This window comes from Neopsephotus bourkii, unplaced genomic scaffold (genome assembly GCF_033783945.1).
Source record: "Neopsephotus bourkii isolate Nb327-2 ecotype Australia unplaced genomic scaffold, CSIRO-AGI_Nbou_v1 NB_463, whole genome shotgun sequence".
In the NCBI taxonomy this organism is placed as follows: domain Eukaryota; kingdom Metazoa; phylum Chordata; class Aves; order Psittaciformes; family Psittacidae; genus Neopsephotus; species Neopsephotus bourkii.
The window spans coordinates 510554-636623 of NW_026900965.1; the positions used below are offsets into that span (position 1 = coordinate 510554).

The window sequence follows — 126070 nt, forward strand, 5'->3', positions numbered from 1 at the left end:
ACCGGTGAACTGCCCCACACTGCTGCACCGCTGAACTGCCCCTCCGCACCGCTGAACTGCCCCGCTGCACCGCTGAACTGCCCCACACTGCTGCACCGCTGAACTGCCCCTCCGCACCGCTGAACTGCCCCACACTGCTGCACCGCTGAACTGCCCCTCCGCACCGCTGAACGGCCCCACACTGCTGCACCGCTGAACTGCCCCTCCGCACCGCTGAACTGCCCCTCCGCACCGCTGAACTGCCCCACACTGCTGCACCGCTGAACTGCCCCACACTGCTGCACCGCTGAACTGCCCCTCCGCACCGCTGAACTGCCCCTCCGCACCGCTGAGCGGCCCCTCCGCACCGCCGCACGGCCCCCCCGCACCGCCGCACCGGTGAGCGCCGCGGCCGCGCGGGTCTTCTCTTGCGTGCGCAGCGGGTGGGTCTGGGGGACCGCGGCCACGCGTGTTCCGCTTCCCTCCGACAGGGAGCTGCGGCTGCAGAGGCTGCTGCCTGCGGCGGGGTTGGGCTGCGCGCGTTGTCGCCAGCGGAGGGGGCAAGGGTCCGTGATACACCCGACTTGGGGCGCAAGCTGGGAACGGGGCCCGAAGTGCGGCACTGGAAGGGATCGGGTCATACGTTTCTTTTCTGTGGGATGGGATCATGATGGGAACAGGAACCAGAGTCCTGTGCTCCCGGTGTCCCCATCTGCTTGGGTACAAGGCACAGGATGAGATGGGGGACATGTTCCCATCTACATGGAGGACCAAGGGGCCAGGGCCAGCTGGTGTCCCTGCCTGCTTGGGGCACACACAGGCATGGAACACTCGTGTCCCTGGTTGCATGGAGGACTGGGGGTGTCTGAGTCGTGTCTTCACCTGCAGGGTGTGATGGATGGAATCACACACATCCCTGCATGTGAAAGAGAGGGGCCACAGGACAGTGGGTTGAGACTGTGCATATCCCTGTCTGCATGGCACAGCACACAGAGCAGCACAGGAACATGTGAAGCTGAAACTCAGCTGAAGCATGGGGAAGGAGCCTGTGAGCCAGCTGAGTGCCACTCATACCCATCTTCCTTGGGCGTGAGGTTCCCTAGCTCAGACCTGCATGCTCCTCCTATTGAGCGCATCCTGTAAGAGCCGCTGTGACTCAGCCCTGCCTGTCTGGATGGTCCTAGCAATTGCTGGAGAAAGCTTCATAGGCACGGGAGACATGGTGTCAATGTCCCCTTAGGCCTTTACAAACCAAATTCTGACAGGGAGAGCTGCTCCTGGGGAAGGAAAATGGTTCTTGAGGTTTTGTTGGAAAAGGCCAACTGCTGATGTGCCCAGTAACTTGCAGGAAAACATAAAGGCAGCGTAGAGGCATGGAAGAGTAGTTCCATGTTGTTGGGAAAGGCCTTCAGTAGTCTGTGGCCCAACCTGCTGCTTGGAGCAAGACCACTACTGTCACTGTATCACATGAGCCACGGTTGAGGCTGGAAAGCCTCCAAAGACCTCCCCACAGTCTTGGATCGACTAGGCAATAAGTGGACCATGGAGAGATGAAAAGTTCATTAGAACTGGCATGTGGTCTCATGGGTAGGGTCAAGAGCAATCCCCACATATGAGGGAAGTGGAAGTTTGCTTGGTGACAGAAGGAATTTTAAAACACATGTTTTGCTGGAGCCCTGCAGGAAGACCTAAGGGGAAGGCAGAGACATGCTCCGCTGTGGCTGTGGTGATGTGCTTTGAGCCTTGGCTTTGCCTCATGTTTCCTGAATGACTCTGGTAAATCTTCTGTGGCACCTTCAGGCTTCACCTCTAGATGGGGATTTCAACCCTATGCATTCTGAGTCAGCAGGAGGTAAATACAGCTGTGTCTATGGGGACTCCCTTCCTACAGTGTGATGGTCGTGTGGACCTCTGTGCACTAGCAAACCACAATTGCTGCAGGTTGCTCAGGGTGTCTCCTGCCAAACAGGCCTCCACATCAGTTTTAGCAGGCTGTTTCCATGGGGAGAGATTTCTGGCAGGAGAATCCCATGTGGTGATGGTGACTGGGCTCTACCACTTCTGGCAGAGGTCCTGGGCATCTTCATGCTTCACCCGCTGGCCAGACTCCTGTGTTCCTCCTATGGGATGGGGCTCATGGAGCCTCTGGTTCTCACTGGTTGCTCAACCCAAATCTCACATCCACAAGACCATGCTCAGCAGAGGGCTGTGGGGTGGAAGAGCTCAGTGGCCCCTTGTACAGGAGCATGTTCCAGGAGGACAGGGGTGGCACTGGGTGACCAGGAACACCAGCAGCAACTCTGAGGCTTTCAGCATCTCCCATACACATGTAAGTGAAGCCAGAAACAAAAATGCCACCAGTGAAGAGGTATTTCAACAGTGATTTATCCGTGCTATGGAAAGCTAAACAAAGCAGTTTGCTTATTTTGTGAGGTGTAGAATGCAGGAGAGCTCTTGTGGTGGACGAGTAACGTGGAAATGCACTTGCTCAGAAACATCTTGTTTTCTAAGGCAAAACACCAGTACTCTCGTCTGGTGGAAGAGAGTTAACACAGGTTATGTGCTATGCTCACAACCTGGCAGTGAGTGCTCAGTTACATAAACACAAAGTGAGCACAAATGACTATTTAAATTTCAAACCACTTCATTTGTGGTTTGAGGTTTAAACAAACAAGTGGACAGTGTATTTAGTGATGCATATTTTACAATCTGTGCCATTGCAATTAATTCCCAGTACATCCAAAATTAATCCTATATAGCTGCTGGCAACGTGTAAGCCTTTCTGACACCATTGTTTCTTTAGGTTTTGATTAAAACAATGAAAAAAAGAAGCCAAAAGTATTGTTTTGGCTTGTGAGCCATGTAGGAAAAGCTGAAACCTGGGCATCACCGCATCTCTTGGTAACACAGCTCCTCTGAAAAGATGCTAGTCTTTGGATGTGTACCCACAGGGCTGGAACGAGGGACAAAGAGCCATATTTAGTGGAAAACCCTACCTTGGAGTTAAATCCAAGCTTGGCATTCCTGTGCATGGAAAGCCTGCTGCAGCATTGTATGGCCAAAAAATGTGGCCTTCATTGTCCGTGGCTGAGAATCCCTCTCTTTCAGTTAGGCATTGGACCAGGTTTTAAAAGGTTCAGGTCCCACTCATGAAACTTGCTCTAGATCCAGGGCCTTTGTGGAAAATGAAATGACAAAGAGTCTTGAGAAAGGATGGTCATGAGAGAGTGCTGTCAAGTTAGCCCAGAGGTGATCCAGCTCTTGATGTGAGGTACCCCTGGGGATGCAGGGAATTGCCAGTTGAAAACTGTCCGTTTCTTCAATGAAGAGCGTGTTTCTATAGCAGAGCTTAACATCTTCCTGCCAGGGATGATGAGTTGTGAGCCTACAGCTGGGGTACCCCAGGGCTGCAGCACTTCTCAGGCCAGCTGACACCTCCTCACAGAGCTTTCCCAGGGTGATGGGGTCCCTGCCGCTTCCCACAGCCCACATCAGGAGGTGAGAGCTGATGGATGTCAGGGTTTTACCAGGCAGCAGAAAACACAGGAGGGAGCTGAGATTATGGTCTGTGCATGTCCTCAGCCAGTGGAGCAGTCCAGCTCCTTCCTCCTCCTCTTCCCTTTGTAGGTCACTGCTTCCAAAGACTTTGTGGCCAATGCAACCTGCAGAGATGATGTTGAGTTTGACCATTGTTCTGCTGGTGACATGGACCTTGGGGAGTAAGTATGGTTCCAGGGAAGGGGATCCAAGGGGAGATTCTGGATAGTTTCTGCCCCTAGGAGGAATTTCCTCTAACTCATGGGAGATCATATCAGTGATGGAGATGATTCAGCTTGTGATGAGATCAGAAGAAAATTAAGCAAAATGCTGAACTTGCAGAGCCTGCAGGCTGGAAGAATCACCTCCTGATGTTTGTAGGTGTACACAGCTTCTAATGGAGCTTCCTGCTTGTACTATAATGGCAATAAAAATCAACACAAAGGAAAAATGTATACATTTACTGGCAAAGGCTGACTCAGGTGCACAATGCACAGAGGAGAGCATAACTCCAGTGTTAAGGCCTTTGCTTACCCACATGGACATTGAGGGGATCAGAAGTAGAGAGATATCTGATAGAATGAGAGAGAAGGAGAAAATGAAGATCCTTTGGGAGTAGACTGGTGAGGGCCAGAAACTGATTCGGGAACATCATGATTGTGAGCATGACTTTCAAATTTTAGACATTGCTTATCCGTCAAAAGGGCTAAAAAATTCATCTAAGAAACTTTGTAAAGGAAGTGTCAGAAATAATATAGGGAATGCCACACTATAAATGTAATTCTGTAATGAAGGTGCTTGTTTCATTCACTTCTTTTGCTGCTCACCAAGTGGGTTTGGTCTCTTCCAGGCACCCAGGAAAGCATCTCCTGGGAGGTCCAGCGCTATGACGGCTGGTACAACAACTTGCTGCACCACAGCCGTGGCTCAGTAGGTGAGTGCTGGGCATGGGGTGGGGATGGTGCAAGAGGGTGAGCTGGTGCTTTGGCATCTGGCTCACTTTACGACAGAGAAAAGACATTTCTGACTTGGCCTGATCGAGGCAGGCCACCAGATGATGTCACCTCCCCTGGCCCTGCAAGGTGGCTCTTGGCCTCAATTAGAGGTGGTGAAGAGCCCCATTAGAACAGTGTGGAGGGGTCAAGCAGCCCAGCTTTGTCTCCCGCATCCTGGCCTTGCCACTTTTATCATCTGCCCAGGCATCATCTGCAGATCATGCTGGTATTGGATCAGCTTCAGAGCAGAGCTGTGCCTTCACAAGGCCATTCAAAATGCCCAAGGTACAGAGGACCCAGCTCTTCCCAGCAGGCATTTCAGTGATGGTCAGGGATAGAAGTGAGAAAAGGCATCTTTAGTCAAAATCAGCATGCAATTTGAGTGGCATTCAACACAAGGCCAGAGACAGAAGAGTTCATGCTGAACTTACCCTTTTCTGCTCTACACAGAGCACATATTGTGCTATTGGGCTGCTGTGCAGCATGTACCAGTCTGTACTGGGACAAGTATGTGGGATTTGCCTGTGCTAGTGGCAAGCTGCTTCCTCACGCCTACACCCAGCCCATGAGCCTACCTCCAGAAGACCTCTCTGAGCCAGGGACCAGGGCAGATCAGGCAGGATCTTTTCTGAAATATGAAATATTACAAACCCTCCTATTTCCCACAGCCCAGATTGGTCTGATGGCACAATTGTGGTGGCAATTACACAGCTTCCTCTAAGTCCAAAAGGCTCTCCAACATGATGTGTGTCATCAGCCCTTTAGTTACACCAAAGCCTGTCATGGAGATCCAGTGGGTTCCTGGCAGACAAGCTCTCCATCTTCCAGAGCAGACAAATCAGACCTTAACATTTGCAAGCAAACCTCTGGAAACTAAACCTGAAACTAATCCAGTAATCCAGGATTTCCCCCAGTTCTGTGGAGCTCCAGCTCAACATGGTGGTCAAGAGCCTTTCAAAACGAACTTGCTCCTCAGTGACAATGGGTGCAAAATCAGGGTGTTTCTCTCTCATATTCTGCCTTGTCTCTCTGCCTCTCTGGCTGTTCCTTCTCCTGTTTCCTACTGTGTTGGCAATCACCATGCCGTGTAGGATTGCATAGTCAGCATGGGCAGCTTAGCATCACTCCAGTTACCCACTGGAGCACCAGCTCAGACCTCCAGGAGGCAATTAGGATGCACATAGTCCAGAGAGGGACGTCTGCAAGGGAACATGCAAATGGACAATCCCTCCTAGTTTTGAGAGGACTGATCCCAGTGTTGCAAGAAGTTTTGGGTGCTGGTACCAAGATTTGCGTGTTCTTGGCAAGCGTAAGAGTCTATGCCATACTCTTGCTCTCTTCTGGACCCTCACATATACTGGTGTGCCTCGCTATCACTGTTTCCTGCCTTTTGGGTGCCAGCAGACCCATGCCATGTTGTTTGGTGCTGCAGGTGCCAGGCTGCTTCGTCTCCTGCCAGCCAACTACGCGGATGGTGTGTACCAGGCACTGCAGGAGCCCCATGTGCCCAACGCTCGCCAGCTGAGCAACGCGGTGGCGCGGGGACCCTCTGGGCTGCCGTCCCGCAGGAACACGACTGCGCTGGCTGTCTTCTTCGGTACAAGCTGGCATCTGGCACTGGGTGCAAAAATCGTAGAATCCCAGACTGGTTTGGGTGGGAAAGGACTTCAGCCCCAGCCCCCTGCCACGGGCAGGGACCCCTTCCACTGGAGCAGCTTGCTCCAAGCCCCTGTGTCCAACCTGGCCTTGAGTACTGCCAGGAATGGGGCAGCCACAGCTTCTCTGGGCACCCTGTGCCAGCGCCTCAGCACCCTCACAGGGAAGAGCTTCTGCCTTAAATCCAACCTGAACTTCCCCTGTTTCAGTTTAAATCCCCCTCGCTACAGTCCCTAAATATTGGTTTGGGTTGAAAAATCCTGGTTTCTGGCACCCCAAGGCCATGCATTGGAGCGTTCCTTATGCACCACTTCATAGCAAACCCACACCTGAAAGATAAAATACCAAAATACACCATACCAAAGTACTGTCCAGCCAAGAGAGTTTGAATTCCCAGTGACCTTTGGCAGTTACCCAAAAGCTGATATTTGTCATCTAATAACTTGCTCATTTGTTTTAGTGGTAGAATTACTTAATTGCAATAGAGACATGCTGTGTCTGATGGCTGGGCAGAGCTGCTGCAAGTGGGAGTGGTTTTTGCTGTTGCTCAGGAGCTCAGTGGAGTCTTGGGTCTCCAAGCCCAGGAATGTCGAGCTCTGGGAAACACTTTCAGCTCATTGAGAAAACAGCCTTTACTTGCCAAAGAAGTGGAGACAATTAAGTCCATGTACAGCTTAAGGTTCATATACATTCCTGGACAACCAAGCTAAGATGCTTGGCCTCAGGCTGGGCCACAGAAGAGGCAGACACAAGTGTCTTAGGTTCTTACCACTTAGGTTCTTCCTGGAGGTAGTTTCTCCCATCACACCCAAGCTTAAATGGGCCAACAGCCATATCAGCCACCAGGCACAGCATCAGCAGCAACCCCTGGCCTTGAAGGCCACAGGCAAGAAGGAGCTCAGGACCAAATGCAGAACCATGCTCCTAGTAAACTGATGGCCAGCAGATGATCCAGCTGCTGGTGGTCTCTGCACATCCGCTGCTGAGTTTCCCCATCCTAGTCCTTGAATGACTCTTCCCTACCTGTGAGGTCTGGCCAGCAGCTCCTGGAGCTCTGTTCCTGTGGGCTGGATCTGTGCACATCTGGGCTCCAGCCCACAGTGACTTTTTCAAAGCTGTGAAGCGAACTAGCAGTGAAGACAGGAAGGAAACCACTGCACAAGGGGGGGCCTCCTCAGCCCATGTACAGCTCAATTGCCCACCATCACATCCTGGTGCTGGTGCCAGTCCTCCCATGCTTACTATGGCTAGGGCTCTGGCAGGTTTCCATGTGCTGTCGGACATCCTGGGGACAGAGAAACCCGGCTGCCCTGCAGAGTTCCTGAACATCCACATCCCATCTGGAGACCTCGTGTTTGACCCTGCAGGCACTGGAGATGTGGTTCTGCCCTTCCAGCGCATTCACTGGGCGATGGAGACAGGGCAGAGCCCCAACAGCCCCCGGGAACAGGTAGGTAGCATTTCCTTTGTTCGTTGCCTTTCTGCTGAACTCCTTTTCACCCACAGTGGTAGCCGTCGAAGCCAAGATAACGTTTGCAAATGTAACAGGAGAGAGCACCATTGCTTCTGTAAAAGTACATATCCAAGTGTTTGAGCCAATTGCACATGAGCCTAAAGGACAACCTCAAAAGTACTGGTTCACGTGAAGTAACATTTGTGGTTGCTCAAGGTCAGTGTTTTTCTTGGGCGAAGACAATGTAATAACTCTAGGTGTGCCTGTGTCATCTACATGGAGGTCAGAAGAAGAAAAGGTAACGCAGGAGCAATTCACAACATTCCTTGGCTACCAGTTTTTATCCCTTCAGTCAATATGAGCAGAGGGAGGGCTGTCTGTATGTGCTGAAACAAGTGATACATGGAGCTTCTTTAGTGCCAGGGTAATGAAGTCCCACAACCAATTCATGCACTTGAGCCACTCTAGGTCTGCAATTATGACACGTTACTAGCCACCAACTCTTATTCTTAGAAATATACCCCAGAACTGAGCTGGGACTCTTACAAAGTTGTAAAGCTTTTCTGGAGTTCAGTTATTTTGGAAAATATCCAGATTTTCCCCTAGTTTGTCCATATTTCACTGTGCTGAGGCTGGATGTGTTCCCAAGCCCATGTGCTTTTTATTTCGTTCTGGAAAGCTTCCCAATCAAAATCGCCAAAGTAGAATATCTCCCTGAACTTTTCACATGGCACACAACGAGGAGACCACATCAGCACATCACGTTCTCAGCAGCATTCCAAACCTTAGAAAAATGAAAACTCTGGTATGTTTTCAGCCTAAAAGAAGGGTTTCGTGAAAACATTTGGCAGGGTTGATATGCAACAGGCTGCCAGGGCAGAGCTGTTCAGAAGGGGCAGCTCCAGGGTTTCTACCTTCTCCAGAGCTGTGTTTAGCCCCCTTCCAGCTTGGTCCTGGCTACCTGGGAATTCACAGATGTCAGATGTATTCTGGGCATAGTTAAAAAAAGTTGGGAAATAAACCCCCAAAATGCACTTTTGAAAAGCCTGTAGCTGGTCTTTTCCTGTCCCTGGCACTAAGTCCAGCAGCGTGCATAGGGATTGCTGGTGTGTATACTTGCATCCTGATAGCTCTTGTTAAAACTGAGGATGGGAGAGCTGCTCTGTGGGACCAAAGGGCTGGGTTGGTGCTTTTCAGACTTTTTTTTCACCTTTCCCCCAAGACCCTGGTTAACGTGCATTCCCTGTGCCTGCTGTAGACCAACGAGGTGACAGGCTGGCTGGACGGCAGCTCCATCTACGGCCCCTTGCACTCCTGGAGTGATGCCCTGAGGAGCTTCTCAGGGGGGCAGCTGGCATCCGGGCCTGGCGGGCGAATCCCGAGGGAGACAGATGGGAGAGTCCACATGTGGAAGGCACTGGATCCATCCACAGGACAGGGTGGTCCACAGGGCATCTATGGTAAGGGTGGCATCCTCAGAGGGTTTTCACCTACTTGGCTCCATCGCTGACTGTGAGCAGGAGGAGCAGAAGGTCCCTGGAGCTGAGCCCAGAGGGGACCCTGGAAAGGGGCAGAAGGGTGTGGAGAGCTGGGACATCCACGCTGGGAGTCCTGTGGGAGAGCAGGCAGCTTCCCAGCCCAAGGAGTAGGTGCCGGTAAATATTCCCGTCGGCCTTATGTAGAGGGGAGACTGAGCTGAGCTCTTAGGCAGAAGCTCTTCCCTGTGAGGGTGCTGAGGCGCTGGCACAGGGTGCCCAGAGAAGCTGTGGCTGCCCCATCCCTGGCAGTGCTCAAGGCCAGGTTGGACACAGGGGCTTGGAGCAAGCTGCTCCAGTGGAAGGGGTCCCTGCTCGTGGCAGGGGTTGGAGCTGGATGAGCTTTAAGGTGCCTTCCAACCCAATCCATGCTATGCCATGCTACGCTATGCTGCACTATGCTATGCTATGCTATGCTCTAGCTAAGGTGCATGCTCTGGCAAAGGCTTTCCTGCAAAGACACACCATGAAATTAAGGAGCCACATCACCAGGAAGCAACAGGTCATTTCACAGCCAGCATGCAAAGACCAGTGGGTGCTGGTCTCTTTGATCCAAATCAGGGGAAAGGGGGTAGGGAAAGGATCTGGGGACAGGGGCAGCCACTGATAGAAACTGCTCAGCTTGCTTTGAATTCCTCACCTTTGGTCCATGCTGGGGGCCTGCTGCTGATTCTCCCTCATTCAAGCTCCTTATCTCAGTGGAAGGAGGTGCAAAGGGATGAGGGGATACTGGGCTGCAGCCACAGGGCTGGGGTTGGCCCTCCATCTATGAGCAAAACTAGATCCAGTGCTGGCATTCCCCACTGATGCTCCTGACGGCTCTTGCAGACCTGGGGAGTGCCTGGGGGAATGAGAACCGCTTCCTGCAGGCCGTGAGCATCGCCTGGTTCCGGTACCACAACCACCTGGCTGCAGGGCTGGCACAAGGACACCCCACCTGGTCTGATGAAGACCTCTTTCAGCACACTCGCAAGAGGGTCATCGCCACTTTCCAGGTGAAGGATGGCACCTCCCAGGCTCTGCCAGGACCCCTGTAAAACTCTATGGACATGGCACTGACAAAGCTGTCCTGTGTCCTACAGCATTATGCTGTATGATGGTCTAACCCTAGCGCTAACCCTAAACCTTAACACTAACCTTAACCCCTAACCCTAATGCTAACATCCTAAAGCTAACACTAACACCCTATCCCTAAGCTAACCCTAAGCCTATCACTAACAACCCTAACCCTAAACCCTAACCCAAATCCTAACTATAAACCTAACCCCTAACACTAACCCTAACCCATAACTGTACCCTAAATCCTAACCACTAACCCTTACTCTAACCCTATCCCTTACCCTAATCTTAACCCCTGACATCCTCCCTGGCACTGCCCTGATGCAGCAACCCTTGTGTCCTAGAGCATTGTGCTGTATGAGTGGCTGCCAACCCTGCTGGGGACACAGGTCCCAGAGTACAAAGGTGAGGGAAAGAGATGGTGTTCTGGGAGTAAGGGATAGAACCGGGGACGCTGGGGGATAGCACAGGAGAGGGGGCTCGTCTCCCTTTCCCTCCAGCCTGGCTGCTGGACCATGACTGCTGCCTGCAGGTTACCAGCAGCACCTCGACCCCAGCCTCTCACCGGAGTTTGTGGCAGCTGCAGGGCAATTCCTGGCCACCATGGTGCCACCCGGCATTTACAAGAGGTAGGAGCAGCCTGTACCTGGGAAGGGGATGCTCAGGTTGGGGTGGTGGCTGGGGATGGTTCCTGTCCCTTCCCCACAGCCAAGCCCTTTCAGCTCAGGGCAGCCCTGGCCAGGGGCTGTGGGTCCAGCTGTTCTCTGATGTTCCAGAGACCCCAAGTGCCAGTTCCAGAAAGTTCCTGGCCCTGGTGGCTCGTTCCCAGCAATGCGGCTCTGCAACAGCTACTGGAGCAGAGAGGTACACAGAAGGGTACTGAGGATGTGGTGGGCTGGCTGTGGGGTCTTCACTCCTTGCTTTATATTATGGGGACCCCACAGGGGTCTGAAAGGGAAACTGGGTGCAAAGCATGACAGCCAACCAAGAGGGGAGAGATCCCCCCCATCCAGACATCCGCAGATGCCACCTTCTGCTGGGGCAGGCTCAGACCTCAAGGTTGAGCTGATGTGGAGAAAACGAACCTGGAAGAAGTCCTTGGTCCCCCTATGCCCAGGGTCTGCACCCCTATGGGCAGGAGTGTGGGGCTGCTCCATGTCCTCACCTCCAGGTGAGGAATCACCTGCTCTTCCCATCTCCCCTCAGAACACCAGGCTGCAGCAGGCAAAGGAGGTGGATGTGGACAACCTTCTGCTGGGGATGAGCTCTCAGATTGCAGAGCGGGAGGACAACATTGTGGTGGAAGATCTCCAAGGTCTGCACTCCCTTGCACTGCAGGGCACATTGGGGGGGAAACCTCTCCCAGGGCTGTGCCGGGGCTGAGGTGGGGAGGCAGGTCCCATCACCATCACCATCAGCACACAAGCACACACTCAGCTCAGCTTCAATCTGGTTACTGGAGGTGCAGAAAAGCTGCAGGGCATGTTAAGCACATCCGTGGGACTGCCCTGGCAAGGGCATGAAGATAATCTCCATGTTCAGCATAGCCCATGGCAGAGGGATGAGGCCATCCGAGCAGCTATGGCAGTTGGGGTTGCTTCTCCTGCTCTTCCTTGCTGTCATTATGGCTTTGAATCCACCACAGATTACTGGTATGGGCCCCTAAAGTACTCCCGCACTGACTACGTGGCCAGCTGTCTGCAGCGTGGGAGAGACCTTGGCCTGCCCACCTATAACCAAGCCCGGGAGCGATTTGGGTTGGAGCCTCTCCAGAACTGGTCAGACTTTGCCCCACACCTGGAGCAACAGGTAACACGGAACTGGTCTGGACATGGAGTGTGTGCTGAAGGTTGGCAGGGCAGTCCAGGCAGTAACTGGTTTCTTCAGCAATGTAGGAAGAGGGACATCAATGTGCATCCCAGCTTATTTTCATGCCTGCAGGGCTGTTGTAGCGGGGTAATTACCTAATTACAAGGTATCAGTAACTATACCCTGCCCCAGTGATAAGCTCCTGTGCCACTTGGTGCCCTGCTCCTCCTGGAGCTGGGATGCCCTGGGGGTGATTCTTATTTGCTCAAGTCCAAGCCCTGACCTCAAGGCTGTGTGGGGCTGAGCATCCTCCCAGCCCACGGACATGAGATGTCTGGGAAATGCACGTTCCTCGCTCCTCCTGAGGCTTGCCAAGATTTGTCTGACGCCCTGGCAGAATTCTCTCTTCTCACATGCATGTGGTGGGGATTTCTGGACAGGTCCTGGAGAAGGTCGCTGCCCTGTATGCCAACAACACGGCTGGGCTGGAGCTACTCCCCGGGGGCATGCTGGAGGCTGAAGGCTCCCTCTTCAGTGCCATCATCCTGGACCAGTTTGTGCGCCTGCGTGACGGTGACAGGTTTTGGTTCGAAAACACCAAGAATGGGTAAAGTCTTCATCCCCATCTGGCAGGGTGCCCACTGCTCTGCAAACCCCAGTAACACACAAAAACTGGGGCTGGAGGAAAAAGCATCCTCCAGCTTCCTCGATGCCTGAAACGATGCAGGGAGTGAATCCCTCCTGCTGCCAGCAAGTAACACCCAGGGCCACCACTTGGCCACATGTCTTTTTCTTCAGGCTGTTCACAGTGGAGGAAACTAGGAAGATCCGTAACACCACCTTCCACGATGTCCTGGCTGCTGTCACCTACGCAGACCCCACAGACCTCCAGCAACATGTGTTTGTCTGGAGCAAGGGTGAGTGCTTTGTGCAACAGCAGGGTGCAGGGAGCGATCGGCACCAGCGAGTTAGGGAGGAAAGCAGTCCTGTCTTGGTAACAGTGACACAGGGAGAACATCGGGTAGGCATTTTCTCAAGCAGGACACTTGCTGTGCCCTTCAGACATCAAAACACGTGCAAAATGCAAGGGTTGCTCATAAGCGAGGCGCGCAGCACTCCTCATGGTGGTCACGCCACATAAGTCTGCAGGTTGAACTAGTGAGTGACATAAAATGTGATGAAGTTGAGAGATGAGTTAAGCTTTCCATACCAAAACTGCATAATGTTACCTACTTGCCTTTAATTGCAAAAGTTATCAGCCCCATATGACCATCCTGACTGGCTGCTCTGCTGGCGAGGTGTTGGTTGAGCAGAGCTGTTGGCAGGGTCAGATAGGCTTTCCTGCAGATGCGGTGGCACCAGCAGCATGAACTTCCATTTGCTGAAAGCATTTTATCTGTTGAACAGCCCTTACAAGGCATTTTGATTCCCTTGGCGTATGCTCCATGCAATTGCACCAAGAGGACTTCCTGGATTTGCAGCACTTGGACGAGCAGAGGCTCTGAGCTCCATTTTGTTGTGGCCCAGAGTGCTTCTTGTTCAGCCTATCCCACTGGGAGAGGTGATGGCACTGAAGACCCAGAGCTCTTGAGTCCAGTTCTGTGCTTGTTTTGTTGCAGTAGGCAAAGTTTCAATCCATAAGCAAAGGTTGTCCCCTAAGATCTGGAGTTTAACTCAAGTATCCCAGGTTTGCAGTGCTCTCGGGGTCACTCAGCAATGAATCCCACCAGCATCTTCATGCAGAAGTTCTTGGGATGAAGGAGGTGAGATGGGTAAAAGGTTCATGACACTCACAGTCTGTCTCCCCGCCATGCAGGGGACCCGTGCCCCCAGCCCCAGCAGCTGACAGCTCAGCATCTGGCCAACTGCACACCCATGATGGTGCTGGACTACTTCAAAGGCAGCGGAGCGGGCTTTGGGATCATCATCGTTGTCCTCTGCTGTCTGCCTTTAGGTTTGCCACTCCATTTCCTTACCCATCTCCTCTCCTACTGGAGGAAGGGGCTTAGTGCTCATGGACTAAGGAGCTGCTGAGTCTTTGTCAACCCTCAGGTCCTTGAGGTGGCAGGGTCCTTGGGCACCAGGAGGGAGCTGGGCTTTCATGGCGTGGCCTGAATTAAATAAATCCATGCAGCACTGAACTGGGGCCGATGGGGAAGAAATAACCCCCTGTCTGACCCTGTTGCATGGGCGATCCTGCCAAGTGTGAAGGAGCTGTGTGCTATCTCATGCCTCACTCTCCCCTGTGTCCCCAGTGACTCTGTTTGTTGCCTGGATCGTTGCCATTCTCCGCAAGAGAGATTTCCAGAAGCTGCAGCAGAAGCAGAGTCCCAGTGTGCAGAGGGAGATGACCGGAGAGGCCATACATGGTGAGGTGGCACTGGTGATTCTGTGATGGCCCCTGGTGTTGCTGCTGAAGTCAGGTCACATACTGAGGCAGGTCTGGGTTTGGAGCTTATATCCAGGCTGGGTGTAACGAGAAGCTGTTTCTCCAGGAGGATAGTCAAGCAGTGGAACAGGAAGCACAGAGAGGTTGTGCAGTCTCCATCCTATCCAAGTCCTGCTGATCAGATATAGCCTTGAGCAGACTATCCTGATCCTGTAGCTCATCCCACTTGGGGCAGGAGGTTGGGTGAGAGACCCTTCTAACTTGAGTCATACTACGATCCTCTAATTTCAGATCACACCCTACCTGGAGGAAACCTATGTAGAGCACTTGCACCAGTAGTTCCAGGACACATAAGTCTGCAGACATACAGGTCTGCAAGGGACCTGCTGTGGACAGTGGAAAAATCCTTCCACCCTGCTCCATAGCTTGTACTCCTCCTGTGTCCATGAGCTTGAAGTCTGCAGTTTGGAGATCATAATTTTTCCCTTAACATGTGCCTGGTCATGAAATCACTCCCAAACTGCACCTTGGTGAAGGAGGTGGTGGGGTGAATATGGGCCCAGGTGTGGCTTTCCAGCTGAGTCCTGTGCTCTCTCCCATCAGCCATGGAATGGCACGGTCCCAAGACAGACAGCTCTCCTGTTTACATTCAGCTCCAAGCTGATGAGGTGCTCAGAGTGCTGGATAGGAGAGGGTCTGTGCTCCGGAGCATCAGCTTGAAAGCCTACCGAAGGGTGGAGGTGGTCCTCTCCAGCAATAAAGGGAACAAAGCTCTGCTCCTGAAGAGCCCCAAGGAGTATGACCTGGTGAGTACCATGATGCCTGGGGTTTGATACCTTCCCCCACCACCCCACAGGCCTCTGCTGCCAGTCACAAACACCCTGCACCACTCAGCCCTGGGCACTGGGAGCAGTGTCGGTCCCTGAAGGGTGGCTATGGCCTCCTGAGAGCCACCAGGTCTAGCTCATACGATGGAGCAACCACAGCAACAGCAGCACTCCCATCCCAGTCGAACCCCTGTTGCTCACCCCCTTTTGGTGGGGCTTTCTGCAGGTGCTGCTTTTCAGTGCAGAGGCAGAAAGGAGCAACTTCATTGGGAAGCTACAAGGCTACTTGAAGGAGAGCGGCCTCGAGCTGCATGTGTCTGAGATGAAGGAGCAGAGCCTGATGAAACGGGCAGTCACACAGGAGCAGAGAAAACAGACTCTGGAGACTTTCTTTAGGCACCTGTTTGCTCAGGTAAGTAGAGGTGTGGCAGGCTCAGACGCACGGGTAAAGGTATTTCTGTATTGATTAAGCAATGAATGTTGCTGCTCTTGCTCCCTGTAAGTGCTGGTATTGTGCACAAGGAAGCTGCCAATACTTTGGAGACAAAGGGAGTTCTACTGCGGTCTTTTGTGGTAAAGAGTCTTTTGGATGATGTAACTGAGGTCTCCATAATGGTCAGTGGTGTTTAGTGTGAAAGTCGCATTATGTAGGAGAGACACAGGACTTCCCCATGGTATCTGCCATGAGTTTTGTGCCAGGGGAGCCACTGGTCTTTGTGCGGTATGTCAGGCAGGGGAATGCCAGCCTTCTGCTCTGCCAGCATTCATGGGTGGTTTTTGTGGGATACAACCTGCAGGTGCTGGAAATCAACAGGTCCGATGCCGGGGAGCTCAACTTTGAGTCTTCACAGAAGGCAAAGGAGTCTCTAACATGTGAGCTGAGCAGGGCTGAGTTTGCCGAGGCCCTGGGGCTCAAAGCCCACTCCATGTTTGTGGACTCCATGTTCTCTCTGGCTGACAAAGACGGCAATGGCTACATCTCCTTCCGGGAATTCCTGGACATCTTGGTGGTCTTCATGAAAGGTGGGAGCTAGAGCTGGTTAGTATCTCCATCTGTTGCCATCAGTCCTGTTTCTAGGCTCTGGCAACACCACCAGCAGAATGAGGGGCAAGATCCATCCAGCAGGTCAATTTGTAGGCACTCCAACAGATTAAAGTTCCCTTCACTTAGGACAGCTTCAGCCTGAGTTACAGGGCAGTAACAATGCAATTTGTTTTCTGAAAGGCTGTTCAGAAGGGGAGCTATCTTTCAGCACCATAGAAAAGTCTGCCCTCTCATCTCCTGAATGGACCGTGTATCCCGTCCTTGAGACATCATAGAATAGCAGAATGGTTTGGGTTGAAGGGACCTTAAAGCTCACCCAGCTCCAACCCCTGCCACGGGCAGGGACCCCTTCCACTGGAGCAGCTTGCTCCAAGCCCCTGTGTCCAACCTGGCCTTGAGCACTGCCAGGGATGGGGCAGCCACAGCTTCTCTGGGCACCCTGTGCCAGCGCCTCAGCACCCTCACAGGGAAGAGCTTCTGCTTAATCTAACTTGAACTTCCCCTGCTCCAGTTTGAACCCATCACCCCTTGCCCTATTGCTACAGTCCCTGATGAAAAGCCCCTCTCCAGCATCCTCATAGGCCCCGTTCAGATATTATATGTGATTCTGCCTAAATGACCACTGGATTCATAGATGGAGGTGGTGAATGCCCGATTCAATCAAAGCGGCTCCCAGAAAAATCATTGCTGTGCAAAAGTACATTTTGAGTCTGCAAAATAATGCATCAGAATGTGCACATACCCAGTTCTTCCCTTTTCACTTGAGAAAGTCAAGCAGAATGGTGGCACACTATTCACTTCCAGTTGCTATTTAAGCTGTGATTAAGCAGTGTGCTCTCAGTCTTTTCAGAACTAGGTGAGGCTTCGCTGCTACAGGTCCAGATTCTCAAAGACAATGTTTGAAAGCATCTTCATTGATGAAAATAGGATCTTGTTCTTACTTTGCTTCTCTCCCTTCCCACCAGGGTCCCCACAGGAGAAGTCCAAGGTGATGTTCAGGATGTATGACATTGACGAGAATGGGTTCCTCTCCAAGGAGGAGTTTCTGAGGATGGTCAGGTATTTCTCCTCACCTTTCTAGATGTTTTCACAATGTCTGTAAACACAGATGTCTTGAAAAGTGGTTCCCAGTTTCTGTGCTTCACTCCCCAAGGGTGCTATACGAGTGTGAGCCCATGGGCTCAACACTCACACCAAGAGCCCATTTATCCCATGAAACTGGTCGGGGGCTCTGTGAAGGACTCAAGCTTTGGTCCTCTGAAGTTCGCATCTCCCCTCCTTGCTTCAGGTCCTTCATTGAGATCTCCAACAACTGCCTGTCAAGAGATCAGGCAGAGCAGGTGACTGAGTCCATGTTTCGGGCCTCAGGGTTTCAGGACAGGGATGAACTGACATGGGAGGATTTCCACTACATGCTGCGGGACCATGACAGCGAACTTCGTCTCACCCAGCTCTGCATCAAAGGTTGGTGGGCAGGAGACCTGGAACACCCCAGGCCCTGCAGGGCTGGAGGTGATGGGCAGTACCCAGTAGGTAGCTCCCATTGGTCTCTCCAACCCCACTGCAATAACAGGGCATCAGCTGTTGCTCCATGTACATGTTTGGGGCAGCTCAGAGCCTCTCCCCATGTCCCTGCCAAAGGGAGATGCCTAAACCTTGTCCACTGCATCTCGCACATGCTGAACCGCTGTTTGTCTTTCTGGATCATCAAAGGTGTCCCGGAGGTGCTCAAGCAAAATCTGCATAACCACGCCTCCTTCATAAGAAAGAAAGAGCCAAAAAGGTAAGCTCTCCTCCTTATTCTGGCTGCTGCATCTTTATCTGCCCTGATGCACACCCATCCATCACCTCGACCCCTCCAACAAATGCTCCCACCAGGTGTTTGCAACCCAGCGCTGGGGAAGCATGATGACCATGCTCAACATGCCTGCAAGCAAGCGAGATGCTGCAGTGGGGCTGTTCCCTTCCTCCCCTGGCACTCAGGCAGTCAGAGGGGAGGAACTGCCTCTTGCACAGCCCCTATTGCATTTGGGATGGGAGTCCTACTTTGTTTTTCATAAGGGGGTTTTATCTGGAAGCGAATCCAGCCCATGTACCATGCAATTGAAGTAGTGCAAACAGGGTTGCAGGAAAGAGCTTGGCACCTTCTGAGCCTGAAAGTGGAGAAAATGGGGAAACGTTTGTACAGCTTTAGGCTAGACAAAGCTCTATTTCCAACAGAACCATCTCAGAGGAAGAGAATGACCCAAACCTGGACATTGCGAACCACTACATGGAACAAGAAGGGCAAGAACTGAGGAAGAGACCAGGCAGAAAGTGAGTGCACCCTCTCTTCACTGAGTGTGCTTTTCAGGTTCAGGTTCAGCCTTCTTGCTGTTTCTCATGTTGGTGTGCCAGACTACATAGCCCTCCAGTCAAACGGCACCGCTGCAAGGACCCAGCACCCCCATGATTGTGGTACTGCATAGGGAGGGGATGCTGGACCAACTCTTCAGGAGATACCGCAGCCCAGGCAGGCCCATCACAGCCCCTCACTGACCAAGAAGGTGCAGGAGCAGCCCTGCTTTGGTGGTGACAGGGCTGTAGCTGGGTCCGGGTGATGTGCCTCTATTAAAAAGAATGAAGTGGCCAACTCCAGAGCCTGTGATGTTGGGTTTTAGAGTGTATGCCTTGCCTGCAGAGAGGGGCTTTGTCTGAAGTCCTGCCTGAGCTTCTCTTCCCCTTGGAACACTGCTGGCTCACCCATAGCGTGCCTGCAAGAGCTGGAGGAGAGACTGATCCTCACTGCTGTGGCAGCAGCAGATATTTCTACAAGAAAGCAGATTAGTGGTTGCTGTTCATGGCCAGAATATCCTGATTTGCCTAATAGCTCCAAGGATCTTCTTCCACCCTAGAATCAGTTTGTAGGGTTGAATATTACTATGAGAATTATCTTTTACAGTTCTTATCTCTGGTTTCGTTTATGAGTCATTATCTGCACATTTGTGTAGACTGTGGGATGACCTGATATCAAATACTGAAACTGCGCTCTGCAGGTCACCACCATCTCCAGTGTGCAGAGGTGGTCACAGAGCTGTACGGGGAGGAAGACCCAAAGCTGGGCAGCATGGCCCTGAGCCATACCTTACTGGCTAAACCTTGACATGACAGCAACCCTCCTGTACTTGCCAGGGTGAATCAGTACCAGCTGCATTTGTACACTGAAGCGAAACGGAAGAAGTATGAGAGGAACAAAGTTCAGCAGAAGATCCAGGAGTTCAAGTGCTTTGTTGAGAATTACCGGCGCCACATCGTCTGTGTGGTCCTCTTCTCTGCCATCACCACCGGCGTGTTCGTGGAGAGAGCCTACTGTGAGTGCACACCCATCCCTGCTGCACCACATGCAGAGGGGTGCATGGGCTTGGCTCCTCAAAGCTGCTGGCTGCATGAGGCATGCTGGGATCTGAAAGGTCCCGGCACAGCTTTGGGCAAACAGTGTTGTTCCACCCCTGGAATAACCAAAGATTTACTTAGGTTGGGAGGCACCTCTGGAGGGGTCTGGCCCAGTGTCCTCCTCAGGGCAAAGCCAATTTCAAAGCGGAATGAGGCTGCTGAAGACTTTATCTAGAGAAGGTTTGAAGGGCTCCGAGGTTGGTGATCCCGCCACCTGGCTGGGCCTGTGCTAGGTTTTGACCATCCTGCATGTGGAGAGTTTATTTTACATCAAACCTGAATTTCATTCAGTGAAACTCAGGCTGTCACCTCTCACCCTATCACTGTGTGTCTCAGAAAGCATTTGGTGCCCTCTTCTCTGTAACACTGTGGTTGTAGGCAGCCTGAACGAGCCTGACAGACTCCCCTGACCCATCTCCTTCAGCTTGAAGAAGCCCATTTCCCCTAGTTTTTCATTTACATGATGTTCTCCAGCTTCCACACACCCTAGTGGGCTCCACTGGACTCGTTCCAGTTTGTTGATGCCTCACTGAAGACACAGTACCAAGGGGCACAGCAGAGGAGGACAGTCCTCTCCTTTGACCTCCAAGGAAGACTTTGTCACCCAGCAGCTCTGGGGGTTCTGACATGGAGAATCATGCCCCTGTCCCCACACAGCCCCATCCCCGGTGACCTTTTCTTGGTGGAGCCAAGTCCCCTTGCTGCAGGAAGAGTTATGGCCCTCAGCTGCAGGCACACTGACACATCCTTCAATCTCTCTCCCCAGACTATGCCTTTGCATCCCCCAGCACGGGAATCGCACAGACCACCTTTGTGGGGATCATCATCTCCCGGGGATCGGCTGCCTGCATCTCCTTCATGTACTCCTACATCCTGCTCACCATGTGCCGCAACCTCATCACAGTCCTGCGGGAGACCTTCCTCAACCACTACATCCCCTTCGATGCCGCTGTGGACTTTCACCGCTGGGTTGCCATGGTAGCCCTCATCTTCTCAGGTAGGTGGGCTGCTGGAGAATGTGCCACCCAGGAGCCACATCTGGAGCAGGAGGATCGTGACACAGCAGGACCAGGCAGAAGCTTGAAGAGCCGTATGAAGCCTGCAGAGACACAGATGCTTTGCACCAGAGGAGTTGCCAGGTCCCTGGTCACATCCGCAGGGTCTGCCGCACTTTCATCCACAGCAACAGTGATGCTTTTCTCTTCTGGTTTCTGTCTCTCACAGTGCTCCACACTGCAGGTCACATAGTGAATGTCTACATCTTCTCAGTCACACCTCTCAGCGTGTTGTCCTGCCTCTTTTCCAATGTCTTTATGGATGATGGGTAGGTGAAAATTAAAGTGCAGTCCAGGCAGAGTGTATGTCCTGGGCATGTCCTGGGCATGGACACAAATGAAAGTGGGAACCAGGAGTTTGCTCTGGCCACTCCATGATGCAATTCCTCTCCAGGTCTCAGCTCCCACAGAAGTATTACTGGTGGTTCTTCCAGACTATTCCAGGTGAGACCACTGCAGGCAGAACTGCATGCCCACGTTGACCCCTCTATGAGCCCTGGAGGATCCCCTGTGGGGTTACCCTGATCCCCCAGGACGTTCCAACCCATCCACTCACAGGCATGACAGGAGTGCTGCTGCTTGTGATCCTGGCTGTGATGTATGTGTTCGCTAGCCGCCACTTCCGACGCGTCAGCTTCCAAGGCTTCTGGATCACCCACCACCTCTACATGCTGCTCTACATCCTGGTAATGCATTTTGGCTTGGAGGCAGGGATGGTGGCGATGCACCACAAGCCTGTGGGTCAGCCCAGCTGATGAGCTCTAATAGCTGGGGGGTACCAAGAGAGCTGGTGGCCCAAATCCCAGCTCCCTGCTACTCTTGAACTGCCACCAAATCAACCCCTGGGCAATAGCTTACCATGGTAAGTACAGTGCTGATGGGGGCTGCTCCCTGCCCAGGTCATCATTCATGGCAGCTACGCACTGATCCAGCAGCCCCGCTTCCACATCTACTTCATCATCCCAGCTCTCATCTATAGTGCAGACAAGCTGCTCAGCCTGAGCAGGAAGAAGGTGGAGATCAGCGTAGTGAAAGCGGAGCTCCTGCCCTCAGGTACCAAAACATCCCTGGCCACATGGCACCACCTCAGCCCAGGCTCATTGCACAAGCATTGGGGGCTGCAGCTATGCACGAAATTCCACTACTCAGTCATAGAATCACAGAATGGTTTGGTTGGAACAGATTTAAAGTTCATCAAGTTCCAGGCCTCTGCCACGGGCTTCAGTTTGAAGCCATCACTCCTTGTCCTGTCGCTACAGTCCTTGATGAAGAGTCCCTCTCCAGCATCCTCGTAGCCCCCTGTATCTACTGGAATGTTGCTTTGAGATCTTCACCGTAAAGAAGTCCTCACTCCTGGCCCCTCTCTGCCTGACAGGTGTCACCCACCTCCAGTTCCAGCGGCCGCAGGACTTTGACTACAAGTCGGGGCAGTGGGTGCGCATCGCCTGTGTGGCCCTGGGCACCTCCGAGTACCACCCCTTCACCCTGACCTCGGCGCCACACGAGGACACACTGAGCCTGCACATCCGGGCTGTGGGGCCCTGGACCACCCGCCTGCGGGAGCTCTACTCCCCAGAGAGCCTGGCCCTTATTGGCAAGCTGCCCAAGGTGAGCCCCACGCTTCTTCTCCAGCGACATCTGAGCCCCGGAGCATCTGTGGCAGTGGGCTGTGCCCAGCCGGTGGTGCTTCTCCAGCCAAGGCCTGGGCAAGTGGAAGCAGGAGATACCCTACTGATGGCTGGTTCCCTTCCAGCTCTATCTGGACGGGCCCTTCGGGGAGGGCCACCAGGAGTGGAACAAGTTCAAAGTGTCGGTGCTGGTGGGAGGAGGCATCGGGGTGACACCTTTTGCATCCATCCTCAAGGACCTGGTCTTCAAGTCATCCATAAGCTCCAAGCTGCAGTGCAAGAAGGTAAAAGGAAGCATCTGAAGCACAATAAGCCTTCCCAAGATGCCTCCTCCTGCTGCTGGTCTCTGGGGGATCCTCCATGATCCATCTGGGAAGGAGCCCCATGTGGGCATACACAGGGTACTGCCCTCACTCTGAACCTCATCCCCACGTGCCACAGATCTACTTCATCTGGGTGACGCGCACGCAGCGGCAGTTCGAGTGGCTGGCGGACATCATCCGCGAGGTGGAGGAGGCGGACAGGAACAGCCTGGTCTCCGTGCACATCTACATCACGCAGCTGGCTGAGAAGTTCGACCTGCGCACCACCATGCTGGTGAGCCTGGCCACCTGCCGGGGAGGCTGCGGGCCATGCCGGGCCATGCTGGGCCCTCTGAAGTGCTCTCATCTTTTTTCCAGTATATCTGCGAGCGGCACTTCCAGAAGGTGCTCAACAAGAGCCTGTTCACAGGGCTTCATGCCACCACCCACTTTGGACGCCCTCCCTTTGTACCCTTCTTCAGCTCGCTGCAGGAGGTGCACCGTGAGGTCAGTGCCCGGGTGGGGACAGGAGGAGGGCACCCACCAGCCATTGTGGAGGAGCGGTCCCAGCCTGCCTCTGAGACCCTGGAGACCTTGGTGGCCTCTGCACCAAGGGCAGGGCAGAAGGGGCACGATCCCCACTTTCCTTCTGGAGCCAAGACGAGCTCCGTGAGTCAGAAGTGCCCCATACCAGCCAAACACACCCTGCTATGGCAAGACCCTGGCCGCAACCACTGCCCAGAGCTGACAGAGACCCTGGGGGATCCTGTCATTCCTCCACAGCTCCAGTGGCTCCATGGGGAGGTGACAACCTCCCAAAAACCTCCACAGGCTGGGGCATGCTGCTTGGCCAGCATCTGTGCCCAAAGCTGCCAAACAAGGGGCCAAGAGGGGCTCAGCTAGGGGAGAGCTGGTGCTGTTGGTTTGACCCCTTTGGCTCCCTCCTTTTGCAGGTGCAGAAGATCGGGGTTTTCAGCTGTGGCCCACCCGGGATGACCAAGAGTGTGGAAAAGGCTTGTCGGCAGCTGAACAAGAAGGACCAGACCTACTTTGCACATCACTATGAGAATTTCTGACTCTACCCAATGCTGTTTCACCCCTGGGCTGCAGCCTTCATTGTTCAACATCAGTGCCTGTGTGGCAATGCTTCAGGTGGTCATGGTCCTGGTCTCACAACACCATCCCCATGAGAAAGCCATTCATGGCTAAGAGCATGGGTGCTGAGACCCACAGAGCTCAGACCAGCACATGGTGCAGCAGTGAAACATTGCCATCACAGCATCGCCCCACACAGTCCTAGTGTGAACCCCTTAGCCCAGGGCATCCTGCTACTACCTACATACACCTGCAGCCCCATGCCCAGGGTCAGGCTGGCATGACCCAATCCAGAAAATCCAGTTTTCAAGTTTCAGCTCTGCCACCTTGATCCCACAAGAGGATAGACTTAGATTAGACATTAGGCAGAAGCTCTTCCCTGTGAGGGTGCTGAGGCGCTGGCACAGGGTGCCCAGAGAAGCTGTGGCTGCCCCATCCCTGACAGTGCTCAAGGCCAGGTTGGACACAGGGGCTTGGAGCAAGCTGCTCCAGTGGAAGGGATCCGTGCCCATGGCAGGGGTTGGAGCTGGATGAGCTTAAGGCTCCTTCCAACCCAAACCAGGCTGGGATTCTATGAAGTTAGAGCTTGTGCTCTGCTGGGTGGCTTGGGAAATGTCTCTGAACAGCTTGGTGCCAGCACAACCTGAATTCACAGCACTTTTCCCCAAGACCCGGGTTGTTTGCACATGTTATGAGGACCCAGTGACCTCCCCACCACCCCTCTCCTTGAAACAGGCTCAGCTTTCCTACTGCACTCGCTTGTGCCCATTAGCGCCCTGAGCCTTCCCTGGACTTGCAAAGGACCTTGCTAGTGTTCATGTCAGCTTCTTTCAGCAGTGTCACTTTCCTTCTATCAATCAGGGATCTTTGTGCTTGTTCAACTAATGCCTGGCTTTGCATTGCTGGGCTGCTGCTCTTGCAGGCTCTATTTGAGCTTAAATAAAGCTGATTGAATTTTTAAAGCACTTTCTTGTTTCCTCTGGTTGGGTCTCGGTCACATGGAGACCTGCAGTGCCTGAGCTGTAGCACTGGCCTTGCTCCCGTTACGGAGTATTTATGCAGCCTACTGGAAAATGAACACGAGCAAGTTTCCCCTGCACTGGTGATGCACATGGTGTGGAGTGGGGATACAGGCACAACTCCACAAGCTGTGTCCTACCAGACCCATCACTCCCAGCAATGCTCCCAAGGCCTGGCATGGGAGCAAATTATAGTCAAGGCTCCAGCCCTTGGGATATTAAACAGTTCCCAAAGACCACAGGGAAGAGGTCTCAATCTCCCAGCAATAACAGGGTCTTGCGGTGGGCAGTGCTCCCCCAGCCATGTCAGTGGGACTGCCCAAGAGGCACAGGCTCACTCCCACTGCTACGCACTGGGCAGCTTCCCTTCTACAGCCACCCTGCAGCAAGGTGCATTTCAGCAGCTCTTGAATGGGTTCTGCTCCCACACCTGACTGCAGGGCCAGGCTCACGGGTAGGTTTTACCCACTCAGGCTGTCACATTAATAAACCAGCTTACTCTGACCACTTCCCCTTCTGGCTATGGGCAGTTTCCCTGAGCTATGGCTTAGCCCCTTAAAATACAGCGTGGATTTGCAGGCTTTTACTTCTGCCAAGATTAACTTAGCCACAAGAAGTATGAGCTTTGATTTATAAGTGGTTGTTGAAGGTTTCTTGGTCCTGCCAGCACTGAACTCACCTGCAGCCCTGTGAGACCCAGCAGAGCAACAGCCCAGGAGTCTGCACAATCCCCAGGGTTCAAAATCACAGACCCCTTCAAACCTCCGACCCGAGGCTCTAATGAACACAAGACACATTTATTGAGGAAAGTTCAGTACCGGCCCAATGAAGGGACTGATCTCTCAGTACTAAAATTAATGCAATGTAATCAAAGATTAGATTTCTGTTATCTGCAACCTGCTACCTCGGCAGTACCTCGTGCATGGCTCACAAACTCAGCAGGAAGGCCAGATATCCCCGAGAAGTTACCATCACCATGCATTCACAGTGGTAAAACCTTTGAGTGATGTTGCCCCCTTACTTCTCACTTGTGCTCCCCTCCACACTAAAAGCCAGCTGTGCCCCTTGGGACCCATGTAAGCACAGGCTGCTCTGCGGTCCCAGCTACAGACAGGGCAGTTTCCCTACCCTGAGGTGGTCCTTCTGCCCCACAGGGAGCTCTGCTGGGGGGATGACATTGCAGGTATGGTCACAGCTGGCCTCCAGGCTGGCTTCTTCAAAACAGCCCCAGGCTCTGAGCTTTGGGCCTGCAGTTTGCTATTTGCAAAGAGCATGGAGAGATTGACCTGAATGCACAGATGCTTCCCATAGAGGGGGGGCTGGCCAGCCTTTGTTCCACAGGCTGTTACAGCCCCTGAGCATCCCCCAGGAAAGGTGTAATGGAAGGTGGAGTATTCATGCACCCTGTGATTGCCAAGCAGGAAGAGCTGTGGCAAGGACAGCCCTAGGGCAGTGCTAGGGTAGGAAGGTGAAGAACCAGCACCTCTGTCCTTACTTCACCCATGTGGCTGGTGACATTCTCCCCCATTGTGCATGCACGGACAAACCTTGTGGCCATGCAGAGATATCCAGGCTCTTCTGTGTGGGGGGGCTGCTGAAGAGCCAACCATGTGAACCATCATCTCTAACCAAACAGCAGTGTTTTGATTCAGACTATTCCCTACTGGTTCTCTATGTGTAGTTACCTGTTAATACTCTAACAGTGAAGCCCTCAGTGCCATTCACCCTCATTATCATTTGATTTTGTAGCTCTATTACAAAGAAGCACCTGCGTAAGGTGACTGTGTAACCATGCAACAGCCATACATCAGCCTTCCATGGCCTCATCAGCGCATCTCAGGCAGGCGGTGATACAGGGAAAGGGCCAGGCACAGCAGCATCTCAGGGGTTGTGGTCACTGGGGTCACACTTCAGCATGACTTTGACCCCTTCCCCCCTCTTGGTGGTCTCAAATGCCTCAAGAGCCTTTTCCAGGGGGAAGCGGTGCGTAACTAAGGGCTTGACATTGATCCGCTTGGATGCGAGCAGCGCAATTGCCACAGGCCACCTGCAAGGAAGATGGAGAGCAGAGAATGAGAACAGTTACCACTTTGAAGCCCCACATAAAAGGCATGGAGGAGCTTGGTTTCATTAGTCATTTCCTTAGCTCAGAAACCAAGGGGAGCTTTTCCTGAAACAATCTTCCAGAGGGGGAACCTCAAGCACCAGGCATGGGAGACGGGACAAGCCAACTCCCCTCACTTGGCCTTGCTGCTTGCAGACTGATCACTGTGGAGTTCAAACTCAGTGACTTGGTACAGGGAGAAGAAAAGCCTCAGTCAGCTTCCAACCTCTTCTCTGGCAGAGATGCACTCAATTTGATTGCCTTGCTGCTCCATGAGAATGGGCCAAATGAGAGTGGTGGAGATACAAAGGGATGCAGCAGCTCACTTGATTTCTAAACTCCCTACACTTAAAGACATTTCTCATTTTAAGGAGGAGGTGGACTACATCCCATAAACCTTTCCTGGAGAACAACCTCTACAGACTAAGCAAAGATTCTTGCTCCACAAGAAATGACAGCTCTGAACAGAGCAGAAACCAGGCTGCAAACATGTAGTGCTGGATCTTAAGCCCTGCCCAAGAAATACAATAAGAGAGGATAGCTGAACTTCTGCCCTTAGGGTATACTCAAAGACCTCATGTCTGTGCACGAGCTCTGCAGTTCAGTTTTCTGTAGAGAGCACAGACACCTTCAGACTGGCTGCAGATGTATCTTCAGCTCCAGCAAAATGATGAAACCCAAACAAGGCTCTTGCTCATCCCGATATTCACTGATCTCCAGTAAGACTGATGATGTGATTTCCTCCCATAATCAGTGAGGAGAGCAGAGCTGGGCATCACCTGGCATAGGATGCAGCACTTGGGATTTTGACCCTGCCCAGAAAAAAGATTCCCCACACTCTCTGCCTCAAAATGCACAATATAACATTTAGGAAGGTGGATGCCAGGAGGCAGCTCCAGGTGGGTCCAGGCCAGGCCAGGCTGCTGCTGAAGAGATCTCCCAGTACAAAGTGTTGAACCACCTAAACTCTGTGGCTTCTTCCCTGCCATGCCGCAAGCCAGCGCTCTCATGGATAAGCTGGTCCCTTCCAAAACACCCTCAGCACCCGAACTTCCCTTTCTACAGGATGTAAGAGTTAAAGGCACAAATCCAATAAATAATGAAAGAAAGATCTGGGTTGGAAGGGACCTTAAGGATCAGCTAGTACCAATATCCCTGCCAGGCAGGGAAATTTCACTAGGCCAGGTTGCTCAAGGGCCCGTCCAGCCTGGTCTCTTCCTTCCTTTGCATCAAATGCTACATGAAATGGGCCAGTAGGACAACCCAGCTGGGCTGCTTTTCTGTGGAAAAGTTTGCAGTGAAGAGCTCATCCAGGAACCAAGGCATAAAATGCAGGACACATCGGTCACACTGCATTGCTGCACTGACCTTTCAGAGTGACATGAGGTTCAACCACGTGTAAGGAAAACCAGCCTTTTCCACATCCTCCCTGCTTGTGTAAAGCAAGAATTTCTTAAGGACAGACGTGGAGACACATGAGCCCACCCTGCATGAGACTCACGTGTTACAATAGCGGAATATCCCCCGGATATCCACCTCCCGCACAGCGGCGTTCACAATGGGCACAGTGACCATCTCAGGCCCCAGTCCCACCAGCACCAAGGTCCCACCAGAACGAGTGGCCTGGAGAACAAACAAGTGTGTTATATTTTGCAGAACACCCTGAATAAATAACCCCCCACTTTGTGGCTGTAATGGACTGCCTGGGGCATGGCAGAGAAGCAGGGGGAAGGCAGGATGCTGTCAGGAGCCCATAAACATGAAACACACAGCACATCTTAAACAGCAATCTTTTAAAAACCTCAGAAGGATTTTGGTATCTAAATCTCATTCTGAAAAACTACTGGCATTTAGGAGTGTGAAAAGTACTTCTGGAATTCAATGGGAGGGATTCAAAACTAAAAGCCTGATGTTCCACTGGATTTTCTCTTTTTGCAGCTTGTCTCCTGTCCTTTCACTGTGAAACTCCTCTGCACTACCTTTGCCACACTCTCCCATTAGGCAGTTCAGAACAGCAAAATTCCCCCCTTAACTGCTTGACCTGCTGGAATTGTCTTATTGCCTTTATTTGGACATATCTTCTTCTTAACAGCAGATGCTGTCCTACTTGTACCAGCTCCCTGACACTGCTGTGTAGCCATACTTGGGGTTTGGGGTCTTACTGCAGTGTCTTTTGTAAGTGGTTAAGCACCTGAGCAACAAACCAGACATTTATCCCTGTGCTGCCTGCAAAGATGTTAACTCTTTATTCATCTCTCTCAGTTTGTTGTCTGACAAGTACCTTCTCTGCCCACATCAAGCCCACTTTAATTAAGCACTATGGGAGTGAGGTAATTGTCATTCACTGTGGCACCCCAGAAAAAGAAAAGCCAGTTCCATTACTGTTCTGCCTTGGGGACAAGTGGTACTCACATAAATGCCAGCCTGGATGCAGGCCTGCACTCCTGTGCACTCTATAGTTATCTCGGGCATGCAGCCAAGCAGACTTTCCACTTTGGAGGCCACCTCCTGTGGGGTCTCATTCTTCACCTGAATGGTGAAATCTGCCCCCATCTCCTTGGCTTTTTGCAGGCGAGAGGCAGATAAATCTGGGGAAAGACAAAACAACTCAAGAACTGGAGCACGATGTGAAGCCAAAGGGGATCTGCTTTCTTTACCCCATCTGACGTTTCAACAGAACCACCTTATTGGGTGACCAGCTGCCAACTCTCTCAGAATACAGCATTTGCCAGGGGTAGAACAAAGCAGAAAATTGCAGCCCACTTGTACCTTCTCAAGAATGTATGTAGATGACCAAGACCAAAGGGCTTCCCAACCTTGATGCAGGTAGGCCACCATCAAGGAGCCCTGATGGAAGCACAGATGTATGGGGTCTGAGCATGATTCACAGGCCAGCACACAACCAGGAGAGGAAAGGGTTTATGTTCCTTCCCTCAGATTCACACAGCCTTTGGTGAGGAGGCAGGGAGGAGACCTGCCCAGAGAAGGATAAGCAATGAGGACAATTTAAAGACACAGGAGATGGCCAGAGACTTCCCAGCTGAAGAAGAGGGTACACTCCAAAGAGGCTGAAGTATAAACTCACAGATTAAATCCACACCATGCAATGTCTGAGTGAAGGAACAGCTGCCACCACTAGACTTGAGGGGTGTTTTCTAAAACAATCAGTTTTAGAATTCCCAATTTCTCTTTGGAATACTGACAGTGTGCCAAGACAAACTAGAAGACAAGCTTAACTCCAAAGGGCACGCACACTGATGCCACAAGCAGGAATCACAGCAGGAACAGCCATAGCCAAGCACTGCTGTGTTGCTGTCCTGACGCTGCAGAGAAGAGGAACCTCAGTGGAGGCAAAAGCAAAAAGCAGCAGGAGGTCAGGACAGACAGGGCAGTGCTGAGCTACACTTACCCTGCCTGAACAGTGTGGATGTCTTACCAAAGCTGCAGCTGTCTAAGACTGCACTGCCCAGTGTCTCTTTGGCAATGACTCTTTAATGAAGCAGGTCCACTAATTCACACAGGACCTTCACCCACTGGTGAAAACGGACTGTACAAAACCACGTTACACACACACTCAGCGAGTTAACCCAGGGAGAGCTTCCAGTGAGGAAAAAAAAACACCACTCACTTCTGCATTTTAGTTCCCTGGCTTTCAAGATCATTCGCGGCTGCTCACACCCTCAAGGATACCTCTCAAACAGCTCTAGGCAGACGCAAGGTTGCTCTGACCTTCCTCCCTGATGGCCCAGAATCACCTGTTTATAGACAGCACAGCACTGACAGGAGAGCACAGGAGGTAACACTGACTGCCTTTCTGACAGGAGACATCAGGCTCAGAGGATCATGAATGCGGCTATTTCACTTCCAATGGTGCTGGATGAAAGCAGATCAGGAGCTCTCTGTGAGCTTCCTCAATGAACCACCTGCAGATGCTTTCAGCTGAGAGAACTGCAGAATGCATTAGTTACTAACACTAAGTGCGTCTCTGATGTTACAAACCTCTCATATCCCTTCACCCTCCTTCTAACAGCACTGGAGGCTGCTGAGCATCTCTCCACTAGTTTGTGTCACAGATGAGTGAGCAGGCAAGCCTGTGAAAAAAGGGAGTGGATCTGGTAATACAGTGGACCTCAGACACCTCACTAACACAGAGCAACAAAGCTGCTGATGCTAAACTTCTGCAAGGGCACGGCTATACTCTGGTACTCTGTCCAGGGGCGTCTCAACAGCACTGTCATTGTCTTTGGCTATCCACAAAATGGTTTGTAAAATGGAGTGAGCTGCCCTGTTTGGCAGCCACACTGCGTCTTCTCTTTCACATCCCCTGGAAGGAACCCACCCAGTCTGGTTACCAGGACATCTCTGGAGAGAAGCAGGTGGAGAGCAGAGGAGAATGGCATTTCCTATGCAGAAACAACCTCTCTGTCTTGCACTGAAGCAGTGCTCTGGAGGAGTCTGTGTGCTGGCACTGGAAAAAAACATCTGGATCAACGGTGGAAACTAAGCTGTAACACCAAAAATCTCCTAGACCCAAAACTGAGGGATGAGCAATGCCTCCTGCCAGAGGCCTAGAGGCTTGAAGACTCAGAAAATAATGCCGTTACCAGGGGCATCCTCCTCTCCAGGGCACACAGTGCACCCACCCACCACAAACAGGAAAATGCCCTTCTCACTAGGGCACAGTCTTCAGAGAAGTCAGAGATGGGCATGGCATGAAAATATCAAGGGAAAAGAGAAGAAGGACAAGGCTGCTGCTCTGACATGAGCCACTTACTGAGCCCCAGTTCTGGAAGGAAGCCAGGCCCCAGGACCTACCCTGCCCATCACAACACGAACCTGATGTTACTTAGCCGCCAGGGCAGGCAAAGGATATGCCCCACCTGCAGCACGAGGGCTTGGGATGCTGGGTGTGGACACAGCCACCAACATGAGCACCCAGGGACCTGTGGAGGGAGTTTCAAGAAGGGATAACAAATGGTAATAAAATGCAGACGAAAGAGAAATAGACAAGGCTGGAAAGTAAGGGCAGCATCACTCTGGAACCCTCAACACAGGCTTCTGTTCCTGCAGCTGCAGGATGCGTCAGTCAAGTCTGTCCCTCCCAAACTGAACATGGCCTCAGGCCATGTGTACAGTCATGCTTGATCCTCTGCTACCCAAGCTAGAGACTTTCTGCTCTTGCTGCTGAAGATCCTCCATGCAACATGAGCATGGACATGGGCATTTCTGAAGCACCTGAAGTACTAAGAAACACTCCTGCCTGGCATTGCTGGTGCCACCCAAATCTCAGTGTTCGGCAAGGAGACCATGGGGGCTCATCAGTGCTCCCAGCAATGGACCAAACTCCCCATGAAGTTTGGTCTCAAAACACAAGCTTGCAGCAGTCACAGCTGGATTCAGCCACTCAGAGTATCTGCCCCATCACTAATATATTTTATAATACCTCTTTAGCAGAAACACATCCAGAGGCACTGTCCTGCAATAGGGCCAGCCAGTGCATTTCAAAGTGGTTACAAAAGTCACTCTCAGGCAACGACCCCCCATTCCCCAAATTTCCTATAGTTGGCCTCTGGTTTATTATCTGCTTGCGAAGGAAGTCCTCACATCAGAGAGAGACACAGGACACAGCAAAACCATCTGACCTGTGCTAACACCTTGGTACACCTGGCCTAATTGAATCACCACTGAGCATCTACTGAAGCTGACATATGTGCAGGTTATCAGATGAGGTTACTGCATTGTTTAGAGCTGCGGACACTTGTGAGTCTTGAGAAGGACTAAATTGTTCATATTTTAAACCTTACTGTGGCTGAACCCCACAGAGCTCTTGGGAAACTGATCACTTACACAATTAAAGTGTTGCATCTTGCCTCTAGGCAGAAATCTGCTTTCACCTCCCAGCTCCAGGAGCTAATGAAAGTTTTGGCTGACAGGATAAGAGCACCTTGTTCTTGTATCTCTGCTCCCATGGAGTTATCAAATTACACCTAAGCTTCTTGTGATGTTCTTAAATCAACTTAACAGGAAAATATCCTGACACTCTCTCACTTTTTGAGCTGATCTTCCTTCACAAAGGAGTTGAACTCTGATCAGTTATTCATCTTCCCTGACTTTGACTCCATGGGGTCTGAGGGCACCAGCATCCAGGACTTCAGATTTAGATAGCACAAGGGGAAGTTTCACTTAAGCAGGAATTGCTAATTGTACCTTTAGTGACAGAGTAAGTCAAAATAGCCCAACACCTCCGTATGAATACCCAGTGTCACTTCACTTGCTGGGGGATAAGACTGCTCTTTTACATGCCTCTAAGGAGAAAAGCAGCTTTCCAAAGCAACAGCAATGTACACAGCAAGGCAAGAAGGACAGGAGAAGGTTGCCCTTAAAGATCAATCACACTCAACAGCAGGGTGGAGAAAGCCATAGACCTTAGGGAAGAGTAGATGAGGACCCATGAAACAAACCAATCTTTTGCACCCAGCTGCAGTCCATTAAATACATCAGCCTCCCCCTCCCCCAGAAGGCAGAACACTAGACCGCCAGGAATAAAGCACCTCAGGGAGAAGAGCAAAGGTTATCAAAGCAGTAATAGCTTTTATCAGGAAAGCTGCTTTCTGGGAGGAAAGGCAAGCTTTGACACACATGTGCCTTTGGAAGGGTAGGGCTGAGTATTAGTCTCTATCTACAATGCCACCTGGTGTAAGAGAGTCTAAGGGAGTCCCAGGGAAGGGACGTAACCCCTTGGGAGATGCAACTGTCCAAAATTCATTGACTCCAGGTGTGCTACAGACACTCACTGCAGAAGCTACAGGAGGTCACTTCTCCCATGTCACAAAAAAGCTCTTCTAGATATTTCTCTATTTGTGTGTGGTTTGTCACAACACACACAAACATCTGAAGCCTGAAGTGCTGCTCAAAGCGCTGCAAAGACAAATCTGCTCACAGACCAACATGCCATAAAAGCTCTGGGTGATGAATTCAAAGAATCAAAGTACAGCAGAGAACAAGAGAGCCTCTGTGGGCAGACAGTCGCCTCACCTCATAGGTGTTGGCTCCTAAAGCTGATGAAATAGGAGTTCCTTGAGAAGGGCAGCAAAATCCCCAGCAGCAACAAACCAAACTAAACCCATTCCTCAGCTCACGTCACAAACAAAGATCTGACTAGGGACTGCCTCTGAGCATCTCAACCAATCACTTCTAAGGTGGGAGAATTCTACAAGTCAGGATCATTACCTAGACCAAGGCGTAAAGATATGAAGGGATTAATTCCATGTAGCCAAGCTTGCTGACCGTACAAAGCAGGCATCCAGAACTTCCTATGGCCCCCTGGAGCCCTATGGCACATACTATATACACTTGCTTGCCAAAGGTCCCCAGGAGCAGTCTACAGGCAGGGGCAACAGCAGCCCCAGTGTTACAGGGGAGAATGCACCCAGACAGGACTGGAGATGGGTGGGCAGGCTGGACCAGCTACTTCAGCCTCACCAGTCCCTGCTAGCTCACCAAGCACTTCCCCACCCAAAGACCGGATCACCCATCAGTTTAGCTTGACAGCAAGGTTTCTTACACATGACTCAAGAGGCAGAGGTGCTTTTCCTGCTATAGCAACCAACATCCTCAAACACTTTACAAAATCTGGACTGATCATGTCCACCAAGCACACACCTGCAGGGTTGGGCCAGCAGAGCCAAAAGTGCCCTGGACTTGGCAGCAAGAGGATTTAGGGAGGAGAAGGCAATGATCTGCCTTAGGTTTTCACATGAGCTACTCCTGAAGGATGCTTATGCAAAGGCAAGAAGGTGGGACATGAATTTTGTCTCTCAACTGAAGCTGAACACAGTAATTGAGAGGGCAAAAACACTCCTGGCCCTAAGTGTGGGAGGTGGAGTAACAGCCTTTTGTAAGGTTCAGGCTGGGGCTTTGGCCCCAGAATGCTGCGGCAACCTGTGCTCACTGTCTAGTCAATATCTGTAACTGCTCCTCCCAGCCATCAGCACTCAGAAAGATCCAAGATTAGCAGCAGGAGCTGGAAACACCACTTCCAGGGCCTGTTCAAAACCCAGGTGGAAATTTCAACCAGGGAACTTCCTGAGGTTACTCCCTCTCTCCTTTCTTCTGCGCAACCTATGCAGAAGAGCCTGAACTTTTGAGGAGATGGAAGCAGCTGGGCTGCGTTAGCATGGCAAAGAGAAGGGGGGATCAAACAGCTGCCTGCAACAACCAGAAGGGCAGCTGCAAAGATGATGAGGACTCATTTCAGTTGTTGGAGCACGTGAGAATGACAGTTTGTGAGTGGATCCCAGAAAAAGCTTCTTCGTTAAGAGGTGGTACAATCCTGGAGCAGGCATCCAGAAAGGTGATCTCCATCCTCACAGGTTTTTTGGATGCAGCCAGACAAAAACATGGCTCAAGCAGCAGCTGGACTAGAAATCTCCAGGAGACACTTATTTAGGGAAGGCCCATTCCTGAAATGCAGGAACCCTGAAAAAGCCATTTCAGTCATTAAGGATAATCAGAGGAAAATGAACCCTTCAGCAGGACAGCAGAAAGAAGAGCAGCAAAGGAGGACTGGAGAGGCACAATGTGGTTGCACACAGAAAGGACTGTGCAATCACTGTGTCCATGTTATCAACTATCTTTACAAGAGAAAAAACCTGCTCAGAGCAAACCTCCAAGAATAGCTCCAAACAGGGTCTCAAGTGTGTTGTCTAGCCTGCATGCCTATGTGAAGACTAGACGCAGATATAATTAATGTCTATAAGCACCACAAGGAAGACAAAACCCAATCCTGAAGACTTAAACGTATGATCTAAAGCAAAACACAAAGTTGAGGTCAGAAAAGCTCAAAATGGGAAAAAAAGAACAAACAAACCAAACCAGTTAGTGATCAGAGGCACCGGGAGCAAGCACAGCTTCTGTAACTCTGCTTTGCCATACACACAATACACACTGCCTCTTCCCAAAAGACCTGCTCAGAGTTTGAAAAAGGTCTCTAGACTTGACTCAAGGACAACTCATTTTCCTCTGGTTTACTCTCCTGGAAGTACTGTTGCTACTCCACCAGCACAACCTGTCTGTGCTAGGAAGCAGAAGTTACTACACCGGCCAGCTAACCTAGCAGAGAAGCACCAGCTGCAACCTGCACCTTCTTATGGATCCCAGTTAGTGCAAGAGATCAAAGACTTGTCCTGGGGAATGACGTGTTTATTAGGATGTCCTCCAAACAGGCACAGCTACTACTCCATTCATGAACAGACTTTCCACTGTGCTTGGGCTGCCTTCCCTAGCAGTTACCTTGAAGGAATAACTTGGAACTAGTCAGCATTGTACCGTGGGAAACAGGCACACTCTTAAGGGTTAAAAGGACTTACCTGTAATTACCACAGCTGCTGCACCCATCATCTTAGCAACAAGCACATTTACAAGGCCAATTGGTCCTGGGTACAAAGGGGAGAAAAGAGAATATATACAACTGCCAGACAGCCCCAGCCACAGGCTCTGAAGCTGCCCAGAGCTCAGCATGTTCCTAGGCTAAGGGAGGCTTTGACTGTCTTTCAGAGCTGTTCACCTGGATCACAGGATCACCATGATGCCAGGGTACTGACACCAGCTGCTGAGAGAGCAGCTATTGCTACACAAGGGACTCTGCAAGGAAAACCACCACTCGCTCCTCTGCTCCCTCAGGCTGGTAGGCTCAGCACACCCAGATACTGCCTTTTGCATTTGGACTGCTCAAATGCAGCACTGCAGCTCAGCATGGGTAAGACAGACTTATGGTCCCCTCAGCATTCCTGTAACTCTGCCACGAGGGACACCTACAGCAGAGCCCAGAAGCACATCTTGCAGCCTGGCTGCTGCCTTCCATACCATGACAGGCAGAGAACCCCAGATCTGAATACATTCACTGTACCAGAGCCAGACACGAAGACTTTGCTTCCCAGAGTGACTCCCGCTCTTTTGCAGGCATGAATTCCCACTGAAAGGGGCTCGATAAGGGCTCCTTCTTCAAAGGTGACATTATCTGGGAGCCTGCAAGAATCAGACACAAGCAACAGTCACTGAAGAGGTTTATGAGGGTGATGACAAAAGCCACAGAACTCAAAGACCAAACACTGCTCTAAATCATGGTGCCAAAATACTTTCTTATGCCTGGTCTGAGAAATGCAGGGCTGGAATGCTTTCAAAGAAGTTATATTGCCTTTTTCCCTCCTCTGAAGCAGCAAAGAGTAATAGAATGGTTTGGGTTTGAAAGGACCTTAACATCATTCAGTTCCAACCCTCTGCCATGGGCAGGGACACCTCACACTACCATGTTGCCCAAGGCTCTGTCTGACCTGGCCTTGAACACTGCCAGGGATAAAGCATTCACCACTTCTTTGGACAGCCTGTGCCAGTGCCGCACCACCCTCACAGTAAAGAACTTCTTCCTTATATCTAACCTGAATTTACCCTGTTTTAGCTTCAACCCATTACCTCTTGTTCTATTGCTATCGTATCAAGTGCACCTAAACCAGTTACCAGTGAAGTATGCCCAAGCACCAAATGCAAGAGACCCACAAACTTCCCCACATCTCCAGAATGTGGTGACTCAACTCAAAAATTCCTTTGCCACTCATTTGGAATAACCCCCACAGCTGCCTACCCTGAAGGCTGCCCTATGGCTGGGACCTACCAGTGAGCTCCCAAACCCCTTATCTGGGTCGAATCATTCAGCTCCACACTTTTAGAAAACATCTTACTGCCAATGATGATGCCACGTAAAGTAAAGGCAGCCAGATCCAGGTCTCTCATCATGCCCTGGATAAACTCCCCTGAAGCACCAACTGTTTCAACCAGCGGACTGGGACCAGCATAAACCCTCCTACCAGCAAGGAAAAGTGCGTACAGTGGGTATCAACTTTTGGACAGAAAAAGCACCATAACACATTAAGTGACAGAAAAAAGCAGAGGGGATAAAAACTTTCTGAACTGTGGACAGAAATAAACCTCAGCCCTCCAGAAAGCCCCCAGCATGGGTTTTTACACTGAGAAAGGTCTTTCTGACAGCCCTGGGAAGCTCAAGGTCAGATCTCAGCCAGGCCAAAGTAACGGAAATGACAGCTGTGGGAAGATATTTGTAAGACAGCTCTATGTCCCTTATCTCCAGGAGGCATTAAAGGACTGACTCCAAGAGCTCACTTGTCTCAAGAGTTTGGCATCACTTTTGCTACTAGTGGGTCTGCCCTCCTCCATCAGTGGGGATGGCAGCTTTGCAGCATGATCCCATATTACTCAGAGCATCCAACACAGTCTGTCCATCAGCAGAAGGACAGATAATATCTGCTTAAATATATGAGAGACCACTGAGCTCAGCCATCATCTCCTCTAGGCAAATCTGTGCTGGCAGAGGCATTTCATGCCAGGGAATCTGCAATGCATCAGACAGGCCTGCGTTGCTGACCTGAAACTGAGAGCACTAGAACCAGGCTTTGCATTTCAAAGCTTAAAAAAATAAATAAATAAGAATTAGCCAGAGTCGTATTTCCTCAAATTGGAGAAAAAAGACAACTACAAACCCGCCAGTGCTTCCCATGCGAAAACTAGTGATGTTGTCAGAAAATGTTAGTAACACACAGGAAAGCAGTGACAGCAAGTCTGGACGAGTTGAGTAGTGAGTCCGCCCAGCCCAGCACGTCATCCCACTGCAGCTGCTCAGCATCCGCTCTGAAAGAAGCTTCCTGCCTGAGGACTTTCATGAGAAAAGCATTCAAGTGCTTCTCCCAACAGACTGATCCTGAACACTTCCTCTGCAGACACCAGAGATGCTCCTGCTCAGGGAAGCACCAGCTCCCCACACACTGAGAAAGAACAAGCTTCAGCCTCAGGGGGCCACTACCCTAGACTGGTTTTAAATCCTTGTGTAAATGCATTTCTGTGGTTATAATGTTTCAGAGGTTTAATCAGGTTTCTGGTGTATTTGCCACAGTACATAAATGCAGACTTGCTTTTAAGCAAATGTGTCATCCTGACACAGTTAAGTACATACTCAAGTTTGCTGAACTGGATAAGAAAACAGATGTGTAATGCTGGCAGCTTAGTGGGGCCACTCAGCACCACACAAAAAAGCACTTTAGCAGGGACATTGCTTTCTTTCCTGTTCTGCTCTAGATAGGATGACTGTTCTAAATGACAGAGGGAGGGAGGCATCACCAACCAATGCGGTGCTTCCTGAAAAGCAGCAGTAAAGTTAACTCAGCTCAAAAACCTTCAGGCACTGTTCTTAAAAGGCAAGGATATAGAAAGACAGCAGAAAAGAAACTAAGAGCAGATAACAAATATGAAAAGGAAAATAATTAAAGTGTAAAACAATGGTGACACCCAGGAAATATGCAACACGTTTGTTTACGTCTAGCACCAGAGGGAATAAACTACACCTGCCTGACAAACCCTTGCAAAGTGGCAGCCATCCAAGCCTTATATATGTTATTAACAGGCCAGAAAGCAATAAAACCTGTTGTGTGCAAGTAAAGAGTGCTCACTGCAATACTCAAAGGGGCCAAGAGATGATTGTTTCAGCTAATCCCTCTCAGGGAGTATGACTTCTCTGCAGAGGGAGCACCAACTAACTTGTAGCAGTAGCTGGCACTGTGCTTGTAGTAGCGGCACAGGTTCCCATTATCAGGAGGCGTTGCGCAGAAGAAGATGGTTGGGGACAGGTTGTAGCGGCCAGTTTTGCAGAACTCATCCATTTCTCTTGGGACACCAGGCTCGATGGCCACTCGATCACCTGCCAGGGTGAAAGCACACTGTGTTACTTAGGAAGAACGTGAGTGCATAGGTAGCACCAACCGACCACGTAAGACAGCATTAACCCTTGGCACAAAAGCAGCATGAGGGACATCTGCTAACTGAGAAAGATCATGCTGCACACATCAGGCAAGTTCCTAACACTTCCTTCACAGTGGCCTCACCAGCAAGACCTTCAAGTTACTTGAGCCAGTGTTTCAGAAGCTCAGACACATACAAACACAAACCTCTCTTCAGCTGCCCTGAACTCAGCCTTGGCAGATGAAAAGGCAGTCCCTGCCCGAGGCAATCACATGGTGACCAGAGCTTTTTCAGAATCCATAGTAATTGGAAGAGGAAATAATGGGACAAATTAGGGGATCTCTGCTGGCCACCATGGGGCCAGCTGGAAAGGGCTGCCCCTTTGAGAACAAAGCTTATGATGCAGAAGCAAACCCAGGAGTCATGAAGAACTTATTGGGGAACAGAAACACCATCATGGTCTGATGGAGTAACCCGGACTGCTGGAAGGACTCATGCTGCAGGACAAAGAGCAATCATATAACTGCAATCATGAGGCAGGATGGATTAAACAACACAAGTGTGTGACTGCAGTACAACTTGCAAGTATGCAAGGGACACAAGACAGTCCATTTTATTTGGCAGGGGAAGACAATTAAAGGCAAATCTCTCAGCAAATCTCTCCACCAACAGGCTTTCAGTCAGAACAGGGACAAGCAGGAGGATGGATAGAAGTAAAAAGCCATCCAGCTCACTGCACCACCTCTGAAATGGCAAATGGGGAATGTCTCAGGGTGAGAGGAGCAGGACAAGCACATCTGAATGTTATCCCAGCCTCTCACTGTATTCAGCTATGGGCCTCCTAAGATGCATGTGGCTTCTCTGTATTTAGTAACCCTCAACATTTCTCTTCCTCCTTCCACCATGTAAACCTTAAGGATCCTTTGCCACAGCAGCCTGCAGGTGAAGCTGCTGCATCTCGGTTAAATGCTGTACCTGGCTCCCAGTGTCCCTTGCTATTGTATCAGAGGAATCAGAGAACAGGCAATCTTCCATAGAATCATGGAATTCCAGGTTAGAAGGGACCTCAAGGATCATCTGGTCCAACCTTTCTTTGCAAAAACATAATCAAGACAAGATGGCCCAGTACCCTGGCCAGCTGAATCATAAAAGTATCCAACATTGAGGAATCCACAACTTCCCCAGGGACATTATCACAATAGCTGATTGCTCTCATTCTGAAAATTTTTGCTCTGATATCCAACTGGAATCTTTCCAGAATTAACTTGTGCCCATCACCTCTCATTTTTGTCATGGGACTCTTTGCAAAGAGGGAGTTTCTGTTGTGTTTGTAACCATCCTTAAATACTGGAACATGGTCATAAGGTCTCCCCTGAGCTGCCTTTTCTCCAGGCTGAACAAGCCCAGCTCTCTCAGCCTTTTCTCACACAGCATCCCAGGCCTTAGATCACCTTTGTGGCACTTCACTGGACCCTCTCCAGCCTGTCCACGTCTTTTTTGTGCAGTGGGGACCAAACTGACCTCACTATTCCAGGTGTGTCCTGACAAGCAGAGAGCAGTGGGACAACACCACCTTTATGAACAAGGTGATGCCTTTGTTGATGTTCCCCAACATCCTGTTGGTTTTCTTTGCTGCAGCTGCTCCCAGCCTGGCAGATCCCAGCCTGTGCCACACTCCTGGAGTGTGTTCTCAGGCACAAGTCCTGGCACGTGTCCTTGTTGAACTCCACAATGTTCTCAACAGCCCATGCTTCCAGCTCATCCAGGTCACCCTGCAGGGTGCCTCTCTGCCAAAGTGGCCACTTCCCACTCAGTGTGGGTACACTTGATCCCACTTTCCAGATCATTTATGAAGACACTGAACAGCGCTGGGCCCAATATTGATCCCTGAGGGACCCCACTGATGACAGGCCCCAGGTGGAGAAGGAGCTCTTCACCACCAGGTGCCATCAGCCTGTTGCCCACCCACTGCACACACCACTTGTCTAGACTGTAACACATCAGTTTCTCTAGGAGGCTGTAGGAAACTTTAGGTACCCTCTCCCTGCCTTCCATGCGCCTTCAGACCTGTATCAGATGTCCCTGAGTTGTCTCTCCAGCTCCTAGGCTCAAGTTCCTTAGTCATCTGTCATAGAGATGCTGTTCCACATCTTATCATCTACGTGTCCTCCTCTGAAACTTTTTCACTTCTTTTATATCCCTTTGGAAAGCAGGAGACCTGCATGCAGAGCTTCAGATGTGCAATCATGTCCTCTGAGTCTCTGTTCCTTTCCTAACATGGATTTGCATTTTTCACCATTACTGTGCCAACGTTACCATGCACTGTGTCACAGTCAAAGGTCTCACTCTTCAGCAGTGATGGTCAGCCCATTTTAGATATGAAGCTGGTTTCATTTCTTCTGTCATGGACACAACTTTCTGTTTACCTGCAATGAATTTCACCTGCAATTTATTGCCCCAGCATCCTTAAGGTCTCTCTGTAACTCTTGCTAGCTCTCCCATGTCTTCTCCACCCTGCCTATGTTGCTGCCATCAGCAGACTTTGACAATTCACTGCTCAGCCCATTTTCTAAGATATTTATGAGCACACTGAAGTGTAAAGGTCACACCTGGGGCCTGGTACAGTTGCTCCAGTGACCTCTCTCCACTGCAGGAGGCCATTTGTTCCTTCAAAAACATACACAGCAAAGAAACATTAACAGCAGGTTGCTGGCAAGATCAACATATGTGGTTTTTGATGCTTTATCTAGCTTCTTCAAAAGGCACCTTCTACCAGCATTCATCCCACTCTGCATTAAACTGAGATCAGCCCAGCTCAAAATACCCCATGATAAAGCATAGCTAAGAATTCCATAAACTACAGTGGCCAAACTGCATGATTAATTGCAGCACAGTGACACGATTCGAAGGAGAAGGTCACACCGTGCAGTTCACAGCTCAGAACACCAGAATAATGAGTGTAACAGAAAAGCACAGCCTGTTATCAACACATTCTCCAGAACTGATCCACAGGAAAACAAATAAAAAGACAGTTTTGATTCCAATTACCTGGCTTGAGGTGAGTCACCCCTGAGCCCACTTTGACCACAGTCCCGGAAGCTTCATGCCCCAGCACCATAGGATCCTTCACAACAAAATCCCCAATTCGACCGTGCTGCCAGTAGTGAACATCAGAGCCGCAGATCCCCACGGAATGCATCCGCAGCAGGACCTCTGCAGAAAGGGGAGAAAAGTCCCTTGTAGAAAAACCTCCCTTCTTGGGAGGCCTCCCACAAAGGCCAAGCCAGCACTGAAACATTATATATATATATATAGTATACTAGTACATATATTTACTAGAATATATATACCTGAACTGCATGGGCACACCTTAGGATTCATGAGACCCCTGAAAACACAAAACTTATGCAAGGATTTACAAATCAGGAAAGCTTAAAATATGGTAAGGCACCTGTCAACAAAAGGTAATACAATCTAAGAGGGGCGTGACTATTACTGGAGCAAAAATAAAAGAGCAAGTTCGTTTGATTTTTCTTTCTCCCTAAGTTGATTTCAGCCCTGGAGAGTCAGTGAATCAAACTTGTTACCAGCCCATATGCCTGGCCTATTAATAGATAGTCCTCCAGTAAGCTCATCTGACGTGTCCCAAAAGCCACTTAATGTGAAATACATGAACTGATGAAACAGGAAGCAAGAAAAGCCAGACAAGAGGTGTATCTGTGACTGCTCCAGCTCTTCTTTTCAAGTGGAAATGCAGCTTTATCTCTTTCAGCCACACATTCTTTTTTGGATTTATACTTTCTCAGTATTATTTTATCTCTATAATATCATGGAGTGACAAGCGAGAGTAAAAAAAGAAAGAGAATAGTAAAGAAAGCAGACAGAAGCAGTCATCTGTAGACCCACCATTGGGACCTGGCTCCGGGATTGGATGGTTTTCCTATGGACAAAAAGGAAAAGAAAAATCATTCCACAAGAATCAAGAAAGGTGTAGGAATTACAGGAACACAGTCTCACCTATACTGATATAGGTATATTGATACCTTTATGTATCAATAACACAGATAAGTTTAGACTTCATTGCCTAGACTCCTTACACAAGCTGCGTGCCACTGGCAAAGAAACTTCAGAGAAGCCCAGGAGGGTCACACCCCGAGGGGCCGCCAGTAAGGCCAGAGGAGCACTGACAACCACCTCCAGTGTCTCCAGCAGTATGAACATCCCAAGGAAAACTCACGCCATCTGGGTGATGGTTAGAGACCAGCAACAGAGATTGGATGGGGCCAGATCCACCCTCACAAGTCTCATACACCTAGTTTTGGAGATGAATTGTGGAACTAGAGGCACCATTTCAATTCTCACCAAATTCATCACTCAATTCCTCACCAAAAGGTGATGTTTTTTATTTCTAGCAGGAGTCACGCTGCCCTTCCTTCTAGTGAAGGTGCAGTTGTATCAAAGGAATTACCCCTACGGACACCATTTGGCCTCTGACACATGCCACCTAATCTGTGCAGGAACTGTAAAAAATCAACTGCTTCCCTGATAATCATCCCCTAAACAAGCTGCTGCACACAGCCAAAGTCTGCATGTTCATAACAGCCCAGAACTGTCTGTACAGAAAACTGCCTGCCAACGCTTGCTCATGTAAATCTTCCTTCCCCAGTTTGGCACTTCCCAAACAGGCAAACACAGACCCTCAGCAGCGCTGCAATGATTCTAGGAATATGCAAGGCATCACTGGAATACCCAAGTGCTCAGTCAGAAAAGCAGAATCAGACTGAACTATCCACTGAAAATAAAGGCCCCTGTCTCCCCGAGGGTACAGACATGACCTGTGCAGCTGCTCTCTTCGAACCCTCCTGCTGCTTCTCACTTGGGGCTCTGACATCAAAAGCAGGAACGTGTCAGCCTCCAGCTGCGCTCACACTGTCCCAAGGGGCTGTCTACCCAACGGCACCCACCCCCTGGCCCTCCGCTCCACGTCTCTCCTGTCCCAAGGGGCTGTCTACCCAACGGCACCCACCCCCTGTCCCTCTGCTCCACGTCTCTCCTTCCCTCCGCACGACCCAAAGAGGGGCTTGGGTGGCCCCAGCCACGGGGCAGCCCCAAGCTTTGGAATCCCTGCACCCTGCTTGGTCAGGCCCCTCGGACACGGGTGCAGCCGCTGCCCTTCCCGCTCCCAGCCCAGGGGCAGTTCAGCTCTGACCCGGCACCGCTCGGGGGCACCGGCCACCCCTCATCCCTCAGCCCCAGCGGACTGCCGGCCCCAGGGAGCAGCCCATCGGCCCGGCTTGCCCCGGCTGCCTCCCGCCCCTCCGCCATCCGGCCCTGCCGCCCGGCGCCCTCTGCCTGGGCTCCGCCGGGCCGAGCCGAGCCGAGCCGAGCCGAGCCAAACCGAACCGAACCGACCCGCGGCGGCCGCGGACAGCCCGCTCCTCCCGGCCCGTACCAGGCGCAGGTCCCCGGCTCGGTGCACCACCACGGCCAGGTTCTGCCCCGGCGCCGCCATGGCTCGGCTCGGCTCGGCTCGGCGCGGCGCCCGGGTCCAAGGGCCGCCGGCGGGGCCTCCCACCGTTGGGCCGCCCCTCAGCCCCCGGCCGCCCTCTGCGCCAGGCTCGGCACCGCCCCCGCGGCACGGAGCGGGCAGGCGCGGGCCAGAGCCGGGGCCTGGCGGGAGGCTTCGGGTCACGGAGCGAGCTCCAGGCCCGGGGCCCGCACTCAGGCCCCATGGGGCCAAGGCCGCAGGGCAGCCAGGGCCCAGCAGGCCCCGGATCCCCCCCGGCACCTGCATAGACTGGGGGGCAGCTTCCCCTGGGGTCCCGCTGGCTGCACCCCCCGGCACAGCCACTGCGGTCCTTGTGCTTTCAGAGAGTAAGGGGGTGCCTGGGGCCGTGTACCCGCTCATGTCGTGTCTGCCCTTAGGCATGCTGCTGCTGTGCAAAGTGCAGCGGGTTGGTTGAAACCACCGCTGGTGTGTGCTGGCAGTGACAGGGCGCTGTGCACTTCAGCTAAAGTTCAAGCAAACGTGGGCCTGTGGGCTTGCCTGGCCCCAGCCAGACACAGGAATGGGGCTACCTCTGCTGTGGAAATGCCTTACCGGGGTTAAAATAAAGAGATTTAGGCGGTGCTGGGTTTCAGAGGTGAAAGGGTTTCCACCCAAACAGACCTGGCAAAGATCACAAGATTATCCGCTCCAGTGTCCCCTGAGAGCATTCTGAAGCTGAAAACTTTCCAAGCTTGACTTCCTTGGAAAACCAGAAAATGGGCATGGTATGTCATGCAAAGTTGCCAGAACCAGCTGAAAATAACCCTGCACTTTTAATACTGCTTTTTCCTCTCGTTTGCATGAATCTATGGATCTGCTCTTCTTGCAAAAATGTTTCACCTTCGAGGCAGGCGAGGGCATTTCTTTTCCCCCCATCAAGGTAATTCCCTGTAAGGTGTACCTGAGTTGAACTGAGCATGAAATGAGTGGCTGTGAACCAGCCCTGTGGTTATTCTGAGGGCAGTGGAAGAAGCTTGCGTGTGAGCAGAGCTGTGTCAGAACCCCTTACTCAGTATTGACATGGTAACGCAGTTCCTGCCACTTGCACTGCCTCAGGAGGTGAAACAAGAATATTTGCATATCTGCAGAACACTGAAAGATGGGGAACAGCCTCTCTTCCTGGATACACTCATATTCTCAGGGCACCCATTTGCACCTCTCCTTCTTAGGATGTATTTGCAAGCAGCCTCCAAACTTGACTTGCTGTGCAGCTTGTCTGTGTTATCCTGTTTGCGACCCAGCATGGAAGGTGCTGTGAAATCCCCCAGCTCTAGAGCAGTGTGCAGCTTCTTTGACTTCCTAAATCTGAAGAAATGCTGAAGGCATGTACTGGGGACTCCACTGGAAACTTGGGGCTCTTGCTGTAATAAACGTCCTTTGGGATATTACGTGGGTTTTGCTCCCCAAGTACATTGCAGGGTGTTGAGGCTTCCCCTGGCAGCTGCCACAGGAGTCATCTTTAACTCCTGTATCACTAAGTCTTGTTCTCCTGCTGGATTCTCTTCCCTAATATTGCTAATTTTCAGATAAACCCCTGAATAAGTGGAGTCGCCTAGGCTTATGCATGTCTGAGGGTGCCTGAGAAGCTTATGATTCCTATGCATCCTTATCCCTCCTTTTTCTGAAGGGAAATTTCTCAGAGGCTCAGTGCTTGCCCTGGATGATTTATGTCCTTTTGAAACCACCTCCATTTCATGGGGCACAGTTGCAGACTGCTGTTGCAAAAGTAGAGCTGTATCCTTGCATGCTATAGCACACACTTGGATTTCCTCCTTGTGCATCAAACAGACCAGGCAGGCGTGTTGGGCAGGCAAAGAAGCATGTGTTTCTATTGCCATGGGCTGTCTTGCAAAAGTGGCTTCTTTGCTGCTTTGTTCTGCTTTTGTGCACCAGTGGATGCTTTGAAGAACCTCGCCTCTGGCAGCTACTGTGCCTGGGTGTTGACAGGGCAGGTTTAAAGTGCTTTGCTTCTGTTGTATTCTCTCCCAGGAGGAACCAAGGAATCTTCTCAAGGCACAGTGATGCTCTTGGCCAGCATGGCCCTGTGGCCAGACAGCCTCTTCTCCTGCCCTACAGCATGGTGGGGAGAGAGGAAGTACCTTGCCAGCATTTGGCCAGACAAGTGGCTTTGTTGGGGCAGGAGAGTTGGTTCCTTTGGCTATTCTGCTCCTCCCTGCCATGACTGTCAGCACTGTCTTCAGTTTCCTCCCCTTCTCTTTTCCACTTTCCTTCTGGATCAGATCCACTTCACATTTTCCATCTGTTTTCTCTGCCTGGCAGCTAGCTCCAGCGTGCAGACTGGGTCTGCCATGCTTCCAGATCACAAGAACTTTGCCAGTCGCTACAAGTCCTCCGAGGTCTTGGTTTAAAAGAAGTTTTGAACTTCTTGCCATGCTCCATTTATCTTTGTTTGCCTTCAACAGTCTTTTGACTAGCAACCAACTGGCTGTCTTTTGACTGGCAACCAAAGAACTCTCTATGCCAGACCTACTTAGGACTTTGCTGCATTCCTTTTTCACATATGCTTGTGGGCATCCAACCTATACAGACCACAGAGGTCATTCGCATTCCTTCAAGCACACAATAGAGGTGCTATGAAGATCATGTCATAACCAGAAACTGGCTTTGTAAATCAATAGTTATTGCCAGAAAAGTTTCACTTTGCATTAGCTTAACAAAAATACATGTTTGCCTTTTCAGTCAATGATCAGGATCATTGTTGCCTCGCCTAGGTAAGAAGATAGGTGCTTTGTTGACATGACTACAACTCAGTTCACTTATAGCAGTCAAACTCGACATGTATTTGGTTTTTTTTGCAAGTTTTAAAATACCTCTTTGGACCGTCTCAGGTGAGGAGAAGGGTGGCATGACCTCAGGGGACTCATCTCCATGTCTTAAAGAGGAGCTCCCCTGAAACAAAGGGCAACGCTGCAAGTCGTACACTTGCCAGTTCCCCATGGAGGATGAGGACAGTGTTTTGGACCCCAGATCCTTCAGCAGTCCCACTCAGGTGTAGTGTTGACATGGGGGCCCTTTGTGGAACAAATATCTGCTGTAAGCATCATATATAAGTGCAAAGCTCTGCCTGGTCCAAAATGTACCTAAAGGGCTGAATTTCCTGTACCCTGAGCCCATCTCTCCACCTTCAGGAGTTCTCCATCACCCTGCACAGCTCAAGCAGGATTGGAGGCAGCTACTTCTTTTTCTCTCCCCTTATTTACCCTGAAAAGGATTTCTGTGGTTGCCTAGGAGGTGCTGTTACCCTCAATAGGATACCACTGAAGCTCTTTCACATCCCACAATACCAATTCTATTTCTGACCAATGAGGTCAAATGTTCTCTCCCAGATTTATGCAGAGAACTGTCCAGACCTACCAGCACCATTGGAAGAAAACGGCACCAACAGTTAGAAAAATACAGTAATAACTTATTTATCCCAAAGAAAGGAGATGCCATAGCAGCACCTCATCCATAAAGCCACCATCTTCTGACAACCTTATCTCATCTCTGAATCAGAGGGCTGCATAAGGTAGGTCATGGCCATCAGACCTAGATTCAGATTAAGCCTTCAAATGAAGTTCAGTAATCCTGTGGAGTAAGTGTGGGCAGTTTTGTTCTGAAATAATAACTGCGTTGTATTTTTAAATCTTACTCCCTGCAGAGACAAGCCCTCAGATAATTTTGTAGTGAGAGGATTTCTTCCAAAAACAAGAACCTCTGTTGCTGAATGTGCCAACAGGGATGATGCAGCTCAAAATAGCTATCACTGATCCTTTTTTCTTAATATTTACTTATACTCCAAAACCAGTTCCTTTGCTGTTTTGGGTTTTGGAGTGCATGATGACCACAGAGCTTGACCCTGCTCTCTGTCCTCTGAGCACTTCACGAGATGTTTCACTGGGAAGACAGGACCAGAAGTCCCGTGGCTGAGCAGCCCCTCAGAAACATGGAGCTTACAAACAGCCTCTTTGCCAAATGAGCTTTGTCCAGATGGCAGCAGTGGCCTTGGGACATGTGTTGTGTCAGAGAGTGCTGGGGCATGTGTCCACCTATTTTTTTTGTGTGTGTGTCCTCCCTTGGAGGGAAGGAACTCATCTAGTTCCAGCCCCTGCCACAGGCAGGGACCCCTTCCACTGGAGCAGCTTGCTCCAAGCCCCTGTGTCCAACCTGGCCTTGAACACTGCCAGGGATGGGGCAGCCACAGCTTCTCTGGGCACCCTGTGCCAGCGCCTCAGCACCCTCACAGGGAAGAGCTTCTGCCTAAGAGCTCATCTCAGTCTCCCCTCGGGCAGGTTCAAGCCATTCCCCTTGGCCTGTCCCTACAGGTCCTTGTCAAGAACCCCTTTCTGGGTTTCTTATAGATCCCTTTTAAGTACTGGAGGCTGCTCTAAGGTCTCTGTGGAAATCAAGTAGTGATGTTACTTCCCCTTCACTGCAGCATGCCTTTCTCTCTGTACCACCCTGAAGCCATCTGTCTGCATAAGCATGATTATCTTGCTTGTATCTGGCTTTTTTCTGGGTTTTGGTGGGTTTGGGTTCTTTTTGGTTGGTTTGTTGTTTGCCTTTTTTCCTTCTGCTTGCCACACACCGTTGACTCCAGAATGGTTTTCAGACCCAGCCACGTGGTACTCCACTTCAACCCCAGATAAATGGCTCGATCCAGACTCACCACAGGAGTGAGCAGCCTATGTTTTGGACTTCTAGTATTTCTTTTTTTTTTCTTTTTCTTTTTTTCTTTGTAATAAAGGACCATGACTTTTGATAAAGGAAAGTCAGAGAAGCTGCATGGATGCTTTTCAGAGCTTTTCCCAAGTTTGTGATACAGCCATCTCTGAAAACATCGTCAAGTCCTCATGGGCTGCTGGTTCCAGGGGAGCTGTTTCATACCTGGGGGGCTGACTGAAAGAGCAGAATGCTCCCTGTGAGTGAAGCAGAGAAATGGGACAAGAGAGCAGAAAATGAGAGCCAAGAGGTGCTCTTTGGTAGCCGGAGAACCTGCCACAAGGAGGCCTGAAGGCAGAGAGGGGCCCTGGACTGTGGTGTCATGGAGACAGGGATGGTAGTGAGAAGCAGAAATAGAACTTGGATAATGCATAAGGAAGTTACCAGGTTCTTCACAAAGAAATCAAGCTGTGTGGAAGATCCAGCTACTTCACAGCAGGGATCAATACTCCCAAGACAGGCTCTGGGTGATATGAGATTTTTGCACTTTGTCTCTCTCTTATGCTGGGTCGTTCCCCAGGGTGTGTTTCCTGAAAGAGCATTTTTTAGCACTAGCAGCACTGGGCTGGAGGCAGTTGTTTGCTTTGTTTTGTCGCCATATCTAATCCATGACTACACCATCCACCACTAAGCTCAACACCAGCAGTATGAAGGAATTCTATAGAAAACCCACATGTCTTTAAACACATCTCAAATGACTAAGTGCTATGGAATGAGTCATAAACCACACACCCTCACATGAGGAAACACACGGAAACAAACCCATCAAGTGCAGCAAGGAAGCTGGACACTAGTTTGTTGCCCTACCCCTCAAGGTTTGTTTGGGAAGTTAATAAAAAGGTGTTGACATTCTTTCTTGTTAAACAAGGTAACCTATTTGCAATAAGTTCAGCCACCCAGTGCTAGAAATGAATGCTAGATCTCACAGGACATTGAGTAACTTTCTCTTCTCCAAGAAGTGAGGGAGTGAAGCTCCTGATTCTGATGTGGACCCCACTTCAGAGACAGGTATGAGCAGGAGGGCAAGTATTGGCCCTAGTGGAATCTTGGCTCTTGGATAGTAGTAATAGCCCATATGAGCAAAAGAGATGGAGACTTTAACAAAGGCAATTTAGGGTATCTGGGTAAATGTCCAGTGGGAATATGCTGAGAGAAGAAAGCAGCTCTGCCTCCATAAGCAGATGCAATGAATGCAAGTGGTTCACGCTGTGAACATCCGCAGGAACTTGGATGAAGCAGGAACATGGGCAATCTGGGTCCAGGGTAGATTGGACATCAGTGGGGTAGGATGCCACTGACAAAAATCTACTCAGACAGCAGAAGCCGTGCTTGGATACTAAAACCCAAAGACAGATTGAAGATAAGTTATGAGTCCAGTGATAATCTGGCCACCTGCAGCGTCCAGGTTTCTTACTCTGGCAGCACTAAATGCCTGGAAAGCTTTCCCAATGTCACCAAAAAGTCCTCAGACAGCACAGCAGATCCTTCTTCAGTGGTTTCCTGGGTTCAGCAGTAGCAGTCATTTTTTCTCCTTCTTAGTAGCTGATGCAGTGCTGTGTTTTTTGACTTCCGGCCTGGGAACAGCGCTAATAACACCGATGATTTTAGTTACTCAAATGTTTAGTATGAACAAAGACTTTCTGAGCCTCGTGCTCTGTCAGGGAGGAGGGGAAGCTGGGAGGAAGCAGAGACAGGACACCTGGCCCAAACTAACCAGAGAGGTATTCCATGCCACAGTACGTCATGCCCAGGATGTAACTGAGAGTTACCTGGAAAGACTGAGGGCTACAAAAAACATCTGCTGTTTCAGTCTTGGGTAGTTCTTTATTAGTCTGTAGGGACCATCAATTAAATTTTCTCCATCCAAGTGTCATTCAAGTGTCATTCAAGTGTCATTTTAGACAGTCTTGAAGTATCTCCATTTGCTGGAAACCACCATGGTGAGATGTTCTGACATTCCTAGTGTTCTACATTCTTCTCTGGAGGTGAGAAGCTGCTGAACTCTCACATATTCATTTCATTACGCATTTGTTCCATCTGATGCTGGCTATTCTTGTGAGGTGTTTGTATGAGGAGATAGAGGAGATTATGCATTACTTTTATGAAAGGTATGTAGGGTTTGCATACTCACCCTTAACACTGTGAGCAGCAGGGATGATCTGGAGCATCCTTTTTTTGCCAAATAACTAAGAGCTGGGTGTGGTTGAATGGCACATTGGGCTTGGCACGGCCAGCCCACTGTCCATGTACAAATGGCATTTCTTCAGAAATGCAATGGAAAAGAACCCACTGAATGAGGAAGCTGAGCATGGAAGGCTGTCTTAAGTTGAGCTTGGAGAAAGCCTAGCACCAATGCTAGGGGTGGGCTAGAGTCCTTCAAGCCACAAGCTGGAGATGTTGGGCTGTGGGTTGGAATAAGAGGGAGCTTCCACCTGAAGACCAGTGGGGCTGCAACTGATGGATGCTCAGCTTCTTTCAGCATGTCAGCTACTGACTGCCACAGTGGCAGAAGACATTCATGGGCTGTGACTTACAGAATTACAGAATGATAGAATGGTTTGGGTTGGAAAGGACCTTAAGATTATCCAGTTCCAACCCCCTGCCATGGGCAGGGACACCTTCCACTAGACCATGTTGCCCAGCCTGTCCTGAACACTGACAGGGATGGAGCATTTACCACTTCTTTGGGCACCCTGTGCCAGCACCTCACCACCCTCATAGTAAAGAACTTCTTCTTTATATCTAACCTGAACTCCCCCTGTATAAGTTTGAACCCATCACCTCTTGTCCTATTGCTACAGTCCCTGATGAAGAAAGAATCCCTATCTTCTTTGCTGCTGCATAATTGAATTGACCTGCACATGCAAATATTTGTTCTGGAGACCAGTCTTACAGTTTACTTGCAAGGCTTCCCCCAAACAACTCTTACCGAATTGCTTGTTCTAATTTTGCACATCATGTTCCTTTTGGAAAGCAGTGACTGGTTGGCTCCTTCCCTAGAGAGCAGCTGAGTCCAGTTATGGACTCAGGAGTGATAAAGCCCAGGAGTGATAGCCACAACAAGGAGATGGGAAACTGCATCTCCAGAGGAAACTGCAAGGAGGAGCAGGGAGCAGGCACTGGGATGGTGGAGAAGGACTAATGGTCTCACACAGAGTTGAGCATAAAGCCACAGAGCTGACTAAACCAAAGTCTGGAAGCAGGGACTCTTGCAAGGACACAATGCTGGCAAAAACTTTTATAAACTTCTTGGTTTTCTGTGCCAACTTTGCTACTTGGATTTGCTTTTAGTTGAAAAGTGCTATTTTCTAATTTATACCTGGGTTTGTCTTTGTGGAGTGCTGGGTCCACACCAAGGGTTTGGCTGACTCAGGGTAGCAGCATGCCCTGGCAAGAAGTTGAAGCCTGGAGCTGAGGAAGAAGTAGGATGATGCCTTGAGAAATCCCATATAGGCTACATCAGACTTACTTGGTGGATCGGTGACACAGGACAGTGACTGCTGTTTTAACCCCTGGCAGATGGCCATCCCTTACATCCCTGGCCTAAGATGGAAAGCAGCCGAGAAGTTCTCAAGTCTGGCCCTAACTTGCAGGCCAATTAATTAATTGGTCTTCAGGATACTGAATACAGCCTGTTCATTCCCTGCTGCTTTCCAACTTACCAGTTGGCTTACACAGGAGATTTTAGCATTGACTCAGTCCTGCATTTTCTTCTCTACCAAAGCAGTGATTGCGTTGTAAGTTGCTGGTCCCATTAGAGAAGCTGTGTTGTAATTCAGTGCTAAGCCCATCTCTTTCAAGGTGGTGCTTTCCCTCAGCTGAGTCCATTGTTTCTGCTTACCCCCATCATATCTGTGCACCTGCCCTGCTTTCAGCTAGGACAGAGTTAATTTTCTTTCTAGTACCTGGTGCAGTGCTGTGTTCTGGCTTTAGTCTGAGAATAACACTAGTAACACACCGATGGTTTAGTTGTTGCTCAGTAGCACTTACACTGATCAAAGACTTTTCAGTCTCATGCTCTGCTAGTGAGGAGGGGCACGGGAAGCCAGGAGGGAGCAGAGAGAGGATACCTGACCCAAACTAGCTGAAGGGGTGTTCCATCCCACAGCACGTCATGCTCAGTATAGAAACTGGGGACAGGTGGCTGAGAGCTGCCAATTGCTGCTCAGGGATGGGATGGGCATTTGTCAGTGGGCAGTGAGCAATTGTACTGTGCATCACTTGTTTTTCTCTTTCACACCCTCCTTTTCATTACAATTGCCATTATTATTGTTATTGTTATTTTTAGTAGTAGTGCTACTACTCCTATTATATTTTATGTTATTTCAATTATTAAACCTTTCTTATCTCAACCCATGGGCTTTACCTTTTTTCTATTCTCCTCCCTGTCCCACTGGAGGTCAGGATGGGGAAGTGGGTGAGCAGCTGTGTGGCACTTAATTGCTGGCTGGGGTTAAACCATGACAGTCCTTTTTGGCACCCAGCATAGGGCCTGAAGGCCTGAGATAATGACAGATTTGTTGTAAGTGGAGACCAGTGATGAGTAGTATTCCTCAGGGGCTGGTGCTGGGGCCAATCCTGTTCAACATCTTTGTTGGTGATATGGACAGTAGTATTGGGGGCAACTCCAGCACATTTGCTGATGGCACCAATCTGTGTGATGTGGTCGACACGCTGGAAAGAAGGGGTGGGATCCAGGGGGGTCTGGACAGGCTGGGGAGATGGGACCATGCAAACCTTATGAAGTTCAACAAGGCCAAGTGTCCAACAAGGTCCTGCCGCTGGGTTGGAGCAATCCCCAGGAGAAACATAGGCTGGGGGAGACCGCATGGGGCAGCCCTGAGGAGGACTTGGGGTGCTGGTCAGTGAGACGCTCCCCATGGCTCAGCTTCAGTGTGTACTTGAGCCCAGAACAACCCCCATGCCCTCCACCCCCTGTGTGCCTGTAGGCTTGAACCTGCCCGAGGGGAGACTGAGCTGAGCTCTTAGGCAGAAGCTCTTCCCTGTGAGGGTGCTGAGGCGCTGGCACAGGGTGCCCAGAGAAGCTGTGGCTGCCCCATCCCTGGCAGTGCTCAAGGCCAGGTTGGACACAGGGGCTTGGAGCAAGCTGCTCCAGTGGAAGGGGTCCCTGCCTGTGACAGGGGTTGGAACTGGATCAGCTTCCAACCTAAACCAGTCCATAAGTCTATTATATTTGTTTAATACTTGCTGATCACAATCTTGATTTATTTGCTCTCAGAGTTGCTGCATGCGTTCTTAAGGTTGCATTATGTAGTATCTTACTTGCAGTACATGTTCCCTCTCATGGTGCTCATAATCGCTGGGGCCTGGGCTAAGCTTATTGGTTTGATTATTTTTCAATACTGGTTTATGATATGATAGAGTTACTGGTTCTGACAGTAACCTGGTACGGCATTACCATCACCTCTGTATTTTGGGAGCCATCTATTGGGAACTATTGTAACTACACATTTTACATTTTCTCAGAGACACAATCTATGGAGGAAACATCTCTTTCTTCTGTGGAAACAACCTTCGGATGTTGAAACTAGCGTGGTCCTATTGCTAGGAACCATCATATTGCTGCATGTAGTTCAGATTTTGTTTAGGGTTAAGCAACTATTTGCAGCTACTCCAACTCCCATGACAGTCACTGTAGCTACTGCTATCCTGGTGAGAGGTACTACAGCTACTCAGACTGGCAATGAGTGATGCCAGAGGACCAACCCATGTTGGTATCAGATGCCCGCACATACAAGAAGAAAAGGACACTGAAGACAGATCATTTAGTGGAGGAGAACAAAGCAAAGCCATCAAAAGAACAGGAGGAAGAGGCAGAACAAGAGGTAACAACTTGTTCCTAATCTCTAAGAGAGCTGCAGGATATGTGAAAAGGTTTCTGCCATCATCAGTTTGATTTTGGATGAAAATAGACAAGGAATTTAGTTGTGTGATATGAATTGCTATTTAACACTATTACCTGTATTGTTATGACACTTCTGTGATAGCTATATGCCATATCAAGGGTATTCAGTAAAAATCACACAGATTAATGAAGAATGAACTTTGATGAAACTGGACAGTGGTGATGTACTCAGAACTGGCTTGAGCTTGCAACACTCCAACACCACACACCGTCTTCCCTGCCCTGAAAGACTGTTATGACAGATGGAGCCCAAAGTCATCAACTAAATGAACTTGATGAACTTTTATAGGGATGGTCCATAGACTAAGAGAATATATCTGTGTGTATATATCAAAATACAGAAAGGGTGATGGTATGTGGGCCCCGGCGTGACATAAATGGTATGGAGTAAGGGGTGGATACTGTCCTGGTTTTGACTGGAATAGAGTTCATGTTTTTCCTAGTAGCTGCTGCTTCAGATTTAATCTGAGAACAATGCTGACAGACAACACACCAATGTTTTAGTTGTTGCTCAGCAGCGCTCAGTCTGATCAAGGACTTTTCAGTCTCTTGTGCTGTGCCATCAGCAAGGGACACAAGAAGCCAGGAGAGCAGAGACAGGACACCTGGCCTGATCTAGCCAAAGGGGTATTCCATCCCACAGCACGTCACTATTATTGTTATTGTTACTGTAACTGTTATATTTTACTTTATCCCAATTATTAAGCTGCTCTTATCTCAACCCAGGGTTTTACCTTTTTCCAGTTTTCCTTTCCATCCCCAGGGATGGGGCAGGGAGTGAGCGAGCTGTTGTGTGGTACTTAGTGCCCACGAAAGCAACCAGCAGCCAGCACCCATCTCTCACATCCGTACTGGTGACAAAGCTGTTAAACAGCCTGAGCTGCTGGGTGTCTCTGCCTGCTCACCACTTACTTACTCTGCATCTTACTTTACAAAACAGACTCGACAGAGCATTTCAGTTCTTGCCTGTAGTTTGCATCAACAGCCCATTTTGGCAGGGCCACAACATTCCTTCCCAAGACCTGCTCATTTCTGCAAGCAAGTGTTCCTGTGCTGTCTATGGCCATGAGTGCCAACTCGGGGGGGAGAGGATTGATTTTTCTGCCAGTTTTGTCATTAGAGTTGTCAGGTTTTTTTCCAAAGACTGGTTAAAAGCACAATTTGGTTCCTTTGAAGTTGTTACTTGCAACTTTGTGCAGCTAGCATTGTGCTAAGTAGCCTCAGAGGCAAGGAAAACCATTCCGTTAAAAACTTTTAAATGCAATTAGCTCAACTCAGAAATCCTCACTAATTATTTTCAGGTGCAAGCCTGCTTCTGTCAACTATACCTTTCTCTAAGAGGTGCTTCAGAACTGCATGAAAGCCATAATATATTGGTGGTAGAGAAAATGGAGCTTTAGATTTGAGAACAGTACAATTCAAATCTCAGTCCAGCCAAGCACATGACCAGATTCAGCTGTCCTCCAAAACTTTCATGATCTTGGTAATGGCTCCTTCCATGTAGTAGTCTTGGCAGCTAGCTTTAAAAGCCTACAGTGAGCCTCTGAAGGTATCATAGCTTGTGGTTTTCTAATGTTGCCCCATTCCTCCCAGGAATCTGTTTGGTAAAGATGCCTGTGTACCCATAGTGGGAGAAGATTTCAAGAGGGTGATAACGATGACTTCACAGATGTCTGTTGTCACAGGACCTGGCATTAAATAGGACAAGCCTTTGTTTTCTGTCCAAGACTTTAACAGAGGTTTTTATACACAGATGGTTCTTGCTTGGCCAGTTCTCTGGTTAACAGAGTTTGTGGTACCAACTTCTCCAGCAAGACATCCTGCAGGATTAGTGTGAGTAGTACATGTGGAGACTCCATGTTCCCGGCACATCCTGGAGCACTCCTAACACATATAACTCCTTGCTGAAGTCCATGTGAACATGGATATAACCAGGATTGTGTTTCTTAGCTGGGAAACATTTGAAAGGGAAGGGAAGACATGTGGTTCTGGAGGAGCAAGGCCAGGAAAACCTCAGGATGCAGAAGAGTTGCTGAGTTGGAAGAAAATGGTTTCTCAGAGATGTGAATCAGCCCAGGGCCCTGCCTCATTGCTGGAAAAAAAAGACTTCATCTGAAGATGATGAGAGAATCCTAGTCTTGCTGCAGGCAGGGATGACTCAAATGGAAAGGCATGGTGTGGCTCCATGGGTGGAGGAGGGTGCTCCCCTCCAAGACGGCAGCAGAGGTATTTTTTGTTACTACTGTGAAGTAGGCTGAGCTGCCTGTTGTTTTCGTTGGATTGAAGCAGAAAGGTTGTTTTGAGACACTGAACGAGCAAGGCGGTGGCTGGGAGGCAGCACCAACCCAACAGGTATCTTCTGTTCCCCATCACTGGCCAAGCACACAGCCTCCATCAGGTCCCCACCTCCTCTTGTCCCTACAGCTCTTCTAAAACCTCCTGCACCTCCCATTTAGCATTGTCAGCCCTGGGATGAGCATCTCCTGGGCAGAGCTTTGGCTCTGGTGCTTGACCTCACCCAGGAATGCTTCTTCTGCTCTGCTAGGGCAAGCAAGGAGCAATGAAAGCAAGGCAACGGACAGGACAGAATCAAAGAATCCCAGACTGGTTTGGGTTGAAGGGATTTTAAAGCTCATCCAGTTCTCACCCCCTGCCACGGGCAGGGACCCTTCCACTAGACCAGGTTTCTCCAAGTGCAAGTAGCCTGGCACGACTCACAGACTGAGTTGCCCGCAGCAGTCTGAGAGTGCTCATCTGTGGCAAGGGAAACCCAGTTCTTTAGTTTTGTGATTTTTTCATACTGGAAAATATCTGGAGTGGCCACTTGTGTGTAAGTCAAGCATGGCCCAGGTCCTGTGCGCTGTGTGTTGACTCACCAGCTCAGCTCCTGCTCGAGGTCTTTGTGCAGTTATTAAGAGAAATTCTATTAAACACATAATGGCACAGAGAGGTTTTTTGTCCTAAAATGAGGACAGTGCATTCTGTGTATTTGCTTTTACTTTTCTATATTCATCTTCTTACAAGATTATTTTCAATGACCTTATTTAGAACCAAATTGACCCTGTAGCATTTCCCTACTAAAATACACATTTTCCTGCACAACACTTGTAGCAAATCCTGATTTAGGATCCTGCTGACTGTGCCTATTTGTCACAAATCCTGATTTAGGATGTGTTGACTACGCTAGTTTGTTGTAAATCCTGATTTAGGATCTTGTCAACCATGCAGATTTGTTGCAGGTGAGTTATTTATGTTGCTCGAAGAATCACCATCAAAGGTATTAGCCAGTGGTTTTAATATGATGTTGTAAAAATGAGACTTCAACAGCAAGGTTCACTCTGTTACTTATTACATGAATGACACATACAAAGGAAAATCAAGTTTGAATGATACGCAGAGCCATCAGAGACACAAAAGGGTAAGGGAGACCGTCCCAGTGAGTCACTAGTTTCAAAGTGGACCCCCTTGTTTTCTAAACTCCTGGTGGAGCCTAGGTGTAGCTAGGTCCAATCTGTCTCAGCCTTGGACAACAGCTTATATCTAATGGAATTAGCTTCAAGGATTTATTAGTATTAATTAAACATTCTGTCTTTAACTTACCAAGTAAGAGATCTCTCTGGTAAGGAAGGATCTCTTTATCAGGTAAGGAATCTCAAACCTAGAGAGGCATCACTACTTAAGGGGGCAGTCACCTGAGGCGCAGTCCAGTTCCAACTTAGACCTTCAACTGGAAGCATCCAAAGATCTGTCGTTAGTAGCAAGGTCTCTCCCTGCCCCAGAGAGCAAATTTGAGAGGCATTCCAGCTAAAGAGGAGATCACCGCCATGCAGCCACACTGCCTACCAGGGATTGCTCAGAAAAGGCTCACTTAGGCTTTCTTTATGGGAAAAGCTCATACACATTGATGTTCACTGTCTCCTCTTCATCGAGGACTGTAGTGATAGGGCAAGCAGTAACAGGTTAAAACTGAAACAGGGGAAGCTCAGGTTGAATATAAAGCAGAAGTTCTTCCCTGTGAGGGTGCTGAGGCGCTGGCACAGGGTGCCCAGAGAAGCTGTGGCTGCCCCATCCCTGGCAGTGCTCAAGGCCAGGTTGGACACAGGGGCTTGGAGCAAGCTGCTCCAGTGGAAGGGGTCCCTGTCCATGGCAGGGGGTTGGAACTGGATGAGCTTTAAGGTCCCTTCAAGCCAAACCATTCTGGGACTCTAATGATTCTATATCACTGAACTCTTTTGTGGGTTTCTTAGAGTTCTTGGCCCAGCTACAGCTGAGACCTTTACCTCCTTTGGAACCTGTATCAAACTACTGCTGGTTTGATTAAGGGATCAAGTGCATCTGTCACAACCCTTTGTTGTTTGCTAGCCTGAGCTTTGCTCCTGATAGCCTCGGTTGCGCAAGCATCAATGCTGGTATAAAATCCATGTTTGCTCTTCCCTAGAAAAGCGTTTTCAGAATGATTTAAAACAGGTGACCATTTTCCCCTCAGAGTTAACATCTATTTGAATAGTGACTACAAGTACCCACAGCAGCAGGAGATCCTAGAAAAAGAATAAAAGAGTGGGGTGCAGGTGGCAGAGAGAACGGGTATGGAAATCTGTCCAAAATCCATAAGAGGAGAAGTACGAAGGAAAATGCATATAACAATAACAGCAGTTTCAGAGGCTGGACATGAGTGCGTGCATTTCCCTAGCCCCGTAATCTTCACAGGCCAGGTTGGGTTTGCCCATGTTTATTCTCAGGCTCTGCTTTAAACAGGAATGGGTTTTCCGTGGGTAAGTCAGGACATCTCAGAAGGCATCCTTGTAAGTAAAAGCTAAGATTGTTAAATGCTTTCTTGACATCAGTTGCATTTTTGAGGAGTATCTGCCACTGAGATCTGTTACCAGGCAAGAATGAGGCCACACACAGCTTGCTGGGTTGACGCGGAGCTAGTTTCCCCTAGTGGATTGCTCTTTTCTTTCTGGGGTGGTTTCATGATCGTCTTGTCCAGGGAAGGGCATGCATCCCTGTTCCATTATCTGAGGAATGCAGATGTCTTCTCTCCTAGTTTCTCTCCTTTATAACAGGCTCTGGAGATGATGTTCCTCACTATTCTTGGCAGTGCTCTGTCACTTGGGTTTTGTCCTGGGACTGTCCCAAAACGCTGCCGCATGCCCAGCTCTGTCCATGCAAGAAGGTTATACTGGGAGAAAGAAACATGAGTTTAAATGAAAGTAGTGGTAACAAAATTATTTTCCACAGTCCACTGTGAAAAGCATTGGAAGTGGTGGCTCAGGGATATTTTTACCTTGATCATCTCAGCCCAACTCTTACCTTTCCCATCTTGACTTTGACTTTGGACAGTTCCTCTCTGTCCTTTGGAGCTGCAAATGCTTCAGATCTTACATTCATGCCTAGACTTTGCCCAGAAAGGAAAGGTCAGTAGCGCTGACTCTCACCACTCAGAAAAATGTAAGAAAACCCATCTGGTTTTCTCTAGGGCTCACCCAACCCCATCCTCTGTGAGTGTCACCAGTGTTTGCTTCCACTCTCTAGTCCAGGAACCTTCCGTGCATCGCAGCTTTACTCTGATCCAATACTCAAACACACACCTCTGGGAGATCAGCTTTCTCTTAACCACAACGTACCTTTCTTCAGACAGCCAAGGTTTACTTGCTTTGGATTCATGTGTGTGATTGCAATCATCTTTTTTAAGGATAAAAAGTCTTTAAGAAACTGTTAGCTTCCAGTTTCTTTCATGTGCTTTTTTTAAGGGTAGGTATGAGCACTTTCTCAATGCTTGAACACAAAGAAATGCCTAAACCCTCTGGAAAACATTGGCTGCATTCAGTGGGTATAAGAAATTTAATCCCTAAAATAAGAGGTATTTTTTGTTCTGAGCTAAAAAACTGTTTTAAAAACCAAAAAGCTGTTGTTCCACATGTATTAAATGATAAATAACTGAGCGTGACCAGGGACCTGCAGGGGCGTTTCAGGTTTTCCCCTCTCCCGTGCAGTGTTCCCATAAGTACATAGAATCATAGAATGGATTGGGATGGAAAGAACTTTAAGATCATCCAGTTCCAACTCCCAAAACTGCAAGAATCAGAGGTTTGAAGATTGAGGGAACCCTGGAGGTCTTGGTCCAAGTGTTCACTGAAGGGTCCAAGGATGGACTTGCCCAGCAGCTTCACTGCTTTCAGTGTGCTTTTACCCCTTGTATCTGACTGGAATTTCCCTCCCATTCCCAAGGGGGGTGGTTGGTTGTTCCCCAGCCATGAGATCTCTCCATCAGAAACAAAAAATTATCATTTGAAACGGTTACATTTTAAGAAAGAATTTTTAGCCTTAGTTAAATACTAAAATAGTTTTTAAGGCTCCACTACCAAAATGTTTTACAGCTACTGCATGTAAGTTTCCCTGTATGTGTTTAATGAATCCAAATCCATCATATGAATGCAGCACATCTTTCCCAAGAGATGCCCTTGGAACCTTTAATCTGTAACATGGGCAAATTTTTTGGAACTAGTGTTTTTTTTGAGAAAAGAAACACAGACAACAGGCCCAGCTGTCCCTGGGGTTCCAGGTGAGCTTATTTTATTATTTCAATAGTCAGAAAAGAGTCAAAGGGCTCAGTTCAAGCCAGGAAAGAGTCGGTTTAAAACACGCCAGTTGAAATCCAATTGATGTGTTGCAGAAAGACCTTGGCACAGGCAGCCTGATCCACAAAAGAGAAGCATTTCTCTCCAGTTCCCCCCAACTGCCCTAAAAAAAGGCAACATACCTATAGGTGGCAACTTCCATGGAAAAGCAACATTTCCTACTGATTCCCAGCCCATGTCTAAATCCCTACACCAGAGAGGTAACCTACAAATAGGGGTATTTAATTAAACTTTAATCAAATTTTACCCTGTTTGGTCCCAATCAGCATTTTGATGTGCTCAGGACACAGCTGCAAGGGCTGGTTCAGGAACAGGATAGGCATGACTCATGGTCAGTGATTAGTTTGGGAATGCATCAATCAGAAACCAGAAACCAGCAGAAACCAGGCCCTGGGGTTGGAGGTGCTCTTCTGAATTAACATCCCTGTAAAGACTGAGCTGCAGGGTGCAGGGTGGCGTTGGTGAGGCTGATAAATGCATTTGTTTCTAGAGGAACAACTTGCTATCAAGCCATAAGCTTGTAGCTAAAACCAGCTAGCTTAGCTGGGGAACGGTAAACCCTGACAGCTGCAGGAGCATTGCCAAACACTGTACTCACGGCAGCCAGACCCTTTCTGAACCTGGGATCTATTTGTGAAAGCAGATGGCAGCTGGCAAAATGGCCGGGCAGGGATTCCCATTCCAAAGATCTCAGCTGCTTTGTCTGTGAAGCCCTCACCGTGACTGGTCCTCATCCATCCAAGAGAGAGGTTGAAAACCGATGGGTTTTTGTTGAGTGTTTTGGCATCACAGACAAAGTGGTGGAGATCTGCAGGGGTGATTGGTTCCCAGCTTCCAGTCAGCTGTGACACCTTGGAAAGGAAGACCGATCCCAGGAAGCTGTTCTAGGTCCCACTGCTACTGCTCACCCCTGCTCTTTCAGGAAGTGGTCCTCCAGCTCAGAAGCTGTATTTCCTCATGACAGTCAGGTCTGTGTTGGGAAAGCAAAAACGCTGGCTGCAGGTAACTGCAGGAAGGCAAGTGAAGGCACAAAGTTGCCTGCAGTGCAGAGATGTCCTATCAGGCTGTTTGTCAACCCACCAGGGGCCCTACTGTGTCAAGCACGTGGAAGCAGTGCCAAAAGCTGTTGACTTTGGCCAGCGATGGAACCTGTGGCTCAGAGTGACTGCATCAGTGGAGCCTGTTCCAGAGGTAAGATACTGGGATAAAATGGTTGGCAGGAGCCTTGTACAATGCCACATGTGGGTGGCCACCAGTGCAGAGACCTCCTGGGAGCATTGGCAGGGATGACCCAGCCCCTGGCCCCTGACAGGAAGAAGGTGGCAGCTACTTGGTCTCCCTGGATCTGGGCAGCGATGATGCCTCTTGCTGGAGAAATCAGGGCATAATGCAGCTCAGGTTGAAACCAGGGACACTGTGGAGACAGCAGAGCTGATGACCTCTGCCAGCCATTTGAAAGGTTGAAACCCCTCTAAGCTTGCTTGTTCTCTGCAGCTTTCTCTCCCAGAAGGCCATATGCACGTCATGGCCACTGCTGCTGGTGCTGAGAACTCACAGTAACCTGAAAGTCAACAACAACCCTAAGGTGTAAGTACTTTCTCCATGTAGGACAACTCTGTAACACCTGTGGAGAAGCAGAATTAGTGCTTCTAAGTGCAACATTAGTTCACAGCCATCCAGACCTGCATGCACAGCTTTTCCACTTCTGGCTAGGGAAAACATCCAGAAGAGCCGGTTGCAGGAGGACTTCCACCACTTGTTACCGGTATCCATGGTTTCCAAGCTGGAAACACCCAACAGTCACTAGCATTGGTCATGGCACCAGCTGCACCAGACAGTTGGCTTGGACATGTTGGCACAAGCTAGTACCCTCCTTTTGCCTATTGAAACACCTGTCCTGTGTGAGATTTGGTCCCCAGGAGAGGTCCAGGAGTTCCTACTCATTTCTGCAACCCAGAGGAGGATGAAAGGAGTGTGTCAATCACAATGAAGCCCAGTGGATGAAGCCCACCAAGTGATGATGCACACTCTGTTTGCCATGCCTGGATTGCGTGGGAAATGAAGGGGAAGGGGAGAGCTATGGATTCCCATAGCAGGACAAACACCCTGGAGACTCCAATCCATTTGCATCACAGGGGGAAAGCTGGGATTTCTCCTGCTTTGAGCACCACAGACCTTGTGAGCAGGACGTTTGGGATGTCTTTGGAGATACTTCTAGTTTCTGGATGGAAACTCTAGGCTGGTGTTTTCCTGCTTTTTCTGTCCCAGGAGCCTGAGCTGCTACAGCTGTTTCCTTGCCCTGGGTGCCCTGCCCGCTGCTCTACAGTCAGTGCTGGGCTGAGATCTACAAGTCCAGTGGTGGCCTCTGCTCCCTCAAGGCGTCCCAGCTGGCTCAGTGCTTCCTCAGCTGATCTCCTAGTGCCATCTGCCGTCTGACCCAACGCCGTCGTAGCGCGGTGGTGATGCCCCTGTCCATCTCCATCCTCAACCTACAAAAGGAGCTGGGAAGGGCAGCCTCCTGCCAAGCTCAGGTGGGCCCCACTGCCCGGTGCTGAACGTGTCATTGCTGTGTCACCACGTCAACTGTTGTGTTCTCTTAGATTTTGGCTAAATGAGTAATCCCATAGGCTGTGAGCTGGGAGAGGCACCCTCAAGAGGAGATCCCCAGCCTGAGGAACTTCCCAGGTTCAGATGAACCAAGCCATGATTGAGTGGCAGGTGATGGTGCCACCGCAGCCAGGCTGGGCTATAGACAGCCTCCCCCCAGCAAGCCCGCTGAGATTCAGTGTGGTTTGGGGTAACAAAGGAATAGCTGAGCAAAAAAGTAAAAAAGATTTGTTTCTATTGCTTCAGTACTGGAAAACATTTGTGTCAAGAGCCGACCCTGTCCCCATGCCTGGGGGAAGAGGATGGTACAAGACAAAACCTATGCATTTTTCTGTGCAAAAATCTGCTCTCTTCCCTGTCCCAAACTGCAGCCTGCTGCTAAGCTCCCACATGGGAGTGTCCTGCTTTCTCGTGCTCAGGTCTCGGGTGCCACCTCCTGGCTTTCCCCCTGTACTATGCATCCCATCGACACGGTGACGCGGAGCGGGAGGACCTTTCCCATTGCGCTATCAGATAGAACAAAGCCATGCGGTTCAAAGCATTTATTCTTTGCGGCTTGACCTAGTCTCACTTATTTTTGCATCAGGATGGAGGTAAACCCTGTAACAACCCTCCTGCCACCCGCCCGCCGTTAGCAGAGTCCAGGCTTTTGTGCAGAATCCCATCATGGCAGCACCCTGACTCCCAAAGGTCCTGTGGGCTGAGACCCACCGCCTTGGCCCTGGCACATCTCACCTTCACCAGATGCTGTCGTGGAGGGTGTGTTTTGCTGCTAAAGCCAGGTGCAGTCTGGGTCTGAGGCTACTTGAGACATCTCCTCATAGCTGTGGCTACTGATGTCTGCCCAAACAAACACTGGGAGGACAACAGGGTCATTGAAATGGTCTTTAACCATGCAAGGCTTCAGCCTAAGCGAGAAGGGATGCCTTTGGGAAAGACGACAGACTCTTCTTGCACTGCTGGTACAGACCAGCAGATGGAAGTTGTTAGGATTTGCAGGAGCCATTTTGATCCTTTGCAGAAGCCGTTTGAGTTGCTCTTCAGTGCATTTGCTGTAGAAAGGGGCTGAAGGCACCAGCTCATGGAATCTGCACAACCGAGCTGCATCTGGGTACCCTTAATCATCACCAGGACCATGAGGAGAGCATCCTGACCTCAAAGACTGCTGTGACCAGCAGGTCCCTGGAGGAATGCAGGTGTTAAATGACCTGCCTCCTTTCCTATATCTCTGACTTCAGATAGGGACTGAGTTTTGCATGTGGCCTCCCTGAAGACACCCTGGCCTGTGACGTGTCTGATCAGCACAGCTGTGCCAAGAAGCCTTTTTGCATCAGAACAGCTGGATTTTCTATTTCCAAAGTGCTCTTGGGCCACAGGCCTTGCCAGAGCACAGTGCTTTTGGGAGAGAAAAGTTCACATGCTCCCACGTTGATTTATCCTTTTGTCCCACCTTCAAAATGAGGCAAACAAAAGGAGAGTTTCCAGTAAAATGTAAAATTAAAATGTGGCAAAACCAGACTTTTCCCTCATTTGTGCTTTTTCCAGCCCTGATGTGATGCTCAGAGCGCATCCCTAGGGCAGGACACAAGTGAAGGCAGATGGGAGGGGCGCGGGGGTGGCGGCAGGGGCATTGCACACACACACGAGCAGGCAGGGACACAGGCAGCAAGCGCACACACGTGTGCACACGCCTGCGCCAGGCGTGCACCGGCCAGGGAGGGGGACGCTTGGGGACCCTCAGCACAGACGTGACCTACTTTAGCTCCAAAGCGAGCCACGTTTTGCGGGCCAGGGTAAAAGCTTAATAGAGGCAGGCATGAATTATTGACGGTCCGGGCATGTTAATGCATGGACTAACAGGGCTTTTCTGCAGCAAAAAAAAGTCTCCTCTATAATTTAAAGCCTCTCACGCTGCCATCACTGCCCCCCTGCACTCTCTGGGGTGTTTCCGCTTAGGTGAGCAGAGCACTGAGATGTGGATAGACCCAGCAGGGGAGAGCCGGCCCGGCAGGAGCCGGGATGCGGGCAGGAGCCGGGATGCGGGCAGGAGCCGGGATGCGGGCAGGAGCCGGGGTGAGGGCAGGAGCCGGGATGCGGGCAGGAGCCGGTGTGAGGGCAGGAGCCGGGATGAGGGCAGGAGCCGGGATGCGGGCAGGAGCCGGGATGAGGGCAGGAGCCGGGATGCGGGCAGGAGCCAGGGTGAGGGCAGGAGCCGGGATGCGGGCAGGAGCCGGGATGCGGGCAGGAGCCGGGATGCGGGCAGGAGCCGGGATGAGGGCAGGAGCCGGGATGTGGGCAGGAGCCAGGGTGAGGGCAGGAGCCGGGATGCGGGCAGGAGCCGGGATGGGGGCAGGAGCCGGGATGGGGGCAGGAGCCGGGATGGGGGCAGGAGCCGGGGTGAGGGCAGGAGCCGGGATGAGGGCAGGAGCCGGGATGAGGGCAGGAGCCGGGGTGGGGGCAGGAGCCGGGGTGAGGGCAGGAGCCGGGGTGAGGGCAGGATCCGGGGTGAGGGCAGGAGCAGGAGCCAGCTTTGCCTGAGCCCGAGGCAGGGGGATCCCGTGGGAAGGGGCTGGCAGCACCGCTCCGGCTCGGGCAGCCTCGCAGCGAGTCACTTCCCGGAGCCCATTCCCAGGCCGGGGGCCACTGGGGCTATTTTTAGAGCTGCCTTTTGCTGCTTCTGGTTGTTTTATTTTCTCTCGCTGCTCCTCGCCTTCGCGCAGCGCTGCCCTCGCAGCCCTGGGAGAAAGGGAAACACTGGTCCCTGGGGCGGGAGGGCTTTAGGAGCACCACAAGGCAGGGACAAGCTGAGCTACAGGAACCCCTTCAGCACAGCGGGGAGACCACCCCAGGACATCTCCTACCAGGACCCCCACCCCCTGCCCCAGGGGCGCCATTCCCACAGCCCTTTCAGCAGGTACAGATAAGGCTACAAGAAGACATCGTCAGTCCCTGCCAGGGCGCCCTGCACCGGAGGAGGAGCTGGGCGATGCTACAGCTCCAGAGGACGTTTGCCTTCTATGGACATCTCTCCTCGCTGCACCGCTGGCACGGAGGAGAGGCCTCAGCCTCCGCAGGCGCTGGGGAGGGAAACAAACACACCCCAGAAAGGCTCACCGAGGCCTCCAGCAGCACCCGGCCTCAACAGCCGCCCCTTTAACACATGGGAGCAGGCAAGGACTCACCCTGCTCCTATGGGGACAAGATGCCCCAACCCCAGTCACAGCGTGCAGCAGCATCCCAGAGCAGCCTGTATCCTTGTGGGCAGGGCTGGGGCAGCAGGCACTGAGGGGAAGGGGTGTGGGTACGAGCAAGCCTGAAGCAGCCCCAGAAGAAAACACACGAGACCACAGAAAGAGTCACAGCAGCCTCTGGGGATATATTTTTGTCCTTTTTTTGTTTGTTTCTTTTTTTTTTCTTTTTTTGCATTTTATATATTATCCAGTTTCACATTCTCATAGGATCAGCAATTATATAGCAACTTATTCTCAACTCTTTTAATACAAGCGAGACAGCCATGGTCATATAATACTGAAAGCACTTCAATACCAAGCAGTAAGATGCTAGAACAAAAATTGCACAAGTTCTCATTTACTATGCCTGACTGAATCATTGGTACAGAAGACAACCCTTCTCTTTCAAGCTTTGAACTAAACATTAACTTATCTTACAGGATTACAATTTCTCTTTAATAATAATAATAATAATTAATTGCACACAAACACAAAAAATTCTTTATGATGCATAAATATTTCCTTATTACACATGGTACAAAAATACTCGTACTTCTTTTTTTGTTTGGTATTCCCATAAGGATGGCTGATGTTTGGCAGGACTGGATGCTCTCCAAGCAGAAGGATGTGGAAAACAAAAAAAAAACCAAAAAAACCCCAAAAAAAAAGAGTTTAGATCTTTTACAGCTGTTCTATAGATAGAAGTTTGAGGAAGAAAAAGAGCTAATAGAATAACCCTGACTCTGAGAGCGGAGGAGAACGGCTGAGAACAGAAACCCAGTGCATTGTACTCGGAAAAAACCAAAACAAGGGAAAAAAAACAACGGAGCATTTCTCAAATTTTTCTGGGTGTACTGGGAAGGGGAGGGCAGAGGTGGGAGAAGGGGTGAGACAAGGACAGTTTAGTATTTCTCAAAGCCCAGTCTTCACTGAAGCAAGATGAAAACGTCGATGGGTCAATCTGTTGGGCCAAGACCTGTTGCTAACGGTTACACAAACGCTAGAACAAACAAACTTATACTCACACATACACAAGTTAAGTGTTTTAATTCATGCCAGAAAACATGCAAAACCCATTGCCTTTCGTTCCCTTCAGCTGAGCCACTGGGACAGGGCGAGCCCGGGAAAGCCCAGGACAGAGACCCCCAGGCTGGGCTTCGGCACAGCCACACTGCAAAGCTCAGCCAGGGAGGATGTCCTGGGGAGGGAGGGAGGGATGGAGGCGGCGCATAGCCCATGGTGGCTTCACAGTCCAGGGATGGGGGATGCTGGCAGCCCCTGGGGAGCACGCCGGGGCCGGGTGCCTTGTCACCAAACCAAACCGAGGGGAGTTTGAATGATCATCCCTGGCACATCGCTCCGGAGAGGCAGGGAGGAGGAACACAAGCCGAGGAGAGACGCTGCAGGAAAGGAGCAGCAGTGAGCAGGGCTGGCTGGATCTGCTCCCAAAGCAGCACCCACAGCCCCTTCTACACCCTCAGACTTGGGGCAGGGAGAGTTTCCCTGCTCCCACAAGGGTGGATTTGGCTCCATCATCCATCACTGTTAACCAAACCACAGTGGGTTGATGTGGGGGGCTGAGCCCAAGCTCCCATCCCTCCTCCCCACAGGAGCCCAAGAATCCCAGGGATGAACAAGGCAAGCACCTGGCTCCAAGAGCCATCAATTACTTACTAACGAACTAACAAAACTGACGAGACTTCCATCCTTGCTGGGTAGCTTCAGAGGGAGGATACCAGCGCATCTGGAAAAGAAAGCCATGCCAGAGGTCCATGATTCAGGATTATCTCAGCCAGAGCCCAAACCACCAGCTCCTTCAGGCCATGTACAAACTCCACTGATTTTCCATGCTGGAGACATCCTTAACTGAGGCTCCAGGGTGAGCCACAAATACTACCTGAGTAGCATCCCAACCTGGGGCTGCACTGTGCCAGCCCTACACTGGCCAGCTCTGGTGGCTCATGCAAGGACAGGCCCAGGCTCACCAGGCACTGGGACCTGGGCAGGTCCTCCCCTAAGGAGCACAGCAGGGCCCCATACATCTCAACTACCGTCTCCCTGCTGGCATAACCAGAAGATAGCCACCAAGTACACACTCATGCCTGGCCCCTTGCCACTACAACACACAGAACATCACCCTCCAAGCTGAGAAAACTCCTCACCACCAAGCTATAGATGAAGTTTACCACTGCAGAAGTGTGCACAAGGAGGGGCTGTTCCCCCCCACCCAGCATGCTCCCACTCCCACACCCCCCCATATTTACATCCTTCCCCTTGTTCAGGCTAAGGCAGGTGGAGGTGGCTCACGTTGGGCATTCAGCATCCCAAAGTGGTGGCCACTCCGCCCTCAGACAGCAGAAGGAGGCATCTCCTCACCACACATTTAAACCAGACCACCTCTACATGACATGCATTGGGTAAGAACTGACTCATCCACCACAAAGACGACCCATGAAGTTTCTAAGCCACAGCCCAGCCATCAGAAGAGGCTCCAGGCAAACCACGCCATAGGAAGAACTTGGTAGAGCTGCAAACCAGCAAGACTTGGAGGCTTCCCTGGCAGGTCATTGCTGCCACATCTACTGCTGAGGCCTGCTCCTTACCAAGGATTGCTAGATGGGCACCCAACAAGAGACAGGGAAACAGTAACTGAACAGACACTTTCCAGCCTGTCAGTAGATGCAGCAACCTGGCCATGTCCAGTAGAACAGCATCAGACATCCAGATGCTCCCGTTTGGTACATCAGGCTGAGCTGAGGTAGCAGCTTTATGCCCGAGAGCAGCAGGAAAAGTCTGAATCACTTGACTGAGCACAGATCGGAGCAGGAACAGCTCATGGTTCAGTCCTGCTGCTGCAAATGGAGCTGAAACACAGTGGCCAGCCCCACTCTCCTTCCTCTCTAGCTGGTGCTGACGGGCATCAAAGAGCAGCAGCTACACAGAGGGCTCTGGGTACCAGCAGAATGATGGACTGTAAGATGGGCAGAAAGGGGCAGAAAACCCTCTGGAGCCTGGTGTGAACTGTTCCCCTTGTTAAACCATCCTGGCCAGGCTGTCCCCTCGCCTGAACAAGCCCGGCTGGACGCTCTCCTCCCAAGCACATGCACTACGTGCCAGAGGAAAAACAACAGTATTCCCAGAGCAGCTCCAACCCCCACGCATGGCACTCTCCCACTGAGAGGGACCCTTGGTCAAGGACATTCAGGCTTTCTTGAAGCAAGCACCCAGATCACTTGGGCAAAGGAAGAGCGGCAGCCACAGCCAAAGCATCTAGCTTGGCATGGCAGAAGCTTTAGAGCTTCTCTAACCCATAGCTGCTGGCACCCAGCAAGGGGGAACCTGCCAGCCAGGGCTCTCACCAGAGTCAGGTCTCCTCTGCAGGCTCTGAGCACGCAAGAGACCTCAAGAAAACCACAGCAGGTTGAGATATAACTGGCAATGAGGGGGAGATGGGAACTGGCTATGTTCTAACCAGGCACACCGTCCACCTGATGCACTACGTGACTCTGCAATGTAAGTCTTGCTGCAAAGGTAACCAGGAGCAGACATGCAGACCCGTGTCCCCAGTCCCAGCTGTCCAGAAGCTGTACACAGGCCTTCAGAATAGTCAGAACTGAAAACCAGGACACCCAGAGCCTCAGTGACAGCCCTTGGATTACTCTCCAAGCTAGGCACATTCACAGTCGGTCCCTTCAAACCCTACTCCCTTTACCCCTGTAAGAAGCAGATGTCTGGCATCCAATGAGGATGCCAAGCCAGAGGCACTGTATTCACTCCTTCATGTGAAGACATGCAGCAAACTGCCAGGACCTTGACACTGCAGCATCCTTACTGCAGCGGGAGTGGACAAAAAGCACACACATCCCAGAAAGCACAGCTGCCTGTGATGGCCAAGCCCTCCCTCCACAAGCACAAGGGCTGCGATGCCAGTAACTGAACAGCTTTAAGCATGATTCAGTGACCTCAAGTCTGTCTTCCTGTGACAGCTCCCACAGGGAGGAGCTCCTGCTGGATCCCAGCTCCCGTTTGGGCATCAGCACCACATTTGAAGCTGTCTGTAGCCTGGCACACTGGGCTGGTTGGACTCCTTGCCAGACACCTTCACAAGGCAAGTGTCACCAAATCAGCTCCCACCTGGCCCTGTAGCTTGCTCCGTGACACAGCAGCCAGATGTGTCCCATTCAGTCCAGCCTGGGGTGGAAGGAATCAAGGATGTGGACTTGACCAAGACTCTCTTCCCCAGTCCCATCTAGTGCTATGTTGGTGCCATGCACACCATGCTCCATCAGCCTGTAAGAGGGACCAAGCTCAGCTGCACCCTTGGTGCCCAGCCTGAGGCCACCAAACTGGTCTGGGGCACAGTTATCTCCTTCCACCAACACAGGCCACAAAGACAGCAGCTTGGTGCAGGCAGCAGCATCACTGGCAACTGTGGGCCCACCACAGTGCAAGGACAGGGTCTCCTTCCTGCCCCCAGCCCTGTCACCAGGAGTTGCTTGCTCAGCAGAGCCACATCTCCTCAGCAGCCGCAGTCCTCCAGGGCCGAGGTCTCACACTGCAGCACCCTCCCCTCCACAGCTGGAACTCGTTTGTTTCCTCCTGCCCAGCAGCAACAGGAAACTCCCCCTGCATTCACAAGGCTGCGAGTGCTTAACCCTGGGAGCTGCCTCCATCCCACGCCAGGCTCTGGGTAAGTGGGCACATGCAGGACTGTTATCCCCCAACCCAGCTCCTCATCCTCTCCTCTGCCCCACACGCACCCCCCACCCCAGGCCTGGCCAAGCTTCAAGTTTCAACAGAAATCCTGTCACTGTGGATTAATGAGCCTCCACTTCCAATGGAGCACCTCTCCTTGCCTTCCTCTGTAGGTCTTCAATGCTCGTGCACCAAACACAACCACCCTGGCTCGGGGTGGCCACACATGCCAGTAGCACAGAGGGGCTCAGCCTGGAGGCTGGCAGGAGCTTGTGCAGATGCAGTGATTCCAGGCACAAGCCAAGGCTCTAACACGCTGGCAGGGTGAGGAAGTGACCTGCCAGGTCTTTCAGCCCACAGAAAGAATAAGGACTTGATGGGATGAGGCAGGAACACCCCTCACTAGCGGGGATGTTTCCGAGACCAGCAGAAAGCACCAGAAGAACCAGACTGGAGGCAGCAGCTGGGCAAGAGGGCGGTTTTCACATCTAAAATGTCTTGGCACCTTGGTTTTGCCACAGGAGCAGAGAGGCTCTGCAAACAGAGGGCTCCTAGAGCCATCTGGAAGAGACCACCAGCACCATAGAGTCCCAAGAGGACTGCACCCTGGCAGCCAAGCCAGAGCACTTCCCATGGGGAGCAGGTTTCTCCAAGGGCCTTCAGAAGACCTGTCATCTCTCAGAATACTGCATCTGTCAGGGAGGAAGGTGAGAAAGGGTGACTGGAGACATCCAGCACTGGGTGAAGAAAGTGGAGCAAGGGAGGCTGTTACTGGAAGACACACAGTTGTTTCTGTAGCTGCATTAGCTCACAGCTGGAAGGGGGTCTGGCCACACCACCGCAAACATTGTACCTGCCTGTGGGAATGGAACAGGCACCACCAGCTCACTGCAGCCAGCCTTGAGCTGCAGTGTGCAACTCCTGGCCCAGGAAACAGCTGGAGAAGATGAATTTGTGCCTTTGCCCGCCACTTTCCAGAGGCCAGATGAAACATCCAGAAGAGAAGAGCCTCTCCCTTGCTGCAGCACAAGATCAGCACTACCTAAATGGTAAATGAGATAAATACCCCATCAGTGCTTCACTTTCCTTGTCAGGTCCTCCACTGCCTCTCCCAACTACCCTCAGAATTTCAATTTCCCATCTTGCTCACCATCCTTATGGAGAGCAATCCCATCACTAGGAAAGCATGAAAGATGGATGGCCTGAATACAGAGATCCATCCTCAAGCTGCCTTTAGCTCGGGTGGCCTGCCTTTCCTCCTTAGTTACTTCTACAGCTTTTTATCTTTGCTTTGCAGTCAGTTCCAGCATCTTGTGGTGCTCAGAGTGGTCCCTACCACTGGAATGGACCCAGCCACCTCCCCAGGTACAAGAAAGGCTCCCTGTGCAGGCAGGGACAAAGCACAGTGTTGTGTTCCTGGGAGCTGGTGGGACCCCAGCCAACACGTCCAAGAGCTGTACCTAGTTACCAGCTACTGATGTGCGAAGTGGCACCGTCAGCTATGCTGCTGCTGAGACAGCCTGACCCTGGCAAGCCACAGATACATCATGATCACCACTTTCCCATGCTGAGGGTCACTGCATGCAAGCCTTGGGCACACCACAGTGGTGGCCAGCAAGAGCTGCTCTGCTCCAGCTGGAAACACAGCTGACAGGGACACAGCCCAGGGCAGGCAAGGACAACCTGCAAAGGTGAACCCATGAGGAACTAAACATCGCCCACTGGCACTCTCTGGGCAAACATTTCCAGGCTCAGCAGCAGGCACTGCACCCAAGCCACACGCTTGTAGGGTCCTTCAGGGGTCTGGGTTAAGCGGAGGAGCATCCAAACACTTGCTGGTTAAGACCCAAGCAGCTCAACCCACCACCAAGAATACCTCACTTGCAATCAAATCACGCACATACATCCCCAAGGCAGCTATGGTGAGGGAGGGCTAGAGGACGTCTCACACCATGTCGAGGAGCATGCAGAAGATGATCGGAACTGATCCATTCTGTTGCTTAGAGGAGCGTTTTAACAGGCATCCATCCAATGCCTTGTACCCCTCTGGGCCTTGAGGCAGCTTATGCTGCAGCTCATGGAGACATTCCCATCTCAAAGTCCATAGCAAACAAGCATCTTTCCTTTTCCCAGACTGGACATGAGTTGTGCTGCTTTCCTTTGGGTTGAGCTAGGGAGAACCCAGGCTGGCCACAGGTTAGGGAGTCACTTCAGATGGCATCCTGGTTCAGTTTGCTCATCATGTGTGATTTAGCAAGAATGGCTGCTCAACAGGTACCTGGAGGAGCCAGGAGCATCCCCTGCTTGCTTTTCTCTGGATAGAAGGAAAGGGCTGGCCTGGGGAGAGCTTGCTGAGGACTGCCTGGCTAGCTATGCCAGCACTAAGTCATTGGAGTTCAGAAAGACATGAAGGTCTTGAAGAGTGCTTCACACCTCTGGGAAGCATGAAGGTTGCCCAGAAAGAATAATCCTGCAAAGCCCTACACAACAGCTCCAACAAACACGCCACAAGTTATCAGGTGTAGAAAATCCATCACCTTCTGCAGTCTCCCATCCCAGGGAGGTTCTATCAGAGCTCAGCTGACACAACATGAAGTTCAGGAGATCTTTGCCGATGGGACCATGAAGTGAGTCCAGAGGTTAGTGGTGCTCAAAGGCAGATCCCCACTGTCCAGCAGATCCACCAGGGCCATTGCTTGGTGCTGCAGGGCTCAGGCAGGTTGGTGGCACCAGGCGGTCACACACTCAGCAAGTAGCAGCCTCCCAGCAGTACAGCACTGACGGAGGAGGACCTGAGCCTGCCCCAGCACATCTTCACCGTACTCACAGCTCTCACCAGATCACAGCCACCATGAGCTGCCTCAGTCCATCCACAAGAGCAGCCACTGCTCAGGAAACGCAGCTTGCTCTAAGCCAGCTCCCGCAGCAAACAAGAGGGGAAGGTTTCTTTTGAGCACTGACATCTTCTCTGATCACTGGGCTCTGCCTCAGCTCAGTGCTGAGAAGCCTTAGGGTCCTGCTAGGCTCTTGCACCACCACCATATAGCCATGCTACAGGTCTGCTCCTTCTACCCACCACTTGCTTGGTCAGGTCCTAAGTTCAGGGACCCACATCTACCATCTCCTTAAAGCCTCCAGACAAGGCTGCTGCCAGCAGCAGCAACATGGATGCTCTGAGGGTACCTTGGGCAGCCCACCCCTAAAGAACTAGCATCTGCAACCTGCTTCCTGCCTTGAAAACATCTACCCTAGACAGCCTCCTGGGCTCTGGGTGCCCCACATGTCAGCCTAGTCTCCTGCAAGCACCATACTACAACCACCAACAGCATCAGTCATGTTCTTATGAGGTCTCCTACTCCCCACTCAGAGCCTGGCTTTGCAGCACTCCAAAACAAGCAGTTGCCCATCAGAGATGCAACACAGCCCAACTCCATCACACAGGCAATAGCTGTTCACCTGGTCCCAACAGAACACAACAAGCTGCATCATTATGATTGCATCAAGCTCTCCCCATGAGACCAATTCTGCACAGTCTTATAAGGGCAAAGGCAGACCTGGCCTCCCCTCTTTGATAAATTCTTTCCCGAACATCACTACCACACAGAGGAAGAACCACTACCCAGAGCCACTGCAATGAGAAGTGAGCCAAGACTCAGTTCCTTCAGTTAGAGCTGACCACAGCAACCATCCTCCCTGACAAACAGTCCCAAGCCAGGCCTTCTTCCCCCTTCGCCTGTGATGTCAGGTTGCAAGGGAGAAGCCAAGCTCCAGGAAGAACTTGCTCCATTTCCAGTAACTGGAAAGGAAAGAGGTGAGATTAGACCCATGATTAAGGGCAGGGTCTGCCCCGATATGCGATTCTGGAACAAAGTGACCGGCAAGTGCTGTTGTCTAAGGTGCCCACTAGAATTTAGTCGTGTGCTATCACTATCACGTCACTCACCTCCCCCACCGTGTGCCAGGAGTGAGATCAAGGTGTATATTTCTGCCTGCCCTCAAAGGGTCATGGTTGGGGAGGAACCAGGTTTCCTTCATGCCGAGCGGCAGGGTTGCCTCTGCCCTGGCTCAACCAGGCTGCTCCCCTCCCACCGGCGGGACCTGGCTGAGCCCAGTTCAGCTGGGAGGAGTTGATGTAAGATGGTGCCATGCTGTGTGCGCCATGTCATGTGCTGCCAAGTTGGAGATGTGGGTTAGAAAGAAGGCCTGGCATCTCATTCCCCAGGCTCTGGTGGGTGGGTAGCGTGAGGCCCATGCACTGGGTTGCCAAGGAGATACGGGCTACAGAGATGGGCAGAAGCTTGCAAATCCCATGGTGCACCTTGGAGGAGAGATGGTTACCTTACCAGTCTTTCCAGACGGGGCTGCCATCATGCTTAACACTTCTAGGAATGAAGCTGTAGTACAGCCACTCCACTAGCTGCAATAAGGCATCACTAGGATGTCCCATCTCCAGGGACAGCTCTGAGCTTCAGGGCTAGCCTGCGCTGGCATCATGGCTGGAGTTCACTAGGGACATCAAAGGAGGGATTTGAGAGAGGGTGGGAGGGAGGGAAGGCAAATGGGACAATCTTAAAGTCAGCAGAGTTCCCACAGGTAGAGGCCCTCGATGGTGCAGGGTCAGGCCCCAGTCACATCTGCAGCAGCCGGGTGCCTGCTGGGAACATCACCAACAGCTCCCATTGTGCCAGGCCAGGCCAGGCTCAGCCTGTGCCATCTCCTGCCCCTTGTCAACCCGTCAGCCCTCTGGGCAGCTCTCAGGAGGCTGCAGAGGTGCAGGGAGCAGCCACCTCCTCTCCTGCTCACTACCAGACTTAACACAGCTGCAGGGGGACAAGCACTGCAGGTTTAAATCTTCCGTGCCAAGCTCTCCCTTTAGCTACAGCCTCCAACTTCATGCCTGCTTCCAGACTGATTGTTATAGAGCTGCGATAGCTCTGGCCATCCCCATGAGCATCCTCCACAGCCAACACTAGCCTCAGGAGGAAGAGCTGCAGCTGGTCTGGAGAACAACCCATGTGCCCACCAGCAAGGAAAACCAACCCCTAACCAGCACAAGCAGAGGGCTCAGCACACCGAGACTAAGGTTAGCCCGGTTTGTGAGCAAAAGTCACTTCACTGACTCGCTCCACCCTGCCCCAGCTCTGCGAGGGAGAGGGCTCCAGCCTAGAGACCAGGCAGCTCGGACCTGCCAGCCTGAGTAATGTTTAACCCCATAAAACTTTATTGGTAACCTATACTGTGCCAGAAGGTCTCCCTGTGAGGCCACTGCCAGCTCCAGCACAAACCAGCAAGGAGCTCCTGTAACTACTCGGCCAGCCCAGGTACTCTTGGAAGAAAGCTGGGTCCAGCCATGTCCTAGAGAGGCTACACTTAAATGGTGACATGCCCCCAGGTCTTATGGGCCTCCTTGGGCATGGACTCCTACCTATACAGGGAGCTTCTTTGTGCCTCAGGATCATTATTGTGACCAGAAGAGTTCTTTGAAAGCTAGTAGCTTGCCAACTGGAGGGCAGGCACTAAGATCCCAGGGGGAAAAGATGCTGCTGAAGGTGAAGGCCTCCCTGACACCCTCCACTTCAGGAGAGCAGAGTTTTTCTCCCCCATCATGCACCATAAAGCCTGGGGTCTAACTCCTATGCTCAGGGTCTCCACACAGTCACCAGTTATCATCCTTGAAGGAACTGCAGTAATGGTTTCATCTTCCCTGTGAGGGTGCTGAGGCGCTGGCACAGGGTGCCCAGAGAAGCTGTGGCTGCCCCATCCCTGGCAGTGCTCAAGGCCAGGTTGGACACAGGGGCTTGGAGCAAGCTGCTCCAGTGGAAGGGGTCCCTGCCCGTGGCAGGGGTTGGAGCTGGGTGAGCTTTAAGGTCCCTTCCAGCCCAAGCCTTTCTATGACCTTATCGTCCCCTCAACCACATCAGCCAGACCAGAAGGGTTTTTTATTGGTCCTCCTTGCCAGGGGCAACTCAACTGGTATCAGCCCTTAGCTCCATGAACCAACACACAAGGGGCAGCAAGAAAGGGATGCTCAGGAGCAGAGCACACTCCTCTAATTGTGGGCACCATCAGTAACTTTCAGGTAACACCAACGAGCATCAGCCTCCTGGTGAAGGACCAGCCTGGCTCTGGAGGCTCTTGAAGAACAAGCCAGTGCCTGGTCCTGCCTTGGGCCCTGTGCACATCTCGCCTACTCTGCAGAAGCTTCAGCCCATAACCAGCTCACCAGTAAAAGGGCAAAAGCAGCAGAGGCCTGCAGGGGTGCAAGGGGCAGAACAGACAAGCCTACACAAGCCAGGAGCTTGCATCCCCTCCACTGCCTCCATATTGCATTTGGGAGACAAGCTGGGCAGTTACAGTCAAGACACTTGCAAGAAACAAGAGAATGCCAAAGGGCCAGCTGAGCATTGGCCAGGTGAACAAGGTGAGGGGACACAGATTTTCCTCTCAATTTGAGTAGGGAAGATAAACACCCTGCAGAGAGCAGAGGTTAAGTCCCAGTGCTCTGGGGTCTAAGCCAGAGTCCCACTGCCATAGTCCCCCATGGCATTACTAAAGGAGCAGAGACCAAAGCAGACAGAGCACAGCTGGCTGGTAACACTAAGCAGGGCAGGGACAGGGCCTCCAGTTTCTCCTGTACAACTGCTCTAGACCAAGCACCTTAATCTGGAATTGACACTACTTTACTATTTCAGCTTTCCCTTGGAATTCCACACTTTCAGGGGCTTCATGCTCAGCAGGGGTGTTGGTCTCAATACATTAAAGCATTCCAGTTTCAGATCAGTACAGGCATCCCTACATCTCCAGCTGTCAGCTACAGACCCTGGGGGACTAGGCAGGGGGTTGAACCACCACCAGCATTTCTACAGTAATCCCCTCTAGCCTGCATCCAGGGTATATAACACTGCCCCATCAGAGCTCCTCACTGTGACAAGGACTCGCTCATCTCCTGCAGGACCTTCTCCTCCAGCTTCAAGAGCATTGGAACTGCTTGGCCCCAAGGGGATCCCAGCTGAGCCCCTCAGCTTCAACACCGAGCTAAGCCTGGTGCCTTTGCCGTGACTTCAAGGAGGACAGTTTACTTGCTGGCAGGTAGATTTTCCTCCCAGGAGTTCTAGCCTCTGGCCACAGGGACCAGAGCAACCAGCCAGGATTGAGCCCTGCCTCCTGCCGGGAAGCAGGCTGCACCTCCAGGTCAGGAGTCATCCATCATGCAGCCCTGACTGCTCTGGGCCACACAGACCCGTCCGCTGCGGTTCGCTCCCAGCCGGGAGGAGGCTCTGCCCGGGAGCCAGGGTGCGGAGGCCAGGGTCGGACCAGCCAAGCAGAACCCATGGGAGCGAGCACCAGGGCAGGGGAGAAGGGAGCCGGGTTCTGGCGCAGGGAGCGACTCACCTGAGCGTGAAGAGCAGCAGCTGCGGCGGCGGCCGCTGGGTAGGTGAAGGCAGCATGGGGGATGGCGGGGGTCAGCTCCGTGGTGTACAGCGGGTACGGAGCCCACGCCTCTGGCGATGCTGGGATAAGAGCTGCTCCAGTCAGGTCATCTACACAGCAGGAGACAAGGGGGCAGCAGCTCAGTCACGGGCCCCAGCAGCTTGGCTCAAGGGGTTTCCAACCCCAAGCTGGAGCTTCGCACTGAGGCATAAAATCTTGCACCCCTGCAGCATTCCTGTAACCAGCTGCTCCTCCAGCCTTGCCAAGAGAGGCCAGGAACATGCTCTGTCACTGCTCAGCTACCCACCTGGGCTTTGGACACACACATAGGACAGGGCTGGTGTTACACGATGGCAAGACAGAGGACAGGGCTTTCAGCACCACGTTACAGGCTGCCCAACAAGCTCCAGCAGGGCTGCCCACCCCACCAAGCTACACTGAGGGCATGTGACACAGAACCCATCCTTTCTGGTTGGCACCTAGGGATGATTTAAAGGACTTAGGGTATCACTTGAACTACCCAAACCAGTTCTGCTCTCCCAGCAATTCCAGTGTCCGCCAGAAGCCTTACCAGATGCCTGTTACTCTGCTGTAACCCTAATATTCTGGCCTTCTTGCACCAGGCATATTTCAGCCAGAGCATACATACGTATGGCTCTTTTTCCACCCTGTCAACATTCCCAGGGTTGGGCATCTCCCAGGTTGCACCAGCCGTGACCTCAAAGCATACTCACAAGGGTCCCGTGCAATGAAGTTTGCACCCAAGGCAGGGTGGATGTTGGTAGGATTTGGCGTGGCCATCAGCTTGCTCTTGGCCATCTTTGTGTTGGCTTTTGCAAACTCTAATCTCAAGGTCTGGGGGTTCTCTGGGTCAAAGCGGATGCCCTGTCACAGAAGAAAGCACAAGAATCTCTCAGAGGGGAGGTTTCCAGTCCAAGCAAGGGCTGTGCCTGTCCACGGAGCAAATCCCAGCTGGGGAAGCAAGGCCACCATGCTGCAGTCACATGCCCATGTCACCTCACTGCAACACTCGAGCTCCCACATGCTCGTATTTCTCTGTTTGGCTAGCCTAGGAGCACTGTTTCCAGCATGGGGGATACTTCTGCCAACACTGGCCAGGAAATTTCCACCTGCTGGAGCTGGGATAACCCATCTGTACTGGCGCCCCTACCTATAGTGCTGCTACAGGCAGAGATACTAGCACATGCCATGGTGCCCAAAGCAAGGTCTACAGTAGAACAGAACCAGATCAGCATGTCTTGCTGCCTAGCTCCCACAGAGCATGTGGATAGTTTTGGGTATGCATCCCATATTGACCATCTTCAGGTCTTTTTCTTGATCTGCAGCAGTTGGAAACACTGAATGTGCTGAAGAGCCCATACTAGACAGCATAGGCCCTGCCATGCAAACAGCAGCATGGGAAGGCTGGTTTCCTTCCTTTCCGAAGGAAGTACCTTCTGGCTGCAAAGGTCTTGGCAGATCAGAGTCCAGGACAAGGACCTGCTCTGCTGACCTGCCACACACTTGACACCTGGGCATTTGGCAAGTGAGGCTTTAACAAGGCCAGTAGCAGCAAGCAAGTCCTACAGCCACATGACAGACCAGCTTTGAACTGAGCCTGCTTCTCTACCCTCATACCCTGGTAAGCTTGACCCAGAGCTTCAGAAAGCTCATGTTAAACAAAAGTTGAGCTCCACATGCCTACTTACAGCATTACAGGGTGTCAGCTAGGTATCACCCTGTGCCTAGGAACCATCTGTGCCCACAAGACCCCTCTTCTCATCTGTTTTCCGATGGCTGGTTCCCCAGAGAAAACCTGGCTGCTCCAGGTACCCCAAGCAAAACCCAAGTCAAGTGAGTGCCCATGTTGGTGCTCCTTGAAGAGTAGCTCTGGCCACACATTGACACACATAGATAACCCATGCTCAATTGAGCAAGCTGGCTCTCTTAGTTCACCAGTCTTCCCTATACGTGAGAGAGCACTTAATGGATAAGAAATAGGCTTCACAGCCTGGATCTTGCCATCAGAGGCCAACTATTGAGTTGCATGCAAACTCAAGGAAAAGAAGTAGCTGTTCTTTCCCCATACCCTCACAGGCCCTGAAGCAGTCTTCCAGTGGTCAGAAACTTCACCTACACTAAGTGTGGAATAGTCTGCATTCATTTGCTCACACTGATGTCAGCCTTAAACAGCTCTGCTGCTTCCCTGGGGAGATGCTGCAGGACCATTTAGCTTCTGTACTCAAGGGCACAGCTAAGACACCCTAACCCTTCCCATGCTATAGGCAAGCCAGATACAACTTTAGCCCACAGCTATGGGTCTAGTTACAGCATATGACCCTAGATCTCCAAGATCATCAGGTACTCCCAGCACATTGGGTACTCACATTCAAGGCGTTCTTTGCTGCTTCAGCACCAGCCCGGCTGTCAAAGGTCACAAAACCAACTGGCTAAAAGAAATAATGCTGATTTTAATTTGGAAGTCTCTTCCAGCTCCTCAAGCTACCTGCTACCCCCTCTGCCCCAGACAGTTTACAGCAAGCAGAAGAGACCACCTAAAGCTGCAGAGGGCCTTCAAGGAGGGCTTGAAGTGCCTTAGGTCATCTGCGCAAGAATCCTGCTCTGTGGCTGCTCCCACCACACCAAAATGTTCTGGCATTCATGTATGCAGGGGCACTGCTCATCCTGGTAGGCCCCAGCAAGGGTACCCCATGCTGACAAGGGGGACTGGTTAGGAAGGGGGTTAGGGTGGGACTGGGGAAGGCTTCTGGCAGCACAGGGTTTGAGGCTGAAGCATCAAGTCTCATCCAGCCCATACGGCCCTGGGAAGCAATAGAAGATATGGAGCCATTCAGCACATACTGAGAGCTTGGGGCCACCAGGATAGTGGAGGTGAGAAGAGCCCTGCTGTAGACATGGTGCTAAACACAGCAATGCTTTACATAGTGAAATAGTATCTGTCCCCCTCCCCTCCCACCATGGGTTTTTTTCTAGCAAAACCCAAGAAAGCTGGAAAGAGGAGATACCTGCTTTGAAGTTAGCTTGATCAGTGACCCTTCATAACCCTGCAGAAGGGAAGAAAACAAGTCAGTGTCCGGTTCCTGAAGGAGCCAAGCTACAATCGAGATATGACACAACAGCTCCAGGAGGTCCTGTAGCACCAAATCCTTCATGAGGCAGGGTTTGCAGCAGCAGTAGGTACATTAACACTTCTTTCCCACCAGAAGAAGAGACTTAGAGTAGACTAAGGGCAGAGCACATATCTTACCTAGTGTCTTCTGGCCCTTCAGGAAGAAATCCCATTTTCTAGCCCTTCATCAAGCTACTAAGACTAGCATCTTGCCGGGCTAGTGTCTACAGAGCACAGTTCACACCCCGCTAGAAGACTGCAAACAAGGAAACCCCACTTCCCTCAAGGCAGCCTACATGTTGATCTAGCGAAGGATGGAGAGATAGGAGATCATGACACATCCTCAAGGAAGTACTGATCAGTTAGGCCAAGCAGCCTTCATCAAGCTTGGAGATGGCATGATGTCAGCAACTGTCTCCAGGGGAGGGTCACTAGCTGAGTACAAGCCATAGGTTACCATGTTGGTTTCATAGCAGGTTCCCCAAGCTTTCACAGAAGGCCAACCTTCCCACTTCATCCTTTCTGCCCCTCTGACAGAGATCCTGGCTGCAAGGCTGGCCCTAAGACAGCGTCTTTCTTACCAGAGACCAAATCTGAAAACCTTCTTACCTTGAATGGTCGGAAGAGTAGGTAGAGCTCTCTGGGCTTGATATCCACAGGAAGACCACTGACAAACAGTGTCCGTACCTAGGAGAGAGGTCAACGAGGTCTACTGAAAGGAGATGCTTAGCACCAAAGCAGGAGAATAGAGCACAGCTCCAAAGCTAGGTGCAACAGGAGCAAGACATCTTGCACCAAAGGTGGCCTTGCATGCACCAACCTTTCCCTACTGTAGAGAAGTGCTGGCCAGGATGAAATACACTCACTCCTTTCCTCCATGCCACACAAGATTTAGACTTTTATAAATAGTCCCCAGCAGAACAGTCAGGGTTGATTAGGGCATGGGCACCAGTCCCACAGTCTGACTGGACTTAGACTAAAACTTGAAAAGACCATAGGCTGCCAACAGCACTAACACAGAGTTTGACACATATCGATAGGTCCAGAAGAGACTAGTACATCTCTAGCTCTTTCTACAGATCATACACTAGATCCCCTTGCCTTAGGCTATCATGGCACTTCTGCCAGATTCAAAGAGAGTCCTCAATTTTGAGCAAAACCTCACTGCTATACTTACACCTTCTGACTCCTGCAACAGCCCCCAAACATCACTGGGAGGATGGTTTTGGGGGTCTGTTCCAGCTCCTCCACCAACAAGCATTAGATCCTTCAGAAGCTGCTCCCAAACCAGCTCTGAAGAGTGTTTGCCCATTGTGCCCAACCAAAAGCCAGCTGTGCTGCACAAAGTCCATGGAGGCTGCTGCTCTCTCCAAGCTGTAGAATTAACTTCCTGAGACCAAACACACTCAGCACGTATAAGCAAAAATTGAGTACCAGAGGAAGATTCCAATCCAAAGCCTTGAAATTATCTATGACAGTTCATGTGAATAGCCAGGAAGAAGAAACAGTGCAGAAGGCTCATGGCCTGGGAGAACACAGACCATCATGGCCACCTTCCCCCTGCACACTGGGAGACATTGGCCTGGCACCCTGTTTCCATAGGAAGCACCATGATGAAGCCTCCAAGACTTCTCATAAATCAGCACAGAGCTACAAAGGGAAGTTATGTGCAGAGGTCACAGACACTGGTTATCATTAACAAGGACCATGAGACCACAAGCACAACTCAGGCAGCACAGACAGATGGGTGAGGGAAGATAGAAGACTATATCACAGTATCACAGTATGCTAGAGATTGGAAGGGACCTCAAAAGATCATCTAGTCCAATCCCCCTGCCGGAGCAGGAACACCTAGATAAGGTTACACAGGAACGTGTCCAGGCGGGTTTTGAATGTCTCCAGAGAAGGAGACTCCACAACCTCCCTGGGCAGCCTGTTCCAGTGTTCCGTCACCCTCACTGAGAAGAAGTTTCTTCTCAGGTTTAAGTGGAACCTCTTGTGCTCCAATTTATACCCATTTCCCCTTGTCCTTTCATTGTTTGCCACTGAGAAGAGCCTGGCTCCATCCTCGTGACACTCCCCCTTTATATGTTTATATACACTAATAAGGTCACCCCTCAATCTCCTCTTCTCCAAACTATAGAGACCCAGATCCCTCAGTCTTTCCTCATAAGGGAGATGCTCCACTCCCTTAAGATGGAGCTCTGTATTCCTCATTTTTCATTGCATAGGGATGTCACCCTCTGAGCTAGTCCCAAACAAACCATGAGGAGGTCACAGAGCGATGCCCAAGTGTTCAGAATGGCACCAAATAGTCCCAGACACTTTTGAGCTGCAAAACACACAGCCAGACCAGGAGCTCTCCAAGCCAGACCCCATCTCCTAGCCTGTTCCCAGGCTGGAGTAACCCCCCTGCATTTGCAGGGCAGAAGGAATCTGCTCCCACATTTTAGCTTCCACTCCACCATTGTTCCTTCCCAGACATCTGACACATGGTTAAACTTCTTTTGCCACCCAAGTGAGCAGCACACACTTGCTCTGCTCCTGGGCGGGAGACAGCAAACACCTAAAACCACAGGGGCATGCAGCAGAGCCTCTGCACCCCCTCGCTCTGGAGGCAGCCTCCAAGCAGGAAGGTTTCTCCTTTTTACAAAGAGGACACAGGACTCCCTGAGCTGCTGTGCCCAAGATAGTCCTGGCAGGGCAGGGAGGCACCCTTCACATCAACTCAGGGCAGCTTAAGCCTCCAGGACAGAAAGGAATCATGAAAGCCTTGGGTCCTCTGCCCCTCTTGCTCTCTGTGCACATCAAGACCAGCTGCCACCACCCCGTGAACACCCGACTGTGCTGCTACCACCCCCATCAGTATGCAGAGCCCTTCTCAGCCTGGTGTGCCTCAAGACTGCTGCAGAATGCAGCCACTGAGCACCCTTCCCTCCAACACCAGCTTTCTTCCCATCCCCTCCCCGATTCTTCAGTATGAACGGCCCTACCACACACCCCAGCTTTTGCTGTGCCCTGTCTAGGGAAGCAGTATGCTATCTGCAGCACTCCAGAAACACTTTCCAAGCCCAGGCTCAGGCTGACAGTATTCCCACCCTGCCCAGCCCCTCATCTGATGTTTCAATGGATCACTCCAGGGCCACCTCATGCCCAGACAGAGCTGGCAATGACACTGTCTCTCACTGTGCTGGCTGCCTCTAAGACTTTGGTGCCTGTGCTTCAGCACCAGCTACATGGAGCACTCGCAGTGCATTCCCAGAAGACATACAGCCATCTCTTGCAGGGGAGGTCTGTGCAGTGTGGTGGCACACATGTGCCTCAGCCATGTGAAAGCACCATCCCTTTTCAATATTTCAGGATCTCAGGACCCCAGAATGGATGTTTCTTCCAAGCAGATAGAAATCTGCATCCCTGTTGGGTCTCTAAATGGTCCCGTGATGTGTCATTTGGTAAGTCCTTACGACAGGCGTGACAGAATGGAAGATGCATGGCTGCTCAGGGAAGGGGAGCTCAGCTACTCAGACCCCTTACAAAAGCCTGAACAGAGCAATGCAAGTGCCTAGGAAAGCTCTTTGTCAGAGTAACAAGCTCCTAATGCCAGTCCCATAAGTTGCTGCTGAAGACAGGAGTAAGAGACCTTTCTTTGAAGGCCAAAAGCTTCCCTTGGCCTCCACCAGTCTGTCACCGTACACTGCATTGGGAAGGGTATCTCAGCCAAACCACAGCACCCACCAAGGGCTGGCATCACCTCAAAGAGAGCCTGGAAACAACCAGATGTCGCCAGCTGAAAACCTATGAACAAGGTTTCCCCAGAGGATCTCAGCACAGACTAAGGAAGGTCCCTGCTCAGAAGAGCTTCTCAAAGGTGAAGAGATGAAGTGATTTGTTTTCCACGATCTCTGCAATTCTGCACATTCATTAAGTGGTCGAGAAAAGGGTAAGGGGAAAGTGAGACCAAAGTACCCAGGGAAGGGAGGGTGAGGCTGGTGAGACCTGAGGACAGAGGGAGGTGAATCAGAGGGAGGTCACTTCCAAGACAAGGTATAAACATGGGATCAGCAGCAATCAGAAAGCAAGGAGATCTGGGTTATCCCACAGGAGAAACGCAGGAGGCAACTTGCCAGTCTGAGCATCCTGTGCACTGTGGCCAAGCCTGGTCCAACCTCCTCCCCCTGCTCCGGAAAGAGGAAACCAGATGAGGGCAACAGGGTCTGAACAAGCACCTCCCAATGGATTAGCTGAACTGGGACTCTCCAGTCACTCCCCTGCAGTCCTGCAGGCTTTGGGAGGCCACCAGGACCAACCAGGGCAGATGGAATCCCACCTCCTAGCCCTTGCACTCAGCATGCAAAGACAAGGTAGACTTCTGCTTAAATAAATGTTCCCTGCTTCGACACCCTGCCACCAGCCAGCAGGTTCAGCCTCCCCAGAGCAGCTGGAAAAGCCACAGGAGAACAAGAAGATCCATTCTGAACAAGCTGCGGACCTGCCTGGGCCATCTGTACGTTCAGCAGGAACTTGGAGAAGATACAGCAGAAGCACATCTCCAGCAGTACCTTGTTCTTAGACTGCAGTGGTAGCAGCCGCCCAAGACACCAGGCAGGAGCGGCCCCATCTTGCCCAGGATGGCTGATCCGAACAGGACACACGGACAGGAGGGAAGCGGGGCAGGGAGCAGCTCATGTACAGAACACTTCCCTTTCCCCATCCTGCCCCCTCTGGGGATCTCCCCAGCCCAAGCACCTGGCAGGGATGGAGGAGAGCCGTGGCAAACAGGACTTGTGCCAGGAGGAACAAAACCATCTGGGCCATCTCTTTGAGAGGGAGGATCCCAGCATAGCTCCCCACGCAGGATGGAGGGATGGACAAGGACAACCCCAGCTAGTGCTCAAGTGGCTCTGAAGCACTCACACAGCTGTGTCTCACAGAAGAGACACATCTATTACAAGCATAGCCAAGTACTTAGCACCAAAGCTTTTAAGAACCCAGGCAGAAACACCTGCCTCTTCCTACCGGAGCTCCAGCAATGCCAGGACATCAGCACGGGTCTTACAACATCCACATCTCCCAGCCATGTCTGCTTTTAAAGAAGAGCTCTTGAAAGGGTCCCAAGAGGAGCCAGGCACTGCCCTGGGGCCCAGCAAGGGTCAGGTTATGTGAGAAACATTACATGTGAAGGCATGAGTACCTGCCTCCAGTGACGTGGCTCTGGTGGGTCTCCAGTGCCAGGCTTCCACTGAGAGACTGCTCTAAATCATCCCAGAAGCCAACAGAGCTGACCCTCTCCTCCTGCAGGATCAGCCCTGGTTTTGCATAGCTGTGGCCTCTCCAGGGCCACAAAACCAGCCTGGTCCTCGGGCTGTGCTCCCACCACCTGGAGCACACAAGCCTTTATCACCAGCAGTTAGGAGACATCAAGAACAGCTACAGCAGTAACATGCTCTAGTGCCTCATCTGCACTATACCCCTAGACACCCCCTGCTCCAGGAAGCCACCCACAGCTACAGGCCATTTTTCCTGGACACAAGCCACCTCCCTCTCGTTCACACCAATACATCCACAGAGACTTCTCCCTGTGCCAGCAGCCAAAGGGAGCCCCCGCGCCATCCAGGGACAGGCTCAGCCACAGCATCCCAAAGGCAGTCCTCGAGGTGCTGCAGCTCTTCCCCTGGGAGAGCATCACAGCGGTGTGCCCAGTGGCACCCGGGGCCACCAGCAGAGCTGCAGGGGGAAACGCAGCCCAGGCCACTTGACGCAAGGCCGCTGGAATGCGGCGAGGCTGCCCCAGGAGCCAGGACTTATAAGGCACAGAGGCAAAAGGCAGGGAGGCGAGCTGGCAGGACAGGGCTGCAGGGAGGGAAGCACTCAGGAGCCAGCCACAGGGCTTAGAAACAGGACAGCTCCCTCTTCTCACTGCCCATATGGACATGGGGCTGCAGGGTTCCCATCCTGGGCAGGTCTGCACACCAGCACATCGAACTGCCCAGGAATCCCAGCAGAGGGGAAACTGGGGCAGAGAGACGGCTGGTCCATGCTAGGGACAGCTCGGCAGGAGAGCAGGGCACCCCAGTGCCATGAAGCATGCTTCCTGAGGGGAAGAGGCTTGCTAACAGGCTCCATCACTGCTCCATGCCTCAGTTTCCCCCTCACCAGCAGTACTCAATAGCAGAGAGGCTGCAGGAGCTGTCTGCCCACTTGCAATTCCAGCACTGTATCCTCAATCCCGTGTCACCAGGCAGCTCACAGGCCAGTAGCCCAGAGTCCCAGCATAGGATCAGACCAGGAGCTGCTCCCACCGGTAAGCCCCAAGCACCAACACAGCAACCCACACACACAAGAAAGGTGTTCATCCATCCCCAGAGGGCAAAGAGGGCCTTAAATCATCCCCAGCACCTGAAGCAAGGAGGCATTTCCCTCCCAAATCAGCCTTTTGTACCTAAGGCAGCCCAGGCCCCACATCCTGCTCACCCAGAGGGGAGGAAGGCAGGCTCACCACAAGTGCACGCGCAGTTTACTCCCTGAGGCTGGGGCATTTCACATGTGCCACCACTTATAGCTGGATCAGCTCATCCCAGCACAGCTCTTCCCTGTGCCAGCAGGGCTCAGCAAGCCCTGCGGTCAGGGTAGGAAGGCATTTGGAGTGAGGGGGAAGCAGAGAGAAGCACGAGCCCTGCCTGGGGAGCAGGAAGCACATGTGAGCTGATAACCCTGGGCACAACGAGGCAGAACCCAAGAATAGTGCATGGCCCTTACAGAGGAAATGCTGCGGGAGCAGCTCTGCCCTCCTAGCGAGTGCCATCCCCTTCATTGCTGCAGGATCCCATGGAATGGGTGGCACCCACCCATGGGTTCAAAGCTGTTGAAGCATTTGTGGAGGTCAGTTCCACAACTCCCAAGGGATTACTGTCCCAGAAGGCCAGCTCTCCAGCTCAGGGAGATGCTGGTTGAGCACCATCAGGATGCCATGTGGTGTTCCACCTTGCCCAGAGGTCTGCTAAGCTAGAGGAGGATGTGCCCAAGTATCACAGCCAACGTGCTGAGGGATGCTCACATCCACACACATGCTACCCAACCCATGGCACTAAGCCCCTGGCTTCAGAGACCCAGCAACACATGTGCCTCCCTCTGATGTCCAAGATCCCTTTCACCATCAGCTGGAGCCATGGACCTGCCCAGAGGGGCAGTTCTCATACCAGGTAAACCTGCTGCAGACCAGCTCCTGCCATTCGCTCTTCTGCCAGGAGACACAGAGGTGAGCCAAGTTCCTGCTGGCCTCCGCCCACAGAAGAACACATTGGTATGGATGCAGGACCCTCACAAGGTACGTTCTCACCTCTTAAAAAAGTACATCTGCCTGCTTCGCCCTCCCACAAGGTGATTCCTGAGCACTTTTCAGTCCTGTGCCTCCTCTGCCCACAAAGGCACCCGAATATCTCCTTAAACCAACCTGATTTGGGGCAGCACATCGCTAGCTGCCGCAGCCCCACAGAGCATGCCTGGCACCCCCACAGCCCAACAGCAAGCAAGTCTCTCACAAAAGCCAAGTGACAGCAAGCTGAAAGCTTGCAGTGGCTCTCTGCTGTTGACAGTGGTTATTGAAGTGGCACCCCCATCACAGGGAGACCTTTGGGGACACCAGTAGGATGACAAGCACTCACAAGACTAAGCCACCATTGCATCAGTACAGTTCTTGGCAAGACAGCCCTCTCCACTGCCCAGTGGCCCTGTGCTATCCAAATATGGGCCAGGAATGTCCATCCCAACCAGCATCATGCCCCGGTCTCCCCGCAGACCCCAAGCAGGCACCATTCCATACAACACAAAGACAAGACCCTGAGCCCAGAAGGAGAGCCTGGGGAGCAGGGTAGAGCACACAGCAAGAATGGATACAATGCACAGCCCAAGCTTGAAGGTGCCCACAAGAAACAAGTCACATCCCAGCCAGCTCCACACCGGCATCCCACTGTAGGCAGAGAAATCCTGGGAAGTGAAGCTTCCTTCCCTCCTCCAGTACTTCCCAAAGGAGCTGGGTGCTCTCTCCACGTCCACAGCTTGTTCTGCACTTCAAGCCACTGCTACAGGTGGCCCAGGGAGGTCACACTTTCAGACAGACACTGGCCTCCAGCTCTTGAAAGCAGATCGGACCAACACAAATCCCAGGTCAAGAGCTTCTGACACACAGCCATGAACCAAGACCCAATCCCACACTAACACAAGAACTCATCATCACATTCTCTGCAGCACAGCATTGAATATACCACACCAAACTAGGAGATGCAACATCTCCATAGCTTCTTCTGGGCTACGCAGCAGGACTGGAGATTCTCCTCAACAGGTAAGACTGCCCTCTTGGCTCCTTGGGTTTCCAGCAACCACAGCCTGTGGCCGAGTAAGCTTGGGCTCAGTGACCAAGGGGAGCAATGTGCAAGGCCAGCACATACGGTCCCATGCAACTTTCCTCTGGAGATGCCCACTCAGCTGGATGGAGGCAGGATCTCATATCTCTGCTTGGTCACCCTGCCCTAGCACAGGGCTCTTGGCCAGTTGAGCTCTAGACTCTTCCTTCTCATAGAGCACACAGCAGAGCTCAACACCTTGTCCCTGCCCACAGGACTACACGCAGGAGATGATGCTCACCAGACAGCTGGACAGAGCAAGCACTATCCCTGCTCCCATCTCCAGGCAAGAGCCAGCGGGTGAGCCCTGGGGCCAACGGAAGCCTTGCCACCTCAGACACACCAAGAAAAGCCCAGACTTTGCAGAAGCCTCTAGCTCTACATGCACTGCCCTCCAGCCATCATCCAAAGCACCACAACACCCCTTTGCTGGGGTGAAATGAGGAGAAGAGCAGGCCTGGGGACAGGCAGCATCTCAATCATGTCATGACCTCCTCCTCCTCCTCAGACATGCTGGGCTAGCTCAGGATCACAGCTACACTGACATACCTCAGCATGGCCCTGGTTCAGCAGGTCCAGTGCTGGGGCTAAATCCCACCACTGTGGTCCCTCACCAGGTCCAGATTCACGGCACTGAGAACATAGGAGGAATTTGGTTTCAGCCATTCCACATGGCACACATGTCTTTTAAAGCACAAATGAATCCTTTCCATTTACAGCCTCTGCCACATGAGACTGTAGAGAAGTCTACTGAGGAGGCTACTGAGTCCCAGCCAGTGCCTGGTACTCCTGAAGAGAAGGTGCTCACCACTGCATGAGATGCTGACCACCGCACTTCCACACTCATGCCCTGGTGAGACTTCAAGCTGAAGCCTTTACTTCAGGCCCTCGGAGGCCCAGGACAGGCAGAAGCATTGGTCCATGATCCAAGCAGCAAAGTTTTCATGACCAGCAAGCCTAAGGGGTCTTTTGGCTCCAGAAGTCCTCTGTACCACTTCCAGCAAGAATCATACTGGACCTTCTGCACCACCAGTTCCTCTAGCAGAGGCATGAGGAAGCACAGCAGAGCCTGAACCACTCTTGGCTCCCTTACAGATATCTCCAAGCATTTCTGAAGCTGGGTCTCATTTACCAGACCAACTACACAGCCAGGTAGCAGGAGGAGGAACAGTTACCCCATCACAGGGTCCACCTGATTGATGCTCAAAACAACGTAGTCTCGTATCTAAAACTTCAATTTGAAAGAGCAAGAAAGGAGAAATAAGCTTCTTTACAGAGGCATATTTACATTGTCCTGGACAGGAGGAGATAACAGAGAGATTCCCACAGCTCTCCCCCAGTAAGAGCAATCATTGATACACCAAGAAGAGGTCTGGGAACACACCAGTTCCCAGAACCTCTGTGTGCATGGTGACTTCAGGGTGTTTGCTCAGCCAACAATCTGTCACTAATAGGAAGCTGCATCTAACATGGAGGGGACTTTTAGGATGCATGAAAACAGCTCTGAAGCACCATCCTGCTTCAGCCAGACAAAGTGCAAGACAATTACCAAGCAGTGAGCACAACTACTACACCCTCAAGTTCTTTGTAGCAAAGACCTGCATCACAGAATCATTTGGCTTCAGAAATTATATTAAGCTTATTTGTTTCAAGTCAGAGAGCTAGAATCCATGCATGCAAGAGGTACCCAGGTCCACTCAAGCAGAGATTACAGAAATCAAGAGATGCCTGGCAGCAGTCCAGGAAGTGCTACAGGCATCCAGCACGTAACACAGGCTGCTCACCACTGGCATTCCCATGTGGTTCTGGCAGCCCCATTGTGCAACAGCTACAAAAGGCCAAGAATGAAATACTCACTACTTGAGAGTCTCCCTAGGAGCCAAGAGCCTCCTGCCTCCCCTACCAGGGCATCTTTAACAGGTAACGCTGCAGCCTTTTTGTGGACCAAAAGGGAAGATGATCCTTTCCTAGCAGGTAGCTTCTGGTCCTCATCTTACATTTGATGCTTTCCACATTCAGAAGTCCATGATGTCTGACCTACCATGACAGCAGCAGCCACCACCCATGGACTTGCAAGCAAGCCTTTAGCCCAGCCAAGGGAAGGGGCCAAGAGGGCACGTGGGATAACCACAGACTTCAGCCACCTGCAGTGGGCATCTAGACAACCAGTTCCAGATTTCCCCTGCTCCACATGAACCCAGAACTGTCCAGTGACCTCCTGGGAGAGTAAGGAAGAACTCCCAGAGCAGAAGCAACACTTCTACATCAGAAACAGCAGGGTGAATGCATGGGGTCCTTAATGCGATGTGGCCACGAACACAACATACAGTGTCCATGTCCAGGTCCTCCGGAGGCTGGGGAAGGCTCTGCCTGCAGCAGGGGTGTGCAGCACCCAGGCAGCTTCTGCCTCACACCAGCCCTCAGGAGAGCTGCCACACAGATTGGCGGCTGCCTGGAAAACTAAACAGAAGATAGCAGCAATGGGGAGGGCCTGAGCTTGGGGAGGTGTCTGGTGAGGAACAGCAGGGACTGACATTAGGCCCTGTTTGTTTAACATTCCCGTTAACGACCTCGAGAGGAGCAAGAGGCATTCCTGTCCTCCGCATGTCACCGGGCAGGAAGCGGCTGCGAGATCCAGGAGCTTGCAGATAAGATAAAGGGAAAGGCTGAATTTGGGAGCTTTGCCCCACACCATATCTGGGGTGCACGGCGCCCTTCTGCAAATGCTCAGGGATGTGGTGATGGAGGCTCATGGAGGGGGGGGAAATGGAGGAGTGTCTGCAGCACCAGGACCTGGCTGCATTATCCACACAGCACGGGAAGATATCCCAGCACGCCTCCTGTGTATGCTGGGACTGAAAGATTCCACTTTGCACTAAATATATTTATCACTCTGTGTCAAGGGAGCTCCAGGCAAGAATTTGGGCTGGATCTGGAATTACGCCCCTCAGACCACGCCAGGGCCCTGAACACAAGGTCACTCCTGTTGCCACCATTAGCTGCTTCTGCAGTGAGGAATGGCTCCTGGTCAGCCAGGAGGATGTACAGGGAAAGCAAATGCTCTGAGGGCTCCCACAGGCTCAGGGTAGCCACCACAGAGCCCAACCAGCAGCTCATCACCCACAGCGTTGTTTGTGATGGATCCTGGTAGAGAGAGTCCTTCCCAACAGCAACCCCACCAGGGATGGGGACACCCCCATTAGTCCCAGCCCACCAGCTCCCAAGCATCCTCAGCCACCTCTATGGTGGCCAGTCCTTTGCTGCAGCCCTGGGTGCAGCACCCAGTGAAGCTGCAGACCATCTAACAGGGTGGATGGAACCATTGACCTCCAGCACGCACCCACTGGTGACATGATGGAGAAGAGGGACTGCTTCTGTTCAACTCCTGCCCTATTCCCAAGGGATGTAGTCTTTAACTCTGCTTTCCAGACACTAAGCATTGCTCCAGAGAGGACTTGGCCTCCCCAGAGGGCTGGGATTTCCAGGCTCCCAAAATGCAATGGCTTCCATCACCCACTTTGCCAGACCACCACCAAGAGCTCACCCAGCCAGCACCAGGGGGACACCAGGCCAGCTGGAGCAACGCCACTGGGATGCAACAAGCGGCATTGACCTTGGGGAGCTTCACAGGCCACTGAATAATTGGATCAAGGAGCCCCGTTGTCCTGCGCGCATGCGTGCAGAGCCCACAGAACCCCCGGATCCAAGCCTCCAACACCAAGGAAGCACCACACGGTCCCCAGTGCTCGGTCTATCCCCACCCACACCAAGCCACCCAGTGAAGCTGGGACATGTCACCAGCATCACATCACCTAAGCCTTGCTCCACTCAGGGTGGAGAAATGCTACGGCCACCACCTGCCAATCCATTCCACCCCATTACCCACATCCCCTCGTGCTGGGCTGGAGACCAGTGGGTGCAATGGCCCCAGGACAGCTGGCGCACGAGGACCGTGTGGCCCCCGTGGGTGGTGGAGCAAGCCAGGCGCCATGTTGCGGCGGTGCGAGCGCACGGCGCGCTGGAGCTAGCGAGGGGAGGGGACACGGCACCTCCCCGGGCGTGAGGACTGCAGCAAAACGCTGCTGAGGCCGGGCATTTGCCAGCACCCTCTCCAAGATGGATGGCAGCAGGTGACCCACTGCACCAGCACCTGCTGGAGGGACGCAATGAGAGAGGCGCCGTGCTCGCAGTGATGCTACCAACATCACTACCAGAGAGCCAGAGAGCAAACGGGCAAGGCTGCAAGCTCAGCTTTGGCATGGTGCTACAGACAAGAGACCCTTGCAAGCCCTCCCAGCAGAGTTCAGCAGCAGCCAGGCTTCAGCTTGCAATAGCCATCTAAGGGAAGGGGACTGTTGGCAGGGCAGCTCACAGCCCTCCAGCCCCAACCAGGCTGCCAACAGCAAGATCTCCACCACCATGGTCCAAGTGTACCCACATGGGCAGAGCAGTGCCTGGGTACCAGAGCCTGGTGCCCTCCAGCCACAGGGACTTGGGGACAGGACACTGCCCACGGGCACAGGCTGGAGGGAGGAGGTACCTGCCAATCCCCACCCCGGGGGTGCTACAGGGACACAGGGCTGACAAGGGGGCTCCCAATCCTTGCTGCATCCCCGGGATGGCCCGGGGGCGCCAGCTCTAAGAGATGCTCGCAGCGTCCTGCCCGAGGTACTCCAGCCCCAGACCCCGACGCTCCATACCCCGGCTCCAAGGTCGGGACAGCCCCAGCATCCCCTCTCTGCGCCCCAACGAGCCAGGGCTGCAGCTCCGACGCCGTGCCGTCGGTTCCACAAGCACGGCACTGTGCTCCGGCCCCAGCTCCCCTACACCGCGGTGCCGCAGCCCTGACGCCTCAGTTCCCCGATGCCGCCCTGCTCTATCCCAGGTCCTCCACCCCCGACGCCCCATCGCTCCAGCCCCGCCGTGCCTCGTTCCCGGTTCTCACCTCCTCTTCGACGTTGCCGCTGCCGTTGGTGTGCTCGGTGTCCTTGTTGAGGTTGCTCATGGTGAGGTGCGGGGCAAAGGGGCGAACGGGGCGGGGGTGATGCCGGTGCCGGCTGCTTTGGAGCTCCGGTGCGGTGCCGGTGCGCAGGGGCGGTGCGGGGCGGTGTGGGACGGCGCTGCCCTCCTGGCTCACATGCGGCGTCCCGGGACCTCGCCGCAGTTAAGGGCCGGGGGTAGCGGAGCGCAACGAGCCGCAGCTGCGGGGCCGACGCGCCCCAGCCCCCGCCGCCGCTCCCGGTGCCGCCGCCGCCGCCGAGCACCGAGCAGCGGGGCCGGGACCCGCCCGCCCCAGCCCCGCCCGCGCGGGGCCGCCCCCGGGCCTCCCGCCGCCAATCCCGGCCCGGCCCGGCCCCGGGGGAGCGGCGCCGCTGCCCTCCTCTTGCCGGGAGCGAGTTATTTTAATTACTTTCGTCCCCCCCCCTCTACGAAAACTTTCTCAACTTTGATGAACTCCCGGGCTCCGACTTCCTTAAAGGGCCCGCCCGCCCCTCCGCCAGCCCCTCCGCCCCCACGGGGCCGGGCAGCTCCCCCCAGGCACCCCCGCGGCCGGAGGATGTGGCTGAACCCCGCGGGGGTCCGAGAGCCCCAAGACGGCCCCTCTGTGACCCCCAGGAGCAGCAGCCTCAGGAGCTCGGGACACGGGGTCCCATAACCCCGGGACAGAGGCCCTGCATCCCCCGGGATGTGGCGCTGAGACCCCGGGAGAGCAGCCCCAAATCCCCTGAAACAGCAGCGCCTGATTCCCTGGGGACAGCAGCCCAGTTCCTCTTGCCGGAGCTGCCCCACATCCCCGCAGACAGCCGGTGGGTGCCACGATCACAGCCTTGCTCTCAGGCTGGGAGGACAAGCAGGGTTGAGGCACGTCCATCTTCCTGCCTCATCCTAACAAAGCGAGCAGGAAAATGGGCACGGGTTGGGCTTCCAGCTCCTCAACAGAGATCCCCACCGTGCCCAGGGAACAGCCCGACCCGTTCCCATCTCTGCTGTGACAGGTCCCTGTGCAAGGCAGATGTGAAAAACCCAAAGGGTCTGGGGTCAACCCACCAAGCACAGTTTGGAACTAGATGATCCTTAAGGCCCCTTCCAACCCAAACCATTCTATAACTCTAAGCAGGAGATGCTGAGGGGATCTGAGCCAGTTACAGCATTGCTTGTACCCAGTCCTTGCCTCTTCCCCAGTGCTGGGGCTGGGCAAAACATCATCCCTACTCTGCCCCAGTGAACTCATAGCCCCCCTGAGCTGTCAAAGCAGCGTGTATTCCCAGCCTTCAGCTTGCCAGGGTTAGCTCTGTCTGGAGCTGCTCTAATGCACTCCTGGCCTGTGCTGTCCCAGCTGCACTGAATGTCACTTCAAAATCAAACTGACCCCATGACCACCCCTGAGCACATTTGCTGTCGCTAAGGGGTAACGTTTTGCTCATGTGCGTGTTGTAAATAGGTGTGAGCCTAGCTGGGGACAATCACAGCTGATTTCTCCACTCACAGCTGGATTTAGGGTCCTGTTCAAGCCCCAGCCTGTCTTGCTTTACCAGCTAGTTATGCAGAGGCTGCCCATGAAAATTTAACCCTAACCTCAACCATCCCCTGCACAAGCATCATCCAGCACCAGGTCCAGCGCTGCAGATGACCTGCAGGCCATTGCTGAGGTGGTTCCTGTACTCAAGCAACTGTCTGCAGCATAGTGTGGTTTCATTGCAGGAGGTGTGTTGGACAGGAGGAAACATCCTTCTGGGAGCGTTGGCTTTGCATTTCCTTGTTTTCTAGGTTAGGGCTTTCAGCAGCAGCTGTTTGCATGTGGCACTGTGTATTTACCTACGGAGTTCTCTTGCAGACAGCAGCAAAGTGACAATTTCTTTTTGTAAACCTGTGCAATGAGGGGCTCAGCCGCAGAGCCTGGGCCCTGCTGGCCCCCTAAGAGGGGAGGAAAAACCCACGCTTTTTAGTTTAAAAACCAATCTACTGATGTACAGTGATGTCCTGCAGCATGGGTTTTTGGGAGACCTTTCACACCCAACCCTGCGGAACCACAGGGAGAGCCCCCCCAGCCCGCACATGGAGCTCGGCACAACACAACTCCAGCAAAGAAAGGGCTATCTCCAGTCTCCAGTGGTGCTGTGCTTCACCATAACCCCAGCCCAGTGTAAGGCTGCGTAGGAATAACTCCCAGGAATAGCGTTGCCTGTGTGCTGAGAAGACTCGAAGCGAGCCTGCCCTGACGAAGAGCAGGAATATTTGCTTCCTGACCTAAGCCAAAACCAGCGTAACCTCACAGAGCTTTCTCACTGGTTGGGGTTGTTTTCTTTTACTTTCTACACAGTTTAAGTCACGAGATGCAGAGCCTGCAGCAAGCGGGGGGGGACACAGAGGGTGGAAGCCAGAAGCAGCAGCGGGATTTTGTCAGACCCCCAAGGAGAAAACTGCTGCCTCTTCCAGAGCAGCAAAAACACTCGCTGCAAGTTTGAGAGCTGCTGCCTCCATCACACGGGCAAGAACAGTGGGCCCATCACATCGCTGCCAGACTGATGGCCCATAACCTGTGGTTTATTCTGTAGGTAAGATCATGGTGTGACTGTTGGGCAAGAGAGAAGCATCCTCCTTGCATCACTGCTCCTCAGAGCTGCATGTGGTGGCAGCATCCTTACATTCCAGCATCTCGTGGCTCCTAAGTCCCTTTAAGATCCTCATAAACATCACACCCAGGCAGCCTTTCCCCTCCCACAGCACCACAGAGAAGCAGCATGTGCTTCAGCACATGGAGCCCCTGATGGTGTTTTCTGCCTCCAGGAGCTTGCGAGGATGGACAAATAAAGCAGTTGTTGCTGCCAGCTCGTGCAGGTGAGCCAGCCCACCACCAGACAGTGATGGCTGTGCAGTGGTTTTGGCTGAGGATTTCTTCTTTGGGTGATTCTCCACTTCCATGTGGAAATGCTCAGCTTTAACTATGCGATCTGAGAGTGCAGCAGCTGAAGTGGTGCAGGACCAGGGTCTCACTCTGGTTTGCACCATGCCTATCTAAGTCTTACAGCAATGTATTTTTGCACCAGCACTCATGACCCTCAGGCATCTACCTCACAACAGCATCCACCTCTGCAGTCCAACCAAGGGCTGCATCAGAGACCCTATCCTTGCCATACCATATGCACTGAGATGGCCTAGTTAGAAAAGCAGAGGTGATGCTGTGACTATCCAGCCTGCACCCACCAACCTTTCCCACACTGCTCCACATTGATGAAAAGCACCTGGAAGAGACCAAAAAGTTAGTCTTATGCCTAAGACTCCATCATCTCCTGTGGTCATTTGAACATGCACTTCACTTGCAGTGTTGCGACCTACGTAGCTTGCATGGGGTAACTCAGCAGCAGTGCCCACCTAAAACCAGCTGTGCTGCCACCAGCATGTGACAGGGCTCAGAAAGCAGCTTGCAAGGGAGGCCTCCAAGCCATGAGCCCAGCCAGGTCACTGTGAGCTGGAAAACAGCATCTTCACCTCTAGAGCAGCTTCCAGATCTCCTCCATGTTACTTCACACACAGGGACAAGCAGCATGCACAGGGCTGTAACTGTCCCCAGCCACCTTGCCACGATGCCCTATGCAAACAGCTCTAATAGTGCTGTAAATGATGGAAACTGCAGTGCTTTGCCAAGAGAAAGGAGTAAAAGCAATGAGGTGCTCACAACCATCAAGCAATGCCTAGCTAAGGGGTTACTTAAGTACTTGAGATAGAAACAGGTTGTAATCAGCTGAGAAATCAAGGTGGGACTTGAAATGACAACCACCTGCACACAATTGTGTGTTTTCACACAGTTTCTTAGCTTGACCTTATCCAAGGGCTCTTTCTCACTCTTGAGCAAGCAGGTTACCAGCTCAGGAGGCTGGAGAGCCAGGAGCAGGCTCCAGATGCTCAGATGCTATTACAGGAGATAACAATGGATGTCCCTCTTCAGCTGGGCTCTTACATCCTGTATCTGCTGCCTATCTGTTTTGTGATCCCAGGAGTCATTCACACACCTGTAGAGACGTGAAGAATTCCATTCTGGGGATCCTGGTGGTTGTCGCATGGTGGGTCTGTGCTGCCCTCAAGCCCATCGCAGGCTGGGTCAGCTTTGCATGAGGTACTGGATTGTTTTGCTGTTTCTTGGTGCTTATCTGGGACAACAACTGAGCCTTGGCGCTTGTCCCAGGGCAGAGCGGGCTCTCCCATGCCACTTCCAACATATCTGAGGTATGGGGAGGGAGGATTTTCTCTGCTCACCACTAGCTCCAACTCCCCCTCCTGTCCTTGCCCGGGAGGCCCCATGTCTCTGGATCATGCCAACTGCTCTCCTCCATCCTGCCCCAGAGATCCCCCTGTGCACTTCTCAACTGCCCCTGCCTCCTGCCCTTAGTCCTTCTGATTAATTATTCCAGACTGGGATTTGTAACACCAGCTGGAAAGAGGCCATAAGCCATGGGATGTGGAGAAACCCTGATTTCCAAGCAAGCAGCACAGACCACCTAACCCTGACACAGTGGCTGGCACTGCCACATCAAGTGATGGCCATGGGCAAGTTGGGTGCTGGTGTCACAAAAGACTCTTTACAGGACCTTAAAGGAGTTCTCAGAGACCTTTCTGGCCACAGGCAGGAGAAGGCTTTAGGGAGGAGATGCTGCTTTTGGTATAGAGTGCCATCTAAACATCTGAAGACTTGTTACAGCATCACATAGTGATGGTGGGAAGAGACCTCTGGAGTCTCCCATCCAACAGCCTGCAGGACTGTCACCAGCACTGGATCAGGTTGGTCCTGCTTGGAAAACCCTGAAGGATGGAGCAACCCCACCTCTCCAAGTGTCTATCCTAAGGCTGCCCCATCCTGCAGGGAGAAGTCTTCCCTAACATCCAGCCCTCCTGAGCGACCATATTTGACGGCTGTCCCACATTATATCATCTGCAACTGTCAAGGAAAATGTAGCACCACCATCTTTGTAACTACCCCTCTAGGAGCTGTAAGCTGCTAGTAGACCCCCTTTCAACCTCCCTTTGGCCAAACTAACCCAGCCCAGCTCCTTGCCAAGCCCTCACTGAGAACTTCTGTGGTTCCCCTACCTCCCAGTCTCCATCTCTGCCCGATGCAGAGCCTACATGGCCATTCCTCCTGGCTCCACAACCTTCTGTGGCCCATCTGTCCCTAGACAGCGGGCATGGCACTTGGCCAAGGCCAGGCTGAAGAGCAGCTCCCAATCCCTTCCATGCTTTGGACCACATGCCATGTGGCTACACTGATCCTAAGCACCACAGAGGTTCAGGTGGTGGAGAGCTGCTCCCTTCAAACCATTCAGATTCCTGCTGGTCTCAGTCCTTTTGCTGGATTTAACTGTGGTAGCTGCAGGACGCATTGCTCCCCCTGGGAGAAGGGAATGGGCAGCCTTGGAGCACGTGCACACAAAGTGCAGTTACAGGCAATGTTGTCATAAGAGGCATGAAAACTCCAAAGCAATAGGAGAATGTTCGAAGGTTGGAGAGCGGCGGATCACCCCATGTAATGCCCAGAGCAACTCCCTGATGCGTCCACTCTATATCCCAAACTGATCAGTAAGGCATGACCAGTCCCTTGCTGTCTGAACCTGTGACATCCCCAGGAGGGATTTAACTAGCAGGGAGACAGTGAAAATGGTGGCAGGAAAATCGGTGCTGGGGACTGCTGGTGTCTGGGTACAAATGACAGGATGCAAATAGCCCCATCCTGGGGGCTGCGCTGGAGTTTGGGTGGCCTGGTGGGTGCTGGGCAGAAATGAGGAGTGGGGGAATGGCTTATCCAACATCACATGCCTGGAATAGCTGCTTTGAGGACGGTGGTGAGTGCTTTCAAACTTTAATTCCTTTCCATACGTCATCACTCGTCTTCCCCAGCTCTGCCTTCCCTCAAGAGGACAAGCTGAAGCTAACCGAGAGAGACAAGGGCTCGGAGGTGTGCGCAGTGTTTGCTCAGATGCATCACACAGCTGCAGAGCGGCTTTTATGGGCATCTCAGAGCAGCTCCTGGCAGCGCCGCTGAGCTGAGTGCCGAGGACGCTCCCTGCGTCCCGTGATGTGAACCCACTGAGTGGGCTTCACACCAAAAAGGGGCGAGGAGAGCTCGTGTTTGACAAGTTGAAATGAAAAGATGCCACCAAACAGAAGAGCCTGCTCGGAGCCTGAAGCAGAACAATGAACCCAAACGCTTCCCTCTGATGGGTTGCAGATGCAGCACGCCAGGAATGTCCTGGGGGGGAAAGCACTGCTGCACGGAGGGCTTTTGCTGTTTGTTCACCTAGGAAATAGAGACAGGCATTTAGTCTGCCCCAAAACTCTTCGTTTTTTCTGCCTTGAAGGTGAAATATGGAGAAAAAAAAAAAAAAAAAAAGGCAGAACTTCTCCTTGCTTGTGCAGTGCTTAAACAATGTGCTGTTATCTCTTCACTTCTATAATTAATGTGTCATTTCCATTCTGCAGCCATACTAATTATGGGGAAAGAAAGCAGTGGGAATCCCTTATACAGGCTTTTGTTAAAGGCCCCAGAGCCAACCCAAACCCGTGCACTGAGTGTTTGCAAGCCTGGCTCCAGCACTCATCCTCCACTGAACTGCTGCCCAAGAGGCATCGGTAGCTGGAGGCAGAAACCTGGCTTTGCCGAATGTGGGACGAGGGCTGTCTCAGTGCTGGAGCCGTGCGATGGGGCAGACCTTGCAGCACCATTTGAGCACCAGAGCTCTCCCTCCATGTCCCTCCCCTGTAGCTCGGAGTGATGAGCTCATCCATAGAGGAGCTGGGAGCTACCCAGGTTGCTGTAGTCCCATGCAGGCCAGAGCAGGGGGATTTCTGCAGGTGGATCTGTCACAGAATCATAGAACCCCAGATTGGTTTGGGTTGAAAGGGACCTTAAAGCTCATCCAGTTCCAACCACCTTCCACTGGAGCAGCTTGCTCCAAGCCCCTGTGTCCAACCTGGCCTTGAGCACTGCCAGGGATGGGGCAGCCACAGCTTCTCTGGGCACCCTGTGCCAGCGCCTCAGCACCCTCACAGGGAAGAGCTTCTGCCTAATACCTAACCTGAACTTCCCCTGTTTCAGTTTGAACCCATCACCCCTTGTCCTGTCTCTACAGTCCCTTACGAAGAGCCCCTCTCCAGCATCCTTGTAGCCTCCTTCAGACATTTACTCCTCACTTGAGCATCACTGGAGCAGTCCCACAGGAAGAGGGACAGGCTCTCAGCTCCACAGGGAAAGACTCCCCCAGTATCGCAGCTCTGCTCAGTGCCTGGCACTTGGCACCAACAAGGTGGCACCAGTGGTCTCCAGGTCTGTCCCAGGGCACAGCACTTGTGGCAAGCCCTCACCAGGCCAGATCCTACCCCTCCTGCCCTCTGCGGTTGGCTGACTGAGGTTCTGACAGGGTCCACAGTGAGACCATTGGCTTCAGTACCCATGTGGGTGGCTGGAGCAGCAGGGACAGAACATGACTTGACCCAGGGCATTGAGAGAGGATCAGTGTCATTGGCGTCCTGAGCCCGCATGTGTTGGCCTGGCCCGGCCACCTCTGGGTATCAGGAAACCCAGGTTGCTCAAGCTAGGATCCCTCAGCCAAGTGCTATGAAGTGGAGGAACCATCCTGCTCAGCAGACCCACCTCTGACCATCAACATGGCCTCTCCAGACCAGGATCTCTTCATCTTCTGCTAAATTATCTTCATATCAAATTAACAGTCATTATGGATCATATGGAGGGCAGAAATGGTCCAAACAAATATTGCCATTAAGCATCTAGACAATCAAAAAGGGCCACCTTGAGGGAGGAGGTGTGCAGCTTTGAACTCTGTCGCATGATACATTCCCTGGTCATCACGGGAAGTGTTACCCAAACTGTCCCAAGAGAAAAGGTGTCCCATTTTCATGCATGTTGTTCATGTCCAGCCCTTCTACACACTGGAGACCTTGTCAAATAAAACAAAAGGACTTGTGGAGGAATCCTTGGCAACATGACCAACATACACATGACCTTCCGACTTGGAAAACAGACGGTCAAAACCCCAAGTGAGCAATACCAGCGCACGCAGCGTGGCTCAGCTCCCCTGCTGCCGGTGACAGGCCGTGCTGCACTGCACTTCCCAAAGCCTGGCAGAGCAAGCCAGCGAGTGCAGGATCAGTGCCACTCCAGCCTGGATGTGGCACAATCTCTGGCAGCCACTAGCCTGGAAAAGCCCTTTATCTGCTCATGGATCATGTCCTTCCAGAGGACACTCCCTGCTCCTATGGGCTCCCCGTGGGCAGCCCACTCTGCACCTCCACCCCGGGGTGACGTGTCTCTGGGTGCCTTCAAGGGTAGGCAGTAAGTCTCCATGCATCCCTTTTCCTCCTCCCTGCTGTTCTCCAGGTGCATGTAAAGCCAAGGGAGGGCAGCTGGGGGCACCTCCCTTGTCACACCCTGAGTGTACTGCTCAGCATGGGGGAGCTCGCAGCCTACCAAGCATGGCATGAAGGTGAACTCCTGCTGGGTCCAGCCTCCCATCTCCCCTCGTCAAGAAGAACCCATGCCCTCCTCCTGGCGATAACGCTTGCTGGCCAAGGGTGCAACCTGCTCTGTAAAAGCTGTGCTGATGGCACTTTGAGGGCTGCTCCTTGGTCATGTGGATAATGAGAGGGATTAGCAAGTCAAGGGAGGATGAGAGCTAAATGAAGCATTGCCTTGCAAGACGCTGCTCCGTCCATCCTGCTTTGGGCAGAGAAGGGAAGCAGAGAGCAGCGCAGGCCTCCTGCTCTCCTGGAGCTGGGCGTATGAAAGCCAATGCGCCACAGCAGCACCCTTCCCGGTGCCATCCCTGCACAAGGGATGCTCACAGCAGTTCAGCCAGGCAAAGCCAAGGGATCTGCATGACCTGCAGGGTTTTTGAGGGCCCCTTGGCTTGGTCAGAGCCCACAGTATGCCAGCAGGCACAGTTAGTGACCTGTCCCCATCCCCAGGGCACCCAAGTCTCACCCTTTGGAGTTCCAGGAGTTGGCAGCAAACTAAAGCAATGTATCTTCCCAATTCTCAGTCCCAGAAATGCCAGACTTGTTTAAACTGGACTGTTTAGATGAACTTGTGTATGTCGGTATGTTGGACACCCAGCATGAAAGACTACAGCTCATGACTGAAGTTTGACAAAGACTTAAAACCACAGAAAACAAAGAGTTTTATCATGGGAAGCACTGGTCCCTGGGACGAGCTATAATTACTTCTATTCTGCTTCGACCACAGCTCATAAACCCCAAAGACCAACAGCCACAAAGGCCAACTTTCAGGAGCTGGCCTGTTTTCCGTGGCTTCAGTTGATGGGATGGAAGGGGGGACGCTGTGCTGTAAAGCACCCATGTCCCCGTGACTGACACACTGGGCTCACACCTGCAGTCCAGGCCTTTCCCGCAGATCACAAATCCCTGCAAAGTGCCCATTGCATCACTGACCATCGCCAGAGCAAACTTCCAAGGAAAATTTCCTTTTCAGGCAGGGCATACGGGCTGGGGAGCTGCAGCCTCAGTGAGGAATGACAAGCAAGGGGCTGTGATAGAAACTGTTTTGCAACCTGAATGATCTTACCCCCAAACAGCCCAGGCTGTGCCTCCCTCCCCATAATCTCATTAGTCTCCTTGGGAACACCCCCCCCCACACAAGAGCCCGTTTGCCCTCTTATCGCTCCCTATGCACCCCAATCCCCTCCAGGCATTGAGACAAGCCCCCTGTGAGGCTCAGGGGTCTGGCGAGCCCCTGTGTGTGCACCCTGCCAGGCACGTCCTGGGAATGCCTGATTTATAGCCCTGTGCCTCGCTCTGTTTACGCCAGGCGAGATATTTAAAAGGAGCAGAGCGAGAGGAGCCCGGGTTTTGTTTAAAAGTCCAGCGAGGAGATTTGCCTTAAATAGGCAAGAGCTGAGATTGGAGGGAGGCCGCCTGCAGCCCGGACCTCCGGGGCGGGAGCGGAGCTGGCACCAGCACAGGAGCTGGATGCAGGAGAGGTGGCTCCCGCTTAACCCAGGGAGCTGAATCACGCTGCAGCATCGCTCCAGCCCTGGCTTCGCGTGGCCCGTGGCACCAGAGGCACGCTTCACCTCCATGACATGAAACACATGAAACGGCAGGAACTGCACCGGCCCTCCTAAGCTCCCTCTGAACACTAATGGAGGCACTCCAAAAAGCTGCTCATGGCCAGCACTGGTGCCTCACCCAAAAGGAAGCCGTCTGCAGACTGGCACAGCCCCAGCTATGAGCCCTCTGAGCATCCCCCCTCCACTCCTCGAGGCCTTTTCCTTAGGGGCAAGGCTAAATGTGAGGCCATGCTGATGGAAAAGCCTCCCACGGGGGGACAGCCCCAGTTTGGTTTGCTTGGTGCTGAGCACAGATCTGCTTGCTCTCTATAAATACATCCGGGGTCAACAGCAGGGACAAGGAAGAGCTATTTAAACTCAAGGGGGACGCTGGCAAAAACAAAAGGCTATATATAAACTTTCCATGAGCAACGCCAGGCTGGAGGGAAGGTTTCAACTCCTGGAGCAGGGAGGTGGAGAAAGAACCCCCCAAGCAGTGGGATGAAGCAGTGGAATGGAGATTTCTCTGCATCCCCGGCGTGGGAAACCCCAAATTCCATCCATCCCCCATGCCCAAGACCAGCAAAGTCAGCAGAGGAGTCAGGAACCAGCCTTGCACCACAGCAGGAGCTCCCCAGCCCTCTCCAGGCAGGACAGCAAGGGGCAAGAAGCTTTTCAGATATTTTTCCACTTTCTTGACTTATTTGGTCAAAATTGCTGATGAATTAATCAGAATAATGAGTAACTCGGGTGCCTCAAAGCACTCAGCAGCAGCCGTCGAACACTGAATGGCAGAGTTGGTGTGCAAAACCTGGCACCCTCTGCTAACCCCTGCATTGCTGCTAATGCCTGCGCCCCAGTAATCCCTGTTCCTCCTGCTCATCCCTGCACCCCTGCTGCATCATTAGCACATGCATTACCTGCTAATCCCTAATCAATGCAATCTTGCCCATCCCTGCAACATCACTGATCCCTGTGACTTTGGCATGTTCATCCCTGCACCCTGCCTCTCCCTGATGTCTGCAGAGCTGCTCCCACCCATTCCCAGTGTCCCCATTGGGTCCATCTGATCCTTGAATGCCAACAGTCGCTTGTGGGAATGGCATGGGCAAGATATACTGTGTCTGGGAGGTGTTATGGATACTGCGAGGAGACAAGAAGGAAAAAGGGCTGCGTGGCGGGGAGGCTGGTGTCACAGTGCCACTGAGCAGCAGGCTTGTGGGACACCAACCTGCCTTTTTTTGCAGCTTATCTCTGAGACATCGGAGCCCAGGGACATCGCCAGCTCCAGCAGAAGAGAAGCACGATTCATGGGGTGGGGGATGAAACATCCAGAGAGGTTTAGAGCAGTTTAGTGTCTCCCACAGAGCACTCTGATGAATATTTCAGGGGATACGCACCCATAGAAGGGCTGGGAGACTCTGGCAGTGGAGCACCAAACAGGCACCCTATAACCGCAGCAGCCATGGGTGGTCTGGCAGGGAGTGACTGGGATCAACTGGGAGCATCAGGCCAGGCCAGCAGGGATGCTTGGCACAGGCAAGCTCTGGGACAGCCTGCAAACAGCCGGCTGAGGCAGTGACCAAGGAGGACACCTCTCCTTGAGGTGTCTGCTGCCTTCCCACTTCACTCCCAGTGATGTGACAGCAGTGAGGGCTTGTTCCCATACACGTGTCCACCCATCCATCAGCTGTTCAACATCAACAAACACTGAGACAGACCCCATCTTACCAGCCCCTCCCAGCTGACCCCCGTCCCGCACATCCCCTCCAAGCAGCATGGTCACTGTGCTCCTACACTGTCACCCCACCTTTTGGGCTCGCTGCAGGGGGAAGTGACAGTATTCAGTACAGAGGACGTGCATGCCCACCATGGGAGCCCTCTCTCTCCTGGCACATCCCACAGCAATCCAGTCCCTTCTAGGCTGTAAGAGGAGGAAGCCAACCACAGAGGCAGTGAAGTCTGAGGCACTGTAAATCACTGTCAATTAAAACAGAGCTGCCCACGTCTGCCAGGCTCCCAAATCCCCTAAGATGCAGCCCTGCTAGCAGCCCCACCGGCGCTGGTGTTGCAACGGCCATGGGAGTGCGTGGAGTCACGTCCTGGGTGAAAAGTTCAGGTCCAAGCTGGGGGAGCCTCTGGGGCAGAGTAAAGGCTGCGGGGTTTAGGATGCAACACACAGGATGTGCTGGCACCCTGCTGTCCCCAGTCATGGAGCTGCAAGCCACCAACAGACAAGTGCCCTCTTCGCTCCCAGCAAAGCCAGCACAGGGCAGGACCTGCAGTGTGCTGGGAAGGGGCTTTAACCCCTGCCTCATGTCCCAGCTGTGGCAGCGGCAGGTCGGGAGCTGGTGGAGCAGGGGTGCGGGCAGCTGATGGGGAGGTTTGGGGTAGCAGGAGGGAGGCAGCACGGTGCCGACGGTGCCACCACGACAGAGCCGCGCTGGGGCCGCATTCCCCAGGGACAGATAAAAGCTACCGTAAAAGGGGAGATCTGTCACCAGGGCTGGCCTGGCTTGTCTCAGCACCGCGGGGAGGGCGGCGGAGCACTCTGCGAGCGGGTGCCACCACAGCTCCTGTGGCTCAGAGCCACCTTATCGCAGCGTGCCACGGCTCCTGTCACTCACTGAGCCACCGGGCACCTCCGAGCTGCCCCTCTGTGACGGCAGCCTGCAGCCACACGCCTGGGTGAAGCCATCATCATTGGGCCCCACCGGCTGCTGAGCCCTGACTCCGCAGGTCCCTTTGGAGGGAAGCTGGGATGGCTCGTGGGGGAACCCAGAGTTTCCAGGGGTACAGCCCATGCCTGGCTCCTTCCTTCAGCCTTGTGCACCCGAGGAAGCAGGGACCTGATACAAAGGGAAGGCAGCAGAGAGCAGCACCCTCCAAAAGAGCCTGGAAGGCGATGCTGGGCACTGTCAGCACGGAGCAGGGGCCCTTCAGGAGCTGCAGGGGGGCCACCGACTGCAACAGCTTTTGCTTACGATGGGCAAAACGCTTGAGATCCATAAGCAGGAAGAGGCTCTTCTGGAGGGAACGGCACAATATTGTCTTTGCACAGCTCGACTCCCCCACCATGCCTTCTCCTGACGGTCTCACAGCTTTCACAGGGGGAAGCTTTCCTTCCTCCTCACCCCTCCACAAGCAGCAACGCTCCTCCCGCAGCCAATTAGTGAGCCGGGGTCGGGGGCCAAGGGGCTTCCTGAGTTCACGGCACTCATCATGGAACCACTGCCAAGCGGAGCCGGCATTGAGCAGCACACACGGGTCAGCCCCCGTGGCCATCCGGGGGACAACTGACTCGTTGCCTCCCACCCCAAGGTCTCTGACTTTCCCCTCCATCACCAATTGCCACGCTCCCCCCTCGCTGCCCGGCTCCCTGCTTCATCCCTCCCTCACCCTGACAGCCTCCAGCTGCCGCCGGGCCCCACGCATCCCCGCCACGGGCAGGTCTGCAGGGCTGGCGGAGGAGCACGCATCTGCCCACAGCCACAGCAGCCGGGGCAGCCCCACAGCAGCCACCTCTCCCCCTCAAGCCGCGCTGCAGCGGGCCGGTGGCCGCTATCAAATATTCATGGCGCTGCCGGGTAAATAAGCATTATGAATTTATGACTTGCTGAATTAAACAGGCTCCAGCTCAGGCCGCGGCCGTTCAGCGAGGTGGAAGGAACGCGGCGTTGCTGGCACATGCAGCAGCAGAAGTGCCGGCGTTGCCCCAGAGGCCGACTGCATTCAAACCCTAACCAAGGCCAGGCTCTGGGAAAACCCTGAGCACAGAGGAGCTGGCCTCAGGGCTCCTTCACCTCTTGCTGATCCTGCGCTGCCCTCTTCATTTCAGCTCTGCCCAGGGCAGCTGACAGTGCAAGCTTCCCCCCCTGTGGAGCTGCAGTACCTTGGAGCAGACAGGAGTGATTGAACAGACAGGCTCGGGTTCACCGCTTTAAGTAATCTTCAGTCCAGCGCTGCAGCTCTGTGACTGACCAGGTTAATGAACAACACCGAAAGTGTTTGCCCGCACGGGCAAGAAGCACAGAATGGTCCCGCTTGGCACAGAGAGGCCATCAGAAAGTCACCTGCGAAAGCCCTGGGCAGCAACACAGAAGGATGCAGGGAACGAGCAATGCCCAGCTCTGCTGGAAGAGGCTGGTTTTCCATAGCCAATCCAACACGCTGGGTGCAAGCAGAGGGCAGCATGGCTTGACATCCAAACCCAGCCTCCTCTTGAGGAGATGTCCAGGTGTCCTTGTGAACATCTTTGCAAGAAGGGAGATGCAGGGGTGGGATGGTGAGGAAAAGAGATGGGATAAGCACTGCAGCAGCAGTGAGCCATCACCTGACCTGGGCCAGTGGCGTAAATACCAAAGGAAAAGCCGGGAGATGGAATTTCCAGGATCATCACGACAGCGAGTGCAGGGAAATACATAAAGAGCAGCCTGAATGGTTCCCTGACAGCACTGTCTCCCAAGGGAGCATCTTTCAGGGCTGCTCCTGTGTAAGGATCCAATCAAGAGGGGGAAACATGCTCAGCAGATGGGACCCCTACCCCGCTGTTAATGCAGCACATTTTGTCCTCATGGCTTCCTCGCAGTACCAGGCTGGGGCACATCCTCCAAGGAGCAGCACTGCCAGGCCCTGCCCAACACCATCAAGCAAACTGCAAAGCATCCTGTGTTTGGGTGATCTGCTTCCCAAATCAGCCTCAACACGTCTGCTCTGAGCTCTTTTTGCTCCAGTGATAACTGAGCCACCAAGGAGCATCACTGATGGGGTCTGGCTGGCTGGGGCTGCGTGAGTCAGTGCTACCCTTCCCACCCTATCTTCTTGCCCATGTTGGGTGTTCAGGGCTTTGCCACTGAACAACTGGAGCCACCCATGCTCCTGGCATGCCTGGCTCACCACACAGCAGCCAGAGCCAGCCACGCTCTTCTGCTGCCACTAAAGGCACCCCTGTAGCCATATTCCTCAGTGTGGCCCGTTCCCATCAGTAGGGATGCTTCACTCCCACCCCTGCCTCTGTCCCCCCATGTCCTCTGCCAGGACAGGTTGCTCCCACATGGTTGCATGTTCCGGGAGAGGCCACATTCACACTCACGGCAGCATGGCCAGACCCCGAGGATGCTCCAGCCTGGTCACCCCCAGCCTCTCAGCACTGGGCAAGAGCCTGCAGGCTTCAGCCTGGCCCCAGCAGGGACCTTGCTGTGGCCACCATGAGCCGAAGCCATGAACCGGAGCAGCAGCAGCATCTCCTCTGCCCAGCCGGGCTGGGTGCTGCAGGGCACGTAACTCGAGGCTGACAATGGGTTTGGGGGGCTGCACCCTGCTCACTCCAAGGTGATTTGGGGACTGCCTGGGTGAGAGAAGAGGCTGAGGTGGGCAGAGGTGAGGGAAGGGATGGAGGGCAAGCTGGGGGGAGATCCCCATCTCTGCAGTCAGTGACCACCAGCCAGGGCAGACCCGTGACCTTGGGTTTGCTGCTTTCCAATTCTATTTTCCACAGGCCCTTTCTGGAGCGATTGTAAGTCTGGCAGGAGGGGAAACCAAACATGGGATAAGTCCTCCCCACAGTTTGCCCTGCAGGGTCCTGGCATCACCCCACACTCCCCTTGTCTTGGGAATGCAGCGGTTTTGGGGTGCCAAGAAGGAGGCTGCAGTGACCATGACAAACCCCACGGCATGAGCCTATGTGCCAGAACCAGGTGTGATGCTGTGGGCTTAATCCACATCACTCTCTCCCCACCAATGATGGATGGGAGTAGCCAGGTGATGAACAGATCTCAGCTCCGTTGCTGGATCCAGACCCACAAAAGCCCAGGGACCTTGAACACTTAATTCATTGTGCTTCTGAGGCCACATAAAAAGCTTATTCCTGTGTGGCTGTGCTATTTCAAACCAAGATCTTGCTGACCCTGTGTTCATCCAGAGCACATAGTCCGGAGAGTGAAATCCCAACCAGCGCAGCATGAACAGGATGCAATGCTCTGGGTTCGCCTCGGAAAGCACAACTCGTGCTCAGGAGGAAATCGCTCGTTGTGAAAGAGTGACCCCAACCGTCGCGCTGGGAGGAAAGCTCTGCTGCAGCTCAGCCAGCGTAAAACCACTGCGGGAGGCACGGGAGACGAGCAGGAGTTACAGGGTGCTGCAGGTGACATGGCTCCATGCTCCTCTCCAGCAAGAGCTGCCTGTTAGAACGTTTAACAGCATATTGAAGACCCGAAATGCCAGGTGTTAGCAGAGGGGATTTAAATGCATCCATCTCTCCCCTGCCAGCAGCACTGAGACAGACCACTGCTCCTGGTGTCACCTTCCTGGGAGCAGGAGCCCTCCTGGTCCCACCTATAAGAGCATGGGAAGATCATGCTAAATGGTGTGAAGCCCATAACATGGAGGAAAATGCTGGTGGGAATGTAGGGGGCAGAGGACCAAGGGAGGCACAAAAGACCAGGTAATGTATGGGGTGACAAGCGACAGTGATGGGAGCTGCCTGAAGCTGGAGCACAAAGGAAGCAGGGTGGCTTTAGGCTGATGATGAGGGTTTGGTCCCGGGGACCCCCCCACCCAGCACCATTCCCCTCCAACAGCGGGTCAGCCCCCTCAGCATCACTCTCGCTGCAGCATAGCCCAGTTTGCACATCCTCAGTGACCAACACGAGCTAGGGCAGTACCGGGCAGACTGGGAGCGCTGCAGGATAACAAACCTGGGAATCCACCCCACGCCTCCCGGGCACAACTGCAGGACACCCAGCTCCCGCTGGAGCTGGCCAGGGCCCAGACGTGCTGGAGCTGGATGGTGCAGGAGCACAGCGCTGTCCCGTGGCTGTGCCTGCCCATGGCTTCTGGCCACAGTCACTGGTTTTTCACTGGCACCAGTAGAAACTCCTACAGAAAGAACCCTGGTCTGTATTTTGCCTTTGCTTCCCCCGCCTGCTGCTGTTCCCTTCGGCTTCTAAGCAATCCCACACTCCAGTCCTGAATGAACCACCTTCCCTGCACGCATCCAGCCCCACAGCAGGAGAAGTGTGAGCTGGAAACGCATTGAGAAAACAGCCAGGAAATGCTGGCTGAGCTGAATATCCGCCAAGAACACCCCCACAGGGCCATGCAGTGAGGTGGGCCCAACAAGGCTATACCTGGGGACAAGGATGGGGCTCTTCTGTGCCCAGGTTTCCAGGGCTCTTTCAGCAGGATATGGCCCCAGCAAGTCCTGGAAGAGATTTGGGGTATGAGGCCAGGTTGGACGAAGCCTTGGGTGAGATGGTTTAGTGTGAGGTGTCCCTGCCCATGGCAGGGGGGTTGGAACTGGATGATCTTAAGGTCCTTTCCAACCCTAACTGTTCTGTGATTCTATGAGGAACTCCAGAGCACATCATTTTCGATCAACTGAAAGCAGAACTTTGCAAATAGTTTTAAAAATGCTTAGGAAAAAACCCAAATGCTGTCAGAGCCAAAAGTGGCACTTTGATATTTGCCAAGTACTCGGAGGTTTTAATGTTCAGAAGAGGCTCCTCACTTAATAAAAAGGAGGAAAATATTAAAAGGCACACGAGACATTTCAGCTGGTCCACAGCCTGCCCCTATGCTTCATGCAGCAGCCAGACAGGGGTACGGCTAGTTGGAGTGATGCTGAGAAGGAAACAGGGTGAAGAGAAGTGCTGAGGACCCCACTTTAGAGAGGGACACACGGGGTGTGACCATGGGAACTCATGCACGGGATGCATCCGCACACAGTGCCAGCCGCATGCATCCCATGTCGTTCCCTCGCCCACTGCAGTGGATGCAGCGTGCTCGGGTGCTGCTCCAGCTGCCAGCTTTAGGCCGGTTCCCAGGACCTGCTGCACTTCCTGCGGCCGCTGCACGGCTGCGGGCCATGGTGGTGGAAGCACTGCAATGCGGCTGGAAGGAGAGCCCCAGCCCCAGCCTGGGAACAGCCTCCATGCAGCATTCCCCCTGCCCACGACACCTGGCGTGGGATCCGCTCACGGCCAGGAACTGGTCGCAGGTCCCCGGAAATCAGAGCTCATGGATGCCTACAGCAGGGCTGCGCCCGTGCAGGGCCCCTGTAAGATGTTTCGCACATTGCCCAGGGCTGGCTCCAGCCCAAACCCACTTCCTCTGTCTCCAGAGCAGCCGGCTGAAGGGGGCACTGCGGGAGGCGGATGTCAGCGCTGCTGCTCCTGCAGTGCTTCCCAGCCTTTTCTTCAGAGATGTGCTGGAGGAGGCAGGGAGCAAGGATGCTTCCCAGGCCAGGCTCAGCCTCTGCATGCTGAGCGCCAGAGCTGCTGGTGGCGTCTGTCTTAGGTATGTTGCATACTACCCAGCACACACAAGGCAAGGCAAGAGCTATCAAAAAACTCAAATCCAAAGGATCCAAGCACCAGTTTCCCTTGGAGGGGCTTCATGAGTCCCCTCCACAGGACAGCATGCTCTCTTATCAGCTAATGTACTCTGCAGCAAGGCTTCTAACGGGTGTAGTACCTTTACCCATACCCTAAAGCTACAGGGTGTACAGTCAGCTTTTGATACTGGATTTGGAAATGTCCTCCATGCAGGTAATTCATGAAGCTTTATATCAGTGTTTCAAAGGCCTGCTCAAGAACCCCTTATTTAGCTATTTGATGGGCATTTTCCCAAGTTTCTTGCAAAACATTGGGACCTTTCCTAAGCTTGGGCTCACTTGGTGGCTGGAACTGGAGCCCCAAGGAAGGCAGGCTGGCCCTATACACAAGGACACCAGCGTGACAGATCAGCCGTGCTCCTGGTTTGGGTCTCCTGGAAAAACAGATATTTCTAGCTTTGTGTGTGTTCTTGATGAAAAAAGCATTTGCTTCTCAGGGACTCCTCTTGAGGGCCAGTGCAGCAGGATGAATCCAGCTGGAGTTACCTGCAACACAAAGGTGTTTCTGTCCCAGAGCTGTGCACAGCCCAGGGACGCCCTTTTCCTGCCTCCCCTTGTTTCTTTCCTCTTTCCATTCTTTGTGCAAAGCTGTGTTCAAATAACACTTCCCTGGAACAAGGAGAACTCCAAGGTAATGAAAAGGTTTGCCATCCGGACGTGTTCTGAGCTGACAAACTCTCACCCCTGGTAACAGAGCTGGGAAACAATGCACAGCACAGGGGTTCACTGCAGTGAACCCGCCAGTGGCAGCGCTCACAGAGACAGGGCACGCACTGCCCAGCAGGCAGGCACAGCCAGGGAGCAGGGAACATCACTTCAGGCACCCCGCAATGCTTGGGGGTGCGCTGTGAACAAAGGAAAAGCACTGCAGATCCTCCTCTCCCACCTTGTGGGTGCACAAAACCTTCCCAAGCTGTGTTCCCTGCTCCCCCACATGTGCACACAACACATGGCTTGCTATGGATGTGGGGTAATGACCCCAAGGAAGGTTTGGAGGCTTCTTTGCAAGGTAAGATCTCTTCATCAGGGACTGTAGCGATAAGGCAAGGGGTGATGGGTTCAGACTGAAACAGGGGAAGCTCAGGTTGGATTAAGGCAGAAGCTCTTCCCTGTGAGGGTGCTGAGGCGCTGGCACAGGGTGCCCAGAGAAGCTGTGGCTGCCCCATCCCTGGCAGTGCTCAAGGCCAGGATGGACACAGGGGCTTGGAGCAAGCTGCTCCAGTGGAAGGGGTCCCTGCCTGTGGCAGGGGTTAGAGCTGGATGAGCTTCAGGTCCTTTCCAATCCTAACCTATGATTTTATAAAAACTGAGCCATTCATCATCTATCTTCAAGGGAAATTTTGTATGAAAAACTCAGGTTTTACTTTCTTTCTACCAGTTTGTTGCCAGAGTTTTAAGCTTTGGAGTATTTTATGAAAATAGTGCAAGTCTTGGTTGTAAAGGAGCTCATAGCATTTTTCTCATCCTTATCACAAACTGCCCTCCATTCGCTAAGTTAAACTTTCAACTCCTCCAGAATCCAAGATGTTTTTCCCCCCTCTGTGTGCCCAAACTGTGACTTCTGGGATTGATTCAAATAAAGAATGTCATTTTATGAGAGTAAATTAAATCACACCTAAAAACCCCAGAATACACTAGGGAAAGGCATATTTGCTGGGTTTGAAACATCCAATAGAAAGGAAAGGATTGCAAGTTTCTATTCCATGTTGTGAATAAATAACTGGCCTGCATCATTTGGGAAAACATCCATTGGACCATGGAGCACAAAATTCCAGGAGACAAGCACCTGTGTATACACATTCATAATAAAACTACCCAGAGAACAGTTTCAACAGTATGTGGAAGACAGAAAGGAGCTCATCTCCAGAAAATCAGCACCTTGAGGGTTAGGAGCATCGTGGTTTGTGGTTACCACGCTGCAGCTGCAGAGAGCAGCCAGAAGCTACGCTTCGGCTCCCAGGCTGTGAGCAAGGCAGGCAGCTTTGCTGTGGAAAACATTCCTTCCACCAGCTCTTCGCCTCCATTCACAAACCATCTGGAGGGCAAACACCCAGCGAGCCTCAGCGGGAGCCCCCAGCAATTCCACTGACCCTGCACATTCCTGCGGGGCCACGAAAACATGAGTGTTATGAATCCAATGGTACAGGAACAGAAATGCACCGAGCAGAAGCCTCACACACAGGGAGCCACAGTAAAGAAGAACGGTGGTGGCAGGGCCAGTCATGGAGGCAGAACTGACAAGCTGGTTAAGGAGTTTGACATGATCCACACACCCAACCCAACTGCTCCTGATGCAGAGACCCAGAGGCTTTCCCAGCTCTGTCCTAAACTGGATGTCATATGCTACCCCTGCCCTCGTCAGGCCTTCCTCTCCAAGGCTTGCATGCTGAAGGATCCTAAATAACTATGACGTTTAAAAGCTTTGGTTTGGGGTTTTGCAGGGATCACATCCCCAAGCCCAGCAGCCAAGTGCATGTTTGCACACGTGACACAGAAAGAAAGGAACAACATTACTTTTTTCCAGAGAATGGGACAGAGATGGGATCGTGTTTGAGAACTATGGATGCCAGACCTCAGCTGAAGCCTCTGAGTGATCCAGTACTTTAAAACAGGCCTGGACACATTATTATGGGGGTGTAGAATTGAGAGAAACAGAATTATTAAAGCAAATGGAGAAGGTGTTTTGCCTGGACAGGTCCTTGAGATTCTCAGCTCTGTTTGCAACAGCTTCACTGCCAGCTCGAGGTATCAGCAAACAGGCGCTCCACAGTCGTGACAGAATGCTGCGCTTCCCTGTGGGAATGGGCATGCCAAGGCATTCAGCACAGCATCCCCGAGACCTGTCCCCAGACACCAGCACATGGGCCCCATGGAAGGATGGGACCAAAACCCAGGTCTCAGACCCATGGGACCCACTCCTAAGCTCAGTCTGCTTAAATCTGTGCTGCTCATGTGATGGGAGAGTGTGGGTTATGTGCTGCCTGTGTCACCTCACCACCACACAGCCTCTGCTTAGGGAATTTGGACACAGCGTTTTAAGGAATTCAAGCCTGCAGGGACTCCAGATGTCCCTTCCAAGATTTCTTAGTTTGCAGTGTAGCCATAGGGTAAGAAAAATGGTACAAAACAAGCTTCCCCAAGACACAGCTCTGAATTCTTGTCATGTGAGATTTCTAAGAAGCCTCGCTCAGATACTGAGAAATGCCACGAGAAGAAGCAAGACTTTAATTTTTAGGTTGTCCTTGCAACCTGCAGTCAGCTTGTGGTCTTACAAATGAAACTCCAGGATGCCCTTAGGACTTTTGGCTGGACTAGCACTAGCTCCCACCATCATCGAGCCTATTCATGCTGACACCCCCGTGAATCCTTTTCCACAACCTCGTTTCCAGTCATGGGAACCTATCCTGAACCACCAAAACCACACAGCAAGAATAGCTTCCAAGGAAGTCCTGCTGCACAGAGGCAGGACAGAGGCCCAATTTTGGCTGAATTCAGGCAGCTCCATTAGAAACACCTCCAGCTCCATTCATACCATCTTCTCACAGCATCCACAAGGAGCCCAGACAAGACACCTTTAAAGTACCTGTCTTTCTCCAGGGGCAAGAGGCTTACATGCAGATGACTCAAGAGAGGTGAAACTAAGCCATGCCTGTAGTAAATGAACAAGGGAGCGGGGATGTGCCAGAAAGGATGAGCTCATTGCAAAATTAATTGAAAGAGCTTTTACAAAAATCAATGCAAAGATCTAGCTGGATTCAGACATGCAAGCTGCCAGCATCAAGATACCTTCTTACCGCCTGTGTGCTTTCCTGCACACTCCTTTTTACTGATTTGTCCTTGATTTTTTCCCCTTTTTGTCTCCTGCCACCCACCAGAACCTGCACTGGGAGGCTTTGGCCATATCCTGGAGCATGACCTGCTCCTACAGCTAAGGAGAAGAGCTCTGGACACAGGGATGGTGCTGAGAAGAAGCTAAAGGCTGGTTTCCTTCAGGGGAAACAGAGGCAGAGAAGCACAGAAGTATTTCTTTGGACCAGAAAAAGGTGACCTCTCAAGCTAACCTCTGCTGGGGGAGCGCTGCTCCCGCAGCTCTGCAGTGCTGCCAGCTCCTGCCTGACAGGAGCTTGGGCCAGGAGCCGCATGCCTGGACTTCGCACCTACATGTTCCCATCCTTGCTGTAGGCTTTGTACTTCCTGACGTGCTTTTTCCATCACACCTCATTCCCAGGTTCTGTTATGCCAGGAGATCACATGAGAAGGGACCAACTGTCTCTTTTCCAGTGTTTGCTGGCAGAACTCCTGCCTGCCCCTCCAGGGCAATCTGTCCCGACACTGTGCTTGGAGGGATTGCAGGTTCGACAGGGACTCACTTTGCAGTAGTATCTCAGCCCATGACCATCCCACATCACATCAGTGTCTGCAAAGGTGCTGGCTCTAGCCCACAGCATCCTGTCAGAGCAGAGGCCTCAGCAATGACACACAAGCCCACAACAGACCCATCTTATGGTGGGCCACCATGTCCCATCACCAGTTCTCACCCCCTGACACCATCCAGCTCCTCATCCCACCCAAATCTGTGCTGCACATGAACATCTTCACTTGGTGCCAATGCACATCCCACTGGTATGAACAGGGACAACACATCTTCAGACAGCAGCAGGGGGAAGTTGTATCTTGTCACAATTTCTACGTTCTTTCTTCTGCACACACTCTGGCCCAAGGCCTTGGGCATGCCAGTTATGGCCCAAGATTGATGTCCAACGTTCTCTGAAACAAGCTGCTCTCTGACCTGCTTTTCTCTCATCACTAATTCACACCTAGCAGATTTCCAGCTCAGCTCATGCATGAACTCTCCGCTGGCACCACTTAATGGCTAAATAACAAATTCTGACAAAGCTCATTAAAAAAGAAAGCAGTTGATGTCAGCAATGTGCCTTAAACTTGACCCCCAGCTCTGACTAGGAATCATCTCATCCCATTGGAAATACAAAGGAACAGCAGAAAACTGTATCAACACAGCTTGGAAGGAAATGGTTCTTTTTGTTACAGATGTGAAGTGGACAGAAGACTCGGGTTAACGACACCAACCAATGTGACAGTTTGAACAACTAAAATCCACCCGTGCCATGGACACTCGCAGAAACCCTCCAGACACGATTCCAGCCTCACGGCTGCACAGGTGGGCTGGCTTTATGGAATTTATCCACAGTTCACCTAGAAACACAGGGTGCCAAAATCCCAGGAATGCTCCTGGTACCTCTATGGCTGTAACACAATACAGGCATGTCAGCACAGGAGGATCAAGGTATGAAAACAAAATTCCCTGGCAGTGTTAATTTTAATTTTTCCCCTAGCAAAACAAGATCCTCATGTTAAAAAAAAAAAAAAAGAAAAAAGAGAATTCATGGAACAGGCTGCTGACAAAAACATCATTCCATTCCCAGATATGCCCTGGAAAGTTCTGAATGACACATTTCTAAAGATGTTTTTAAATAACCACAGGGTATCAGTTATACCTACAGCTCCCAATCCTTTTCTCTGTTTAGTTTGAATCCTCTGTTTGGAACAGTTTTCCATTAGGCAGCCCCCTTCCAAAGCAGCAGCTGGGCAGCGCTGCTGGAGGAACCGAGGATGTGTGTCCGAGGCTCTGGCTGGACGTGGCACCCACCACACACCCCGGCACTGGTCATGCTTTACCCTGGTGGGGAGGGCACAGCCGAAGGACCAACATGTGGTACTCGCTGGGGGAACAGGCCCAGGGGAAGGGCTACAGCTGCCGCTTCCCTGGTACAGCCTCCTCTGCAACAGCGCCGGTTTCCATATCGGCGTGGCTGCATCACCATGAGGTCAGTGGGAGTGCCTGTGACTGCAGTGCCATGGGGCCGGCCGAGCGGGTGAACTCGCTTCTGGCCCTTTCTCACACAAAGGCAAAGACTGTAGCCAGGACTGCAGCCAAGGAAGAGCGTGGAGCAAATGTTCGACATCCCGCAGGGACCCCGCTTGCCCCCATGGCCCCGAACATCTGGGCAGTGTCTCTGCTGTCAACCCTGTGTGCAAGAAGGCTGTGACCGAGCGGTTGTCCCCCTGTTGTCTTGTCCTTGCCTGTCTCCACCTAGTGTCTTGCGTCCCGTGTCAGGCAGTTCCAGGAAGCTGTGGCTATCCCTGCTCAGCCCCAGCCCACCAGTGCTCACCCGCTCCGGGAGCAGACGTACTCCGGTTCTCCATTTCCCAGCTGTGGAAAAACACTTCTCTCAGTATCTGCCCTGATGGAAAGTGTTGTTCAAGAGCTAGGTAATCCACAGTTAATCACAATAATCAATGAGAATAATTACGGAGATACCCAATGAACGTTTGCAAGCCTCTAAAACAGAAAAGGTTGCAGATGTCATCTGTTCCGTGTCTAGAATTTGGGATAATCAATCCCCAAACCCACCCTGACAAACAGCAAGAACTCACTACACGAGAGACACTGAGGTGCTGGAGTGGGTCCAGAGGAGGGCAATGGAGCTGGTGAAGGGCCTGGAGCTCCCCAGCACTGCCAAGGCCTCAAGCTGGTGCAGCTTGATGCCATTTCCTCTTGCCCTGTCATTTGTTAACTGGGAGAAGAGACTGACTCCACCTCACTCCATCCTCCTGTCAGGCAGCTGTAGGCAGTGATCAGGTCCCCCCTGAGCCTTCTCTTCTCCAGACTGAATCCCCCAGGTCCCTCAGCCCTTCCCCATCACCCCTGTGCTCCAGGCCCTGCACCAGCTCTGTTGCCCTGCTCTGGCCCCGCTCCAGCCCCTCAATGTCTCTCCTGTAGTGAGGGTCCAGAGCTGAGCACAGGATTCGAGGTGCAGCCTCAGCAGTGCCCAGAGCAGGAGCCATCACCTCGCTGGCCCTGCAGAACCCCCTCCCATGCAGCTGAGCAGGACAGGGTGTGGGGCCCTGCCAAGGAGGGGAAGGAAAAGGCCAGAGGTGCTGTGGGCAGCGAGGCAGGCGCTGGGTGCCTGAGGAGAGCACAGGCAGGGCACTGCCTCTTGTGCTCCCTTGCCAGGCAATAGCTGAGGGAGGGCAGGGGCAGCGCAGAGCCCGGCCACGCCGCAGCCAGCCCAGAACATCCCAGTGCAGCTCCTTGTGCAGGAACAGCCTCATATGGCCAAGAAAGGCAAAAAAGCACCCGCTGGATTCCGCTGGCAGCAGCAGCCCAACAGCTGGTGACGCTGTGACCTGGTTGTCATGCCCAGCCCCAAAAACGCAACGCAACTGCACTTGTCATTGCCAACACCACGGTTGTGGCAGTAATGGTGATCCCAGTTCGTGAGCAGGGGTACTGGTGTTCCCTCCACACAGAAGACGCCGAGGCACAGGGCAAGCACGCGACATGATGGGTGCCCCCAGGGTTCAGTAACGAGACAGGGCTATCAGTGACAGCCTCTTGGCTTCGAGGCCCTTGGCCACCAGGACGTGTCCCAGAGCACCCACCACCCTTCCCAGCAGGGGCACGCAGGCAGAGACACCCAAACCAGCAGCAAAGCCTTCAAGAGTGGCGAGCAGCAGCCCCTTTGTGCCTCGCAAACTCTCCCCAGCACAGATGGGGACACAGAGTGACACGCAATAAAAAAAGAAATAAAGCCTTCCCGTGGGTATACAAAAATAATACCCTGAACGTTCCAGCTTCCCGAACAACAATCGTCTGCGAAGCCAGCACTGTGGGAAAGTCTCGGCTCGCTCTTCCTGGGTATTATAAATAGAATTATGGCTGCAAACAGGGCTTGAAACGCAGAGGAAGGGGGAAAAGGCCATTTCAGAGGCTGTGTTTGAACTCTGGCTCTGGCCAGCATCCAGCTCTCTGCAAACAGCTGGTCGCTTCCTGCGGAGCGAGGCCCGGTGCTGCAGCGCTGGGAACCAGGAAGCTCAGGCCAAGGGCTGCATGTCGGATCCCAGAGCCTGCGGGGCATCGCAGGCATCTGACCCCATGTGAAGCTCAGCACCCTCTGAGCTCTGTGGGACCAAGGCCCAGAGGCCCCCCGCTTGGGGGGCTGCTGCCACCTTTTCTTTTGAGGCACATTGCTAATCCCAAGCCCTGCAGAGCCCTGCCATGGGCAGGTCAGCATCCTGTTATCCATGTATTCACTCCTCTCTTCCCTACTCTAGGTCCTGCTCACCCAGGTGAGGAGCCGGCAGCTCCCCAGGCCACCTTTGAAGCACTAGCATCATACTTTAAGCAGGATATGGAACAGGCTAATCAAAGAAGTGGTGAACACTCCATCCTCAGCAGGGTTCAAGGTCAGCTTGGACAGACCCTTGGGTGATGTGGTCTAGGGTGAGGCATCCCTGCCCATGGCAGGGGGTTGAACTGGATAATCTTAAGGTCCTTTCCAACCCAAACCATTCTGTGATTCTGTGATCATAGCCAGTAGCTTGATGTGCCATGGCACCACCAGGGCCCACCATCCATTCCTTATCGCTACTCCCTGACCTGTTCCCCCGCAAGTACCGCAGGAGACAAAACACTTCCAGGCAGAGGCCCTGGCCCTGGCCTCTTCCACTGCAACAAGCAGTGCAGACATGCTTTAGCTTCCCATCACAGTGCTGGCACTTCCATACCCCCTGCACTCCGGGCTGCAGGCTCGTGGAGAATCACGGAACGGTTTGGGTTGGAGGGCACCTTAAAGCTCCTCCACCTCCGATCCCTGCCACGGGCAGGGACCCCTTCCACTGGAGCAGCTTGCTCCAAGCCCCTGTGTCCACCCTGGCCTTGAGCACTGCCAGGGATGGGGCAGCCACAGCTTCTCTGGGCACCCTGTGCCAGCGCCTCAGCACCCTCACAGGGAAGAGCTTCTGCCTAAGAGCTCAGCTCAGTCTCCCCTCGGGCAGGTTCAAGCCATTCCCCTTGGCCTGTCCGTGCGCGCGCACGGGCCGGTGACGTCACAACGCGGAGGAGGTTTGGCGCGCACTGCGCCTGCGGGGGGGGGGGTGGGCGCGGTACCGCGCGCGACTTTGTTTGGGGCGGTCTTTTCCCGGCCTGCCCGGCGCGGGGGGGGGGGGCGTGCCCGCGCGGTGCGCGAGGGGGGCGGGGCTGAGCGCGGGCCTGCGGGGTCAGACGGAACGCGGCGGCGAGTGCGGGAGGTGGCGGTGCCGAGCCGAGCCGAGCCGAGCCGAGCCGAGCCGAGCCGGCCCGCACGCACCCGCACGCACCCGCACGCACCCGCACGCACCCGCACGCACCCAGCGACCCACGGAGCCCAGCGGAGCCGAGGATGATAAACACCCAGGACAGGTGCGGGGCGCCCCCCTCACTGCCGCGGCCTCCGCGCCCCTCGGAGCGGGCGGGCCCGGGGCGGGCGGGCGCTGATGCGGCGGGAGGGGAGCGGGCTCTCCGCTGTCCCCGGGGTGAGCCCCGAGCGGTGTTCGGGCTTCTCGGGGCTGGGTCTTGCTTGAGGGGGCCACCCCGCAGCGAGTCGCTGAGCTGCCTTCTGCTGATGAGCCGTTAACGCCGGGCAGGGCTTGTGCCTTCCCTCCCGCAGTGACAGCATCACAGGATGGTCCGGGTTGAAGGGACCTTAAAGCTCCTCCAGCTCCAGCCCCTGCCGCAGGCAGGGACCCCTTCCACTGGAGCACCTTGCTCCAAGCCCCTGTGTCCAACCTGGCCTTGAGCACTGCCAGGGATGGGGCATCTCCAGGGAAAGGTGCTTCTTCCTGGCACATTGGCTATCACCGACCATGAGCTCCCTCCATTTCTGAGTGTTTCTGTTCTCAGCCGACCAAATGATTTTGTGTGTCTGCTCCTTGTTTAGAGTCCCGAAAGTAATTTCCTGACCTCTGCTATAGCGTCTAGATAAGCACTAGGAGGATGTGTATAAACAGCCTTGTTTCTTGGCTGCTGCATGTAGGGTAGATACCTGAGCTGTGCTGTGTTCATCAGCAGTTATTTGCAAGTTGCTCCTCAAATCCGATTCCTTAATATGTGATTTGCCGTGGCTCGCAGCATAAGATCTTACTATTGTCGGCAAAGTGCAACAGCATCTTCAGAGCCTGTTTTGACAAGGGGTAAAAAACCCAAGCAAAACCAGCTTTGCTTCTGTAATGTCACGTGAGCTGTGTGGATCGGCCTGTCTGATCCAAGTGCTCGCTGCAAAGAAAACCCCCAAAACCCAGGGAAATACTCGGGTTTTGGGCCCCAAGCTGGTGGCTGTTGTGGACTGACAGCAGTGCTGGCCTGGGGCTTGGGTTGCTGAGGAGGAGCTGTGATGGGGTTCAGAAGTTGACAAGTTGTCCTTTGCGCTTCCCAGGGACAGGGCACGGGGTTGGGATTGCTGGAAGCTTAGCGAGTTAAAATTACACACACTGGCTGGAAACCTGCGTGCGCTTCCAGCTCCTGTTTCAGGCTGGGCTCGGTCACTGAGAAGCTTTTGCTTGGGAGTTCCTTTGGGGAAAGGCCCTTGGGGATCCAAATGCATTTTCATAGAATCATGGAATGGTTTGGGTTGGAAAGGACCCTAAGATCATCCAGTTCCAGCCCCTGCCATGGGCAGGGACCCCTCACACTAAACCATGGCACCCAGAAATA

The 126070-nt window shown here is 52.4% G+C and overlaps 4 protein-coding genes across 9 annotated transcripts in view; 2 read left to right on the plus strand and 2 right to left on the minus strand.

Moving 5' to 3' along the window:
- The first annotated feature begins 366 nt into the window (after window positions 1-366).
- On the plus strand, window positions 367-24365 carry DUOX2 (dual oxidase 2). 4 transcript variants are annotated; one of them, XM_061349852.1, is made up of 33 exons: window positions 367-378; window positions 3607-3698; window positions 4367-4450; window positions 5944-6108; window positions 7430-7617; window positions 8879-9080; window positions 9984-10150; window positions 10559-10619; window positions 10747-10843; window positions 10991-11078; window positions 11421-11529; window positions 11860-12023; window positions 12464-12630; window positions 12822-12940; window positions 13840-13977; window positions 14279-14392; window positions 15016-15218; window positions 15466-15651; window positions 16037-16262; window positions 17250-17343; window positions 17573-18067; window positions 18505-18600; window positions 19456-19634; window positions 20483-20713; window positions 20941-21040; window positions 21166-21215; window positions 21330-21457; window positions 21671-21824; window positions 22147-22379; window positions 22525-22683; window positions 22841-22996; window positions 23080-23208; window positions 23655-24365. In XM_061349852.1, the coding sequence occupies exons 2-33, from the start codon at window positions 3635-3637 to the stop codon at window positions 23775-23777; spliced, it is 4869 nt and encodes a 1622-aa protein (XP_061205836.1). In that variant the 5' UTR covers window positions 367-378; window positions 3607-3634; the 3' UTR covers window positions 23778-24365. The 4 variants fall into 4 exon arrangements, with proteins under 4 accessions (XP_061205836.1, XP_061205837.1, XP_061205835.1 ...); XM_061349853.1 differs by lacking the exon at window positions 367-378 and having other exon boundaries at window positions 2718-3698; window positions 17573-17748; window positions 17998-18067; window positions 23655-24363; XM_061349851.1 differs by lacking the exon at window positions 367-378 and having other exon boundaries at window positions 2718-3698.
- Window positions 24366-25591: 1226 nt separating this feature from the next.
- SORD (sorbitol dehydrogenase) lies at window positions 25592-97789 on the minus strand. 2 transcript variants are annotated; one of them, XM_061349859.1, is made up of 10 exons: window positions 97785-97789; window positions 45176-45247; window positions 43630-43663; window positions 42772-42936; window positions 39523-39682; window positions 36827-36945; window positions 36288-36353; window positions 29332-29507; window positions 28421-28542; window positions 25592-26862 (listed from the first exon to the last, which is right to left on the minus strand). In XM_061349859.1, the coding sequence occupies exons 2-10, from the start codon at window positions 45233-45235 to the stop codon at window positions 26697-26699; spliced, it is 1068 nt and encodes a 355-aa protein (XP_061205843.1). In that variant the 5' UTR covers window positions 45236-45247; window positions 97785-97789; the 3' UTR covers window positions 25592-26696. The 2 variants fall into 2 exon arrangements, with proteins under 2 accessions (XP_061205843.1, XP_061205845.1); XM_061349861.1 differs by lacking the exon at window positions 97785-97789 and having other exon boundaries at window positions 29332-29462; window positions 45176-45355.
- Window positions 68860-97334, minus strand: RBPMS2 (RNA binding protein, mRNA processing factor 2). Of its 2 annotated transcripts, XR_009724947.1 has the most exons (9): window positions 96998-97334; window positions 84263-84340; window positions 83550-83588; window positions 82911-82973; window positions 81258-81408; window positions 80485-80633; window positions 77436-77598; window positions 70072-70141; window positions 68860-69797 (listed from the first exon to the last, which is right to left on the minus strand). XR_009724947.1 is itself a non-coding variant. In XM_061349862.1 (8 exons), the coding sequence occupies exons 1-7, from the start codon at window positions 97055-97057 to the stop codon at window positions 70079-70081; spliced, it is 603 nt and encodes a 200-aa protein (XP_061205846.1). In that variant the 5' UTR covers window positions 97058-97330; the 3' UTR covers window positions 68860-69797; window positions 70072-70078. The 2 variants fall into 2 exon arrangements, 1 of the variants encoding a protein (XP_061205846.1); XM_061349862.1 differs by lacking the exon at window positions 77436-77598 and having other exon boundaries at window positions 96998-97330.
- Window positions 97790-124760: 26971 nt separating the features above from the next.
- Window positions 124761-126070, plus strand: part of OAZ2 (ornithine decarboxylase antizyme 2) — a 13789-nt gene continuing 12479 nt past the window's right edge. The window contains 1 exon segment of the mRNA XM_061349863.1: window positions 124761-124780. Within this exon segment, the coding sequence (XP_061205847.1) occupies window positions 124761-124780 (20 nt within the window).

Bases quoted from the DNA above. Each gene is read 5' to 3' on its own strand.
- SORD (XM_061349859.1), bottom strand. From the start codon at position 45,235: ATGGCGGCGCCGGGGCAGAACCTGGCCGTGGTGGTGCACCGAGCCGGG. The intron at 36,354-36,826 runs GTACAGTGAATG...CTTTGTACCCAG, and splicing joins AGTCTTCGTGTCTGGCTCTG to GACCAATTGGCCTTGTAAAT. The intron at 28,543-29,331 runs GTGAGTACCACT...TTTGTTCTCCAG, and splicing joins GCATCCAGGCTGGCATTTAT to GCCACTCGTTCTGGTGGGAC.
- RBPMS2 (XM_061349862.1), bottom strand. From the start codon at position 97,057: ATGAGCAACCTCAACAAGGACACCGAGCACACCAACGGCAGCGGCAAC. The intron at 83,589-84,262 runs GTAAGAAGGTTT...TCCCTTCTGCAG, and splicing joins TACTCTTCCGACCATTCAAG to GGTTATGAAGGGTCACTGAT. The intron at 81,409-82,910 runs GTGAGTACCCAA...CTTCTGTGACAG, and splicing joins CAGCAAAGAACGCCTTGAAT to GGCATCCGCTTTGACCCAGA.
- DUOX2 (XM_061349851.1), top strand. From the start codon at position 3,488: ATGGATGTCAGGGTTTTACCAGGCAGCAGAAAACACAGGAGGGAGCTG. The intron at 12,024-12,463 runs GTAACACGGAAC...ATTTCTGGACAG, and splicing joins CCCCACACCTGGAGCAACAG to GTCCTGGAGAAGGTCGCTGC. The intron at 21,458-21,670 runs GTAATGCATTTT...CTCCCTGCCCAG, and splicing joins ACATGCTGCTCTACATCCTG to GTCATCATTCATGGCAGCTA.